The sequence below is a fragment of the Ammospiza caudacuta genome, chromosome 1 (assembly GCF_027887145.1).
Source record: "Ammospiza caudacuta isolate bAmmCau1 chromosome 1, bAmmCau1.pri, whole genome shotgun sequence".
NCBI classification, from domain to species: domain Eukaryota; kingdom Metazoa; phylum Chordata; class Aves; order Passeriformes; family Passerellidae; genus Ammospiza; species Ammospiza caudacuta.
The window spans coordinates 73,462,607-73,587,408 of record NC_080593.1 but is presented as its reverse complement, the minus strand read 5'-3'; the positions used below and the strand labels follow the sequence as shown (position 1 = coordinate 73,587,408).

The following is a 124,802-nucleotide window of genomic DNA, read 5'->3' as shown; positions in this document are numbered from 1 at the left end:
GAGAGAGAAGGAAGAAGAAAGGAACTGAGGGGATCGACACAGGGGAAAAGAGAAACCTAAAGAAGAAAATGAACATTCCCTGTAAATATCTTCAAGGTAACAATGTAAATGAAGGAAGGAAATTACACCAAGTCTCAGAAGACAACAGAAAAAGAAGTAATGGCCATAAGCAAAGAAAGAAAAAGTTCAGCCTAAACATGAGCAAAGCTCTAAGAGTAATTAGGCTAGTGAAAAATTCAAAGGTAGCTGAGGTGCAATTAATGCACATATCCAAGAAGGCTGGACTAAAAATAAAAAGATGAAGAGAACATATCCATTAAAGTTGAGAGGAAACAAATTTAAGTTTTGAGAGGAAACAAAGAAGAAAGTGCTCTCTGGCACTCTGTGAGTGATTTTTCTCCACAATGACCTGGTAAACTTCAGATTGGCACAGTGATTAAATTGTGTTACTTGCAGCATACCTGTTTTGTCATGGTGCCTGCTTGTTCATTATTTCATATTTTCTTTTTTTTTTTTTTTTTGACAGCTGACATCAGTGCTATTCTTTTTTTTTTCTTTTTTGACTTCTCAGCAGTTTTAATTCAGCCATGGCATCTCCTCCTCTCATCATTTTGTTCCCTTTCCATCCAGCTCCTTCAATCATTCTGCTGACACAGATGTTGCTTTTGCAGTGAGCACTGAATGCTTGCTCCTTCAGTTGCACTTGCCTCAAATGTTTTGAATTCTGGCTTGTTCTGAGAGAGCCTGTAGCTGTTCAGGTGTGGGTGACTGTTAAAAGCTGTGCAAATGGATGACCCTAATTCAACATGGCTCTCAACAGGCGTTTTCCTCCTAGAGACCTCTGTGTTTTGCTAAGCACATTATGATTTATCATGTAGTATAGATGCTGTTTCCTCAGCAGTATCTCCTTGATGTTTTGTCAAACTGTAAATTCGTGCTTTTAAAATCTCAGTTACCAGAAACCCAAGGTTTCATTTCAAGGTTCGACTTTCAGCTCAATACAGATGCTCATTAAAGTCAAGGGAAGGACCCTACTGATTCAGATGTGTTAAGAAAAAGACCTTATACTTCTATTCAAGCTTAAGTAACCCTGAACATAAATTTGCCATTTGGATCCTTCACTGTGCAGTCAGTACAACAGCTTCCACTTCTGCTGTCACAGATGGTATTCCAATCCCACGGTCTGCTTTAAGTCCTCACACAACTCTCCATACCTTTGTATGCGTGTGCTCAAACACCCATAACAGACTTACCCTTCCAATTCCCAAAGTCAAGAAGTGCTTCTTTCTGCCTTTCCAGATGGGTGATAGACTCTCATTTAAAAAAGGAGTTGGGCAGCCACATGACTTTGGTGACCTGTGCCAAAAGAACTTTGTGGTGTCCTAGAAGCTCTTGAGTTTTTCCTGGAAAAGGCACTTGAACCAGAGTTTCCTACAGCGTGGCTGTAGCAAAGAGAAAGAAGGACAGAGCCATAGGCCTGCTATGGATGCAAGGGCAGGCTGGCTAGGCAGCAAGGAGCTTGTGCCTGCCCAGGGACACTGACAGAAGACAAAAGGGAGAGAAAGGAAAGACAAAGTTCATAATCCCTTAACATTTTCCTCCTTATTTTGCCATTCTAAAGTTGCCCTTGCTGGGGTTAATTAACAACTATGAATGCCAGTGCTACAGGAACAAACTAGATTGCAGTTTTTACCCCTTTCCCACATTTTCCATCGCTGTGACTGGACCTCAGAATGTGACCTCTGTAAATGCTCTCTCATTACTTTCCTACTAATTAGTCTCATTTCATTTATGAGTTATATTAGCTGGGGAATTTATATGGTTTAACACATTAAAAAATAAAGCTTCTTGACATTTGAAAATACTCTCACTTTGGAGAAACTGTCAGTCCTCTTCACATCTGCACATAAGGGGATGGTTGAAAGAGTCATCTGGGGATAAGGAAGCGTTCTCCTCACAGCAATGGCTATGCAAAGTGTTAAGAAGGCCATGCCATGCTGGCTTAATGTGAGCACTTGTGTCTTATAGCTATATGCCACAAATGCTTAAAACCTAGACTCAGCTCATATAACTATGGGCGTTAGACTGTTCAGAAAGATAAAAGAGGTGTCACCCTTTGCTTCTCAGACAAGAGGGGGTGATTCATCCTGCCTAAGCCATGAACTAGTCTCTGGAGACGTGGCTTTCTCTCTGCACTTATCACAGCAGGGGCCTAGGGGGGCCGTAGCTATGACTTCAGTGTCTGCTGCTTGGTAGGATGTGATTCAGCCTCCGAGTTTAGTGTGATAAAAGAACTTACTAGAAGTTCTTGATTTTGGAGCATCCTGTTTTTTCTACAGGTGCAAGCGACTGCAAGTTCAGACATGGCCTCTAACAGCTGGTTGTGCTCTCCACCCCTCTGTGTGCATACATGCATGTAAACTGAGGGAAAATGCCACTGAAAATTCTGCCTAGAGCAGTAGAACCCAAATCAGCACATTTTTTAAGTGGCTAAAGCACTTAAAAAAACAGAGGCCATTCTGAAGAGCCAGGTACACTCACAGCTTGCTGGTGTTCACCTTTAGCAGAATAACAGCCTTCCATCTGTTCTCCAATATCACCTCCTCAGAAATTTGGCTGGGATTAAGAAAGATTAAACTTCTGACAGAGCCATGCCGGAAGCCAAAAGAGGAGCTCCTTTGTCTCTGTTCACTGGAACCTCTTCTGAAGGGGTGTCTCCTTCAGACCTGCCTTCTCTACACATGCCTTCTTGTACAGAAAAATTGCTGAACAAAAGAAACTGAGTTAAGGTGAACAACTTCAGTTGTATTACAAGTTTTAAGACATAAGGATGTGATCTATTCTGAAAGTCCCTGATGATTTATTTAGTGGGAATATTTCTACATTGTTTCCTTTAACATCAGAGAAAATGTGCCTTTGGAGAGGCACAGCTTTTATCTCATCCCTTTTAAAATCGCACCACTGATCTCAAAAGAAAGGCTATGCCATTTCAGAATTTAAAACATTCACCTTATGGCTGTCACCCAAAGTAGATGAAATATATGCCATTGAGTTTTAAATGACTGCTTATGCTGCCAGTCACAGTCAGATCCTGAACTGAATCATGTAAATTTCCTCCGTTTCCCTGAAAGTGATGAAGCTGAATCTTTTTATACCAGAAAAGGACCTGGTCCTTAAGTTTCAGTGTCTTCCACATCCAAAGGAATTTTATCCACTTGAATAATTTATCATCATAACCTATTTTTCATTAATTTGACTATGCTCTTGTTCCTCTCGGGCTTGGTACTTACAGCATAGCTCTACTGCGAGAAACAACGATGTGAAATTAGCACTTTCTTACTCAGCAGAACCCTTTCCTGTGAGAAGTCAGAAAGAGTGCTGCTTAACTTACCATGAAAAGTACTACAATCTCTCTTTGCCCCTTCCCTGCTTTCCTCCCAAAAGGACCAGTGGAGCCAGGGGGAAGCAAACGGGTCAGGATTTTTGGCTCTTTCATTTATGTGACAGCCAACCAAGCTCCAGGGCCACCTGGGCAGCCTGGGGGTCTCTGGGCTGTGACCAGCATGACCCTCCTGCTGCTGGCAGTGAAGCTGTAGCCGCCAGCAGAGCTTGCAGAGCTGATGCCACTGATGGCAAGTGAAAACAACATGATTTCCCACTTCCAGCTGATGTGCTCGGCTCAACAGAGACAGACAGTCATGTGTTTAAAATTAATCTTAGGCATAAGGATTGCAGGACGATGACCACTAAAATTCTAGGGACTGGGAAAACAGAAGAAGCTGTTGGTTGATGTGCTGTAAAACATCTCATGTGTGAACACTTCTGTACTAATCCTGAGGAATTTGTTTAGCTAAAATAGATTATGGAATCAGATTGGGGGGGCCCAAAATCAAGTAAGATTTGGGGACAATTTCTGAATAAACTGGTTGTTCATACAGAGACCAGTAAAGTAACATTGGCATAAGATCTCTCTAGGAAGACAATACATTCTGAGGCAGTATTCCCCGCAGTGTATCCAAATTCTTTTCCTACTTTTCCAGATAAGTACTTTCTAAAACTCACACTGAAAATTCAAGATTAGTATTCCCCAAGAAAGCATATCAATATATTGTAAAAATAGGAACTCTCAAAAGAACTCGGAATTTTTCTTTGCCATAGGACATCATTTATTATAAGGATGTTCTTCAAATTTAGACAGTCTCTAACATATGACTAAGTCTGAAGTCACTTTGTCTGTCAAAAGGTAAAGGGCAAATGAGTTATCAGGGCAGCTGGGTCATCAGAATTCATTCTCTTAGGACCCGATGTAGTAAAAAATATCCTTAGTCTTCCAAACAACTGAAGTCCCAAAAGGCCACAAATCCTAGCCTTGCAACAGGCCAACTTATCCAACACAAAGGTCAGCATCATTAAACAGAATAAACAAACCAATCCGAGAGCCAGAAATGACAGATCTGCCTGGGAGGGGAAGGAGTCATGCAGCTGTCTCTCTGGGCCTGCTTCATTTCCACACTTGCACAGTCCCAAACTTCTTTTCACACACCCACACACCCCCACACAGTTGCTCTCCTGTGTTTCATTCCATACACACATGTGCACACATATGCCTGTACAATGGGTGCATGTATGGAACCAGACAAAAATCCCCTCAAAACATGGGAATCCATGAGATAGGCCATTTCCAAACAGTATGGAAACAGCAGCTGATGGAACTGATCCCTTCTGATCATGAACAGACCTCTGGCCCTCTAGCCTTATGTCACTCGTGTGCCGGGGTCGGGGCAGGAACAGCGAGAGGCAGGGCCGTAGCAAAGGCCAAGAAGGCTTCATTCAAAAGAACCACATGGTTTTTATAGAGTGGTATGATAGATTCTATTCTACTGGTTAACTAGCAGAAGCATCTTTCTCGTGCACTGTCCTTGAGAGGAACAGAAAAATAAAGTAGAAAAACAGCACCTGCAAATTGTTTATAGTCAACAGGTTATCACATCTTTCCAGCTCCCTAAAATTTCTCACAAGCTGCTTTGCGAAACGCTTGCCATTTCTCTCTCTCTGTCCCACGGCATCCACAGCCTTATTCCTCACTGCCTTGCAGGAAATAGTGTTTTGGTCAGGGGTTAACAACAGTTTGTAGAGTTGAGTACTTGTTTCTACTTCTAGCTCTCACTACCATTTCACCAGTTTCTGCCAGTCAGGGCCAGGATAAAACCCATTCTCATTCCTCTGCTTGCCTTCTCACCAGCTGAAAAGGCACAGGATGTGTTCCCACCAGCCCTGGTACTGGCGCACAACACTCCCAGCACAGGATCATGCTCCAGCCCACACCTCCACCTTCCATTACTGCCCTGGAGCCAGCAGCCACCAATCCTCCTGCAGCAACCAGTACACATGGCAGCACAAGACTAAGAAGAGGGGATGCTTCTCTCTTTTTGTGATGTTTACTCACAGCCCCCTCTACCTATCTACAACCCAAAAATCTCTCAAACCATTAATTTTCAAGGAACCAAGGAAATAACTTAGGCACTTTGCAGCGAAGTACTTTTCACAGATGAGAGCACAGCTGTTTGCATGTTTATTTCCTTCTGTCACCACGCTGGAAATGTATCCTGTGCTTAGAGTCATACTAACCTCTAATGAATTTGGTGAGGATGCAGACTTAAAGAAACTACAGGCATTAGCAGCAGGCTGTGAATGCAGAAGGGAGACCTGCTTTCTCCCGTGTGTATGTACAACAGGGCCAAACCTCAGCTCCAACACAACGTGACAATGCTGCTGTTCCTACCTGAGTGACAGCTGTCACACACTGTCCCGAGGTGCTCAGCAGGGGCCTCGGAGCTACGAGCTCGAGCTGCCACAGCAGGAGCTCAGCAGCAAATGTGAGCATGCTGGCTGTGGAGAGAAGCTCCCACCATGCAGGACCTGAGTTTTCTTTCACTTTTTAAAATTGCTTTTATAAGCTTTCAGTATGAAGGAGATTAGGCAAATCCCCATTCTAGGGTGCTGTGCATGAAATTTAAAATATCCATATCAATGCAGATATAAACCAACTACAACATCTAAAGCTCAATGCTGTAAATAAGTGTGCAGTACGAGGAGAGGACAAATCTCAGCTGGGACTTGACAGATTCAGGTTTTGTTCTCATTTCTACCCTTGACCTGTTTGGTGACTTTGAGCAAGTCATTGCTTCCTTTCTATTTCTTTCTGGGTCAGGGACTGCCTGTCATTTTGTGTTCATAGCAGCTGGCATGAAAAGCCCCAGTCTCAGTGAAGATCTCTGGACACTACTTCAATAAAACCAATATCCAAATACCTGTTAAAAATAGACCACAGGGAAGCCTTTTTCTTTCCTTGGTAAAAAGGTGTCATGTTGCAATGAGTGAAAACTTCAGATGTATCATTAAGTAAATATATACATGCATAACTGCATTTACACCAAATACACACATATTCAAATCTGTTCCTAATTAAAATCTAGAAAACTATCGCAACTTTACTAGATCACATCTCACCTCTGTATCTCTAAAATACTAAAATTTTATCCTCTCACTTCTAATAGATTTGCTATATCTTACTAATAAGATTTATTTTCTAGCTTTGCATAAAACTCAACTCTGAATGCATTTTTTAAAGCCATCATTTTCCCAAGCACATGGCACAGAATTGTATTTATGTTACAATGAAACCTCATATTTTTCAGTCTGTATTTGAAAGTAGTTAACATTTTTCTATCCAAATCAATCTGCTTCTCAGCAGTCAGTGCTGAAATAAGCTTTTTTTCTAGTGTTTTCAGCATCTGTTCTGCCTTTTCTTACCTCTCCCTCCTCACTTACACATATAAATGTCCATTTATAAGCTTCCAGCTGAAATTGATGCCAAACTTAATCCAATTGCATAAATTCACAACATAAGCTGCAAAAAGTACATCACTACATGCCTCAAGAATTCACAGCCTCTCTTAAAACGTCTGACAGAATCCCTGAAATTGTACTGGAAAGATTCAGTACTTTGTTTCCACGGATGTGCAGCAAGGTTTTTGTTCTTGCTGTGGGCACTTGATTTCTGATATAAGTGTTGAGGTGTGACTTGCAAGAGCAGAGAGTTCAAGGTCATTTAGTCTCAGTGAGCAAGGCATTGATCTGCTAAGCAGAAGTAAGGGTCAGAAAACCTTAAAATAGAAGATAATAGTGCTACAGATCACATTAAGAACAAATAAACAATGAAAACATCGAAAAATAATAATAATTAAAATAAAAGCAATGGGAACAAAGGTAATGGGAAGCTTTGAAAACCTGTTTTGGGCTAAAGCCATTGAGTTCTCTGAAAGTTTTGAGGTCTTATAAGGTAAGAAGTGTCACACTATTTTGGATGTATGGTCAAGCCCTGGTTCAAAAACTAGAAAGCAATAACTTAGATTGATTTTGATTGTTAATGTACAGACATCAACTGAGCTGGGATATTGGTTGTAAAATCTGACACATTCTGACAGGTGGAACACACATTTTAAATGTTTGGGTTTTGGAAGGAAGCAGACAGCAGCACTGAATGACAGAAATTTTAAACACCAAGGATAGATTTTTTTTTTCCTTCAGATGGTATATTTAATTTTTCTTAATGATAAAGTCTAAAGACACATGTATTTTGACGTTTTTCATCACAAGAACAAAGGCAAGAGCAACAATTTAGAATGACTTGTTTAATAAGATCATTAAAAATTCTTACCTTACATAATTTTAATTTTTTTAATATAAAAAAGAAATTTATAATTGGATACAGAATAGTATTAGTATTTTCAAATGCTGCTGGATTGAGAAATGGCTGCTTTTTATTTGTCAGTTCAAGTATCCCTCTGGAAACAGCTGCAATACTTGAATTGTAATTCTAGTTGGCAGCAAAAACTGGTCACCATGTCAGAACTGTTCTGACAGACTAAATGACTGAAGGAGGAAACCTGCAGGGAAGTAACTTTATTTTTTTTTAGAAAGAAGTAACTTTATTTTCTTTTTTTAGAAATGTTGGCTGAGCTAGCATCAGTGGGGTCCCATGGGTTCCCCTGACCATCATCCCCATCTTTAAATAAATAACAAGCTATCTCCAGTGACAAACACTTACCCACCCATCACTGCAGCAGCACTTCTGGACCACTGATGCTTCTGCCACCAGCAAAAGTTCACAATTTCTCAGCTCAAGAGCCTGTCACTTGCTAATGGATGACTTTTGAAATGTCTGCTCAAAGTGGAAGGTTTTGTTTATTTATTTATTTATTTATTCTAAAGAGGTGTACAAGCAACACAGTTTGGACTCTTGGACTCTGGTTTCTTATACTAGAGTCCCCAGTCTTCTTGATGGCTTTCCAAGTCTCCACAGGAAAAGGCAACGAGGGTGTCAGTGCCCAGCCTGCACAGCCAAGTTCTTTTTTCTCCCTTTAAGACTCTCTCAGGCGTGGCAAGAGAATCACAGAAGGCTTGCAAGGAAAATGCCAAAGCCACAGACTAAATCATCCACTGGATGAGGAATCACTGCCTTCCCACAGACATCCTGAGCCCTGGCCCCCAGTGACAATTTCATCCTTTTCATCTCTTAGTAACAGAATAAATGGTCCCTCCACAAAGCTGCTGTGAAGAGCAACAAAACGACAGACTGACACTTCCAGGTACGACTGTATTGTAAGTCACAGCAAATCACTTATACCCTTAGTCAGGAAAGGCTTTGAAACCCTTTTGAGGAATGCAGTGATGACTGAGGCAAAGGGAAATGTATTTACTTAGCAAGACTCTGGGTGCAAGTTGGTGCTCCCTTTGTCACCTGTAGCAGGCAGGTGAAGGAAAGGGCCTCTAAGGAAAGCCTGCTCCCTGACAGACAGAGAAATATGCACAGCTGGAGCATGCAGCTGATTTCATCTTAGGGCCTCAGAGAGAATGCCAATCTGTGATGTGGGGAGCGGGCAGGAAGGAGGAGAAGCAGTGTGGATGTATGGGTCACAGAAATTTCTGTTGCAACACCATCCTCATCAAAGACAATGCACAGTGGTAAATGATGCAGATGAACAACTCCCTGAGCTCTTACAGGGCTTTACAAACTTCCACCAAAAAGAAACTTTTTACAAGTGAACCACTTATTTCATTTAAATATGTAGCCTGTATAATCAGAGTCTTTGAAGTAGGGAGACAGATGATCAGGATTTGCCTTTTGATGTTTCCAAATTGTTTTAGCAAGTAACAATTATGCCTGAAGTATTTTCTGGGAAACTTTATTAGCAACGATGTTTACAACAATCTTAGAGACCAAGTTTCTCTTAGTACTGCTGTTGAATAATCTTCCAGAAACTGAAATCTTACAAAGCAAACTTAGGGTCTACAAATAACATCATGAATTTTATGTCAGCTGAAATCCCCAATCAAATCAGCTACAATTCTATTCAATTCTCTGTACATATTCACAATAAAGATATTCACAGGATCTTTTGGATTCACACAGATCCCAGTCCTGCTCTCTATTCATCTACTTGCACCCAGCTCAAGTTAATTGATCTTGCAAGAAAACATCAAGCTCAGAGAACAGAGAACAGGCTCTGAAGCAAAAAAGGACTGACTCTATCAGTAAACCAGAGACCCCCTCACACCTACAAAGGAGCAGCACAAACTGCCTAGTTATGAGCTACAGCTGTTCCACTGATCAGCATGAGCGCAATGATAATTTTTACCAAGGCAACTTGAAGAGGCTTCCCCTCCTTGGTGGCTGCTGTAAAGGACTGTGCTCATATTTCACATTCTACACAACTCCTGAAATCAACAGGAACACTCACAGCCACTGCTGTTAGACAGGCCACACACAAAAAGACACTGTGGTTTGAATAAAGGAAACAGGATTTCTTTTTACCTTTTGTTTTTTGTTCTGAAGACAAGGAAAACAAAACTGCTTCAGGCAATCTTCCTAGCCCACACTTACACAGCAAAAAAGGGAAAATTACCCACTTGTAAAAACACAGTTACCACCAACACTTTATTGAGGAAAGCCTAAAACTCATTAACTGCAGTAACTGGAATGCAGGAATTATTTTTAAAAGTTTGTTTTTTCCAAGCAGTTTCTGGGTTAAAGAAGAAAAAAAGAACAGTCCTGGGTTCCTCCCCCAAAACAGCCTGATAAATTCAATCCAATTTAATGAAAATATTTATGAATAAGACTGTATTCTTCTTACAGCTGGAAAGTGGAATTGTATATAGGAATAATGAAAGTAATGTTAAAACTATGAACTAACAATTCCACTGGGGTTCTTTGGTGATGTCAAATACACTGAAATTTGCTAAACAATCATACACCTGAAAATGAAGTAATTTTCTATTCATGAAACATATGAAACTGGTCACAGTTAAGAGGGAAAATAAAATAATGGTTTACACAATTACACTTGACCCTCTGGTACCACACCATTTCATTTACTGCTAGAAGCAGATGGGCAATTATACAAAAGAATTTGAAATACAAAAGTCTTGTGGACAGAGGACTTGGTGGTGCGTTTCAAGCTTCCTACTCTTCAGAAGCATTTCAGCTTTCTATTTACTGACTGAAGCTAAAGGAAGTTACAATCACTTCTCAAAAGTCAAATGGCAGCAGCATTCAGCAGAGAGCAGCTCCTTGCCTTTACCTTGTTTTTATTCCGTCCATTATTATCACTCTCTAAATTAGAGAATGTGTTTGTGTTTTTCTTTTCTCTCATCCTCTGAAATGGATTTTAAGCATCAATCCATTAGGAAAAGGCAAATCATAGAGCTGGAAGAAGTGAGGTAGTGTTGTGGGCTCAAGTGTAAACCTCCCCCCCCTGTTTAAGTGCATCTCACACTGCAAGTGTAGAAAGATATGCTTCTGAAAATACACATATTGATTAGTTCAGAAATGAAACTTTGGGAAGACATTCGTGCAGCCTGAATTTTTCAGCTTCATTTGAGGTCTGCTTTGGCACTTTTGCATGAAGTGCTTCTCCTGATGTCCATCCCACACCTACAGAGAGGTGCTTCGAACCATTGCCGAAGAAGCTGCTCAGAGCAGAGTGGCCATCAGGCAGAAGTTTTCTTCCGTGAGTCGGCACGAATTCCTTGGGCCAGACTCGTGCATCCATGCTGCCCCACACTTTAACACATACAGCTGTGGGACATGCTTAAATGACTTGCCAAAAAGGATCTTTTCTTCTTTCAGGAAGAAAATGCGCAGTGAAGGAAAATAAGGGTTCAATCTGTTTTGCTTATCAGAAAAGAAAGATGAAAAATGACTCCACAATACCTACCAAGGGAGTGTATTAACTGAGAACCAGCTTAATGGAAATGAATGACTTGAAGCAGGAAAATTAAAAGAACAAACAACACTGATAACCAGTGGGAAAAAATACCAACAGACACAGTGGATTTTTAATTTCTAGTGCTGTTCAGAGCTTTTATAGAAGAAACATCTGTCTGTCTAATACAAGCCACAGACACCAAAGAAACCCAAGGAAACTGGGTGACTTAAAACTGCACACCACTTTGGGGATAAATTCTGCCCTTCCTTTGACAAAAACTGTTTTCAAGGAATCTCTCTGGAACAGCACCCATATAGAGCTTCTAATATACCATTTCACAGTAATGGCCACACTGGTATCTTCCTGTCAAAGAAATCCATTAAATTAGACACCAGCCTGACAGAACAAGAAGCTCAGAAAGAAACTAAACTTGTTAATGTAAACTACATGTACATTCTCTACAAAACCTGCCATTCTCTTGCTTCATAATTATCTTCTCCTTCAAGTCTTATAACAGTGATTAAAAAAAAACAAACCTACTCAATCTTCCACACACATATGCGCCACATTTCAGATGTGACATCCATTGTTCAAAGCAAAACTGAGTATCTCCTTTTAATTACTGCACCATTTTCTGTAAAAAGGGCCTGAACTTTAAAGCTCTGGTTTAGCAGACTCAAGAAATAAATTTAGCTGCAAAACTTAAGTAAAGTACATGCTTAAGTGCTCAGCTGAATCAGTTTCATAATACTTTCGTCCCCCTTACAGCAGAGTTCATGCAATAACTTGGCTGGTCACTGACAACACAGCACTTAGACATAGGAGACAATTGTTAAACAGCCTTTCCTCCTATTAGCTTTGGAAATTAATACTTTATTACTTCATAAAAGACAGTAAAAAGAATAAAAATAATCAACAACTTTTCATAAAAATTAAAAGGATTTAAACCCAAATCTTATTAAAAAGCCAAACTTAAAACCAAACTAAAGAAATACTATATTTGCACACACTTTTAAAGGAAGATATTACAATTTTTTTTTTTTTTTAATATCAACAGGCACTCTTCATTCATCTGCAAGAAACTAGGTTAGGTCTCCATAGGCCACAGTCAGAGTTATCAAGTAAGTAAATATGCCACTGCTTCTGTACCCTCCTTTTATTTCCTTGCTTCTTCAGTCTCCTCTGACTCTCTCTCTTGATGCTCTCTTTCCCACCTCAATTCTTTCAACTCTTGTCTGTACTTCCGTTCAATGAACCGTTTCTGATGGGCCATCTGGGGAAAGTTATCTGACACAAGGAGAAATATTTTACATTAATAAACAAACTGGTAACAGAGAAAGCCTCAACTTGTTTTGTTTTAAACTTTGATGTTATTAGAGGTAGGGGGGGAACAATGCTGTTCCCATTTTTACTCATTTATTTCTTATAATACATAGTAAACCAGGACTGTTTCATAAGACTTTGGTTTCTTTGTGATTTCTTTACATCTGTTTCTCTTGCTACAAAGCACCACCAAATCTAATATACTCACAAAAACAAAATATAAAATCCTGGTATGGCAATATGGCCAGGTATTACCTGGATGTTACATTCTGTTCCCTTAGCAACAGGTGGTTGATACTGAAAAATGAATGTGAAACTACTGTCAATGCTGTCAGGGCTTTTTGTCTTGCTCTCACTCTGAAAAGCATGAGCCACTGGTTTCAAGCATTGCATAGATGTTTCCATTATTTTTATTATTGTTTTAGACCATGCAGAATCAACTAGATGCCCCACACTACGGCAGGGATCCTAATAGGAAAGTAATAGTGTAGCAAGATGGAATGCAGTTGAGTCTGCCCCTGAAGAAGTTAATGCTTGGCTATGTACCAGAAGGCAGCCTTAGCGTAGTCTAAGAGCATGGATGAGTGAAGACTGCCTGAAACAGACTGGACAGGGCTGAGGTGATGGAGAAGTAGCTGAGGGGATGGATGCTTCTGCTTTCAGGCACTTGTCCATTTGCTGATGTGTAGGTACACATTAGTACTGAGGCTGCAAGAACAGCTTATGTAAGTGAACAGAATTGCTCTCACTTTAGTGCACGGCTCACAGAATGTGATGTTTTCTGCATGACCAGGGTGCTGACATCCCCATGTGTCTGTGCTGTGGAGACCTGCACCCTCCAGCCAGCCAGAAAGCAAAGGGGTGGCAGAGTATGTGACAGGCTGCAGCTGATGGTGAATCCTGCTGGGATCACACAGAGCTCTGGGATCACCACTGGCTCCCTGATCAGGCTGAGATGAATGCAAAAGGTTACTGCACTGATCTTTAAAGCCATAAATTTGGTAGATGTCTCAGCAAAGGACTGCTCTCTCTCTTGCTGGCTATTGAGAGAGAATTCAGCTGAGGCTTCTTAGGGAGGAGTACCATGGCATCAAGCTTTTTCCTCCTTGGCACCAAGTTTTTTCCTCCTTTTCCTGGGTCCCAGGCAGCACAGATTCTCAGCTAGAGAATGCAGGGCAGAAGCCACAAAAACTGCAGGAGTTTGTGGCAGAGCAGAATAACTTTCTACTGCTTTGTTTTACTGGCCAGTGAAATTTGTGCCCTTTATTATACATACTACAGGAATAAAAGGTTTATTCATCAGTTATTTACAACTTGAGCATAGGACAGTATATTTATTTAAACCAGAAGGCAATCTAAACAAAATTGGTTTTAAATTGCTGTTGTTTTTAAAAGCACTAGTGCTTTGTTTAATGGAGTTCTGGGATATTTTGTTGCTCATGTGCCTCATAAAATGAAAATCAGATTTTCAGCACTGCCTGTAACATGATTCTTTAAGAACTCAGCTTGGTAGCAAGCTGTTCTAATATGTTTAGAAGGATAAGAAGGAAACTCATATAATAAATTCATCAGGGCTATCAAATGAATACGTATATGAAAACCACTTTCACTTGAAGTTAACTACTTATGCATTAAAAAACCCAACAAACAATCGAAACCAAACAACTCTACTGCACCACCATATACATAATACAACAGGGCCCTTAAGGGGCCCCTAAGGGTTGTATAACCTCCATCCCAAAAGACAATTAAAACTTGACTGGCAAGGCACAGAGAAACTAACTTGAAAGTTGGCTCTGTTTTGAATTGAAGGGCAGCAGGAGCACAGACCTCTAGAGTTCTATGGTATTTAAACAAATATGTATGTCAGAAGATAGCTGTGAAGTCCTTGGATTGATAGGCCATGAAACTCACAGCTCTCTTGAGTGGTGATACTGTCACAAGAAAACTCACTCAAAGAAAACTTCAGTAACATCTTGCAGATACTCAGCGGAGAAGGGAACTTACATTTTTCTACTTGTCAAATTTACTGGTAGTGAGAAGTATGTGCTTAGCAGATGGATATAAAAACATATTCATTGCCTTCTGAAATATTTAAGCCCTCAGATTTCCAGATGCAGAGATAACAGATTAAAAACCTTTGACATCTGAGGAACTGCATGTGTCTCCTTTGAATGAAATGCAAAAAATGGACTTCCCATGTTCTTCTCAATAGAGAATTTCTGCTGCACAAAATGCTTATAATCTATTTGCTTGCATGTTACCCACACCTGAAACTTTAACCCAACTGACCAAAGTTACTTAATATAAGAAGCTTGCCCACACACATTCATATCTGAGACTACATTTCAATGAAGGACTGCTCCCATGCTGGCTATGCAGCATGTAATTTAGAGAGATGTATCCCTGGATACAGATCCCTGGATCTGCAGCTGATATTAACCCTTCCTGACAGAAAAATACCAAATTAAATTGTTGGGGACCTGCCTCTTAGATTTTAACCTAGTCTACTGATAATCTGGGATCAAATTTTATTTTCTAAGGTCACACTTGGCTCCCCCCTGAAATAAAGGGCAAGCATCAGAGACTATGCAGTCTAATCTCACTGAATGCATACGCATGGAAAACCTCAATGAAACACTACTGCACAGGGTTCCCTTGAAGTTGCATCCCCTGCAGCTGATCAGTTCCCTTTAACAAATACCTGTTGAGATTGTATTAACTTCAACTGCTACAAAACTGTCTTGAAAGTACTAAGAGAATATCCTGCTGCTTAGAAGCTGACAACACTTAACATATGTGTTCTGTTCAAAACTTATCCCCCACAAAAGCTGCACCTTGCCTCACTAAAGAACAAGGAAATAAACTATGAATTCTCTGTTGCCCAATATCTTACATTTTTCAAGTGCGTCCATTGCAGCTCCCATTTCTGCTTGCTGAATACTGAAAGCAAAACAAAAGCATGTTACATGAGATCTAAGTTGTACAGAATAAACTAAAGTTTCTGACAAAGTGGATCATTAGTTACGCTTTTGTAATTAAACTTTTTGGAAAACCAGCAGCTTCTAAATCCCAGAGTGTATGATACATTAGCCATTCCATAAATATGTGAGCAATAGTACTACAGCTCCAGTAGAATATTTCTTGACTTAGACCATTAATATTAACAAAATATTCCAGTCCATTCTTCATTAATGCATTTGCTTTTACTGGAGAGAAAAAAAGGAACAAGACCATAGATGTGTGAATATTAAAACAAACAATGATATTTTTATAACCAAGATCAGATTTGATAGTATAAACTGAGGGTTTCGGGGTTCATGGTTGAAGTCTTTGAATTCTTAGAACCATTCCAAAATGCCTAGAAGTAGTAACCTCAGAAAAAAAAAAAAAAGTGTAATAGCGTGGCACTCTTAACTTGCCATGGTAAGTTGTACAGTAATCCAACAGCAAATACCAAGATAAAGACACTATTTCCTGGAAGCTGTTCTGCAGTTACTACTCCAAGAGCCACAAATAGTTAGCATTGTCAGCCACCTTGAAGGCAAATTCACCAAAAAGAGCATAAGATCCAAAATTATACCAACATTGAACCCTTCAGGTATTCCTAAAGCAGAGGAGTTTGAAGAAGGGTCTACAGCATTCCTTGGCTATAGCAGACCATACAACAGTCTACCTCCATTGCTAGTAATTTTGGACACCACCACACTCTAACACCATGTGATTAATTTTTTACTATACCTTGGACCTTTACCACATCCTATTCTTTCCCCTTTGAAGTAGACAGCTACTGTGTATGTCCTGGCATGAGAAGGTCCCACTGTCTGCAGGGTCCTGAAAGAAGAAATATTTTATTCAAGCAGGGAAAATTAAAACACAGAATCTGTTTGTGGCACATAGCTCACCAAACTTTCAGTCTGGTCAATACATATATAGTACAATTAATGCAAAACACAGAGCAAGGGTTGAAGGATGTCTGAATAGATCACACTAACCCAGAGATTACCAGAACAGTATTTATATCGATCCCATCACTTGTAATAAAGTAATAAATTATGCATAGCTGTGCAATTGCAAGTAAACACACCAATACAATTATGTGTGCACTAGAAGTTTAGTCCCTGAGAGTTTTGCAGGTAGCAAGGTTTTGTAAGGACTTTGTATTAGACATGGTAGTTCTCTACACTGAATTATCAAGTACAAAGAAATTTTCCATCAGCTTTGAAAAGTTACTTTGTGACAAAACAAACTTTCCATTTGACCTGAAGTCTAGGACATACATCAACAACCATATGAAAGGGAAAAACGAATTCCCTAGATGTGCAATGAATTGCTTCTTTTGCAGTTTCTCACGGCTGTCCCAAAGCTCTCCCCACTTTCAGATCAAGTTCTGTCTGCTACCTTGTTTCTTTTCAGAAAGAGCACAAATTTCACATCAATTTTTAAAGTATCTAACTAAAGCACTCTATCCCTCCATGCACTGTGACAAGAGCAAATAAAACCTACCCTAAATTTAAAAGCAATAGTACTGACTGCAGTGAAACAGATAACCCCAAGAAAAGGAATTTAACAAGATAATAGGAAGGTAACAGTGTAATACTAGGTCTGAGCTGTACTATAAAAATCAATTTATCATCACAGCAAAACAAAACAAACATTTGGTACTTGATATTAAGTGGTTTGTACAAAAATGGGAAATTGTTTTTTATTGGATTCATTCCCCTCAGCCAAGACAAAGCCCTGAACCCTCACACAGAGAGACAGAGGAGTCAGACCTGCAGAGCACTGGCTGCAGTGTTAAGGGGATGGCACTTACAAGTGCAGTGTGTGTCACTGTCACTAAACTGCTACACTGCACTGGAAACCTTACTTCAGTACCTGGGACAGATGCACTTATACTTTCATTCTTCATATCTTTTTGATATAATAATCCCAACAACACAAACCTTGAATTTTCATAGCCTTTATCTCTTCTTTTGAGGCTAACATTGCACACTTTCCTACAGTAATTGAATGGATACGGATGCAATATACAGCCTAAGGTTTATTATTTATTATCTTTTTGAAGCAGCTATCACACTTTAGCAACTGTAAGTAAAAATGGAGATCTATCCCATCCAGTTTCAGGTAGCTAAGTTAGGTGTTCAAGTTAAAAGGTTCACTGCCCTGAGCTCTTTGTCATTGAACACAGGAACATTTGCCAGCTGAACCCCACAGCAAAAATGTCCAAAACTTGTGCTGCCCTTCAGTGCCTGACTGGGAATGAGAAACAGTGCCTATAATCAGCAAGTGTAACATAAGGTATTATTATTTTTGTATAATAATATCAAGAAACTTCATATGCTAGTGAAAATGGAGATACCTTGACCTCATAACAAAACAGCCATTTCTTTAACTCTTTTCATTTAATACTGCCAATTCCTTACATTAAAAGAAAAAACAAATAAAGAACTATGCCAATTAAATACTCCACTCCAAAATAAAAACTCTATTTTTCCCTTACAACTGTAAAGGTAAAATGCTCAGTAACTCTTCCTTGTAATGGCCTAAGCACCTAAGGCTTAGAAAACAGTATTTTCCTTCTTCAGACAAGGGACTATAGGGCTTGGGTAATGACAAGAAAAGCAAATTATGGGGAAAATGTAGAGTGACTGAGCACATCTTGCTCCATATACAAGGAAGATTTATAATTAGCTTTATAATTATAAGGGGCCTGTTCTTACTTGTAGAGAGGAATGTCTGGCTCTTTTCCTTCTGTCCTGAGAGTCAAGCAGCACTGCTGAAGCTGAGATTTAGGATCATTCCAATCTTGATTTAAAATAAACTCCTGTAGGAAGTCCACAAAGATGCTTTTATGATTGAGAGATTGCAATAAGGGTTTCAAATGCCACAATGTGTTAAAATACAGTGGCAGGAAAGTAGGAAATTGACTGATGTTACCTTTAGCCGTGGAAAAAAGCAAACATTCATGAAAGTGTGAACGTATTCCAAATCTTTATCAATGTACAGAGCAGCAATAAAGGCTGGGGGAAAAAAAAGGTACTGTCACTCTTCCAAGGAGAGCATTATTGGCTTGCACTTTTAGAAACAAGTATCACTGGGTACTTTAAAGCCATATTCAATTACGTTTCAGAGCAGTGATCTGATGAGGGTATTATCCTGCATACTTGGGAAAAAAAAAAATCAAGTTGACCAAGAGATTAAGTGATTTTCCCAAATCCACCCAGTCATTTAAAGTGCTAGAAACAACACTCTGCTTCTAATCTCACATTTTAACCAGGAGACCATGAATACTTACAAATAAATCACTACTGGGTACCATAAAATAATTTAGATATAAATCACTCCTGTTTGTGTGCTATTTCCATTTGTTTATGGGATTTTGCAAAAGCCAAGTGGTCTGAATTGCTTGCAAAACACAACAAAATATACAAGACAGGGATTAATTTTCTTTGTAGAATATTTATCACTGTTTCCATTTCATGGGAAAGAAGGCAGCACAAACTTCCAAAAATTGACTAAAAATAATTTCATTTCCATGCAGCCTTTCCTCTTGTGGAATGACCATTTTAAAACTTCCTCAAATGCAGACAAATGAACCACAGAACTATTCACCTGCTTAACTATTTTGTCTTCCAACAGTGTCAAGAACATACTAATGAAACACTGAAACTGCTGTTAAATAGCTCAATTCAGAATAAAAGCTTTAACTTTGAAGACATGCTTTTGACCTGGTCATCTTGAACCCGCAATTTCTACGGTTTCAAATTTCTATCTGCAATTATGCCTTCTTCATGCTTTTATACAGACTTCAAAAATCTAGGTTACTCTTCAAAAATCTGGCTTTCAGAGGTATAGGCATAAATCATTTGGAAACCTGAACATACATTTTTAATAGCAATTTAGGGGATTTCTAATGGCTTTCTTAAACAAGCCCCAAGGAAAAGGAAGTCATTAAGTATGAAGTTATTATAACCAAATTAACTCACATTCCAAGAGATCAGCCAAAGTCTTAGTTCGAAGAGTTACAGGCCTTTTTGTCTTGTCGTTAGTGATGGCAAACTCTTGCATGCCCAGCTCCTCTGCCACCTTGGCCTGTGTCCTGTTGTTCACCAAAGAACTTCTCAACAGCTGCAAAAGAAAGAAGTTCCATTCCTTAGTAAAAATCACCAATAACAAACTACAAAACCTAGGAGAGCTGGGGAGAAAAAGTTACTTTTATCCTTGAGGTTTCTCACTTCTCTCAGTTTACTGACATTTAGATTCAGGGCATCTCAAGTGTTTTATATAGAGACACACTCTGTCACTCTTTCTGCTGGTGATTTTTCTTTCTGTTTCAATTCTTCTCACCAATCTTTACTTATTCTATGGACACATAACTTCTGTATATATGTCACACACTTAAAATGCTTGCTTGTGAGCTTCCTTCCATGTCATCATGAGTCCTGTACTTTCTCAGCTAATCTGCAGTTTTCTAGTTTAAGTAATACACAGTTTTATACATTTTACCATATAAAGATTAAGTAAACAATATCCTGGAGTCCATGGAACAGCCCCCAGTGTCCACCAAATAATAAATAAATAGGTGGTGACTCAAACAAATACACATTAAAGCAATATAGTTCAGTGTTTGAGAATGAGCAGATGAGGAAGCTGCTCCATTCCTTTGGCCAAAGACAAAAATACACAGATGGACAGCCTGTATGCACTATTTGCTCTGCTAGAAGGCAGCACAGCTGAGCCAATGCATCCCGGACGCAGGTCTGCCTAATGTGTTCCATATATGACAAGGTCAAGGATGTGTCATGAAAAAACCTTGGCTCCAGACAGATTACTTTAACATAGAGCTCTAACAAAGACATAGAGCTCCCACACAGCTTAAAGGAGTATTTTGGAATTTTAGGGAGAATTTCTGAACCTTTGGAGAGGTCAGCATTTTTCCTTCTTGCTTGCTTTTTTGCTTTAAATGGAACAGCATTAAAGAAGTTACGGCTACTACAAGAGGTAGGAGTGAGAAGTAAAGAATGTCTCCCTTTTCCACAGTTTATGTGCAATCTAGAGTTGAGATGCTGCACACACATTTTTTCCTTTTTTTTGTCTTCCATATCACATTTGCTCAGCTTATTAGATACAAGTTATATGCTACCTGGCTCCAGCACATCAATTGAGCTTATGAAAAATCAAGATTTATTTGCTGCACTTGATACTTCATCTCTCAGAACAGATAAACAAAGAACAGTATGTTCATAATTTGTTTGTCAATGATGTATGAAGCAGATACTCATAACCTGATCTTCGTAAACTAGGCAAACTGCACATAGTACTATTACGCCACTCCCTAACCTTGGTTTAAACTCATTTACTACTTGTTCTATTTCAAAATTCTTTCCTTTTATGTCCTCATGATAAATAAACTATACTTTCCCCAATGATATCCTAAGTACAGCATCCTAATATGTAATCTATGAGACAGAAGTGCAGCGTCCCATGACAAAAATCTGTTTCTTGTAATGGAAGAAGGATTTCTTTTGTTTTGTTTGCAGACTATTTATTTTGATGGGATCCATAATCATGATTAGTAGTATCATAAAACAAAGAGCAACACATACACTGCCCTGTGAATTAGAGATAGAAAAAAAAGCCCAGTTATCCTCTTAGCACTGTGGTTATCAACTTGCTCCATATTAGAATTTGCCTCCTCTACAAGTGTGATCAGGCAAGAAATTCAATTCCTCTTCATGATACAGACAGTCCCTGTGCCTTTCCAGCAGCTTTTTTAGAGTTAGTCTCCACACTGGTAACACACAGATCACTGCAGATGCTGTGATACATGATATGCTCAACTGGAGCCTGGCTTTAATTACAAAGCAATTTTTTTCCTAATTCTTCCATTTTCACCCAAGATATCACTACTCATGACTGTATCAAAAAATGTATGCATAACTCAGCACTGGAGAAGCTTATCTTCCAACATTCAACAAAATATCAACTTCTCTTCTGGTACAGTATTTGGCTATCTCCAAGTATGTAGATGAGACTATGTTCTCCTTTCTTTTTCTTAAACATAATTATTTTACAGACATCTCTCCACAAGCAATCACTCCACACTGGGAAGCCACTGCATTGCCAGTCAAGTAGAATTCTTTACCAAAATTGCCCTCAACACACCAGACACCATTTAGTTGATGTTCTATTATTACTTCAAATTTCAGTGTGTCCCCAGATGACAGGAGAAAGAGCTTAGTGTTTGCAGTTTCTCTTCAGATTACACTTTATCAGCCTCCTTTCTCAGATGTCTCATTTCATTTGTCATCAAATTTGAAAACATTTTAAGATAATTTTCTCTACAGATGAACACACCTCCACAGTTCAAATTTTATTTTAGGCATTGCCCGCTTCTTTGTATTTTTAAGTGTTTTCAGCATCCACTTCACTCTTAACTTTGCAGTTTTGCCTAAAAACTGAAGTGTGCAACTTGTACTTTCCAACTCACTAATCATTACACTGAGCAACAAAAAGACATTCTAATCATTGTTCTGAGCATTTACACCCATTAACAGCAACATCCCATATTCTTCTGGCCAAACAGTTCTTGCAAGTTATAAGACCATGGATGCCTACATTCTTAAAAGTCATGCAGAAAGCAAAAAACCCCACCAGGCTTTATATCCTGTCTCCTCAATGGTGCAGAAGAATCCATACAAATATAACTGAAATTAAAGAAATGGTGAAGAAAAACTCAAGTAACTCTTAGTCACAGCCTGTACTTGTTTCTTCCTCAAACAGCTTTAGCCCAAAAGATTCAAGAATCATATTCTTGATAACACATTGCCTGCTAGAGACTTAGCATTGTCATGCCTTTATTGATCTGAGGGAACCACTCTAAAATTAGGCTACTTCCTAACTTTACCTAGAAAACTTGACTAACATTCCTGATATATGTATTGCTTTGCTGATCAAGTAAACTAAGAACATTTAGTAAGCCAAACAAAATTTGTTACTTTCAAACAAAGCCACAACTCAACAGCTGCAGGGCTAATCAGGAAAAATCTACTAATACTATCATGCTGCATTTAAAATACTGTAAATTGTTGAAAGGTCTCCAAACTTAGTTGTTCAAAGTCCAGATAAGAGAGGCTAAAAGACTACAGCAATCAACAGATGACTATAACTATATTAAAATTAAATTCAAAAGCTACCTCAGGAAGTTCAGATTGAAGACAAGAGGAAAAGCAGACTAAAATAAATAGTAAAAACTTTTTTATCAGGATGTATAAACCTGCCTGTACGCATGTTCAACACACTAGAAGACAGGAATAAAAAAAGTCACATGATACATCTATTTAAATAAATGGTTTAAGACACCCATCTTTAAACAAGAACTAGTCTTGGCCCTCAATTTTATCACTGACATCTTCAAAATTTTTGATCCACTTCACAGACTGAACAGAAATTATTGCAGTGGAGTCATAAATCATCATTTTCTATTCATTGCAGTGCTCATGACTTAAAATTAACAAAGCCTTATTAAGAGCAGTGGTTGCTGAGGCTTCTTCTATTAATCAAACTCAGAACAATTCACTGGCTGCTCCAATAATTTTGGTCTCCATCCCACTCTTGCTCTTATGGAGAATATGATTGATGACAGTCTCACCGTTAAGTGCCCTTCATGATGATCGGGGAAATGTATGAATAAATACTCTGTGGCTACCAACTGCATTATGGAGTCACCCAGGAATTCCATCCTCTGGTTGTGGCCTCTGAAAAATGAGACATCAGTGCAGCAAAATCAATAAGCACTCATGAGGAAAAAGCCAAAACCAGCATGCACACACAAATTAAAATGAAGAGTGATCTGAAAGTGAGCCTTGCTCATTTTCCAAACACATTTAAGACAATTTTTCAGTGTTAATCAGGTGAGATGAAAACACAGCTCATTACTGTACTAACGCCAACTTACAGGCAAAAAGAAAATCTGGATAGCTACAAATAAATGCAATCATTAGATTACAGATCACAGACTAAATGAAGGAGAAGAGCAGTTAACATCAAATCTGTATTGGGATAAGATCTCTATCTCAAACTTGTTTTAAGAAAATGAACTAATGAAAGCAATACTTCAACAGACAAAAATGTCCACTCACAAGAAAGGAAAGGATCAGGGTTTAAACTTATACAAGATCCTGGAGAGGATAAGCACTGATATGAAGTTTAACAAGGGCAAGTGCCAGATTCTCTGTCTGGGACAACCTCAGTTGTGGGTATAAAGTGGAGAATGAGATGTTGGAGAGCTGCATTGTGGAAATGGACCTGGGGGTCCTAGTCAATGGCAATTTGAACACGAGCCAGCAGTGCCCTGGCAGCCAGGAGGGCCAGCCCTGTCCTGGGGGAATCAGGCACAGCATGGCCAGGCAGGCAAGGGAGGGGATTGTCCTGCTCTGCTCTGAGCTGGGGCAGCCTCACCTCCAGCGCTGGGGACAGTTTTGGGAACCACAGAATAAAGACAACATTAAGTTGTTAGAGAGTGTCCAAAGGTGAGCAACTGTGATGGTGAAAGGTCTTAAAAGGATGCCAAATAAGGAGCAGCTGAGGTCACTTTGTTCAGCCTGGAGGGGACTGAGGGGAGACCTCACTGCAGAGGGGCATGGAGGGGTGGGTACTGATCTCTTCACTTTCATGACCAGAGACAGGGCTCAAGGAAACAGCATGGAGCTGAGTCAGGAGAGGTTTGGGTTAGGTATCAGGAAGAGGCTTTTTTATCCAGAGAGTGGATTAACACTGGAAAGGCTCACAGGAAAGTGGTCACAGCACCAAGCCTGTCTGAGTTCAGGAAATGTGGGACAACGCTCTCAGGCACATGGTGTAATTCCTGGGGTGTTCTATGCAGGGCCAGGAGTTGGATTTGATGATCCCAATGGGTTCCTTCCAACTCAGCATATTCTGTAATACTGTTTGCTTGAAAACATGCCTGGCAGCTTTGCAAGCAACAGAACACAAGGGCAGTGCTTGGATCAAAGAGTGTAATTCTTTTCTCCGCCCAAATGTACCTCCAGGTATGTTTTGCTAAGGTCTCAGGAGTGATGCACAAATATCAGTCATGCAAAAAGCACAAAATAAACACGAGGATAGGTCTCTAATACCTTCTACAGTCTTTCCCAAGGTATTTGCTACTGACTACTGTCACAGGTGGCACACTGAGCCAGGCAGGCTTGTGAACATAGCTGCTCTATTCCAGGAAATACATGTAACATAGTTTGTTCGCAAACCAGGCAATCTGGAATACTCTAACAGAAGGGCCAACAGAGCTACATGAGGACTCTTGCTATGTACTCACAGAGTCAGATGGTTAAAGCCTACTGTCCTCAGAGTGAATGCACGTGCTAGAAGTCGAACGTGAGTAAAGATGACTCCAATTGCCTCCTCAAACTCTGTAAGCTTTTGAAGAACTGGAGAGGTCTCAATGAGTTGCCTGTCAGTATTGGACTCCTGCAGCTGCAAGAAAAATGTCGTGTAAGTAATGACAAGCTGCAGAAATTTTCAGAGAAAAGCAAACATTCTTTAAATCAAGAGCAAAGAATACAATGAACAAGTTCCATGGACAGCTGAACTGAGAAAACCACATTTCCTCTGCCTTTTGGTCTTGAGTAATTATCAGTCAAGGAAAAGATGAGCTCAGATGTATGCTGAGACATTTAATCCCATCCACTTGCATGTCTCTACATGTGGAAGCATTGCAGCATTATACAAACGTTCACAAAATATGTACAATTTTGTATTTCTGCATTTTCTAACATTATCACATTGTTTACAATTGAGCAACACATTCAAAAATTATTAGAATAGGACTGGAAGACTGACAGCATGCCAAGATGAAACAAAATCCAAATCAATTTCTTCCACTTCCCTTTAAGTATCAAAAAATCAAGAATAAATACTTTAAATATGAAATTCAAAAGGGCATACTAACACAAGAATATTAAAATTATTACTTTGGGTCAATATCTTTTCTTATCAGTTTCTTGTCTGATGTCAATGGCATTATTGTGATGACACTGTTAAATGCCTTTGTGGAGCTGGGAAATGGCTTAAGCATTTCCTCCACCCTTTCTGAGCATCTCTTTGGTATAGTAATGCTTCAGAGGATGAATTATCAAGAAGGATGCCTAAAAGAAAAGTAAGAATAACCACAGCTTTTTAAACTGGCATTGAGATAATTTTTGGTTTGTTGTCTGCCCCTTTTCTATTAATTGATTACATTCAATTTGTCTTTTTTCTGTACAGAGCATTCAGTTCACACTTTCATAGAGCTACATACCCTTGCACCAAAATTCCACACTTGGGTGATAGTTGTTATTTTGGAGTTCAGATGCATGTGGAGCTGAGACTTTTTGCTTCATCATGCACAGCCCTTTCTATTTACCTACACTGCTTTTTAAAACTCCACAGTGAGTCACCCTTGCATTCTCACAACCAGAGTGCAATTCTTCAGTCTGCTGTTGTCCCTGCTACTTGAAATAATTTGGTATTGTCAACAAACTGCCACCTCACTGCTCATCCTCTTCCCTAGGCTGTCAATGAGAACAGCTTGTACTTGAGCAAAGATCCCGAGGGAAATCTGCCAGTGATCACCACTCCTTGCAAGATGTGGTCATTTCACTCCTGTTCTCCCTTTCTTATGTTTCAGCCATTCCTTTTAATCTGGTGGGGACTGACATTTTTCATTGAAGTTGCTTTTTTTTATTGCTTCTTAAAAAAAAATAAAATTTTAAAAGCCTTTCTTGACTGTCTTTCCAACAGCCTCTCAGGAAAGCCAGCAGACAGAATCATCTGCATTATCACCTGCTGTTTTGTCTCCTTCACATGCATCTGTGAGGCAGGCCTTGTCTTTACATGTTGATTCTTTCTAGAGTCCATATGTATCCAGATGATCACTAATTATTTTTTAGACCATTTCTACACACTTGGCTACTGCCAAATACACAGAACTGAAGACCTGTAACTGTGTTATCTTACCCAGGGCTCTTTTGTTGTTTTTTTTTTAATTGATTGGGATCTCATTTGGCATATCATTACAGTCATTTTTAGCAGTTTTTAAATATACCGTTTTTCAGGCTAGCTGTGCCAAAAGGCCAGCCCGAGCTGCCTGTGTTTCACCTACTGGCAAAACTCCCCAAGATGGTTTTGGGATGTGGAAGAAAACAATTTTCATCACACAAGTCAAGGTAGTAGTAAGAAATTATAAGCTTCCTACACTGACTTGCTGATTTCTAAGCAGAGTGCAAGTCTATGTGAAAGCAGGGATGAAATGGTTAAAATAAAGTAAGAGAAAAGAAAGAAATTCACAGTAAGAACAATCTTCTTTGTAGCTGTGCGTGCCACCACACAGGACAGCTAGTGCTGAATCTCAAAATGTTATCTTCCATTAAGAGTATTTTCTATTTCACTCAGAGGGATGTGGTTGTAAAAATTCTTCACATGCACTGATTTGTTACTGAAGATTTTGTCTGTGCATTCACTGCTCTTTCAGCAGTAACCTTGCACACTCATGCTTGCACTGAAGACAAGGAGGCACAGTGCAGAGAGGCTCTGACACTTGCTCAATGTCTGCCCAAGAATTCAGTAAGGGAGAATGGACTGGGACATCAGTCTCCCAACTTCCAGCCTCATAAACCAACAGCTTGTGAACTTGTAACCTTGGATACATGGAGGATAAGTTAGCCTCCAGACACCTTTGTAATTTTAGTGCTTATGTGGTATTAAAGTTACTGGAATCACTGCAACAACCACACTATCATTGCATGGGCACAAACACACAAAATCAAAATAGAATAAAATCACAACTTTTATGGCATTCAATTAATATGCCTTCCTACTATTAAGGTTTCAGTCCTAATTTTAGGTTAAGAAAACACATTCATAGATTGTTTTTCACCCTTTTCCTCCAATTTTGAGAAAACAAACAAGAAGCTGTCAAAACATTATCTCTCATTTTATTTACTGTACAGGCACAGTTATACAACAAACATGAGCCAAGGAAAGGTGAATGATTAATTCTCAGAGAGGCAAAAACTCACTACTTATTTAAAAAAACCAACCAAACAAATCACCAGCCAAACACAAAGGAAAACATATATATATATATTCCTTTGGCTACTCTTAAGCACAATTTCTGAGATGTCATCACAATGGAAACCTAAGGAAAAGCATCCCTGAAAATAAAACAGAACAGTGAAATTTATTACAGAAAGGGATACACTTACTTGGAGTGGGTGTAGTGGATAATTAAGCCATACATCCCGCAGGTCCTGCAAACATTGAGAGATGCCTTTAATGCTCAAGGGAGTCATTTAACAAATTCCACAGTACTAAATAAAATGTCATTACTTGAAATACTGAACTATTTCAGATGCTGACTCTGCTTATTGCAAATTCAATAGTGCTGGCAAACTAATTTTTAAAATCGTGTATTTGCTGCTCAAACTGCCTGTAGTTCTCCCAATTAGCTTGTGTCAAAGAGGTGGAAAAATCCTTGAACCACATAAAAAGTGGTTAAAGAAGAAAAAGATTTGTTTAAGCCTCAGGACTAACTTTATTTGCAAGTGCTCCTCAGTAGCAAGTTTGAATTCTCCATAGGAAAGGACTGAAAGAGGAAAAAAAAAATCCCACTTATTTTCTTCTACTTCATAAAGGCTTCCTTTGCTATAGCCACCAAGCAGCAAATAAACAGTGAGTTACAATAGGCTTCTAAAAACTTTTATTTCTAATAAGCTTTGTAATTTTACAGACTTAAAGGAAGGAAAATAATATACAATTCATCCTGTCACCACTGCCATCTGTGTTGCCCCAGCAGTGGGTACTTTCCTTCACCTTTACACAGAACATGTTCTAACTAACAGCCATCTAAGACACAGCCTGATCTATTCCTGCACACTGTAATTGTGCAATTGGGTAAATGCTGAGTGAAACACCCTCCTTTTTTTTTCTCTCCAAACATATGTTTAAAGCTTTTAGGGAAGGGTGATTTAATTGATGAAACAGAATAGTTGCTCAGCAAGTGCATCATTCCCTCTGAGCCAAACACCTGGATCTGCAGCACCCATTTATGCTTTCAGAGCAGCACTTTCAATGGAAGCTGTCAGGTTTCCCTCACCAGCCACCCTTTCCCTACCCAAGTCAAGCAACCCAAAGCACAGCTGAGAAAATACCATAATTTTTTTGCCTGGATCAGTAGGGTTTGCTCTCCTAATTCAATTCCCAGGAACTGCATAAAACAGTATTTCTGTTCATTTGTGATCCTTAAGTAAAACAATGGAGACAAAAGCACATCAAGTTCTTTTTGAACTGGAAATCAAATCATGTAAGTACATAAATACCTTTTCATTGAAGAGCAAACGTCCAAATAATTGTTTTGCTTCTTCTAGGCTTCCCTCTAGATAAACAGCTCCTACATGAGGGGACCAATATGTCAAAGGTCAATAATGCAATTAGTACTCAGAAAATTACTAAGCATGAGAAAGTCAAAGATCTTGGACTTCTTCATCTCCAACACATTCATTTTTAAAAGCATGCTTTCTGTAGCAACACGTTTTTTTGAGAAATTTAAAGCACATTAGACACCAGTGTAAATCAAGTCATAAAATGCAAAGAAAACCTGAAATAATTATATCAATGATAGAAAATTATATATCCAAAGAGCAAAGTTTATACAAATTAACCTATATTTCCAGAAGTACTTTCCAGTACTAGACAATTGTGTCTAGTACTGGAAAGTACTTCTGGAAATAGCTAACTAGAATACTAGTACTAGTACTTCTGAAAATAGCTAACTAGACAATTGTGCCAGTTTTAGCTGGGATGGAGTTCATTTTCTTTGCAGTGATTAGCACAGTATATTTTCCATTTTTTGCTGGACAGAGGTTGATAAAACAGAGCTGTTTTTGTTATTGCTGATTAGGGCTCACACAGAGTCAAGGCCTTCTCTCCTTTTGGTATTGCCACACTGGAGAGGAGACTAAGGGGTGCTTGGGACGTTGGGAAGAGACACAGTCAGGACAGGTGACCCAAACTGACCAAAGGGATATTCCAAACTGTTGGACATCATGCTCAGTATATAAATTGCAGGGAAGAGGGAGGAAAGGGGTATGTTGGGAGTGATCATGTTTGTCTTCCCAAGTCACCATTATGTGTGACAGGGCCCTGCCTTCCTGGAGATGGCTGAACAGCTGCCTGCCCATGGGAAGCAATGAAATGATTTCTTGTTTTGCTTTGCTTGTGTGCACAGCTTTTGTTTTCCCCATGAAACCATCTTTATCTCAACCCATGACTTTTCCAGCTTTTATCCTTCTGATTCTCTCCTCAATCCCACTGGTGGAGGAGTGAGCAAGCACTGCATGGGGCTTGGCTGCTGGCTGGGGATAAACCACAACAACATTGGCAGATAGGGAAACCCATGAAATACATTTCAATAACTAGCAAACAATTAGCATTTATTCTATACTTGCAATAAGATTTCACTCTGCATATAAACAATGTGTTGGGACTATTGCAAAGCTCAAGGTCTTCCTTGAGCCTCCTTCCTTATTGGTACCACAATAATTTATTGTCTGACCTGGAAAGGGCATCTCTGCATGTCTTAGTTTCTGAAGATCATGTTTGTTTATTTTTAAACTTCACACACAGCCCTCACTAGCTCTCTCCACATGTCCATCAGTAACAAGCTCTGCAAAACTTAACATATTTTTTGCGTACCCTATATACTCTATATCTGCATAGGCACTTCTTAAATTAGTATCAACATTTTGTCCTCTAATACGTTTTACAGGACAACTTCTGAAAACCTCAAACTTGTTATTGTAAGCACAAAAGCAAATGGAATACACAGCTACATCAAGAACACAGAGAAAGGGAGTGCATGTTCCCAGACACAGGAAGAACGTGATTTGCCTTGCCTTTCCCTTCCCCTTTGATTCCTCACTAGATCTACTACTTTCTTTGGACTCTTTGAAGAACAGTTTGGGGGTTTATAAGACTAATCTGGAAGAGGAATATTATGAGAGCACAAAATTTTAAACAATTCCTAGGCAGCCTGCTCATACTTCTGGTTTTTATGTTCATCACAGGGACTTTGTGATGAAGCACCAGACCTTCCAGCAGGGCCTCAAGTAGGAGCTCCAGACCCTACATATACTTTTATAGTCCCTTAACAAGCTCCCACGTTTTAGCTATAGCACTGAAAAAATCTCACTGCTCAATTAACTTGCTGAACAGCTTTGTATTGGAGGTTAAACAGCAAGCCTGCTCTCTTAGCAAATCTCAATGCTTGCCAAATAGTTCTCATCACTACATCCTAGACAAGCTGAAGCCTATGAACAAAGACACAGATACATATCTAGTGTTCCTCTTCTGTTTGCTTTTTATTTTTAAATTAAAGATCAAAGCGTTCATGGAAAGCAAAACAGAGTTAAAAAGAAAACTCTTATTTCTTGATAAGAGGAAATGCAATCTGGCCCAAGGCAGAATGCACAGAACTATTGACAACTAAGCCAACTCTGATCTATTTTTCAAAGCAGGACAAAACGCTTCAGGAGCTCGTGTAGTATATAAAGACCTGTAACAGGGCTAAACCATTCCCACAGCTAGTAACTTGTACAGTACATTTTGATGAATATGAAGTCAAACCAGTGAGACTAACTTGCTTTCTGTACTCAAGCAAGTAGAGGTTCATAAAAATTTGTCATTTAAAATAGAGCTTGTGCAGACGTAATCAATGAGATTTTCAACCTCCTGGATTGGTAACTGTGGTCAGGCCCTGACTTCCTCTGCAATATAAACCTGTAGACCAGTGCAGTCAGTCACTAATCTGCATCTTAGTGCCCAACAGCAAATTTGACACAACTCGCCTTCACCCTCAGCTAGAGGGTAGCTTTATTACACCAGCCATATTGCCATGCTTTTTACCTGTAAGAAAAATGCAAAGACTAAAAGTTATTTACTTTGCAAATTCACAGAAGGTTAGCAGGGCACAGAGAAAGTAGTCTGGTGACTCAGCTGGGAATGCCTGATTCAGAAAGCAAGCTGCTGCTAAAATTCAGGGCTGAGGCTGCAGGTCTGTTCAAGCACTACTGGAAGCTGTGAACCTGCTTATCTTCTGCCAGGCCATGCTGACTGAACTGCTCCCCTGCTCCCACAGGGGGCAGGTGTCAGGCCACACTGGCACAGGAGAGGTGGAGCTCTGCAGTGACACGAGACAGCTTCACCTTCAGTGTGTGAAGCCAGGACATGGAAAATGAGATTTTCGTGGTTGTACTACACACTCAATATGTTTATATATGTGGGATATGTGCAGGAGAGGGGAAGGGACAAAGATGATACAGGAAGCCTTACTGCTACTGGCACTGCTCAACAGGCCCACATCTCCTCCATCACAGTCAACATGGCACACAGACAGGTATAAAATGTACCTGCCTGCACACACAAATGCAAACACTTTACCTATGAGGGCTTCAAAGCAGTTGGCCATGGCATGGCGGAGATCTGACTCCCTGCAAAGGTCTGGACCATGAGCGTAGAGCATGAATCGTTCCAGTTCCAGCTTCTGCAAAACATGTAGAAAGAGTGAAAACCACAGCTTTAGAAGTACAAGAGTACCAGTTTAGTCATTAAAGTTCAATTACACTGTCATAATGCAGCTACTAGGCTTGAATGAACTATGAAGCTTTTCTCCAAAGTTTCAGTTTAGACACAGGCTAAAATGAAAAAGTTTTCTTTGTTTATGAGAGGTAAAAACTGGAGTGTGAGACCATGGAAAAACCAGAATTATCAAACCAAAAGAAACTAAAGCAGAACAGTGAGGAATAGGAACTCTGGTAGACACAATCCACTGAACATCTGGCTTTTTTCTCTAAGACCATCAACAGGTGGTAGCCTCTGGGCACTACAAGAGAAGGCTCATATTTTAATCTGCAGTGCCACCTAGCTTCCTTTGTCCTTTCAAAAGTGCATCATTAACACTCTTCTGTTGCCTGAACTATACTTCTGCTTGCCAGCCAAAATCTAAGACAGTAAGCCAGATATTTTCTATAATATATGATAATTCTGCTATAGAAATGCAGGCAAGAGCCCCTAGATTCTCTTTACATATTTGTCTTTTTGACACAAAACCATTATTGGGATTTTTAAAGAAGAGATTTATGCATCTTGCAAAGTTTGTACGAGAACAGGCTCTTCCCAGCTGGGTGTTCAGTTTCTACTGATTAATTTCTTGTTAACTTTTAACTTCATCCTTCCAGAGTATGTTTGAGAGGTAAAGCTGGAGACTAAGTTGTTTGAGATGCATGGTTTCGACATGTTTCAATTGCCAAAAAGAGTTTTCCATTTTCAATGAATGGCAGCCTGTTCACTGCTCCAGAACACTGTGAATTACGACTGACAGTGTTCCACACACTTCATAATGCACAGCCACACTTGCTGGAGTCAACATAAGAGTAGAATATTAATTATTTTATATAAAATTTCAACTTCTTATACTCATCATTTGCTTCTTAGTTATGAACAGCATTCCACAAGTTCAAGAGACATTGAGAGGCTGAGAAATATATTGAGTGAACTGAATGCAATATGACACGGCAGGGGAGGAAACCAGGAACATCATATAAGACACATGAGAGGAAAACTTGGAATTTACAGATATCTAATATTTACAGCTGCACTTACAGTTTTTAAAATATTGCAATAAAAATTTTCAAAAATTGTTCTTGTACAATGATAAAGGCTGTAAACAGACTTGAAGAATATATGAGCTTTCCTGATGCAGGTTTAAAAATAGTATCATTAATTCAAATGTCAGGCAATACTGTATTTGTAAACAAGGCCCTGATATGAAATGTTTCAATCAATCCATGCTTATCTAAATTAATAAAAAAAGACATAGAAGAAAATTATTCTGTTCATTGCCTATCCTATGCCTCTCCTGAGACCTGAGCAAAAAGGTATGTTAGAAATCCTGCTGTTTTTGCCAAAATCCCAAGACTGGATAAGCTTGTTTAGGGCACTGTGTGATTACAGAGAGGAAAGATTAAAAGAGCCTCTTGAAAACTATCAGCAGCACACAGTGGACAGTATGTGCACGTGTGTGGCATAATCAATTACATCAGTAAGTCTCAGACTGTTTCTTAAAAAAAAAGCTAACAAAATCAAGAATGAATAAGGGAATACCTACCTATTTATGAATAGATTGAATCAACTTTATGTATCATATTACCATGCAACAGTATCATATATGGAAATATAAAAAGCTCCATTGTTCACAGAACTAAATTAAATAAAATTCTAAGGCATCTTAATTTTTCCTAGGAGATAATACAACTCTTCTCCATAACCTTGTTTAATATAATGCTGACTATTCTGACAGTCTACAGTGGACCTGAAAACGACTGCATAGGTTATGGAGCAGATGACATTTTCCCCCCCATATTTTCTTGCTTCTGTTGCCAAGTTCTCTCTACACAGTCTATCAGAAATTATAAACAACATGTTTATAAGTTTGATTCTTTTTCTTCACTGAAGGTCTACTGTCAGCTTCATTACTTGTGCAAATTAAAGGCAAGTACAGGCACACCTTCAACAAAGACTAAAAACTCATCTCTACACCTGCAAAAATCACATGCATGCTTTGGAGAAAACACAAAGTTTTCCTTTATCTTTAAAATCTACTTTCAAACTGAAAAGGGTTCCTGCATCCCCAGTCTTGTACACAAAACACAGCAAAGAAAGTGATGCTCAAAGCAGGCAGTTCCCTCAAGAAGCAGTCCAGACACTGATAGTGTTCTACCCATGGACGTCCAACACAGAGGCACAGAGAGCTGTACCTTAGCCAGCATGGCCAGGTGCTGGTTCTGTACGATGGCAGTGCGGTACGTAGCTAATCCTCCTTCCTCCAGAGTGGGAAACAGGTAGTATAAGTGGACACTGGCAACACAAAAAGCAAACCAGATACTGTTGGCATGTGATTAAAGAGGAACCACATACACCTGCAGAGAACTGTGCCCTTCCCTCAGACCCTAGTGGGTAATACACGTATACAGGTGGGTCCCTTCCCAAAATGGACCTCAGCTTTAAGTAAGGTAAAGCTAAAACATTCAAACAATGCCCAATCCTCTCTGATAGGATAGCACTGGCAGCAGGGCAGGAAGAGAGCTGCTTCTCTGCTGGGCAGCACATAATGTCTAAATCCCTGCAGCTGCCAGCCTGCAGTTCCCTCATCTCAGGTTTCTGTCTAGCAGCAGCAGCAGCAGCAGAGGGCTCGGCACAGCTGACACCTAGAGGATGCGGAGGAATAAAGCACAAGGGAAGCCTCAGCCTTGAGAAACGCCGTGCTGGGGGTACACGGCGCCTTCAGGTGCTGCTGCGGCTGCTGCCAACAGGACACCCATCAGTTTATACATGTTTCTGAAAGTACTTTTAACAGATGCTAATGGAAACAAAGAACAGACCTCAACAGCCTGGATTTATCAAATGTGTGAAGTCATTATTCCACCAAAAAAAAAAAAGTAAAAATCACAAGCTTTTAACAACTTTTAATGGTATTTGTCATCATGCTAGCAAGGTTCTTCATAAAACAGAAACAAAACAAAAGTAATTCACTGATCCCATCAAGATCTGCCTAATAAATAAATGATTTTGGATACTTTCATCTATGACTATCTAACCCATGTCAAAAAAAGTTTAGGGTTTTCAACATTCTCTAATTCAGGCACTGTATGGCACTAATTATTAAAATATTTTATTAAGCCAGTACACAGGGAGAAAAATGCAGATGGATGCAAGATTATTTAAGGACAAAAACTGCCATAAAACTTAGAGGCAATCCAATCAAGCATCATAATTCACAACAGCAGACACCTGAAGTTAAGAGAGGTAGAAAAAAAATCAGACTTAAATAGGTGCTTACATGCTCTATTGAACAAAAATGGAGCTCATTTTTTTTCTGAATCGAGACAAAAGTTAGCTCAGAAAGAGAACTGATGGCTGATGAACAATGACAATGAAAAATGCAAGACATTTTAATCAGCAAGTCTTCCATCTTATCAGCCTGTACTGTTGTATGAGAGAAAAGGCCATGAGTTTTAAGGGCAGTGGAGACCTTTATAGGCTAATAGTTTTTAATATCACGTAGCTAGTGGCTAGTAGAGAACAGAGATATAAAGGCAGTTTTGTTGTTCATGTAACAAACTGGCTTGAAGAGCAAATTAGCAGTAAACAAGACAACACCTCTATTTGAAACAGTAAAACAAAGCAGGTGAAAAAAATTATAATCTTTACATTGTGCAACCTGTTTGCCTCTAGTAAGGTGAGGTAGAACAATGGAGGTAACTAATAATATGCCTGTATTTTTCACTGATTTCAGAATACTCAGGCCAGAACTGGAAAAATTTTTGATGAACCATGGAGTTTTTTTCATTACTTTTGAACAGACTGCATATGTGCTAAACTATTTAAGTTGTTATGGAAGCTAAAGCCCTAATTACTGGAAATACAGGAACTGCAACACATTCAACATTACCCATAAGTGCTTCCCCCTTGCAACTAGACAAAAAGAACCCATAGAAACAAAACAGCATGCTAGGAAAAACATCTTTCCTTTAAAAAGAAGGGTAAAAAGTTCAACTTGTCTACAACTGAATAATCTCTAACCCAAATCAATTGCACTCCATGAAAGAGAAACTCTAAGTTTCTATTTTGTAATCTTTCTTGTTTTATCATGACCACTGGAAGAATTATCAAGAGAGCTGTCTGCAGGTGTGCAGGTCTAAATATCAGGCAGGGCTGCAAACATTCACAGTGAAAGTAGACACTGGAAAGTTCAATAAACACAACACTATAATAATAACATACCAAGGTGAAAACTGTTGAAGAATTCCCCATTTACCTTGTTAAGAACTCCACCACAGCATCTCCCAGAAATTCTAAACGCTCATTGTGGTTAATCCTGAAAAAGGCATTTTAAAGTTCACCATAACCTAAGTAACACATACTGGTTATTTACACAACACAATTAAAACAGAAAAAAATCAGAGCTGATTGCTAATCAGTCATGATACTAATTTTTGCAGCCTCCCACACCCTCTCTGGATTACAATCCTTTCCAAAACAGAATAATAACTATGTGACTCATGAAACTCAGGACTGACACCACCATCTCCGAAATTTCCCTATGTTCTGTTCTGAGCTATTGTCAAAACTTCACAAAATGGGAAAAGGAAGCAGGACTGCTGCCTGGCACTGAGGTCAGGTTTCTCTGTCCATCAGAGGGCACCAGATGATTGAAACAAAAAGCCTGTTCCAAGCCTTGTGCATGACACTAGGGAGCTCTACCTAATTAACATCAACACCTGCAGGGCAGGATGACCCTGCAGCAGATCGTTGCTATGGCAGAGGGAATAGGAACTTGGATTTTTCATAGCACCTTTAAATGCCTTGTTTTCTGTAACTTCCTCTGAGCTCAAAAGAAAGAATGGCTGTAGCAGGAGATGCATCCAAAAATGCCATTAACTTATTAGAATCATTTATTTCCTCTTTTCTTTCATCACTGCTCCCAATTCACCTTTGTTTTCCATAATTTTCCATAAAGTTTCATTTCCTTCAAGCTGTCTGCCTGCTTATATTAAAAGGACTAATAAGGGCAAGCAGCTGAAAAAGACTGTGAGCTTGTCTTTGAATACATACAAATTTCTGCTCCAGACACCAAAGCAAGTAAGCAGCACCATTTTTCATTTCACGTATAATTGTAACAGAATCAAGGCAATTGCCACAGGATTTTTTTTTTAATCCAGAAGATTTTTGTCAAGTATTTGGCAGCTTTTATTGTAATAGTCACTCCTCCAACAATTATATAATTAGTATAATTTCTGAAATAGCAGGCCTTTGTTATGGGGTGAAAGAATTCAAGTACTTCTGCTGTATAAAACAGTAGTGTGTGAACAAATCTACAACACCTCTGTGTGGCAACATAACTGAAAACACACCTGTCTCAGAAATGTGACTTTACATTTTTGTGTTATTTCATAAGAATTAATGCAATTTAGCCTTATGTTATCTTTAGAGGATTCAAATAAGCTTGAAAAGGGCATAGTCTAGATGAAACAGCATTTGGGGAACAGTGCCACAATAATTTATGCAGAATTAAATTTCTCCTATTCCCAAGCTTCTTTCAAAATGATGGCTCTTGAGTCCAGCTAGAGCACTACCTGACTAAAATACACACTGCCATCTAGTTCATGCATTTAAGAGATTTCACATGCAACTGCTTCTTGCATTAGCTTTGTGAGCTTTGTGTATTCAATTTCAGCTCAATATGGTGCCAGTGGCTGTAAACCACATCTTAAACTATATTTATCCTCACAAAATTCTTAGTGGTCATTTACGGATTATTGCATTAAAACATTAATGGGTTTTGCATCTGTCTTTAAATTGGAATAGTAAATCAGCAAAGCCCATGCTCAGCACCATACTCCTGTTAACAAGGTGCCATGCCAGGAAGGCGCTACTGTGAGAAAACATGATGAAGAATCCAATTTATAGCACTGATAACAACAACAACAAATCTTTACTCTGCAGAAAGCAAAAAGGTAGCCTTTTAGTCCTCCTCATTTCAAGGATCAACAAAAATGATAGAATTATCTGTTAAAACCTTCTTCAGACATTTTCTGCAGGCATGACCAAACATTTACTATGTCACTGCTAATGGAGGTTCAGCACACCTTCATAATATAAAAGTCAATTCAAAATGACTTTTCACTTCAAATATTTGCCAAAGCTGTTGCTGACAGTTAGTTGGTTGTTTCTATTAAGTATCTCCCACTGCAGCAGCTTCCTTACTTGTAAACAACTGTTTTCATTACCTGGAAGGAGCTGGATCATCCTGTCCCAAACGGGACATAATATTTATCAGGGTGTTTATCCCTAAAAACATAAACAATGCACTATTAAGTAAACAGACACTAATTCACTTTGAATAAATGTAGAAAACAATTACTCAAAATGTTACTTTGTAATTGCTGTACACAAGATTATCCTGTTATTTACAGGGCTCATTACATAAAGTATAATCCTTACCAATGCTCTCTGCCTAACTGACCACAGTCCCATAACAACATTATTGAATTTCTGCACACAGGGAGCCAGATAAATACCACCTTTGCATGAAAAGGACATTCTAAACATTACATAAGCAACAAATAATTTACTTCATTATCACTGAATATACTTTAAAGGGGGGAGGAATATTTTGCAGCAGAGAGACCGCACATTCACATTAGTAAGACACATTTACAAAATATATTCCAGTTCGTTCACCATGTTGAGCAGCAAATTAAGAAAACAGTACTTGCCAAAAATCTAAGCAAATACCTCCCATTTATTACCCTTGCTTGTTTTCAGCTCTTCACTTGCTGACTAATTTGCAAAATCCAGTCTTTTAGAAAGACCTCACCAGTGTCTACATATAATTATTGAAATCCTCTACTAAAGGCATCTCTCAACAGAAAAATGGCCAAGGAAATGATAATGGAACAAAGGGTGTTCTTACTGATTAAATGTGAGGTAAAAGAAAAATTTAAATGCTAGTGGTGTAAATAGCATACCTTTTTTTCTCATGTGTATATGGTGAACTTTTCTATCACCATACTTGGGCTGTCGAATCCCACAGTTGGATAAGGAATTTCTGGCATGATCCGGATTCATCCCAAAATTTAAATGATGGCTTGGGTGAGTCATGGCAAGCTATAGTGTAACACATACAGGAAAAAAAGGGGTTAAATGTATTTTTGCAAATGAAAGAAAGACATTATCTTAGACCAGTAGCTAGTAATAGTTATTTTTCAGTTTGAAGAAAGGTTACAAAGTGATGCAGTCAATCAGAAACTTGGTTCCAGCAATTTAAATGTAGGGTGAGCTATTTCAGATGTCAGAAAAAAGCAACATTTCTGCTCAATCATCAATTTAGCTAATTAACTTTCATCATTTTTTTCTTTAAAGAAAAATTAGTTTAGAAGAGAAAAAGCATGAATTCTCAATTTGCCTTAAGACTTTTGCTTACCAGCTTTGCTGACCTGATTTCAATACATTTGCTTACTTAAAAACATATTCACTCTAACACTGAACTATAAGTATTCATATTAAAAAAAAAAATTAAAAGAGCTTCTCAACCATCCATATTTACATTACTTAAGTATCTATAAAACTCTCCTAGCTCAAAAAGTGAAAAAACAACAAGTACATTATTCTTGGCAGAGTTAATCACAGAAGAACTCTTTCCCACATGACTATAGAGGACTCATTCTTCACATGGAAGAGGAGTGACAGGATCAGTCCTCTGTTTTACCTTTGTATCACCAAGGATTACCAAAAGCTTACTCTGCTGCTGACATCACCACTGCAGAAATGGCAACAGTAAACAGAACTACAGCTGTTTTTCAGAACTCCATCCTGCAAACTCACACACTTTCTCCTTCTTTACACATACACAGATCAAAATATCATGCGTGTATAGAAGTATGTGCACACAAAACTTGTATATAAAAAAGAGGAAACACTGGAAAATGCAAGCTGCAGAAAGTTACTTCTGACACACGTGCAGGACTGGTGCTGCAGACTGTGAGCAAAGCCATTCAGTAATTAATTCAAACATTGTCTGTTGCCTTCCAAGCACAAAACTTAAAGAGTAAAATTATATTTAATCAACAATAAGAACTTTCCCCAAGTCCTTTTTAATTCCTTGATAGTATTACTAAGTTTGTTGTAATTGCACATTCTGAAATTCTGCTCCATCTGGACTAGATGACACATTACAGCTTTTCTGAATAGATAATTCAGTGTAATCTTTTTTCAACCTGCCTGTACTTTAAAAAGAATATACCATGATAAACTAGGTAACAATCAATGCAGAATTATACATTGAATGTGCATTAAAAAGCACCGTTTGTTATAACCAAACATGATTAACACTTTATTTTTATGCTCTCATCTCTTTTTGATTAAATTTACTTGCTCGTTTGTGTGTTTGGCTTCAACATTCTGAAAGTTTCCATCACTGCATTTTTATGTTTGACATTAAAACAAAGACAACCTGCCAACAACTAAGTCCTAGAAAATGCTCCATGTTTAATGTAACTTGCAGCAGGAAAACGCCTGGAAAACAAATCCTAGAATCCACAAAATCTGTGAGAAAAGACATTTCCTTAAAATAATTCGGGAGTAAAATCTACAAAGAAGGACAAAAACTGCCACGTTTAGAAGTTAGCCCAGTCACTGGAGAGAGATGACGCTTACTTTAGAAGGAAGCTCTGAACAGAAGTCCCCATTTTCCTTCAGTAAACTCAGAAAAGGTCTAAGAGGAAAGGGGCCACCATGCAAAGAACCAGCCTCAGAGGTAATCAGTTCCAAATATGCACTAACATAAAAGGCTGCTTATGTGACACGGATGCATCTAAAACAAGTAAGAACTTCTCCTCTCCAGTTCCTGCTCTTGCTTCTTAATAAAAAAAATTCATCATGTGCTTGCAGAAATCAAGAGCTAAACAGAAGTTTGCAAATTTCTATTCACTAGCTAAAAATGAAAAAAAGGGCAATGTTTTAACTATTCTCTTTTGGAACAACTGGCTATAAAAACAAGAAGCAGGGCACATTCACTCATCTGCAGAATAACACTGTATTCTCTATAAATACCTGAAAAAAGAACGTACCCAGAAATGAGTACTTGACAGTCTTTTCAGTAACTGCATTTTTGTCTTGCTACACATTACAAGCAAATCCAGATCTACCATGGGAGCAAAGGTAGGTGCAATATCTATGTGAACAATAGATATCTCGATTCAGAAGTCTCTTGGGAAAACTGAAATTTTCAGATGATCTGCAGTACAAGTAATCAGGTCCATCCAAGCTCTGGCAATGCCATGCACTTCAGCACTATGGATGAGCTCAGCAATATCATGGAGAAACCAGCAAGATGTTGGGGTTTTCTTTTCATCTCTTACCTGCAGCAAGCACCTATCTCGAAAAGTGTAGCCTATCAGTTTGTCCAAGTGCATCAGACACTGATGGTAGCGGACATGGTGGGTGAGCACAGGAAGCATCATTGCATGCTGAAAACACAAATGCAATAAGGAAAATCATTCAGCTTTAGTGTACAGAGAATTCAGTTGACTGAGCTAAAAATACAAACATTTCCCAATTGCTACAACTCTAGTATACTGTTCTGGTTTAAATGAGGAAAAGAAATCATAGTTTCCCATACTTCAATTATCAAAGCCCTTAATTAATCATATGTTTTCATCTCCACAGCCCCGCCCGGACTAAAGGAATCAATACATAAACCCAGTCTTCAACTTAAGCAACTTCAATGAGGTAAAAAAATGTCTGGTCACCAGTAACAGCAAATTTCAAGAAGCTATGACTGAATACAACATTATATTTGTACCTTTTCATTGAACACCCTGCTTCAAAAATGAAGAAACACCGCTTCCCCTCTGCCTCATTACATTAAGGAAGAAACACTTTACACCACTTTAGCCAGCTTTCAGCAAACAACAGTAGGTACTCAATTTTCAAGTATAGTTGTGCCTTGCTTCACTTCCTTTTGAGGAAGAATTATGGGATTTTTGAAATGCTGTAGTCTGGCACATTTAATGGGCTAAAAAAATATAAGAAAGGTTACTGTTTGTCTAAGAAACAGACAATATTCTCCTGTTGGGGAAAATATCAATAAAATTGAAAAAAAAACAACTCTATTTTGTAACAATGGCAGTCCCCCTCTCTCAGTGTCTCTAAGGAATTCTCCACTAATACTGACTTTGGATGCATCTGGGTAGAAATAAGCAATTAGTATAGTTTATCAGTAGAGTACTATACCAAGTATGATATCAACATCACAATTCTTGCATAAAAATGAAGAGAGAAACAGGAGAAATGCAGGATTTGAAGACTTTTATGCAAGTGACTGTTTGTGAACTATTTTTTTCTAGTTCTTCCTATTACTGACATAACATGAATATATTCAAAATAAAGGTGTGTTTTAAGGGCATTAAAATCTGAGGGCTGTCACAATTAATTCAGAAAAAGGATTCTGTATGATTAGAGGGAATGAGTGTATAGCATGGAGAGAAGCAAGGAAAACAAGCACATGAAGTGGATGATGTATAATTTACAGAAAAAATGCTGTTACAGATTTCTGCAGGTCACTAATGATAGAACAGCAGAAAATACAAACTGATGAATGTTACAAGATCAAAAATTAAGACTAATGAATGGCAAGACTTTCTGTTTAAGTAAAAGACCATGAAATTCCTGAGAACTAAACACAGGGCTGGAAGGTAATCACAGAATCATTCAGATTGGAAAAGACCCTTAAGATGATTGAGTCCAACTGCTGAAGTAAATTCCATCAACTAAACCATGTCCCCCAGACCTTTATACCTTCAGGGATGGTGATTTCACCACTTTCCTGGGCAACCTGTTACGATGCTTGATCACCTTATCTGCAAAGAAATTACTCCTAATATCCAATCTTAAACCCCCTGGGTACAGTCTGAGACATCTCCTTTTGTCCTGTCACTTGCTGCCTGGGAGAACACACCATCTCCCACCTGGCTACACCCTCCTCTCAGGCAGCTGCAGAGAGTGAGAAGGTCTCCCCTGAGCCTTCTTTTCTCCCAGCTCCTTCACTTCTCATCAGACTTGTGCTGCAGACCTTTCACCAGCTCTGTTGCCCTTCTCTGGATGTGCTCCAGCCCCTCAATGTCCTTGTGGCTGTGAGGGGCCCAAAATTGGACACAGGATTCAAGGTGTAGTCTCACCACTGCTGAGTACAGAGGACAATCCCTGCCCTGCTCCTGCTGGCCGCACAAGTGCTGATACAGGCCAGGATGCCCTTGGCCCTTTTGGCCACTTGAGCACCTGCTGGCTCATGTTCGGCCAGTTGTTGATTAGGAACTCTTCCCTGGTCCTTTTCTCTCAGATGAAATAACCAGCCAATATGCAAGGAAAAGACTTCCTGGATCTCCAAATGGCAGAGAAATATAAAATCACTCCAAGCATAATTAGGAATTGTTATTAGGAAATTTTATTTTGTTACCATGTCACTCATTTACAGTTTTTGGGGGTATTTGTAAGAACATCCCTTTTATCTCCATATAAACTGTACAGGTGTGCTTCCTGTGTGTTCCTTCATGTAAGGAATTCATTGAAAAGCACCAAAACAACCAAACCTGAAACTTTTTCACAGGACAACTGTGCTTCCCTGCCTCTACGTTGCACGGTACTACACAGGAGTCTCCTCAAGCAACGTTGAACATTCTTTACACCAATACATGTGTCCCTGCATTTGAGGACTGAGATACCAAGTTTCAGACTTTTATCAGCTGTGGTGCAGTGAAAAAAGAACTGAGAGACCCCTGGGAGCACACAGAAAGACTTTGACTCTTGAAATTATATTGACAAAATGCTGCTTTCCTGGCTCTAACTGATTGATTGACTGATTCAATCAACACCCATCATCTTGGACTATGGCTACAGAATGTTTCTGATGTTTTACGTATTTATCTCTGTAGAAGAGATGTTTTTAAAATATGTATGATTTCAAACATTTTGCATGTCCTTTTCTTGCTGCAGCTAGCACAGCAAGGCAGAGGCTCTCAAGGGCCCTCAGATAGTGCCCTTATCCCCCCAGGACAGCAGGTGCTCCTGACCTGAAGCTACTAAGGGGAAGCAGGTGAGCTGAAATATTTTGGAATACATGAGATGCTGAACACTCCACACTGCTGTTGAGAGCTCACCAGCAACAATGGTGTGGGTGGAGAGGGGGAACAGAGGAGGTGTCTTCTCAGCATGGCCAGACCCTGCCACACTGTGTACTACATGCTGCCCAGCTCGGTGGCCAAGTACTGCGCTTGATATCCTGGGTAACTTCAAGTGAGCCTGTCAGAACTCAGACATTTTATACTTTTTTTTGAACATTCCACTCACCATTTTTCCTCCCCTTTCAAGCAGTTCATTTTCAAGACAGCAAAGACCAGTGTCATTAGGGCTGCATGGAACTCAGAGCAAGTATAAGCTATCACAAGTGACTTAAAAGAGTTTCAATCTTCTAAACTGCAATGCTTTTAAAAGCAGTAATTTTAAATCACTGCACTTGAGCTGTGCCCCCAGAGCTGATTTATGCATGTTTAGTTTTAGTCTTCTTTAATCTGGTGAAAAGCATGTAGCAACAGCAGCAATCTTTCGTTTTACAGACATACAGTTGCCTATTCTTGGCCTCTCTAAGAAATCAAATCAAAGGACCTTCATACCAGAACTGGCTGATTTAGATGTTACAGCTACAAATGGGCACAAAAATTGTGAAACAGCTTTACTTTTATCATTCTTTCGTGTTTTGCTGTCCTTCAACAAAATGAAACAGGAATATTCAAGACATTAGGAGATGAATCACAAAAGATATTATGAATAACACAGAACAGTTTCAAAGTGCCTGAATTGGAAACTTACTCTGTTTACTTAAGCTATAAAAACATATACAGTTCACAACAGAAAAATAGGGAATCGATGTGATGCTCCTGAGTTATGTGAGGAGATATTGTGCCACTATTCTCCTTCTACTTCAGAAGCATTAGTAGAATCACAAGAAATGTTTCAGATGGAAGAAAAGCAATTTTAGTTACCAGCATTTCTCTCACTCTAGAATTTTCCCCTTTGACTTTTAAGATTATAATGAAATTTCTACCTATACCCTTGCCTAGCAACCCCCCTAATTTATACTCCACATTGTTAAGCTAATATGAAGTTGCACATATTTCACTCTTAAATAACATCATGAAAGCAACAGCTAAAAAATAATCCAAGTATATCTCTAGTATAATTATTTGGCTGTTACTACTACTCAAATTTTACTAATACAAAATTAAATTAAAATTGCATTTATTCTTACCATATCACAAAGCTGGTTGCTGTCAACTGCTTCAGAATAGGATCTGACAAAGATATGTTCCTTAGAGATGTCATGCATATGAAACAGAGTATCTGAAAGATACCTTTCTACTGAGGCTCACCTCAAAAGGTAATTGTGGCAGGATTCCAGTTTTTTTTTACTTTCTTTTAAGCAAAAAGATACTTCTTCATGCTTTGCTGTAAAACTTGGGGTGTTTTTAAAAGCTATCTAAATAGAAAAATATAATAAAAATATGAATATAATAAAAATAATAAAATTATAATAGATTATATAAAACCTGATGGATTAAGAGTTCCACACTAGACTCAACATTTGGCAAACCTCCAGCCTCAAACTGGCCATTCCTAACCTCTCTCCCTTGCACTAATCAACCTCTGGCAGAGAATTTTAAATTACCTTTTTTGTGTGTATAGAAGGGGTGGGCAGAACAACTAGAATAGTTCCCTAAATCAATAGATATTACTGAGGTATTAATTTCCATTTGGTTCCTCAGTCTAGAAGAAACCCTTGCAAAGGTAAATGGCAGCTACCAGGAAAGAAAACGCATCCCTCCGGTTCAGTTACCTGGCAGACATCAGAGCGTATCCCTGTTTTCCAGAAGCCCTGGCTGCTCAACTCCACTGTCACTTCACGTCTCATGGTGTTCTTCTGGCGAATCTTCTGCAGTGCTTCCTAAGCAGGGAGAGAACAGAGCTCCTGTGAAGAGCTTGCTGCAACAAAGCACAGCAATGCACACACCAGCGCGTTCACAATACCCCTGTGAGGTTCAGTTTTGGTCAGCAGTTTCTAAGGCTGGCACAGATCCGATAACTCCCTGACTGGCAGATGTGCTGCAATACAGTGTAGGCAGGGGATTTTGGTAGATCAAGGAGAGAACAGAGGTGACTACATTTTCTTTGCTGCAAATGACAAAACAAACCAGTCCAACTCATACATCCTAGATGATATATGAGTAAGAAAGGTAAAGTCCTTATAATAAAAGCACTTTCTTTACCAGATGTACAAAACAACCTCTTCGTTCATGTCTATCACTGTGAGTACTCCTGGTCTGAACATTCAGAAGGAGCAAAACAGGCTTTGCTGTGTCATCTTGGCTACTTTGCAGCAGTTCCTGTTCAGCTATGTCATTCTGCCCAGTCTGGGAAAGGGGTCAGCATTCACCATTCCTGGAGACTATGCTGATTGCAATCCACCAATTTTATTTCAATAAAAATTATTAAATATAGGTTTTACCTTGACCACTGGCTATTTTGGTGGTGTGTAAACAATTTGTCTTTAGAAAACATGATTTAGAGGGTTTCTAGAGACATTAAATCACTAAAAGATTTTGAGAGTATCATTGAAAGGAAATATTTTCTGTAAAAATGAAATGAAAGAAAAACAGATAAAATAAATCAGCCTGGGATTAGAATCTCTTGGTTCCAATACTATAAAGCCCTGGGGTGTGCAAGCTCCCCACATAGCATGAACTAACCCCTCAGTGCTCTGCCTTCTTCAGAACACAAAGCTCTTCAAAGCTGCAACTTATCCTGCCTCTCCATCTCCTTTTCATTACAGGGCACTTGCTCAAAGCTGTCTCTTTCCAGCTCCCAGTTTGAAGCCTGTGAGCAGGCTGGGCAGAACAGACTCTGTTTTCTGATTTGCAGAGACTCACAGAGTAGTTCCAACAGGTGCATGTGTCCAGACACAGATTTATCAAACCTCAGACACCTCAGTAAAAAGGTGCCTAGGGTAGGACGCTAGATAGCCCTGGTTCCTTTTATATTCAGTGAAGGGGATAAATGGCTTCAAAAATGCATTTCTCCCTCCACTGACTTCAAAGTGAGCCTTCAGGTCCTAATTTATGCACCTGCTGTAAATGCTCAAAGTTAGGTTAGAGGAACAAAGCCCCAGGCATGACCTTGTCACAAATAATATCATTGTACAGCCTCACAGTGGTGGATGACTGATGGCAGAGGGAACAGAGATGCTGCCAGCACTGCACCCCTTGTGCATTGTCAAAGGTGTGTCATTGAGTTTTCCTGAGAAAGATGCTACAGTGTTTGCCAGACCTGGCTGTATTTCAGTCTGACTGGCTCAGAAGCACTCCACAATATATGATTCATAATCTTTAAAAGCCCATGTACCAGTCAGGTACAGTCCTACAGCTCCTTCTGAGTTACCGACACCTCTGACAAATATATAGATTATCCTCACATAAAGTTTCTGCTTCAGCCCTGTATGCCTCCCTCTTGGCAAACTACTTGTAAAACTCGTTATCTGAGATAATACAGCCTGGAAACAAAAATCAGCAGTCCCCAGCAAGTGCTAAATAACAAAGGAACATTTTATCTTCTGGAGCAAAATATGATCACCCCCTTACAAACAATCCACTACAATTTTACAAATGAGCTATCCATTACCCCCTAATGAAAATATGCCCAGAAAACAATGATCTTCTGCTTGCTCTGTGTGTAGTTGTGGCAAACAAAATCACCTCTGTAGGGACAAATCTTTTTTTTCCTTTACAACTGTGGCACGGTTCAGTCACAATGTTGTGGGGTTTTTTGGCTTTTTTTTTTTCCATTTACAAGTAAGGAAGGCAAGAGCTTATTTAATATCAGCATAAATAAAATGTTTACTGACACTCTTGCTCACACAACAGCATACTATGCTTTGCAACAATGAAATAATTAGATGCAATGTCATATGTATCAAACACTTTCTGCAACCAAAAGCAATTCCAAAGGTGCAATTTTTGAGACTTCCCCAATAAACTGGAGGTCTCAGGAATCACACTCCATGATTCTCAAGCATCATTCCCAAGGTAGTCTATGATTTTATGAATAATTAGTGTTTCTAATGAATAAATAAAAATACAATACCACTTAATTAAATACCATCCTGTACTCGAGAAGTTAATCTCTCCTCTGTGTATTCTTTACACAGGTTGTCAAATTAAGAGTGCCCGATAGACAGGCACCAGACAAATTCAAAGCTTCAGTCCATGGGTTTATAGAAATATGTTGGGTTAGACTGTATTTAGGAGTCTTTGTTTTTCTGCTTTTAATTCCCAATTGGTTGAGCATCTGCAGTTAGGAAATGCTTATTGCTCATCACTTTGCAGGAAAAAAACAAAATGAGAAAAATATCTTGTCTATCATACAACAACCAGATAATTTCAAGTCAAAGATCCGAAGCAATGTCACTATACCACCTAACAAATTATGGTTTATGCACACAAGCGTGGCAGTTTTTATTTCAGAAGAGAAATGTTTAAAATTATGAGCCAGTTAAAAGTACATTATGAAATAAAAATTCCTTTTCTATGCTAATTCTTGAAACCATTAATGGCAACAGCTATAAAGAAGTTATGGTTCCATTACAATAATTCCTATAATTGGGTAAAAAACTTGCAGCAGTCTGACAGCTGAAAAAAGGAAAAAACCTCCATTCAATAACAAGCATAGATAAAAATAAAATCTGTGTTAAGAGTCTGGAAAGGAAATATTTTGTAAAGGATTTCTATTGTTTCCATAAACAGGGCAGTCATATGGCTTTATTCCATCCCAAATTACAATGTTCAATTATCAGTTATAGGAAGGTCCAGAATACCTCTCTTTGTGATAATTTCTGTTTATCAGCCTGTTTGACTTTGGGACTATTAGCCAGCAGGTGACGCAGCTTCACGTAACTCTTCCACAGCTTTTGGTATCTGAAGAACAAAACCAGAAAACAAGTACTTTGGTCAGTGAACAGAAGCCTCTCTCTCCCTGTAATAAAATAATCTCAATGTACTTTCTGATAGGTGGCAGTGCCTGGGTAGCTGCTCCAGCAGGGTGGGCCAGGAAGCAGAGAGGAGGCATCGGTGCTCAGAGTGAGGTAAAGAACAGCCGAGATCCAGGCAGACCCCAGGTCTCCCAGATACCCACCCAACCTCTCCAAAGGGCCACCTCTGCATGCTTAAAAGATGTGCCTGCCCCTTAACTCAATTCAGGCAGGTGAAAACTCCTTCTTCTCCACATGGTTTACCTATCTCTCACTGCAAAGGAGTAGCACCCTTTCCCAGGAAGTGTCTGTCCTTACATCAGCTCAAACATTTCAGTGAAGCACATAAGGAAGAGCTCTACAAGTCACACACAACATGAAGTTACTCTGTGAAAAGTGAAAGTTTTGTTCCCTATGGATTTCCGCTGAATGAAAAGAGCAATTCAAGTTATTTCTGTGATTGGCACATACTTAAGTTTTCTGGTTTTCTCCAGCCATCGAGCCTTTTCTTATTTTGGCAGTGTCTAATTACACATGAGCCCCAATTACAATGTTTTCCTTGACGGGAGTCCCTCAGTGATCTAGCACAAACTTTCACCAAATTTGTAAGAACTTACTCCATTTGAAGACAACACCCCAACATTATATTCAGCTGCAACTGACCAACAGCTTCAAAAGTTACAGTGGGAGGAGCAACAAAGAGAATTGTGACAGGGACCCTGTGTCCTTAAGAAATGTGGACCCTGTCCTTAGGACCCTGTGTCCTTAGGTTGTCCTTGTTTTCAGGACAACCATAAATCAGACTTTGAATAGGAAACAGAAAATTAGAGGCCAGAGGAAAGAAGTTTACCCAAGTAAATTTTTACATGTATTTACATTATAAAAGACAATCTTCCCCAGCAACAACTTAGAGCAGTTGTTTTATTAGGAAGTTCTCATGTTAGCGGCTTAGCAGTCAATGAAGCAGCAGCTCTTTTACTATTTCATAATCTTCCCAGCCTCCCACATTCACAGATACATAAACAAATCTTTTCTTATTGGCATTTTTTGCCTAGGTATTTCTCTGCAGCATTCTTGAATGTATACTCTCTGCCTCTGGAGGTACTGATATTTTTTCAGTCTACAAATACATCTGAAATATTCAATACATAGATTTTTCTCATGGTCCATTCACCACACTTTTGCAATCTGCAGATTAGCACATCTATTTTTGACAAATCATCATCCAAAAAAGAAAAATTAGTTAATGAACAAATCAACCAAAAAAAAACCCAAAAAAACAAATGCCTCGAGGAAGTTGCAACCCAAAACCAAGAACCTGAAACTGTGATCTACAATTCACATTTTTCTGCAAGTATTGACAAGGGTGAAACAAGCTTTGTTATTGCAATTAAGTTGGAGAATTAATAAACATATTACCATTACAAAAAAAATGTGTATGAGAACATCACAAAGAAAAGACACATTAGAGGAAAATCTGTTCTGGGTACACATACATCAGAGTTAAGCCTGACATTTATGAAAGCACAACAGAGGTCTTTCACAAAAAATGCTTTGTTACTTTGATAAAACAAAACATACCTGTGTTCTGTAAGCAGCTCCGAGGTTAAAACTCAAAACAAAAAACAAACCCGCAAGTAAATTTTAAAGAAAAGAAAATAAAAATGTGTGGGAAGAACAATTTTTGTCTCTTTATACTATTTTCAATGAAAATACTAGAACTTGACAGTTAGCAATAAATTCAGCATCAAAGTAGAGATAATTCTTATATTTTTGGGTCTAATTATTTCCTTTTTATGGACAAGAAAACTAAAAGATAAAGAGATATATTTTTAAGATAAAACTAATGATCAAAGCCAAAAAAATCCATTTTGTTATCTGAATTAGCACCCAACATTCCTACTTCCTACCACTTTGGATTTAAAATTCTCAGCACACAGTTGCAAAACAATACAAATGTCATACATGCACATGAGTGTTTGGGCCTGAAAACTGCAGATCTGTTGAGCATTTGCACATAAATTATCCTCTCTTTCTACATTTTTGTTTTTAGTATTGTTGCTGTTACTGTTTATTTTCTTGTCTCATTGCTGTTTCCAGTAAATCATTTTTCTCTCAGCCCGTGATCTCTGCTTTTTTGTGTCTCTCAATGGAAGGAGTGGCTTGTGGTTCTCTCATTAGTGGGAGTACTTAATTGGGGAATACCATTTTTAAACTACTGCACTGAGGAAAAAGACAACCTTAACTACACATACACCAGAGACAGGCTTTATACTGTCATCATGCAGAAAGCAGATGCCTCAGTCACTGGAAATATTCCCTGAAATAGTCAGAGGTTAAGAAAAGAACTGGGAAGAAAATCCATTAATCACTTTCTTCAATCCACAGTGAAACAATATTTCTTGGTCTGCCTGAAGTACTGATTCCCTCTCCACTCCTTCTCTACATTCCTCCCAAACTCTAACAGGATATAAAAAGCACAGAAAAGAGCTTCCAAGCTAGGAAACACTATGTAGACATGATCCTTCAAAGCACAGAAAGAGATGATTAAGTAGGATATAGCAGTATGCAAGAAACAAACATCATGAAGTAATCAAACAGAAAATGGCTATATTATTCCTTATTAGATGTGAGACCTAAAGAGCATCTAATTAAACAATCAAGCAGCAGCTCTGAAATAAAAATCATTACTTTTGCATATGATGCACAGCAGTACTGGTGAAGTGATTATCTGAAATCTTCTCCCTGTCAGTAGCATAAGACTCAAACAGTGATTTGAGAAATTTTAAAACATCCATTCAGGGCTGTTTAACAAAATTACCTAAATACATCCTCTAGTTCATAAATCTATATGCTGCAGACATTAGGAAGCTTGGGTAACTACTTGTCCTTCTCTGCCTTCCTGTTATGCTACTCTGTCTCTGAAAACCTGCCACTGGCCTCTCAGAGAAATAACATGGACCTATTGCTGGACCCAGAAGAGCTGTTGTCAGGTTAAGAAGTTTCATATCACACATGGATGCACGCTTACTTCAGCAGATCCTGAACTATTCCAGAGAAAAAGTTACTCCTCGTATTTTCTAATTTGCAGGAGCTTGTGTCTGATACCATAAGTGCTAAGCTTTATACTGGACTCAACTAAGCACATAACCAAGCCCTATTTAAGGCACAAATGACAACAGTAATGAGTTCCTGAACAAAAGAAAGAAGGAAAAGCATCTTACTGAGGATCTCCAGCATAACTGAGTTGAGCAGGTCGTATCCCAAAGTGCACAATAATAGGGAAAGTAATTACATCAGGATTGAATTGTTCGCGGTCTAGTTGATCAATACGAACTGAGCTGGGCTTCTAGGAGAAAAAAAACCAAAATACAACTAAATTGACAGCAGCTCCATGGAAGATTTACTGCCTCAAGCCCACACTATCCAGGAAACATGAAGCAACAACATTCCAAACTTGGTAAGATGCACATTAAACTAATCATTAATACTATTATAAACATTTGGCAACAACAATAACTGAAACAAAGTTAATTGAACTAACACTCAAAGAAAAAAAAAACAGAAAGGCCTTTTAATGTAAACGTTCAGAAATTTACTATTTCCAAGAACTTGAAACAACTTTCTCTGGTCAAGCATCACACCAGAAATAAAAATTAGGATTAGCATTCTGGTGTCCAAAAACCCACATGCCTGAGCAGTTTGCTAAGATCAGTTTACCTCTCTAATTTTAGTTCATGATTTCCCAAAGCAAATAAAGGCATTATTAGATCCATTCAATCACACTGACTAAACAGCATCAAAAAAAAAATCTGTCACACTACTCTCAGAAAAGGCTCCCAGGCTGATGTGTACAAGGAGGAATATAGTCTTGTATAATGAAGAGACTTTTGCCCTTTTAACAGTTCAAAACAGAAGTTCTTTTCATTGTTAAAAAGGACAGTGCAAAAGAAGGCAACTTCTGCTTCAGCTTTCTGAACACAGAGAGTAAGTAATTACTCGTCACTGTGGCAGACATGCTGCTCACAGAGCTTTTGATCACTTACCCAGCATATTTAAAAACTCAGCTGAAGGTGCACAGTTTGTCTCCAAGTAAACAACTTCTCCATTACCTGTCAGGCTGCTTTGTAATGTGCTTGCTTTCTCCCCCTTTGCAATCAGCTGGATGGGGCCAATATATTTTGCTTGTCTTAGGTTTCAGAAAAAGGGCATTACTTCTAGTTGCCTGCATCTCAGAACTTCTCATTTAGCACTGTAAAGATGCACTCAAAGATGAGTTTCGGTGTTACAGAAACAGCTCTCACCATTCTCTTCACAAAACAATAAAAACTGTGTCAAGAACAAAGCTTTTACCCTCCAAACCACCTTGGCAGAACTGTTCACAGGAATAATCTTCTGCAGGGAAAAGCAAAGTCAATTCTATATATGGCCATAGTTCAACCTATTCTAAAAAAAAAAAAACTTACTTAAATGCTTGGCTTTCAGATAAAGAAATATTTTCCAAGGGAAAATGCTTATCAGCTTCCCTTCAGACAAGATGACTGAACATAAAGTTACATCTCCCCAGCCAAAAAAACAAACAAAAAAAAAAAAAAAAAAAAAACAAAGGAAAAAATAAAAAAATACAGTTATGTTAGTTAATAGTTAACTTACTTAAATTAGTCAGTTAAAGATGATGGTTTCACAAAAAAAAAAAAAAAAAAAGAAAAGAGAAAAAAGGTCTTCCCCACAGCACTTCTTATAAAAAAGGATTAGAACAAAAAAAGCCCCAAAGAAAATAATGGGTAAGATTTGTACCAGACAGAATGTTGTCCTCTAAACAAGAGCTTAAAAGTCCTGCTTTTTAAGGACTAGGTTAATTTTATTTTTAGGGGGTTGTTTTTTGGTTTTTTTTTGGAGATTGCATAAAACCAGCTTGAGAAGTTTTTGTCTCCTCCTAAGTTGTTTGTTGGTTCTACCTACTCTTAATATTAAATTAAGGAAATTCTCCCATCTCTGTACCCCTTAAAAAAGCAGCCTTGATACACCACTCCTCTGAGAACCAGGTCATCAAAATACAACTAACAGAATATTAAACAATAATTGTACTCAACATATCAATTATAATCAATACAATTAAAAAAATACAGACACAATTTAGATACTTCAACAGAGGTAATGAACTACTCATAAGAGCAAAAAGGACATCTTTCACTATGCATGTAGCAGGGTCTGTGTTAAATGTGTGACCTCAGGACTACTCAAAACCAGATTCATCTTCATTTCTATGACAGTTCCTTGCAGTTGTCAATCAGTTACACAGCTGTTCACAGAGAGCTGACAGCAACCAGACAAAAGAACTTCTCCAAGACCTAATCACAACTGCTCCCTCACTGACAGCTATGAGAGGGGTGTAGCTGGGTTATGCTTTTTTATTTCATCATGAACACCAGCCTCCTCTCCTGTGCCCTTTCTGAAGGTTAAATGAACAAACAGCAACGTACAGAAACATCGAGTATAAACTGCACACCAGCAGACAGGATGCAAGCAAATTAGATGTTATTCTTCCAGAGCTTTCTCCCTGTGCTCTCTTAAAAGTGCTTTGATAGACTATCCAATAATCACAACCTTGCCTTTAAAGTCACATCAAAACCAAAGAAATTCTAACAGAACAGAGGCCTGTTATTTTTGTTTCCTACTCCAAATCTCATCAATCAAAGCTCTGCTGACATTAGAACAAAACATGAAATAGCATGCAGATGCAGTACAGAAGTATATTAATATATACATATATCTACGTAGTAGCGAGAAAACCATCAATATTTTAGGAAGAATGAAGTATGAAAGATGACTAAAATTTGTGAACTTCTAAATCTATTCCAACACAAAGTTACACTGAACTAATGAAACACCATGAATAAGCAAAAGAATTTTAAATAATGCTGAAATACTGTTAGTTGTTAAAGTGGGATTCATATCCTATTATGAGCTTTTTCCCTTCTCCATATATACACCTCACACTGAAAAAAAAAATAAAACAAACACATAAAATCTAGATTTGATCATAAGAGGAATTATTATTTCTGAAAAGATGCTGTGCAACAAAACAAGATTCTGTGTTTTGACTTTGTTGTTTCAAGTGGATATAATTGAATTGAAGAGCTGTCATTTTCTAAAACAGTTTCATATTGTCTCTCCAACAGAACTCCTTTATCTTCTAATGCTGCAAAATGCATAGGTAATAGTTTCATACTCTGTTTTTCACTTACATTCATAATCAGTCCAGTATGCTGCAATGTACAGGAAAAAATCCACAAACTAAGAAGAATGTCATTGCAATCTTGAGAGAAAAGACACGTTCTAATGATGCCATTATAACATGACATTTCAAAGCGCTACAGATTTCTTTTATGCTTACATATTTTGATGTCCACATGTCTCTAAAGACACTGCCTTGTAGAATGCAAGGTTTGCCAGTAAGAAATCACACAAGATCTCAGAATTAATGCTATGGCTCACAAATCACACTGCTTTGTACATACAGACACTTAGAGTTCTGTGACATAAGCAAGGAACACATACGCATTCCTCCATGCTAAACAAAAAAGGGAGTTTTCAGCTAGCTGAAATCAGCATATATTCAGCAAAATAACTGAAGTTATGTCACTGCATAGCATTCAGACACTGACAATTGTGGACAGGCTTGTACCTTGTGTCACAGAAACCATAGGCAGGTTAAGGTTGTTCAGGTTTTCTAACAATTTCTATTATGGGATTCTGGTTTAGCAACCAGAGCTAGAATCTTCCATAGTGAGGGTTCACGTGTATTTTTGCACTTCATGTTTCCAGAAACAGCGTAATTTTCTTGTTGTTTCAAAAGTTTTACTTCACTCAGAATGAAATCAGGGGGAAAATAATCTGATCCAAGTTATTATTAGCTTATTAAGTAGTTTAGTAATGTTATGCTGCCATACTTAAAAATGTGAACTGGAAAAATGCATTTAGCATGTCCCCCTGACTGCAGTTTGGGGACGGGTTTTTCAGTTGAAAAACTAGATTCCTTCTTAGGCATGGTACCAAGTTACACTTTTTCTTCAGAAACTAAGAATTTGTGCTATGAGCAAAGTAGGAAAATGAAGTCAAAAAAAGAAAGGTATAACTACTGACAAAGCTAAGATACTCTTTTGCAAACTATACAAATACAATCCTGAAGTTTTTAGTGGACATTCATCTACTCTTGTGACCCACACTTCTTAAAAGAATAATGGGTTGAATTCACATACACACCGGAGTTGAAAGGAGCTGTATTCAGAAAACAAGTGATTTAAAATACCAATTGTTCCAAAAATAATAAGGCCACAGGGGTTTCAAAATAGGTAGTGAAAATTATTACATGCATTAATTAACGTACACAAGATTCCTCAGTGTGAGTGAGAGCAGCACAGAAACAACGTGGAAAAAACTACATGGGCAGAAAATACCTTTTCCATATTCAAGCCAGTGTTTGGACAGCACACATTAAACAGAGCTGTCAATAGGGGGTCAAAAGAGGAAGAGAAAAGTAAATAGCAAATAGTTACTATTTCTCTGGTGCTGTGTCTGGGAAAAGAGAATGAGATCATGCACATCAAGACGGTCTGAGAAAACAGGAAAGTTTTACACACATAAAATATAGCTCTTCCTTTTAACATGCACATTGAAACAGAGCCATCTGAAAATACACCCTTTTGTGCAGCAGCAGAGGGGACAATTCAGGGTTGGAACCACTCAATAAATTGTTCTTACTGCAATCTGCAACTGCCACTGGTCACCTTTTCCTGCTCTGTTTTATCCTGTAACAAACTCTCTGAAAGAAGACATGTACATGTCACTGGATTGTTCAAAAAACCAAAAAATTGTTTATTTGTTCTACCATGCCAGGGCTGGTAACGATCATCCCTTTGCATTCTTCTGCATATTTCTGCCATTCCAGTTCTTCCCACTGAAGCATGTTGGCAATCTCCTCTTCAGGCACCAGAGCTTTACTGCATCGTAACAAGTAGAGAAGAATCTGATGCATTGAGAGTACTTCTTTTCCTCCATCTTAAAACCATAAATAAAAAAATACATATTAGAGATTCATTCCTAAAGCATGAGCATAAGAGAAAATATGCAGAACACAAAGAATTTGTATGAACAAAATAAAATGCAAAATGCTTAGATGATTTGACAAATATGAAGGCAAATGTTTTACTGATGAATACTGCTCACACATAAACGTAATTGCTAAATTAAAGCAGTAACAGGAATGGTGGCAAGAGTAACAGTTCCATAGTACTGTAAACTTGAAGTTCCTAACTTGCCTGAATAAACTTTAAAATGAGTAAGCAGAACAATCAGATATGCTGTCCAGTTATACCTTCCTTTTCACAATTTTATCATTCTTTTCACAACAGCAGTTAAAAAGCCTATAGGCGTTAGGCAGCTTTTTTTAAGTACACTCAAAATTTTACAGGATACTTCTGGATGGATGTAGTAAGCTATCCCTGCACTTTAAACTCATCTGTAGTGCTTACATACCGTAACTGCGGTAATGAAGACTAAAGAGCCTCATGCTGTCTTCTGTCACTAAATGAATCAAGGGCATGTGAAAATTACTTAACACCTCTGAGTTCCCAGGAAAAATGCACAGCAAAGGCTGCTTGTAATAAAAGAAGACACCATAATCTGCCTGGCTTCAGGTAGCCAGGTATAGATGTGAATATGCAAACAGGGAAGGTGAGTGATGGTTCTGACAAATCACCACTCAGTGATCACTCAGACCACAGACTATTCAAATCCACTAAGTCTGCTCATGTCAGTGAGAAGTCACTGCATGTTCCCACAATGCTTTAATTTTGACATACATCTCTCTAATTCCCTCCCTTAATAACAGGGCTAATTTGCAGGTATGGAAGAATCTTTGCATTTCAGCCCCACAGAACACAAATGCTGATTTCCCTCCCTCAAGGAGCAGATACAATCGAGTTCAGTCACTGAGAGTATTCTCTCTATCACTACACCCACAAAGAGAAATGGTGACAAACCAGGAGTAAAACCTTAGAGCAATATGGGGGATGACACCACAGCACAAGGAGTGTGATCCCAGGCATGATGGAGAAGCCTTGCAGAGCTGCTGCACAACAGCAGCACTGTGTAAGATGATGTCCTCTACAAGGCATGTGAGGAACCAAGCCCTTCTCTTCCTTCTGCTGGGAGTACAGCACTACTGCACAGAAATGATGACAGGCAATGGTGTAACTTGGCCTCTCAGAACAGCTAACTCACCCAAACTCCAAGATGGAATCTTAATTGGGGAAAATACACCCCTAACCTCACTGAAAATAGAAAATACTTCTAAATAGCTACAGGGACAGATTTTCAAATGCGCAAAGTTTTCCTTCAAATTAAAGGGGGACTCCACTTACAAGACTGTTCTTTGTCAACAACTGGATTATACTCTTACACAAGAGGTAGCTCCCACCCACCAATCACTAAAATGTAAGTGTATCCTTACCCATGAAAGATTATGTACCCGTTGCTACAGATGGCTGTGCTAAGTGTAAGTCAGAGACTCTTTCTAAATCAGAATATGAAGTACTTGGGACCTCAAATGTGTTTTTCCTAGGTTTTTTTTCTCTGAATATATTTATCATCATAAAAACCTATGAAAATGAATACAATACAGCAACTGTTCTGCATGCTGTGAATCTCAGTAAACCAGATATGACTAGGTCAGAGCTACTCCAAGGCCTGTGTATAAGAAAATCCACACAGAAAACCTGACATCCCAAACCTCATTATTTTTAGACAATGTTAGGAAAGTAAGAAAGAAAAATTAGAAGGGATGGGAAATCAGCAATTCATTCCTATCTTTAAAGGGAGAGCTGATGGATGTGTGGAGATCTGATGCACCAACATCTTCTTTGATTAGACTTAAGAAGTGTTCTGCAAACACACCTGAAGGAAATAGATTTCCACTCTCTGAAAATTAAAAATCTTCAAGGATACTTCAAAAAATAATCAATAAGAAATGAAAGCTTGATTAAAAAAAAACTGTCAAAAAGATGCTAAAAGGCAACTACATATCCAGGAATATCAGAAAAAAGACATTTTTTAAAAAGAGTTAGAAATCTGGGGACCTTAAAGAAGAAGCAGCACACATACACAGGAATACATATTACAGAGACTTATCCCTCCCTATCAGTAAACAACCCAACAGCACAGAAAGAGCTAACTTCTAATCTAAAATTAAAAAAAAAAAATCAGAATATTAAAACCCTGAACAGGAAAGCACCCTCAAGCTACACAAACTAGGCAGGACAAACTTGTTCTCATTTTGTGATGAGGTCAAGTTAATCAGCCACATGTGGCTTGATGGCTTATTTTGTAAATTGCTTCAGCAAAACCAAATCAATGTTTGCTAGCAAGCCTCAGAGCTCTGCTTCTGATTGAGTACTGTGTATCCAGGAAGGAACAAGAATTAGAAATAGTCATCTAGCCATCAGTACTCTCCACAGTAACAAGCCCAAACTCATTTTGCATCAGCTATAATTAATATCCCAATAAAATTTCAAAGCCCAGACCAGAAAGCACCTCCAGGTCACAGCCCTCTTGATGAAGGTTGTTCCTTATTTCATCTGCACCCTAAACCCCACGGCCGAAACACATCCTTCTGTCCACACAACCCTCCTGAAGCAATCACTGGCAGGATCTCAGCAGGACATTTTCAATGGAGCCATGACATTTACATCAACTGAAAGCCTGTCCTGGTGTCTTAGGACGCGTTAAATGCCTACGTAAGCTGTCCGCTCAAAATGAGCGCAATGCTCCACATGGAATCTTGTCCTCTGCTGCCAGGCCAGGGTTGAACTGCACAGGAATGATGGCTTTTGTCTTTCACTATTTGCTACAAGGTCTGAGCTTGCATTAGGATAAAGAAACTATCAGAAAAACATACTTGGGGGTGCCAGTGATGCTGACCCTTGCACATCAAGAACTGTGATCGGACCACACGGTACCCTGATGAGCTGGGGCCACATGAAATGTGCAAGATTAGGTAACAGCACTCCTCAAATGTCACAGCTCCATCACAGAGCATGCCAAGGAGACCCAGCACTGCCTAAAATGACTACACACACAAAAGCTGGATGCAAGACTTAGCCTGCCCATCTGAATTCCAGTTCTGAGTAACCCATCCACATTGCCAGCAAGCTTTAAAGACTTCAGGTAGAAGCACCAGATCTCTGCACTGACTGAAATATTTGACTTGCAAGAAAGGTTTTTTTGTGGAAGTTTTTCTTCTGGGAGATAGGGTTGTTTTCTGTTTTGTTTTTGGTTTTTTTATAAGATTTTTAGCTCTAATTTGTATAAAGCTATATAATAGAAACATTACCTGGGAGAAATCTCACAAACCGCGGCATGAAGTGGTATCTGGGACAGGAAACAGAATCATTTTCAAGTGAAGGACCTTAAATATGAAAAATATACAGAAAATTTATGACCAGCAATATATTTGCAAAAGGAGAAGAGAGGCAAGTTTGCTGCAGAAAAAATCAATGAATGGTAATTACATTTGATAGGGCTTAAGTTTCAATCCAAAAAGTAACAAACAAAAAAAAAAAGAACAGAGAAACAACTTGTAGTGAAAGCTTCCAGAATGACAATTTAAAATAAATGGAAATAATTTAAAAATAATAAGAACCTAACAAAAAAACCCATTACTTTTAAATAAAAGAGTAATAGAAAAAGATTGGTTATATAATCAATTAATTATTACACTTAAGCCTTACAGGTACAAGCACATGTTTATCTTCTCCCAATTAGTGGGGTGGTTTTTGTTCACCATAACAAAGAGAACGTGGAAATTTCCGCAGCACTGTTTTGTGAGATTTTGGGTTTTTTTACTTTCCTATTCATTATATAAAGCTTTGCAAGAAAATAAAAACTAAACCTGTAAGTACCTGGTGTTAAAAAAAGAAAGAACAATCAGAAGCAGTGACAAGAGAGACAATACTGATATTAGAATATATTTAGTATATATATTTAGTATCAAACCAAAGGCTGCACAAAATCTATTAAACCTGTGTTCTCCTCTGCTTAACTACATAAAGTGCAGAGGGCAACTCCACAGACAAAGTCAAGACACCCTACAGATACTGAAATGCAATTCTTTAATACTCTCATTTCTCTTTTAGACCATTCTCCTTTGTTGCGGTCTTCACAGAAAGAAGCATTTTCATCTTGTCAAAAGACACAAACATTCAGCTGTAATGATAACCTTAACTCTCCACAGCTGTCTGTATGACACTGCTTTCTGAGTTGACTGCAGAAAAATACTGTATGAGTAAGTTGTTGTTAGCTTGTAAAATAAGAGAATACCCTACCTGACACGTTGACTTTCAAAATACCATGCACATGATACTCTGTAATATTAAACATGCAGTAATATTCACTGTTTGATTAAATATAAAAGTTCTTGATCAAGGCAGAAATTCAGTTTATTTATGAGACTACAGTGCCAAGTTTGTGCATTTTCATTGCAACAGCTCACACTACTGAACTCTAATTTCATCTTCTTGAAGAATGGATGAAGTTTGTCCTTCTCAAGGAAAACAACAGTTACATTGCTATTTTGAGGACTCTCTCAAAGAGAACACTACCTTTAAGATTCCAGTCATACAATTCCAAAATATCTTTGAATAGATATGAAGAGAACAGTTCAAGGCCTCTCACACAAAAATTCTGGGAAAACAAAAAAATAGAATAAAACTATAAATATATAGTACTGTAATACAAATAATGCCATTCATATATAGTTAAATAAAACACAATAAAAAAAAAACCAGTGTCTTCATATCTGCCAACCACTAGTTACTAGGCTCTGGAATATTGCTGAGTACTGATATATTTGTGATCATCTACTCTAATGTAGCACAGTGGTCTCTTCAAGAAAGAATTGTCAAGAAAGAATGGTATTGAACCCTTTTCACTCAATGTCCAAATCAACAGTATAGGCAAAAATTATAAATCTGCAATAATATGCCAAGCACTAAAACCCCTTCCACCTGAGCAAGCTAAGCAGAAGAAACATTTCTGAGAAATATTCTTTTTCATAGTTTACTTTTTCCCACATGCTCATAATAAATATTTATAAATCACAATCTGTGGTATCATGATCACTTCCATAGCAAGTATGAGTACAACACAAACTGAGGATTATGACCTAAACAGCCAACAGAAGAAAAAGCTGAAATGGGGAAAAACCCCAAAACCAGATTAGTTTCATCAAGTGAAGAAGTGGCTCCTTCAGCGAATGAACATATAAACTTTCCTGAACAAACAGAATCAGGCCAGATTGATAGAAATTGTGCATGTATGATATTGGCTGTAAATTCCAAACTCCACATCATATTCTCTTTCAAAAATCATTAGTAAAGACAGTCTGCAAATAATGCTGTAGCCATTTACCCAGAAGTCCTCCCAAATGGTGACTTCCCTATTTTGCTTGGTGGCCTTTTGTTGTTTCAGTTCAACAAGATCTGCAGACAACATAATACATCCACTAACAAGAAATTAATTCTTTGATCACATTGTTCTTTCTGAGGCATTTCAGGGCTGTTGCACAAATTCAGATGCCATTGAGCAACAGAAAAGGGGATAACTAGAAAGAAAAATGTAAATATATATGACTAAATTAAATACTGATCCAATCTTTGTAGTAAATATGCAGGGGTGCCTCTGTACACACTGTTCCACTGCAGCAATTTACTTCTCAAACTGGCTCCACCAGGCATTAATTAGTAATAAAAAACCCACCACAAACAGATTATAAACTCAATGCGCTTTGTTTGTATCCACAGGAAATTTGTTTTGGCAACAGCTTATATTAAGTACTGATAAGCAATCTTCAGAGCTTCAAACTTCTGATTAAGTTTCAGCTCTGCCATTGTCTCATGCAGTCATGGCAAAGGAGTACCTCCACAGGCCTTATTTTTGTCAGATGTAAGAGAAGGGTAATGCCTACTTCAATTTACAGATTTTGCATATAACTTAAAATGAAAGGAATCTATGATATAAGCACTTCTTATTGTTTGATTTTAATATATGATAGCCCAGGTAGATGGATTAATGTTAGTACCTATAAATTCAAGCTCTGTTTCAGCCACTCGCTCAGAACAGAGCCAGTCTCTTAAGATCTCACAAGGTGGGACATTACCAACAACTCATAACCTAGTCTGACTTTTAGACTAATTTTCCATCTTACCTCAGGCATCATCTCCTCAATGAAATGAATTGTATAGTCAATGTTAAACCTGATTACTTTGCATAGAGGAATCTGGAAGAAAAGAGAAAATTTTCAGCATTAAAAACTATACAGCATCAAATATATTGTTAACACAATTTTGTATGCAAAGGTACTACTGTCAGCTGAAAAGGGCCCTTACTAAAACAGCTGCTCTGGGGGATCATGCAAAGACAAGAACACAAGGACATGTAAAGGGAGCACCAGCTCCGGCCTTCACCTCAATAATAAAACACAGTGCTGACAGGAGGGATGGTGAAGGAAAGTTAAATAATGCCATCTGCTGGAGATGAAATTTTCTTTGGGAGGAAAAGTACACCTGTAAACCTCAGTAAACCTCTATCTTCTCTCAACTGGATATTTGCAAGTGAATTTGTTTGTGACACAGCATGTCAAATTGATAGAGTGTTCTGAAAGCAAGGTGTTTTTAGCACACTGCCAATTGTGTCAGCTGTACTGTCTTAAAATGCAGTTTTAAGTCAAACATTATAGCTTAGGAATAAATTGCAGTTTTATACTAAATTCATGCCATAAATATTCTCAACTTCTTCTGACTAGCTAGCAAGACAAACATTTAATTCCTTTTTTCACCTTTTTACAGTCCATAATTTGCTGAAGGTGTTTCATTTTTTTAATAGGATTTTCTGAGGAAAAAAGCTAAATTCCTAAAAGACTACAAAAATGCTTAATTTTCCCTTACACATCTACAGCTCTTACCAAATTTTACTACTCACTGGCCTCAAAGGTATGAAAGAATGTTAGAACAATTCCATGATCTGCGAAAGTGAAGCAACCCAAGGTTATTTTACATTTGTAAGCACACAAATAAATATCTGAACAGTGCTGGGGTTGCAATAAAATCAATGTACATAGCTTAAGTGCAATATTCTGCTTGCATCTTCTTACAGCCCACTGTCAAACATTAGACTATTTTGTCTACAAAAATATATTGATATCTAAAAAATCTATTGACAGATTGAGAAATTACAAAGCTGCACCAAACAAAATTGTATTTCTTACAATTTGATACAGTATTAAATGTGAATACAAAACCCTCTTAAAACCTTGGAAGCTAAATATACCATTTAGAATCTGAGCAGATGAAAACCTGTCACACTTAAATCAGTGAGCCTTTAAAAAAAGCACAGACTGTTTACTTAGTTCCTAACACATAATTTAAACTAGAAGCTGAATACTTTAGAGAAGTGACCACAACTAAGATCCCCTTGAACTGGAGTTCCATGTACACAAGCAAATACACATTAAAGGAGCACATGGTTGGTACTGTAAAACTGGTTTGGTATTTAAATATAAAAATTTTTTTTTCTACAACTGTACTAACCATTTTCCTAATACCTGAGCTGCTCAATTATTACTCAGTAACAACAGTAGAAATTCAGTAATAACCCTAATTATGCAAACTTAAGATTACATACTACAGATATTGATGTTGGTGTTCAGATCTCTATTTTTACTACCTTTTGCTCCATTTTACCAAATATGTTCTGAAGTGTCCCTCAAAGAGCAGGTTTTATGTTGTACGCCAAAATCATCTCATGACATCGAGGGATTCCTTCCAAAGGGCTTTATATCTGTTATTAACAGGAATTGGCACCACAGTGTGGCTTTGTATTCAACTCTGTCAAAAAGAATCATTTGTAGCTGATCACTTCCCCTATCTGAAAGTGCATGTAAACATGCATTTTACAGTAAGCTTAACAGCTTCACCAACTACTCATATCAAAGAAGAGTTTCCCTTGTTGCCTCTATATTGAAGATTTCCATAACTCTCTGCCTTCCTGTCACACAGTAGACACAAAAATTTTAAGATAAGGGGATCTCTTTATTATTTAATGTGAGTAAAACAAAACTGCTCCTTTTTGCTCATTTGCAAAGTGAAAACATAAAGCCTTGAGATAAATTTGCCCCGAGGCTGAGTTAATGCTACTGGGTAGCAGTGCTTCCCATTCCCATGCCAGAGGTTGAACTCCACTCTCTCATTGACTTCTCAACAAGACTCCCATCCCCTGACCACCAGAAGTGAAGAGTTATCATATCCATTAGGTAAGCAAACTGTTCCATCCTGTGTTCGTACCCATTCTTACACTGAGTTGTGGCACTGGTGAGGTAGCTAGTAATAGGTATAAAAACCATAGAAACTAACACATACTGAACTTTTTGAGAAAACCTTGAAATTACCAAGATAACAAAAAAATCTTCAAGTGTACTGAAATTAAGAATCTGCATATTTTCCATTCATGTTTGGCTAACTCAGCTTATAGTGAAAGCATGGCAGTTGGGTACCAATTTTCTTGTTACATGTGCTTTCAAAAGACAAAATTAAAAAACTGTACATATCTACAACTTTTACAAAAAATTGTAACTTGCTAGATCCCGAAGAAGCTGAACAGCTGTTACAAAGTATTGGATACATCTCAGTAAGTTTTGAGAAAACCCTTTAGAGTGGATGTCTGAAAAATTTCATTTGTCACTTAAAAGGAAAACCTTTTTTTGTTGCTATTGCTATTTTTTAAAACTTTGCCTACTTAATAAACCCACTCAGCCAATTTAAATCAAATTAGCAGTCTTGGAAAGTTCTTCCATGGTTTAGTTCACTTCCAAACTGTGAAACACAAAAAACATTTCTTCGATGCACATCACAGCTTCAGTCACAGTTCAAAGACGCTGCCTAACACAATCAGTCAAGAGAAAACCTGAGATTTATTAGCACAAATATCTTTCCCCTGTGCCCAGTGCTGGTAAGATGTTTGTAGCATGCATGTCTTGTTGTTAGAGAGATGTTTTGCTTCAGGAGAGAATGAGCACCTTCTAAAGAAATCCCCTGTATGAACCTTGAAGTATGTAGCAATGGCCATACTTACGTTTGTCAGGGGGGCATGTGCAAACATAGAGAACCCTTCAAAGATATATTCATGGTCATCATACTCAATAACAGTAGGTCTGTCTGTCTTAAAAAAGCAAACAAAACCACCAGGGAGTAAGCAAGAAGCAGTATGACTTTTGTCACAGAAAACAAAATCAAAGTCCTAGTTTGAATTATTTATAAAGTACTTACTAAGAAATTTGTGGGAGGTGACACAGTAATTCGGTAGTGGTACAGTCTTCCAGCATTGTTGGTCATGGGACGACATGGTTTAATGGGCTTAAAGAAAGAGATAAGTAGAATTATGTGTAGAGTCAAGGCAAATTTAGATTAAAAGGAGAATAAAGCATTTCTAATAACCATGAAATATGCATTAGGAAAAATTAAATAAAAGCAGGTAGTCATAATTAAGCATTCTGGGAAGGAGGAAAGTGTGGCCTTATCTCCATTTTCACATTAAGAAATATTTTTAAAGCTACTCAAAAGCAAAAAAGGGGCTTTTATTTTTTTCATTTAACTCTCCATCTCTCTTACACAGAACAGTTAGCTGTTCCAGACTGATTTCCCCTCCTATATAAATCTTTTTCAGGAAACACATTTTAAAAGTTCACAGAGAGGAGCCTGGACGTCACATGAGAAGATCTCAAAGTACATCATCAAGACAGACAGGTATCAGCTCATCTGCTTGGGGGAAATCTGACGCCTGAAGAGATGGGATTAGTCTACCATCACAGAGGTGGCTCTGGTAATGCCACTCTTATCTCCCAGGTTGTAATGCTTGACATTGAGATCCAAAGGCAGCCAGACACTTGTGATTTCCTGTTTCCTTCCAGCTTGTTCTGAAGCAGTCCTGTGTAAAGACCTAAACCCCTCAACCGTCAGAGAAAATCACTTTTTCATATGCCCTACATACAGCTTGCGGTTCAGAGGCTGCCACCAGCCTGTTTGGAATACACTGGGAAAAAGAATAAAACCACTGCAGTGAGCAGGGTACTCTTTTGAACTGCAAGACAAAAGCTGGCCTGTGGTGATGGCAAGACAGCTACACCACTACGCTGCTCTGGCAGTAAGGAAGGTGGTTCTTCAGCCCCAAAACAAGCTTCTCACAGCTTCAACAGGGCAGCTGCAAACAAGCTAGTTCAAAAGTAGGCAGTTTCACCGACTGGACACTGTGAAAAGCAGTATATCCAAGAAGATTTTGTAAAACCTGGGATTCTCAGATGGCATTGTTCCAGGGAGCAGCTGCCTTCATGCAGCAAGTTTTATATATAGTAGTTTTCGCCTGCTAAATTTTGTTCCTTTTCTGCAAGAATCCTAGATACAACATGTGGAGGAATAGATCATGAACTGGAGAAATTTATAGTAAGCTTCAGATCAAAGTGAATTTTCTGAATTCAAATAATTCACAGAAATGTTCATAACTCCTTAACTGCAGACAAATAAACAACTGTTTCAGTAAATATCAGTAAATATACCTAAGAAGGCCAACTGAAAAATAAAATTTTTCAAGAAAAACTACGAAGATAAGCAGTAAAGCCTACAAGCTAAGGCAAGAATGCCTCCTGACAAGCCTCCTGCTTCTTTCAGCAGCAGAATTACTATTTACTTTTCTTTTAAAGCAATCACTTCACAAAGTGGGCCCTTCACAACACATTCATCCATTTGAAGACAGCAGATCTTTGATCACAATTCTTTTCTATTAACACAATCATGTTTCAGAAACTTTAAAAAAAACCCAAACAATCCTAAAACTAAACAAACACAGGCAAAAGTTTTCTATATTTCCAGGTGGATTTCATTACCAGTATTATATTATAAATATGAGGTTATGCAACTAAGTGATTTGAAGCTGCATAAGAGGTTTTTTTCACTCAGCCCATAAATCATGGGAAAACCCCCTCAAATCAACCCAAGCAGGAGCATACAGCTGCAAGTTTGTATTCATAATTGCAATCCTTAGAATTACTAATACCTCTTCACCAGGATAAATGCCATGTCTTATTCCTGTTCGCCGGGCTTTAGCACTGCATTTGCACAAAGGTCCATCATTCATCTGTCAAAAACAAAATAGGATTCTGGTTTTATTGAAAAGTGGTTTTGGAAAAGTATGTTGGTTTTAATGCCCTGAGTGCTGATGCTTCTAAAAGCCTGTCATGCTTAGATTAAGTGGATGTTCTTAAGCCAATAAAACCAAAAACACTGAGGTATAATACACAGCAGCATCAGAACTCCATCACTGTTTCAGAAGCACAGGATGGAAAAACATTCTCAGCAGAATTCTACCACCCTGCTATAATATACCTCTTTTCCTTTGCTTATATACACAAACAGCATGCTGACTGCCTAAAACAAAATTCAGGTCCTAAACATGCATGTGTCAATATTTACATGCTGAATTCTCCCTATTCAAACAGTTCCACTGAGTTCTCTGATGGAAAAACCATCCTCGACACTGAGCCCTCTGCCATGGAACACAGCTATCCTCTAAAATGCAAGCCATTCAAATATTTTACTTGGTGCTTTAAAGAACTGATGGGAACACTTCAAATCCATCCTGTGAATAGATCAGTAAAAAAGATAAAAGAGGAAAAAAACCCACTTGAGTATTCTGTATGGGTGCATCAAGTGCCTATACCAAAAAGGGCCAATGCAATACATCATAAAGCTGTTGTCTTTCTTTTTACTTTTATGACAAAGATCAATGCAGACTATCAACTACTGCAACAGCCTTAAGCTTTCTGCTCTAACATTATGCCCATTGCAGAAATCCAACATAAGAAGCCCAGAAACAAACCAGAAAAGTAAATTAAGTTCCCAAACCCAGTTTTTAATCAAAGCCTGAATCCAAGAAGTTAAACTTTGTTAAACCTTCCTTAGGATTTTTTTCCTTCTGAGAAGCTGAGAGGCCTCAGAAACAAAATGTAAACAATGATTATCTGCTGCTGTGGAATGCAACAGGTGGATCTGTGATTGGCCTCATGTGGATGATTGGAATTAATGGCCAATCACGGCAGAGCTGGCTCTCTTTCTGTCCAAGCCACAGACCTTTGTTATTCATTCCTTTCTATTCTTAGCTTAGCTAGCCTTCTGAGACGAAACCTTTTCTTCTATTCTTTTAGTATAGTTTTAATGTAATATATATCATAAAATAATAAATCAAGCCTTCTGAAATCCGGAGTCAAATTCTCGTCTCTTCCCTCATCTCAAAAACCCTGTGAACACCGTCAAAAAAACTTTTAGCTTTAGAGAAAAAAAAAGAACCAAACAAACAATAAACCTGCAATGTAATAGAAAAACCAGCAGAACTTTCCATGCTATTAAAAGTAGTCTGAAAACATAAACATCCACATCTGAAAACATAAGCATCCACAGTGGGGCTAAATGGCATCATCACATGTCAGATATAACATGAAGATACCACAGGAAGGAAGAATCACAAAACCACTGTCATTGTCAGCTTTAGGCAGCTGGGATAGGGATACAACCTTTAAGTTTGATGTTAACCTCAGTTTCTTCAGACTGGCACAATGCATATGTTCAAAGGAGTATAAGAAGCAGGAGACTTCTCTACTCCTTTGGAAACTTAGTCACACAATCTTAACAATGGAGTGACATGACAAGTTGCTGTTCACATAGTTTTTCTCATACTCTGAGACCCTCGAGGAAGGAACAGGCTCAAAGAAATAGAGTCATGCTCATAGGCAGAGGCATACTTTCTCACTGGCTTGTACAGCAACACGACAGAAGAGAATTAAAAAAGCAGTCAACAGCAAATTGCTCATCAGTGCTCCAAAACTAAGCACCCACTGAGGCTATTTAAATAATCATCACGTATTTCTGAAAATCGTCATCCTTAATTCTTAGAACTGCTCCGCACGAATACGGCCTCTGTTATTTCAAATGCACAGGCCAAAACTGAGAGAGATGTGAAGCACCTGTAAAGCCTAAGACTTGAGAAGCAATCAGATACATATCTATCTTGTCCCCAACAACACTGCTCATAGAAAAAAAAATGCAGAGATTGCAGAGAGTCATCATGAATTGATGGTAAAATGATGGTGAGAGATCACAAATTCACATAGGCAATGCCTTCTCTGACCAACAGAGCAACACAAACAAGCAGATCACATTTGTAAGGCAAAAGCCACTATGGAGGCATTGAATGTAACAATTTATTTTCTGGAAACTCTCAGCACTGCTGGAGATTATCCAAGTTAACAAACAAGCTTCTCAGATTGAAGGGTTGGGAAGATCCATCCCAGAAATCTAGTTCCATGTCAGATGGGGTACCTGTACAGGTCAGAGTGCATGGCAATCATTCCTGTTTTATTTATTGACGGAAAGCAGACAAATACCTATGAAAACTTCATTAAATGTGTTCAAATAAAATCTACACACAAACAGTACAGCACTGACAGGCTCACCATGATTGATTTTAGCCTTTTCAAGAAAGATCAAGAGTCAGTCTCAAGAAAGCTTTTGGTAAAGTACGTTTTTCAGCAGGATATTCATATACCAAACATTCCTGGATCTATTCCTTCTACAGCCATTTCACTTTTTTTCTGTTAATATTCTTCACAGAATATTACTTTGAAGTGTGCCCAAGAGCTACGTAATTTTTTCTGTTAAATATCTGAACAGTTTGCTAATTTTGTTTTCCATACAAATAAAAACAGCTAGCTATGCTCAATCATTTTTTTAACTAGAAGCATAAATATGAATCTGTAATAGAATATTCAACAGACTTTTGAATTACCACAGTGGCAATATGCATTCCGGTATCTCTTCACATTATGATTTGTTGCATGCAAAATTCATACATCCCACAAAGTGACAGAAAAATAAATTTCCTGAGGTGCCACATGAAATGAGAGAATAGATTGTAAAATACTTAAGTAAGAAAGATGAAGATAGTGGATTTGCAAACAAAAACTAGTCTTCTATGCAATGTGTATATTCAAAACAGCACTTCATGAGCTCAGCAATTACATTTAATGAGAACTACAATCTCCATGCAATTACAAAAGAACCATTAGACAAGAAATTAGAAGCATTAACTGCTTATTTAAAACATTATTTATCATTATGAGCCAAGAGCTTAAGGTGAAAAATTTGTAAAGGATGTAAACACATTGCCTTTTCTCCGGTTGTGTACCTTTATCTCAAGGCTAAAAGGACAGCATTAGCACATTGTTAGCATTCAGCTTTTATTAACGCTGTCAGACATAATTCCAGCTGAATAATCCCCAGGATTAATTATCTGGAACCACACTGTTGAAATCAAACGTGAAGTGCTTTGAAGATGAGAGAGGAAAGGGAAAACAGGGGTAAAGAAAGCATTTTGAAATGCACTCGCATGTTTGTCAGTCTGCAAGTCAGTCTGCACACAACAAAATTTTCAATGTATTGGGAGAATGACACCCAGTACTTTTCCCTCACACCCTACCTGTCCTGGATCATTGTACCACAATTCCTCATGGAGACGATCAGGGTGTGCTTTTTTACGCTTAATTTCTGCAATGACGTCAATAACATCCGAATCTGAACTGCTGGAGCAGCTGCTGTCATCTTCGGAGTCACACTCTGACTCACTGGAGCTCTCTGATTCACACAGAAGAAAGAAAGATGGCTGAAAAACACTTCCACATGCCCTCTTCTCCATAGCAATGTATTCTCTATCATGAATTAAAGTCTGGAGTTAACATAAAAAAAAAAAAAAACAAAAAAAAAAACACCCACACAAAAACCTTGAACTCAATATCTCCAATCTCCTGTGGTACTGTGGAATGAATCTCTTTCTTATGGATGTAATTGTAGTCACTCATTTCCACAGATATCCTCAGCTACAATTTAAATAAATGCCTTCATAGCAAAGACTTTTACCAGTATGCAAGTAAAGCTTATTTTATTCTTGGAATAAAATGCAAAGTTTCTTCCATTTTTTAAGTTTTGACATAAGAGCAAATATATTACTATTCAAATACTGTGAAACTATGGTTTCAAAGTACACATTTTTACTGAACATTAGACTCTCCTTAGTTGAAAGAAAAAGGAGAGAGAGAAAATGAGAGAGCATCACTAGGAAAATGTGTCCCTTTTTTGTTTTCAAGATGTATTTTTACAGTTCATAATTTGGCATAAAATACATCCTTGGAACACATGGTCTACATAGGCCATCGATGCCCAGCTGAAACAGGTTCCTCATGAAGTGTGCACGCATATTCGTACAAATAACTTAAATTTCAAAAGTTTCTGATATACATCTGATTAATACTGATGTCCATTTTCAGGTGCAAAATATGCATGGAACCTGTGACAGTAAAGTGGAGTTTCAAAAGACTAACACAGAACTTTTCAATGTAATGTATGGAAATTATACAATCATAGTATGGTTTGGGTTGGGAGGAGCCTTAAAGATTGTTCAATTCCAATCCCTTTGCCATGGAGAGGGATACCTCCCACTAGACAAGGCTGCTCAGTGCCCCATCCAGCCTGGCTTTGAACATTGCTAGGGACAGGACACCCATAACTTCTCTGGGCAACCTGTTCCACTGCCTCACTGTCCTCATAGGAAAGAATTTGTCCCATCATCAGCCTTTCATGATCTAAAAGCGTTCTTGAAGGGCACTGCAATCCCACTGCAACACATGATTGCTGCTAACACAAGCCAGAACAGAGACAGCCTTTACTGAAATAGAAAATTAGACAAACTACTAGACACGACATGGCTGTAGGAGAAGCTGGCATCGACACCAACTCAGCCCAGGGGAACAGCAAAGACATAGAGCCTTAGGGTTCTCCAGAAAGAGAGGAAAAAGAAAATGCAGAAGTTGCCCTTGGCGCTATCACATATTAGCCTGGAGCAGCAGGCTTTCTTCCTCAGAGATCTAAGGAATAAGGGATTTACACAGGTATGTTGAGTGTAGCAGCCATATCCTTGATTCATCCACACATAAAAAAGCACCTCCTAAAAAACCCTACAGCTAACTTTGCTAGAGATTCTTGAAGGAGTTTAAATATATGCAAATTCACTCTTCAAAAAAATGTGAAGAACTCCTTTACAAAAGTAAGTCCACATTTTATTTCATCTGTATTTAGTTTTTTTCTGTCCTCTTCACTGCATCTTTTTATACCATCAGCATGTAACCATGTAATTATGCCTGTATTTCAGCTTTGGAATTTTTGTTATGCAACTTTTTAATGAGTTACTAAGATGAGACCTGAGAGTTTGAAGCAGCTCACCTGGCCAACATGAAGCGATATCTAAAAAACAAACCCAACAGAGTATCTAAATTATCATGATATGCCTACAAATTTCTTGAACTAAAGCAACTAACTAAAAAACACACTATGAAACACTGAAATGCTGGAAGTATGAAAAGATCAACAATTTTCACAAAACAAACCAAGAAAAAAAAGCTTTCGCTGATTTCTGAGGAGACAAATTGCTATAAAAACCTCTGCCCTGCTAATTCAACCAGTACTTCCCCAGTACTTGATGCTGCTGGATTTTCACTGTCAGAAGATCCATACAGGATCTTCACTGTATTTCACTGTCAGAAGATCCATATAGGTGGAACAAGATAATGCAGATAAAGTATGTTATGAAAAGTGATACTTCTGCAGATGTCTGACCACACTAAGCAGAGTTGCACAACAAAAGTACAATACTGAAGAAAAACTCAGATTTTTGCTTTTACAGCACAGAGTCTATCACCACTACTCTTGCTCGCTCTTTAGAAATATAAAACCAGGAGCTCCTTAAAGCCTCTCATGTGCCATTCTCTGGACTATCTGATCATGCTCAGGGTGTTTCATGCCATGGAAGAAACTAGCATTTGGTAGTGCTCAGTACTCCTTATTTCCCCCTAGGCTTTCTGGGTAAAGAATCTAGCCCTACTTCCATCAAAAGCTACAGTAAAACTCCCATGGACATGAAATACAAAGGAGAGATTTAAAATTACTTACCAACGTTATTAAATACACACAGCTGCCAAAACAGGTTAACTACAGATTAGTCAATTTCAGAGCTTTGTCATCATTTCAGCCTACCTAAATCTTCATCCAGCTTGGTTTTTGGTGGCTCCCATGGTGGCCTGGCTGCTTTGGCCTTTGCCTGTCGCTTTCCTAACTCCTCGTCAAACTTTTCATACAGATCCCGGAGCTTGCTTGTTCCTACCACAGTAGAGTCCCCCTGTAAATGAAAAAAATTAGAACAACAACAGAACAAAAAAAGGACAGTATTAAAATAGCACAAGAAGTCAACATTTATCAGCATTTCAGGAAAAAAAACAAAAAGGTGGGAAAGACAGATCTTTCAGTGAAACATGGGAATACCTAATAAAGCTTTATCATATTATTACATTTCTTCACCAGGTGAACTAGCAGAGAAATTATTTAGTTTGCTGGTATAGCACTTCTAGCACTTTTCCAAATTTGCAGGAATATATGGTGCTTGAGGCATTTTTGCTTACAGGTTAAACACAGCGTATAACAGGGAAAAAATAGATCTCTCCCTCCTGAAGGCAAGAAAAAAGGTATGCCTCTTCCATGTACCACTTATCTGAATGCTAACAGACAGAAGGAACTGATAAAAAACAGAGAACAGCAACATATGAAGCCCTAACAGGACTAAAAGACTGAGATGATTGGGAAGAGAGAAGAATTAAATGACACAAAATTATGATCCTGCTGAGGGGGTTCATATTATAAAGGACTGTCTGCAGTCATTTTAGAGTTCCTGCTGACATACCACTTGATCCATAGGGTCATTGGAATAATAACTTTCAGAATGGGTACAGCGAACCCAGACTGGCTTGAGCAATTCCTCATCTTCCTCTTCATTTTTTTCAGATGCATTCTCTTCTGATTCTTTGTCTTTGACAGCAGTGTAATTTTTCTCTTTACTGGAGCTCTGGTTCTCAGACCACCTTTCTCTGTCCTCCTCCCACCGGGTTCTCTTTCTCTCTCTGCTTGGTGACCGGCTTAGTGGGAGAAAGCAAACAAAAGCAATTCTCTTTATTATTTTAAGATGAAAAACAGTTTGCTTCAGATCAGTAAGTCATTCTATCATATAAACTACAGCAAAATCCAGCTGCCGTTCCAGTTTTTAAAGTTTTTTACTTTTGCACCACAAAGAGTACAAGAGTAATTTGTAGTTTTCAACTACTATAAAAATGACTTAAAATTTGATGTGCTTTTTATTTTAAGTCATGTTCAATAAATAAAATAAAAAATACATGTCATTTTAAATTAAAATTCCTACTTGCATACTAGGTGAATTGCTTTTAAGTTAGGAACTCATTGGTAAAAACTAAGTCACATCAGTCATAACTGGAAGTTACAGTAAGAAGTTTCAAAGCACAGCCCCAAACTATTGGCATGACAAAAGAACTTGGGTTTTATTAAAAGGATTCTACAGAATCAACACTTTTGTTACTCTAACACACCTTAGAACAACACAAGGTGCATCACAAGAGTAATGCTTTTGAAAGAGGAGTAATGAAACTACCTACTTCTTTTTTCATCTCCCCTGCCTACAAAACCTACAATGTTGCAATATTTTCAACTTTCAGAAAGGAACAGCAATATAAGAAAAGCCTCTAAAAGATAATCAAGAGTGACTCTAAATAATTTTGGTACTTTACAGACTAAAAGGCTTAAGAGAAAGTCTTTAGGACACAGCAATGAAACTCCCTGTCTCTAGAGATTAATCCTGTTTCTAACTCTACAAGGTCTTGAGATAACTGGCATGTATCAGTAGATGATTATGAATTTAAGACACTCATCTTTTCTGGTTTTCACATGCATACACAAAACCTCACGTGAGTGGATGCACAGAGCCTCAAACGCTCATGAGACCACATGCAGCCTTCCTTACCTTCCTGCTCTCTTGTAATCCTTTTTGTAGGATCTGTCTGGTGATGGTGATCTTCTGCTGTCACGGTGACGATGCCTCTCCCTCTCCCGCTCCCTTGAAAAGTTCAAAAAATGAGTTAAATGAGAAATCTGGCATTTCATACATTCTACACCTGAAAGGAACACAACAGCAGCCTAAGATCATGTTATACAAAATGACATCCACATGCTGACTGCTAAAAACTCAGATGTTCTTAACACTAACCTTCAAGAAACTTGTAAAAGACAGCCAAGCGTCCATGTCCTCCACCTTTGTCACAAAGCCATCTCTCTCAATACTAGAGTTAATTCACACCATGCAGAGGTGACATCTATAAAGTCCCCACAGGACTTATTACCATTTTTCCTCTTCCCCTGTTATGAATGGCAAAGCAGCTGAGGGAGCTGGGGTTGTATTCCCTGGAGAAAAGGAGGCTCAGGGAAGACCTTGTTGCTCTCTACAGCTGCCTGAAAGGGGCGTGTAGCCAGGTGAGGGTCAGCCTCTTCTGCCAGGTAACACAGAATGAGACAGCCTCAAGCTGCACTAGGGGAGATTTTATGTGGATAGCAGGAAAAATCTCTTCACCTAAAGGGTTATCAAGCAATGGAACAGCTGCCCAGGAAAGTGGTGGTATCATCATGCTTTGAAGGCACTTTAAAGAAATGTAGGTGTGGCACTTAGGGACACAATTAAGTGGAGGAGTTGGCAGCATTAGGTTACAGGTTGGACTTGATGATCTTAAAGTTTCCAACCTAAATGATTCTATGAAATTACTGTATTTATTAGGCAGGAAAGATCACACAGGCAGATTTTATACTCTGCTAACAGCTGGTAAGTCATTGTGCATCTGTTAAAACTTCTAGTCTGCTGGTACACTAAGAATTATAAACAGGTGCCTCAAGTGGCTTGGTAGGTTAACAGAATGAGTCAAAATTATTTATGAACATGTATATATGTATATGTCCACACTCACAATAGGAAACAATGCAAATTTACATAGCAAAAAGTTCAGATAAATCATCTATCCTTTTTCCCCAGCCCCATTTATCCTTTTTTGTTGGTGCCTTGTTCAGGCATGGATTTCCATCTTCAGAGAGAGCGTACTCTATGCCATCTGATTTGTTTGAGAGACAGATGCTGCACAAAAAAATCAACACCAAGTCTGGCAAACAGTTCTGAATCAAAATAAGTAGATACATTATCAAGTAGATCTGGAAGCTGTTGGCCTAAAGTAGCAATCCAAAAGTGTTTGAGAAAGAAGCTACTGAAAACATGCATATTTAAAACTTAAAACTGAAGTTTGAAATTATGCAGAAAAAAGGAGAAAACTCCACAAGCACGTCATACAGAAAAGGACAGTGTCTTAATGCCAGTTGCATTCAGTTCTACAAAAATCCTTTTTCAAAAATCAAAGTAAACTTACTGAGTGTGAGGCTTGTGTGTTTTTTTTTTGAATGCAGGCGTCTTAAGGTTCTGTAATTAAGTCTCTGCATATCTAAATCAAAGGGGCTTCATTTACTCAGGCTTTATGTCTAAATTCATGTTTTACATGCGGTATAAAAAAATTCTGAGCTTTTAAATTAAGAGCATGTGATCCAGGAATCCTGATAAATACTTTACTTTCCAATAGCTCTTTGAATATTTTGGCAAAGCTCATTAAACACATAAAGGGCTACAAACACAACAAATCTAAGACATGAGAAAGATTTAACTGATGATGGCTCTAAAACACACCACAGCAGATTATATCAGGTCAGCCCATAATTTCCAAGCTATTTGTGTCCATGAAGAAGAGGGACAGACATTTCATGATAAATCCCAAAATAAGTAGTGCACACTGAATGACATCAGTGAAGTCTACAACTCACCCATACTAATTTTCACCTCAGTCCTCTTGAGATCATGGGTTGGCTTGCTGAGGTCTTTACTCTGAACACAGCATGCTCTTCATTAAAAAACCTTACTGCAAGTATTAGCTATGGGCCCCTATCAGACTATAAACCTCACCAAGTCAGTATTCTCTGCAAATAGAAGGCTTACTGAAAGAAAGTAACACCTGGCACCCTAACTCTGGTTTCTAAATCTTGAAATCTGAAGTGCTGGGGGTTAATTGTTTGGAAGACTCAACCTTCCATTGTTTTAGAGTGCCAACTCTATTTTCCTGCTACATGTGCACAAATTTCTAAGGTAAATATGTTGAGCACTACTCAACAATCCACTCAGTGGGATGCAAAGAAGCTCTTGTTTGAAAACTATCTCTGTGGACAAGAGCAACAGGTCTGCCAGCTCACAACCGTGAGGCAAAGCAGTGTACCTGGAAGGTGTCTAAACAGTAATTTTCCCATGAGACCCAACTACTGGCAACTTCCCGAGCTAGAGGGACAAACAAGGGTAAGGCAAGAACATTGATGCAAACACATACCGCTGATGACATCTCCCCCCTGCAGGCAGATAAGAGTTACCTGTTTCGCTCATAACTTCTGTGATGAGGCGATATCCTCCCTCTGTCATAATCCGTGCGGTGCCGACTGCTCTCCTGCCTCCTCCTGTCCGGGCTGCGGCCGCGATCCCGACGATCGCCGTGGTTGGCGGAGCGGTGCCTGTCGCCGTGCATGTGCCCGTGCTCGCGGTGCCGGTGCTCATCGTAGTGCTTGCTCCTGTCCGGGGAGCGCCGCTCGCTCTGGGCCTTCTCTCCCTGGTACTGCCCCGTGTGCCGGAAGTGGCTGCTGCCGGCGCCGCTGCTGGCAGCGCTGCTCGGGAAGGAGCCGGAGCTGTGCTGGTAGCTGCTGAAGCTGGGCGGCGGGAAGGACTGCTGCGAGTACCCTGCCGAGTACACGGGCTGGTAGCTGACCTGCTGCGGCATGACCGGTGGCGGGGGAGGGTGCGGTACTGTGGGGGGAGGCATCATGTAAGGAAAGGTGCTTTGTCCAGCAGGTGTTCCCGGCACGGGAGTGTTGCTAGGGTTTGGCACTGGTGGAGGAGTGGGAGGGAAACATGGAGGCACTGGGAAGCTCTGCCGCATCTGGTGGTTTGGAAACGGTGGCCTCATGGGACACTGGCTGATGGGATTTTGCGTGGAAGGGGGCACTGGAGGAGGATAGGGCACAAAGTCTGGCCTGGGAGGCATGTACCCGGTGGCGGGAGGGTTGGAGTAGGTTGTCGGAGGGGCGGTTTGCTGCTCATACTGATACTGCACGGAGGGCTGCTGTGGGTGAAGCTGCCGCAGGTTCTGAGGGCGGTAGGTCTGTGTTGAAGTTCTTGCTCCTGGTCCCCCCTGGCCACGGGGACATCCTCGCCCAGAATGGAAAGACATGGCTCACCTTTATTGAGGAGAATAAAAATCCAGAGTCACACAATTTTTGTAAGATGTCCTCAATGCATCCACAGGAGCTACTCCTGAAGTGCTGAAACTGCAGTTTCCTTTAACAGAAGCAGTAAATGATAGCCACTTTCACTGGGAGCTTTGTGCTCCTCAGACCTTTAGTGCACGCCATTTATGGCCCTTTTGATTCCTTCAAGCCTCTAATCCATGGAAGCACTTACTGTCTTTAAGCCAGAACCCAAGCTGGATCATGCTTTACGAGTAAGGGCAATGTAATTTCAACAAATTATTGTTATGATGACAGGTCAAGGATACAAGCACCTCCACCAGTACTTCAACACTTTGATATAAAACCTTTGGATACCCCCCACCAAAGAAATCGCTCATTACTAATAACTGCAGTGGTCATCCAAAGTTGCATAACAAAGAGTTCTCTCTAGAGCACAATTCTAAGCTTTGGGCAGAATGACTTGACTAATGCCTCACTGCATGCCACCTGGCCCAACAAATCATGTAAATTTTTAAATTAAATACTAGCAATTTACACTCACTATTGAGTCCCCAATGTACTAAAGGGCTGAATTCAACAGACTCTTCAAAGTGTTTTAAGTGAAGTAGTTATATTTTTGTGGAAAAACAGGTTACACATCTTATAGGTTATGAAAAAAAATCATGTAGACTGTGCTATTCTTTAATTTTGTTGAAATAAATGGTTCCCAATAAATCCCTCAATGGCCTTCTTGGCCCTGCTACCCTTGAGAAACTATCACTGCTTAAAGTAGGCTTAAGTGTTGCTGAAAACTAGGCATGTATTTAAGGCATTAACATTTATAAATGAAAGCACTGTGCTGCATTAAAGTTTAAATTGATTCTTTAATAACAATGTTAAGTTTCAAAACCTGAAAAAAGGGGAAAAAAACACTAAAGAAAATCTATGGCTGCAATGGAAGGAGAGGTGAAAAAAATTATCTAAGCATCTCCAGAAATCAAATCCTGTTTTCCGTAAGGCAAAGTGAGAAAGAAAGGGGAGACATACACATTTGGAAAGATGACCAGAGAAAGGAAATAAAGCCTCCCTTTCACTGAGGCTTTGCTGATGCTGAAGTACATGCACAGAACATTCTCCCACCTGCTATAGAGCAACATGGCCAACCTGAACTGCTCAGAGCACTACTCTCAGCTGCATCCCGGTGACACTGCAGTAAAAGATGCAGACTTGCTGAGAGAAAGTAGACAGCTGCTGGTGCACTGGAGGGAGAAAGAAAAAGAAACACAGAGGAAAAGGACTGATATCAAAGAGGAGGGACCAAGAGGACTCTTACGCATGCAGGGCTTAGTGGAAGTAACTGGCATTTGTAGGGGTCTTTCCCTCTCCAGAACAACCAAGGGCCAATGTGAGTGAGAATCCCACACTTTGAGGAGACAGCAGCCATCATGGTATAAAGCCACTTGTTCCTTCCCGTCAGCCTGTACCTGCTCAGTACCCTCCGATATTGTAAGGGCTCTCAAAAAAAAAAAAAAAAAAAAAAAGCCACAACAAACCAGGGGAGAAAAAAAGAAAGTCAATGTCCATTTTGTGTGGCAATAGGGCACCCCTTTGATATCACTAATTATAACCCATCATATGCTGAATTAATTTTGCTTTGGTTCTCCTGTTGTGCTCTTACACAACTCAGGCTTGCAACAGAAGACTGTTCTAGACTTTGCTAACGTTCACATAAAATGTGTATTTATTTAAACAGGCTGTACCACAGTGCCTTGTCTTTAGGTGTGCTCCTTTCTAACAAGTCACAGCATTCAAACAAAGGGTCTTGTTTATCAGCTCTCAGATCTCCTAACACCAGAGAACTGCTCTTGTTCTACCACTTTTATTTCAGTCCTTCAGGGATGCACAGATGTGACTGAAGAAGAAAATAGATTCAAGAAGACAAGAAACTATTTTATATGCCCAAATTATTTTAAAGCTCCCTCTGCTGCAAACTCAAGTCCCATTCAACTTTCATTTAAAGTTAAGTAAGTTCGAAAACACAGAAAAGGGCAAACTCCCCTTCCCCTGTCACCTAAAGAGGAATTTTATTGCACTGACGGGAGCCATTGTATTCTAAAGCAGCACCGGTCCCCTAAAAAACACTGAATAAACTCGCCTCTCCCTGCAGATGCCCTGCTGAGAGCAACAGGGCACTGACACATGGAGAAGAGAGCACTGAAGGTGACATCATCAATGTCTGCAAGTGTCTAAGAGAGGGAATCAAAGAGGATGAAGGCCGGCTTGAGTGAATGGGCACAAGAGTGAATGGGCAGAAACTGATGCACAGGAAGTTCCACCTGAACATGACGAAGAACTTCTCTAAGTGTGCGGCTGCCCGCGCACCGAACGCATTCCACAGAGAGGCAGCGGAGTCTCCCTCACCGGAGATATTCAAGAGCTGTCTGGACACAATCCTGTGCCATGTGCTCTGGGATGACCCTGCTGGAGCAGGGAGATTGGACCCGATGACCACTGTGGTCCCTTCCGACCTGACCCATCCAGCGCCACCCGGCCTCACCCCACCGCCGCCCCCCGACGGCCGGGGGCACGGAGCCGCTGAGCCGCCCCCGGCCGGGCCCCGCTCCGGGCTCTACTCGGCCGCACGGCCCCACCAGCCCGACCCCGCCAGCCCCGCGGAGCCGCCGCGCTCCGACCCCGGGACCGCGCTCCCGACCCCGGGACCGCGCCCCCGCCACGCCACGGCCGCGACCCCTGCGGAACCCCGCGAGCAGCGCGGAGCGGCCCCAAGGCGGCCCCGCCGCCCCTCGCCGCGCAGCCCGGCACGCCGAGCCCACCTGGCGCCCCGCCGCCGCCGAGGCCAGCGCCGCCCGCAGGGCCCCGGCTCCGGAACAGGAAAGCGGTGGGAGGCGCTGCGGGCGGAAGCGCCGCCCGCCCGAGGGGAGCGGCGGCATGAGCGGAGCGGAGCCGGGGCCGGGGCCCGGCGGCGCCGCCCGGCCCGGCGCGGCCTCCCGCCGGCATTACCCGGCCCTGCCCGTGTGGGTGGTGGAGGACCACCAGGACGTGAGTGCCCCGCGCTGGGCTGCTGGGCGATGGGGAGTCCACCGGGTGGGGCATGGGGAGCGGTTTCGCTTGTTCCTGTTTGTGTGAGTTTGTTGGTGGGTTTCTCCGCGGCGCGGATGGCAGCCAAGAGAAGTGCCCGGTGCGCTCACCGGCGGCCTCCCCGGGAGATGCGCTTTCCCGTCTTGTGTGCGGGTTCTCCGGGCGCTTCCTTGGGAACGGCCCTCCCCTCCGCAGCCACACACAAACCCTAAAGCTGCCTTCCCTTCCGCTGCTGAAACATCAATGAGCTTCAGCGCCCAGCTGACCTGATTTTCCTTCCCGATTCTGTGACTGAACTACTTATTGCCATGATCGCATTTTGGCATCTTTTAAAGCCATCATTGCTGAATGTTTTTTTGTCTTCTTTGTATCATAGATTGCTGTGATTTAAAGGGGATAATAGCTACGTTACACTGCTGTTATAATTTTCTAGCTATTAGCGGGATGCTTGGAAACTCAACCCTACCCAGTGTATGGCATGTCAGCAGAGGATAAGTAAATATAATCCCATCGCAACTAATAGATTGGCTCCCACTTGACGAGAAATGTTAAAAATCCGGAGGTTACCTTTTTTTTCGTGGAGTCATTGAAAAGGGGAGTAAAGCAGGAATTGCTTTTGGACTGCTGCATCTAGTTTCTCATGAGGTTTTTTATAATAGCATAAACTGAGGCTTTAATCTTAAAATAACAGATTCTTTACTAGATTCTTTGCAAAGATAAAATATTAGTGTAGTAAAGTTTATTAAAGACTATAATTTTACAGATTTTTAAGTACTTTAATACAATTCTTTTTTGCTAAGACTCAGTGAATATGTGATGCTGTGACAGCTGGTTTTTCATGGTACCCAAGGACTTGGAGTGTCACTGTGGTAGGAATTCTGACATAATGCTTCTTAATGGTCCTTCTTTGTTTTAGTCTCTATATTTCTGTTTTTAATTAGCTTAAAGTTCTATTAATACTATATATTTAATTTAAAATATTTTCACTCTAGGAATGTGGATGAATTGGCCTATCTTGCATAAAACATAAATGGCTTTTTTGTCCCGAAGTGTAAGAACTGTAAATTGGTGAGTTGCCTCATCTGTTTTTCACACTTCTGAGTGAAGAACTTCAGCAGGGAGTAAAGTTGGGCAGTTGAGAAAGGTAGTCTCTATTGCAAACAGTCATGGAGGGATTAGGAATTAATTCTTCAAGAGGAATAGGTTTAATGGTCAGCTAAAGTTTAAATCATGGCGGGGTCAGTTTTCAATCTGTATCACTTAACGTATAAGGGGCAAACTGTTTTTATCTCCATAGCACCAGTGCATGGTGAAGAAGCTTTATATCATGGAGAAAGAAGTACACAGTCAATGATCTGCAGAAGAGGAAAGACATTCCTGAGTCTTAGTTGTAAATGGAAAAAAAAACTCAAACATCTAGGAATTGAGTTGAATGGCTAGTGAGAAGAGCTGCTGCAAACAAGACTTCCTGTAAAGAAGGGAAAAGGGTGTAAAGCTGTGACTCTTCAGCAGTTTTTCATCTGCAACACTTGGACTCAGTAATGATTACTGTTCATGAGTTGTCTTGCCACTGGAGTTATTTCCCCTTTGTATTGTATTCTGTCTCCTCCTCCCTCTAATCCAAATTCTAAAGGAACTAAAGTGTACTGGTGGTTTTGCTGCTAAAGCTGTTGCATTTCTCAGCCCACTGGCTATCATTAAAATGTTTTTGTTTCTGTTGCTTTAGGTGCTGCCTTTCATTTATCGTGCCATTGGCTCAAAGCATCTTCCTGCCAGTAACATCAGTTTTGTTCATCTTGATTCCCATCCAGACCTTCTTATTCCTGTGAATATGCCTGCAGACACTGTATTTGACAAAGAAGCTCTTTTTAGGTATGTCCTGGGTACTGCATCAGAGTAGACTTTAATTCTTGCTGCCTTTGATTCACACTGAATATTGCTATGACTGCCTAGGAAGGATGAGCAAAAGAGATATAAGTCAGATTCAAGTTGTATCTTCTGTCTTTTCACTTTTGCTGAAACTTTATTTTTAATGGCAAAAGTTTCCTTGCATGTCTAGCAATTTAAGATGTATGAGTTTGCTTTGCATATTGGCTCAGCAGTGCATGATGGTGTTATCCCAAGTGGTTCCTCTGGATAACAGGAAAGCACTTTGCATGGATGCTTGTCTGAAAAGCTGTAGTTATGAAACAATCTTTCTCTCTTCACACTAAAAAACTGTCGTTGAGATTGAAATAGCACATCCTTTGTTGGTATGCTGAATATGTGAAGTAGAACAAGATGTTCCTATTACAATCATAAAGAACACTACCTAAGGTAGATAGGTAATAAGCCACTGTGATCTCTACTATTGTCTTGCTCTTCCTGTTTTAAAATAAATAAATGTTTATTTTAAAATAAATATTTTAAAATAAAAATTTAAAATTAATAAACAGTATTTAAAATACTGTTTGCATCAGTATTATGGTGATTTACACCAATTACAAGCTGATGCATTTGGTGTACTTGAATCACCTTAGCCAGAGTCAATATTTTGTTCTCTTTATTGGATGAATAAAAGGTTTTGTGGATTCTATCACAAAATCATTTTATGCTTTGGGTTGGAAGGAACCTTAAAGATCATTTAGTTCCAACTCCCCTTCCATGGGCAGGGACATTTCCACTAGGCCAGGTTGCTTAGTCCCCATCTCACCTGGCCTTGAACACTTCTGGCCATGGGTCACCTACAACTGCTTGGACAGCCCATGTGGTGTGTCTCACCACACTCAGAGTGAAGAACTTCTTCCTTATATCTAATCTAAACACACACTCTGTCAGTGTAGACCCTTGTCCTGTGACTGCATGCCCTTGTAAAAAGTCCCTCTCCAGCTTTCTTGTAGTTCCTTTTGAGGTATTGGAAGGTACCATAAGGTCTCTGTGCAGCCTCCAGGCTGAACAACCCCAACCCTCTCAACCTGTCCTCACAGGAAAGGCATTCCAGCCCTCTGGCCATCTTGGTGGCCTTCTCTGGACCATGTAATTGTTATGTGGGGGGCCCAGACCTGGATGCAGCACTCCAGGTGTGCGGTTTCACAAGAGCAGAATATGGGGGAAGAATCCCCTCCTGTGACCTGCTCATCATGCTTCTTTAGCTGCAGCCCAGGATACAGCTGGCATCATACACCTAAAAAAATAGGGTCTTGATAATGGGGAAAGATATTAATCCTGTGGATATGGATTGACTCACTTTAATTATTGGGATGATATTTAAAATACACTTGGAGCAGTTTACAGTTAAACAGTCTCATGAAGTCAGTTTGAAGTTATTTACAATAATGTTGATGATGTTCCTTGCACTTTTCCTCTCATGTATTAAGAGATAAAGGGCATAGAATCACAGAATCAGTAAGGTTGGAAGGGCCTCTAAGATTATCAAGTCCAGCTATGAACCTAACACTGCCAGGTCCGCCACTAAGGGGTTTATAATCAAAGTGCCATGCCAAGAGTGAAGCCAATTCCACTCTAGGTCTGAACTTTTTTATACCTACTGCAGGCATTCTTGTTTTGTCTCATGAATAAAGATTTCCCTCTTTTTCTTTCTTTGTTGGTGTTACCCTTACATGGAATACTAGTTTTAGATGATTTGCATGGGGGCCTTCAAGATGTGGAAGATGTTTGTGGTGTTCTTGACCATTTTTATTCATAGGGAAAGTAACATTGCTATCTTCTGTGTTTCTCTACTGGTTACAGTGAATTAAGTATTGAAAACTGGATTATGCCTGCTGTTTATGCTGGCCATATTTCTCAAGTAGTGTGGCTTCACCCACGCTGGGCTCAGCAGATCTCAGAAGGGAAACACAGTTTTCTGGTTGGGAAAGATGTATCAACAACAACTATCAGGTAAATTGTCTGATGACATATACTAGTAATATAAAAGCCATCTCCATTGCTTTTCACTGGAATTTTTTTGTTTTCTTGGATAAATATGAACATTTAATTTGTATTTATAATTTCCTTAGAACCTAATGCAGTTACTCGTGTATCAACTTAGTCTTTGGTCTAACTAGTAAAATTGTTATTTGGTATCAGCTATGACTTTTTCTAGTGTGGAGCAGGTTTTTTTGTTTGTTTGGAGTTTTTTTGGTTTTGGAAGTTGATCTAGTTAAGCACTGAAACAGGCACTCCATCATTGAATGAATTCTCCATCATTCAATAAAAGACAATTCACCTGAGCAGCCTCACCTAGCTTTGAAGTCAGTTCTGCTTTGATCAGATGATTGACTAGAAACCTCCAGTTGTCTCTTTGAATGTTAATTATTCTGTGATTCAAGTTTGAATCAGAGCCCCTCATCATTCTACAGGATGCAGTCCATAGTAATTTTGCACTCACCATATTCACAGTGTTGGGATTTTGTGCAGCTTTAGGGGATATTTGCAAGTCATGTCTCTTGTGAGCATAGCAAAATAAATCTTTTGAAGCAAGTTTAACAGAAAATAGCAGAGAAATGCTTTGTTTTACCACCTTAAATAAAACACTTAAAGCTCTACAATTCTGAATCTGAAGCCTAAAGGGAACCTAAATGAGTTTTTTTAAATAGCTAGTGCTTTCTGTTACATTTAATCATTTAGCCTATATATAGGAATAAGTCACGATGGCTCTCTCACTGGTGGCCTTAGCAGTCATGGAAACAACATTTCAGACTTCCTTTTGAAGACATTTTCTTCAAGGTTCTAGGCTTACCAAAACCATGAAGGAAGAAAGGGAAAGAGTCCTCATAAATACAAATGTCCTAAAAGTTTTGATGAGAAGAGATGGATAGGCAATAGATACAGCCTCATCATTGGTGGACACTAACGTACTATGAGCTCATGGTGAACCCCGCAGAATTTCTGGGAAGATGTGCTGTGATTGCCTAGTCAACAAGATGGGGTTGTAATCCCGCCCCTGACCTTGACAAACTGAGGGTAATCCATCCACAAGACACTGGGGAACTGAACTTCAAATTTCTCCTGCTTAGGAAATGATTTGTCTTTGTGGTTGATTGATGGTGATACCCTGTATTCAAATAAGGCCTTATGACAAGCGAGCAGTTCGCACTTCTTAATCTTATTTGTAATTTGGGTTTATGATGATTAAGGCTTAATGTACTGCAATGCAGGTTGAAAATTCTGTTCTTTACATTTTCACTTTAAGCAGAAGTTTTAGTGTTGCTTTTGGCTGGTTAGTTGTTTTGTGGGATTTTTAAGTGGATTCAATTGATAGTTAGCTACTTATCCTCTAGTTACCATGTTTGTCACTTAGGGAATGTGTTGGGGGTAAAAAAAAGTTAAATTTTACTTATGGATTCATAATATTGTACTTTCACTAAGTGTAAATATTTATGCATTTCAGGGCACTTCACAAACCCAACTATCATAATTTTCCCCGAAAATTACAAAACAAGACAAAACGAGACAAAAGCTTTGCAATCTTATGTGCCATAGTATCTTGTCAGTTCTGGATGTTGTCTTTAAAATGCAATTCAATTTCAAATTAATCTTAGTAGCACATAAGGCATTATCTTTTTCTTATCCATTAAAACTTTGTAGGGCTATTATAATAAATATAGATTGAATTTTAATATATTCCACAATAAAGAAGTAGAAAAAAACTTTAATATAATTTAAACCTGAAGATTAAAAGAAATAATTTTGTCTACACAGTTTTATGGCTTTCATTAGCCATCAAACATATTTTCATTCTTCTCTGGGTCCCTAAAGTATAAAATGCTTTTTCCTATGCTCTTTGCCAAAATGTGTATTAACTGAGATTTATTGTCAATTGTAGGGTTACAGGCACAGATAATTACTTCTTAAGTGATGGTCTTTATGTTCCTGCTGATCAGCTGGAAAACCAGAAGCCTTTAAATTTGCATGTTGTTCTCATCAATCCTACTGAATCATCAAACAGCGGTGAAGGAAGTGGCGAAGTAGCATCTGCTAAAAGACTGAAGCTAAATACAGATGACACAGCAAGTGCCACTTCTGCCTCTTCAGTGGCTCCTGCTGACTTGGATCACGTCACTCAGAGTATGAAGAAAAAGGAAATGCAAAATGCAGGTGCCCTGAATGGGGCAGAAACTTCGGCAGAAGACTCAGCTTCAAGCCATCTTAAAAACAGTGAATGCCCAATAAGGAACATTGCTAAAGATATCTGCCAAGTACTGCAGAATGGGGATGCATATGTTTTGGACATTGACTTAGATTTTTTTTCAGTTAAAAATCCATTTAAAGAAATGTACACACAGGTAAGTATGGAAATTGAGTAGCCTCGTACCACTCACTAAAGAGTCCCAGCCCTAATATAAATGTCTATGGAGAAACTCTCATCTAAGCTAAATTAACAGATTAGCTGATCATGGTTAATGATTCATAGTAACATTTTAAAGAGGTATTTCCATTTTAAAGAAGTATTTCTAAGGGAATGTATGTGGTAAAAAATTTCAACCACCAAACAGGAGGAGTTTCTTACACTTGGTGTCAATATTGAGTGTATGTTCAAACTCAGGTATATACTCAACTTTTTCTTTTTGCTTGGGACATAAAAGCTATGCTTGGGTTCCCAGAGATTACCTTCCAAATACCCACAGCAAGATTCATCAGGGGAGATGAGAGCCTTTGTCATTTTTTACCCTCTATAACCTGAGCTTAGAAAGCCATGATGGTATCAGGAAACTGCCTTTCAAAAGGCACAGTAGTGTTGATTATCCAAAGAGTGGTACCTTGTCCTGATGAAAGGCTGTTATTCTCATTATTGTCTGCCATACTAGAGTAGGGAAATGATCTTTTTTGAAGGCTTTGAGGACTGGTTTTCTCATTTGAAGAGTCATTTTCTTACTGTTTTTTTCTTTTTCAAAGACAGAATATGAGCTTTTGCAAGAGTTGTACAATTTCAAGAAGCCACATAAAAATGCAACAGAGGTATGATGCTTCCTTGTGGAACGTATGAAGGAATGATTCTTTTTGTTTACCCAATGAAAATGAGTTACAACAACAGGAAGGAACCTATCAAAGGTGCTTAATGAAGTGGGCTCACATTAAGCTATGCAGCCAAATGCTAATCAGCAGCAGCTTAGATTTTTTTTTTTTTCTATTAAATGTTTTGTTTGAATATGTGAATTGCATAAATATTTAGTATGAGTGTCAAAAATTGTTTCTGTAAACAAAATGGTAATTGGCATGAAAGGAATGAAAACCTAATAAGTCACCAGCAAACTTGTTCTCTTTATAGTTTAACTGGGGTGGGGTGTTTCTTTTTTGGTTTTTTGGTGGCTGGTTCTTTTTTTTTTTTTTTTATACCTCCCTCCAGGCTCTCCCGTTCCTTCCCTTGTTGCTCTTTCTTGATAGTCAGCGCTGTGATGAGTGTGTAATTGGTATTTCACCTTTTTGTTCAGATGTGGAAAGCATGATATTATGCTAAGTACTGAAATGTACTTTTAATTTTATGTGCTGTGTACTTCTAAAACATGGAAATACAGGCTTTCATAATCTTGTCTGAACACTAACACTGAGAGATTCAGCACATTTAATTATCACAAATAAGTGAAACCTAATTAATATGTGTGAATAAAAAAATAAAGAGACATTGAATATTGGCAGATTGATTTTTATATTGCTTAGTTAACCAGGAATAAAATCAGGTACAGATTTAAAAGGTGGCTTTTTAAAATTTGTAGTGAGAAAACGAGGACAAAGTGAGATGATTTATTCTGAAGGTGTAAGAGTTTCTGCAGGCATTTGTTATGATCCTCTTGAAAAGATGTGCTGTAGGAATGAGTCGGTTGTTTCTGATTCCCCACTTCCAGTAGGTCAATCATTACAGAAATTAAATCATAGGATAAGTCATGATGTTCTTACCTCTTTCTTTTCCCTAACATACTTTTGTGTATGCTTATTTAAAGGAAGAATTGCTGGATTGTGTTGAAAACCGTGTTCATCAGCTGGAAGATCTGGAAGCAGCATTTGCGGATTTGTGTGACACTGATGACGAAGAAACTCTACAGAAATGGGCTTCATATCCTGGGTAGGAGGTTTCTAAGAGGCCTACATTGCAAATAGAAGCTTGAGAACTGATTTGTCCAGCATTTTGTTAAGAGAGAAGGATAGGATCTCTGCAAGTATACGCTTTTTTCTTTAGTCCTAGAGGCGAAAGAGACAAAACAAAAGGAAAGGCAGTCTACTGTCTTCAGCACTACTGTTAGCTTTGGAAGCTCAGTCTTGTACGGCTTCATGCAAGTTTTGTTGTCTATGGGTGGAGGCGTATTTGGTGACTAAAACCTTGGTCATCAGTGTGTAGCACAGCTCTCAAAAAAGGCAACAAGCCGAGGAGGACATGGAGAAGCAGTTCTTTAGTGCTCCCAAAGGTTCTGCTTTCTTTGGAAAAATGGAAATTCATGGAACTGTACCTGAGCAACAGTCTCCACTAAACATCTGAACTGCATCACTCCGCTTTTAAACTAGATGTTTTCACATGAAAAGTTTTCGGGTGGAAAGAGACAGGGAAAGTCTGAGCTTTTCCTTGATAGGAAAAGCACTCATTTTCCACATCAAATGCAGCAGTTACTGTACAACCTCTCTAACAGTGACAAGAAGTATTTCCTATAAAGTTCATATGACTTTTGAGCTGCAGCAGCTTCTCTGCAGATATACCCTAAAAGAAGCACAAGGAAGACTTGCCAGAGGCAGGTATAAAAATAGGGGCTTTATAAGAAAGACCTGGTGAAACAGTACAATAATACTGATAATTTCTATTTTTGCAAGTGCAAGATGACAGAGGAGCAAATTTCCTTTTCAAATCCTAGGCCATCATTTCTACTTCCGTCTTTTTTTCTCACCGTTTTTTTTTTCTAGCCATTTAAGGTATATAAATGTTTCCAACTGTTTGTAAAAAATTTCGGTTTTGTTTTCACTCCAGAATGAAGCCACTTGTTCAACTAGTTCACAGTTTGAAAACCAGGATCGAAAGCCCAGACTATGAAATGGTAGGTGACAGAAAGCAGAAAGCAGACAGATGTCAAAAGCATAGCTTCAGCAGAGAGGGAGAGAGTCATGCTTCCTTTCAGACTTGCTTCTTGATTCAGAACTTCCTGTGATTTTGGTAATTTTCCTCAGGTTTTATGTCTTACTATTTAGACCAGCTTTTCCTTTCAAAGCTGCTAACATTCTAGCCTGCTTGTCTATCTACATTTAGGCAACTTTAGTGTGATCTCCCAGGACTGTGATGTCTTGGGCTGCATTCTCTGAATGGAGGCTAAATTTCACCAGTCTATTGGTCTCCTTTGTAGAACTTAAAATAAGGTACTTATTTATAACTTATCACAGCTATATCATCTTCAAGGACTCCAACATACTCTGAATTCATAAGAAGAGGTACAGGGTACTGGAGATAATGAAATAATCCATACAACCTCCCGAATTTTACTTGTTTAAGAGGTGCAAGTTACCTGATGGGCTAGGGATGGTATCCTAAAGACTGTCTACATGCATAAACTATATTGATAATTCATCAACAGAAATGAAATCTCTCTATAATTTACCCACAGGTCCATCAGGCTGGTCTGACCTGTGATTATGTGGAGCTTCCTCACCATGTTAGCACTGAAGATGAGATTGAAGGCCTCATACAATCCATTAAAGTTCTACTGACAGATCTGCCCAAGCCCACACTGGTGACAGTTGCTCGGTAAGACTGTGCAGATATTTTGACTTCAAAATGTTCAGACTATGCTTATGAAGCTAAATGATCCTGTCTGCACAGCACTAGTTCTGTTAAAGTGGAAGCCTGACAGTGCTTTAGCACAGGTTATTTAAAGGCAGTGTTGAGGCCTTGTGTGTGTTGGGATTGATAGCTGTCACTGGAGTTCATACATCTCTACTTGTGGTACTTAAGCTAATTAGGGCAAAGGTGGCTTGGGCTGAAATCCCACCTTCCTTACTCTGTTACTCTAGGGTTTGTTGCACTACAGATAGGACTTCTTTTTTTCAGTGAAACTTTTGTTGGAATGAGTTATCATCTAGTAGACTAAAAGGCATTTATATTCTTCAAAGTTCTAGTAAAACTTCATTATGGGGTAAAAGTTAGGCTTCCAGAAATGTAAAGGTTTTATTTAGAATAACAGAATGGAGTTTGAAGCCAGAGACCTGGGAGAACCAAAGAACTGGCCTGAAAAAATCTTAATTTGAAGACCACAGTGTGCCTCTTGACAAATTATTGCAATTTAATCAGTCAGAAATACTAATTGTGCTCTTAAAGCACCAGCAACAATAGCAGAAGCTGATATGAAACTGGTTTTGGCAACAAGAACTAATATGGCTAATGCCTGCAAAAAAATGAAGTCTGTTCCCTGGGCCAATTGCAGGGTTATTATCCACTGCTGTGGAGAAACCAGAATCATCTCTGTAGATCTTAACAGATAAAAAATTCAGGAAACCAGTTTTTACTTGTATCTGAAGTTCATTAATAGATGCTGTAAAAAATGCTATATGCCAGGTATTGTGAAGATGTTTTTCAGGTTTTCCTGCCTGCTTTACCAGTAGCATTTGAATTTCTTAATCTAAATTTTATCTGTGTCCTTTAATTAGATAATTTCTTTGAACTTTGACTGCCAGGGTGTTCTGTACCAGATTCAGGAAGAGAGTAGAAAGAACAGGAAAGATTAGATCATGTTCCTGATCTGCTGCAGACTTTCTATTAAACTTAAAATGTAGTGCTAAGAAGCACAGCACTATGCTTCAAAGGGATACTGGGAGGCAAAACTTGTTACAGTTTGAAAGAAGCTTCAGCCTAGCCACAGGGCATTGCAGGAGTACACAGTGTGGTTATGGTTGTGATATCTGTATTCCCATGATTTTTTATTTTTTTTACAGATCAAGTTTGGATGATTACTGCCCTTCAGAGCAGGTTGACATCATTCAAGAGAAGGTTCTCGATTTACTGCGTTCTGTGTATGGCTCACTGGATGTGCACTTAGATTACTCAAGCACTTCATCTGCTTCGTGACCTTTCTTTGTGTGTTGCTGTCTGATGCAGAGGATTAATTTAAATTGTTCATTAGCTGTGATTGCAAGGGTAACACTGCTGTTATTTCAGCAGGTGGCACTAGAACCCAAGATGACCAAGCTAGGGTTTGAGTTGCATTGTTTTCTCCACAGCTGCATCTGAACTGTTACCTGTTTGGCTTTGTTCAGATTAGTGCTGTAATTCTTATTTTTACTGTCTTGTTTCTTAAAATTGGTGCAAGAGAAACAACGTCTTGTCCATAAATTGAGGGGTTATGTCCCATTTCTTTGTGTCTGTAAAAAAAATAAAATACATAATTTCTTAAAATGGTTTTCCATTATGTATGTTTTTTGTAATTTGGTAACAGATTTGCTCCTGAGTTGTATTATGTCTTTTAAAAACTGGTCTTAAAAAAAATGCCCTTAAAACTGTTGGTCTATGTAGTGATCTTTCCTATCTCTTGTGCTGGGATACCCTCTCATTTCTCTAGAGCAGCACATAGCTTCTGTCCCATCCATAGAATATCATTTATGTTTATTTTCTGTTTCACTAATGTCTTATTTTGCCTTAGAGTATTTTATTGGTGGCTTAGGTAATACCTCTAATGTACAGACATTGGGCTTGGTATTTTCACTTTTACATTATTTTGAGGATAAAAAGTATGTGTGCATGTGCATGGTTTTATGTTTTAAATCCTGTAAGGAATTGATGGCTCTTCAGAAACAAAGATTTTGCTTCACTGAAGTCAGCAGCAAAACGTTCTGTACCAGGTTTTCACTCATTTTGGTATTGCTATTTAGGTAATAACAGTTCTAGAACTACTTAATTCAGAAATCAATATAGTTATAGAGAATACTGGCACTTTCAGAGGAAAAAACCCCACAGCATTTATTGGGAATGAAACTGAAACAGGAAAGAAAATGCTATCTAGAATATGGTCTTTTATCATGAATAAATTTTGCTTGTAGTTTCTTCTGAAATAACGGAGTTCATTTGCTAACTTTGCTTTACAAAGACTTTGTGCACTTTTAGAGTTTTTTACTGCTTCTGTTGTTGGTAAAAATGACTATATTATAGATTGTAAATATATCATTCCTTTAAAACATTTGTTCTAGTAGAATACATTCCATGACCATGGATCTGTTTTATTTGTGGTTTTGTGATGTGCCTGTCACAAGGAGCCTTGGAGCCAATATCCTTAATACTTCATCAATTATGAACAGCCATACATCACATGCAGCAATGAAGTGCAGTCAGATATGTGCTGCTTGTGGAAAGATTGGGTTTTTTTAAAGTTAAAGATCCTTCATGCTGGGCTTTTCTAAGGTTGTAGAAAACAAAAAACCCGTGTGGGGCATGGCTGAGCCCCTCCTGGGTGGGCAGGTAAGAACTAGTTTTCCTTGGGGAAAGCCTGGGCAAGGGAGGGCAAAATGCTGCCTGGCAGCCAGGGCTGAGGGATCCAGGTGGGGGAGCTTTTAGTATGGACCAAACCAAACAGTGCCTGCATCTCTGCCTGGATGCTGCTCTGGGGTGCCTTGTTTGGTGGGGTAACAAAATTAAACTCACTTCTTTGCATTTTATCTGTGGTCTTGTGGTTGTTCCTGTGCCCTGCCTATCCTGGTTCATGCGCACATGTTCACAGTTTTGCAGAATCAAAATAGCATCCTGAATTGTCTATTTGTTTTTCAAGTTAATTAAGAAATCTTCCTTTCAAGCATAGTTTTTGTTTATGAATGTCAAATTGTTGTCATCTGAAATCTCTGACTAATAGTCTGTGTATATGGCAGAAACTGCCAGTCTCACATAATAACAAAACATTAATTTCTACATTAACGACATTTGCGAGGTTGTTTTTTACTTTGGTGAAATATAATCAAGCCAAGCCAGAAACAGGTGTCTTTATTTCTTGCTTTTGCCCTATAGGGCTTCTTTATTAACCAGATGCACAAATCCTCCATTCCCTGTGTCTGCCTCATTTTCTTCTCAGCCTATTTCAGAATAATGTATTATGCAGAACAAGACAGTGAAATGCAGTGCATAACTCCTCTAATCAGCACTGCAAGGATGGGACATGAAGGCCCATTAGAAATAAACCCACCTGAGGATATTTGCATAGCAGCACTGTCTAAGTCAGCAGCTTCATATTGGCTCTTGTGTCTAGATGCGTCTGGCAGCATGGAGGAGTAAGGATGCCCACTTTGGAGGGCATTTGCAGATATTCCTCAGTGGTAGAGATAGTTCTGTTGCAATTGTGGCTCAGCTTCCAAGATGCATCATCAGCCTGAGCAACCACACACGCACATTTGTGTGCAGAATGAAGTAGGGCCTTAAACCAGATATGCTGAGCAGCCTCTGCCTTCCCTGTGCATCACCAGCTCTGCACCCCAGCTGCACTGTGGATTTCCGGCTTGTCACTGTGGAACAAAGTGAGCTTTTCCAAGAAGAATGAACAGGGGATGAGTCAGATGGTGGAGGTTACTGTGTTCTCTGTTACCATTTCTTCCTTTCCTTGAGGCTTCTGTCTCAGTGTCTGTAGCAGCTCTGTCCCTTCCTGTCTTTGGTAATGATGCTGTGAGTCTGTCACCCTAGACTTGGTCAGAGCTGGACTGTGGGGGTTGAAGAGTCAACTCCATAAATACCTTCTTTCTGCTGCTACTGAGGAAGAAGAAGAAAATTCTCCAGCAAGATGAGTCTTGGGGAATGAGACCCTTCCCTGGAGGTATCTAAAAATCTACATCTGTGGCCCTTAGGGCTATGGTTTATTGATGAACTTGGCGGTGTGGGGTTCATGATTTAACTCAATGATCTTAGAGGTATTTTCCAACCTGAACAGTTCTATATTTCTAGGAGACCCAGAATATGGGTCCTCTCTCCTTATCCAAGGAACATCCAAGGAACAGCACTGGAAGGTCCCCTCCTGTCCTGCTTGATGGCACCTGTTGTCCCCATCAGTGTCACAAACCCTTTGTAAGTCCCAACCACTCTCAGGAGGAAGGATGAAAGACCTTCATTTTCTGCCTTCAGCTTTCAATGTCACTTGCAAGAGGAAATCTTCTGTCCTCACAGCAGAGGTGCAGCTCCTACTCCACAGTGTAGATAGTCAGGGACCCAGTAAATGCAGTCCCAGCTCCTGCTTTGGCACAAATTCCCTCACTGTCATCAGGTTCAGCCACAGACCAGTCCTGGGAGAGAGACAGAGTGGCTTAGTTTTACAATGACCCCAAGGGAGAATCATATCAGCCTCCCAAAACTATTTTTATTCCTTACTTGCCTTTGAGGCTGTGGATCACTGTCTGCCCTGCTTCTCTGTCACAAGCACAGCTCTGGAAGGTGCTGGGTCCCTTCACTGGTGCTCACTTCCCCACAGACATAAAGGGACTCCCAACTCCCCCCTCTCTCAGATAAAGGAGCTCTCATCTGCAAAGGAAAGCTTTACACACTGTAGTCCCAAGCATTCAAGAAGTGGCTCTGGTCTGAATTTTTGTCTGGTTTTGTGTATCAGTTGGGTATTATTTTTATAGTTTTATTGCAATTTCCTTTGAGCTTAAATAATTTCAAACAGGAGTACTTACCTTCTCAAGGAAGAAGCCATCTTATTGGAGAGAGAAAAATCATTCCAGTGTTCCCTTGCAAGTGCTAATTATGTATTTTCAGCAGCTTCCATGAACATCCTGATGGTTTTGCATATCTTCTACCACAGGGGATTGCGCTGTCTGCTGGGTTGCATTCTTAGGGATTTCATGCCTTTAGCAGATGTGTTAGCATACTGTTTTACTCAAGGTCCTTGCCAAAACAAATAAGTACTAATTTGTGTTTGTCTTTCACTGCTTTACAGAATGAGGTCCATTGCAAACTTAGGGCTAGGTCTCCCAAAACAAGTCTAAAATATGTCCATCTCTTGCCTGCCCTAGGCAATACTAAAGCTTCTTTAATGTATGATGTCACAATGTACAGTTAATAAATATCTCCCAGCAGAGTTACTAATACAAGTATTATACTGAATATCGCTGTACTACATTATTTTCTAATGTTTATGTCCTTTGCACTCTGCTTGCTACCCAGCATCTCTTCCAGCATTTCTTGTAATTGCTTCTAAACATGCTTTGGACAACACAAATTTAATAAGACTACAAGGTGTACAAAAGCCTTCTGGAACACTGTGCCCTGCACCAGGTGGTCCTTCCCCACTGCTTGATTTTGCTCAGCTCTGAATATTAATGACCAAGCTAACTCAAATCCCTGGCTTTAATTTATCAAAGCTTGCCTTGGGACTTTCTTCTTTTTGCTTCAACTTTATTTATTTTCTCACTCTAAGTACAAGTCACCAGCTACCCAATTCCTACTGACGCTGAATGTCTGATATCATTTGTGTAATTCCAGTTGCCCAGACTCAGATGCCCCTTGTTTCAGTAAGGCCACTAGCTTCTCTGAGTCACTCCCTACCTTAGCTCTAGGCCAGTCATTAAACTGAGACCTGGCTGATACTCCTCAGTAAATCCTGACATTTTTATTTTAAGTGGCATTTTAGGTAAGTCTGTAACTAAAGTCAGAATATGGATGTATTTTTGTTTCTGTACCTCTAGGTGCTATTTTATTTAAATTAATATAGCACTGCTCAAAGCTAGCTCATAAAAGTTCCTTAGAAGTACAAGTCAAAAGCTGATGCATTAGTGACTTTAATTTCCCAGATAGTCCAAAAGTGTTAGTGACTGTAACAATATCATGTCAGACAGAAATACTTCACTGATAAGGCTTTTCGTTTCCTTGTTTATAAGTTGCAGTAATAGAAATACATTTGTGAAATACATTTGTAAAATACTTATGGTACTCTGGTTTTTACAGGAAATTTGACAGAATGAAATCTGCAGATTAAAAGTTCTGCCTTTGATGAGGTCACGGATGCTGCTTCCTTTCTAATAAGTGACTCCATGTATCATTAGACAGTACAAGAATCTAGAAGTAGTTCCTTTTTCTCCCTGTTTCTCAGATTTCAAGGAGGCTAGCAATTCTAGCAACAAAACTCTATTCCCTCCTCTCCCAGCTACTCATTCTTGGATCTTTTAGATCTACCTTCTTGCCTTGGTTCTCTCCTTTTTTTCTTCCAAGCCTTTAATTCTTTTGACATTTTCTCACTCTAGACAGCAGATCATTACTAAACTCTAGAAACACATTAGGCACAGAACACTTCTATGCCCTGAATGCCTCATTCTTTAAACCATAACCTTGTGCACAATGCAGAGCAAGTGACGCTAAAATCATCAACAAGAAATCTTACTAAGAAACTATTTATACAGCCATGCTGCTCAAGCCTGTTGCCAAAACATCCTCATAATTAGGTCCGACAGCTGAAATGAAGGACAATTCAGTGAACAAAATACCAGGGACTGGCCTCATGGAGAAGAAACACTTTTGAAGCACTGAATGCTATTGGGGATGAATTCCCACTATTATTTTTTTTTGCTGCTGCCTGTGATTCATCAGGTTTCTGAGGAAATCCTGGTAAATGCCTGCCACAGGCCAATAAATATTTGAAATGTGACTGGAAACAGAAGAGAGTCTGATTACTTAAAGATTTTTTAGGAGAAAATTCCAAATATAAATGTGATCTATAATCCCTTTCTCTTGTCTTACATATTTTCCCAACCTGCCAAAGATACTTCCTCAAATTTCCATTTCTCCCGTTTGTAGTTTTCAGTCTTATTTTTGGTGCCTAATTTTATAATTAATAATTCATAATTATTGTTTAAGTAACTAGAAAAATTCACCTCTTCTTTGATTCACCAGCAATAGTGAAACATTGACATTTTTATCTGTAATTTTATTAATCTGTAAGAATTTTTCATACTGGGTCGGTCAACACTGTTTATGTTTTAAATGTATTTGCTTCAATGTGGAGTCTAATTTTTGTATGATTAAAGAAATGTATGAATATAAATATTTTCATCTGAAAAATTTAATATATTAATTGAAATAAGATCAAAATGTTACAACTTGCATACTTCAGAAGAAAAATAAATTAAAAAAAATATCCTAGCAGTAGCTAAGAATAAGAGTATTCCTGGGACAGCTGACCTGAAATGGCCAAAGGCCTATTCCTTAACACAGAATGTCATGCCCAGGATATAAACTGGAGGAGTTACACAGAAAGGAGTCTGACTGATGCTCAGGGACAGGATGGGTGACAGCAAGCAGGTGCTGAGCAATTGGATTGTATATAATTTGTTTCAATTGGGTTTTAGCTCGCCCTCTTCCTCTCCCTTAGTATTATTGTTGTTGTCATGAACATTATTATTATCATCATTATATTATCCATTGTTATAATTATTAAACTGTTTTTATCTCAACACAGGATTTAATTTTTTTTTCCAGACTCTCCTTCCCATCCTATCATGGGCAAATGACAGCACATTTTATACCTAGATATACAAAGAAAATTATCATTGTATTGTATGGCATATTACTAATCAATTAAGACAAGTAAATATGCAATTTAACTTGTAAACCTAGGGTACGTATGACAAGTATGTCATCAATGTCTTTAGATATTTGGCCATAGAAAGCATTTTAAAGAGTTACCAACAGCTTATTGCTCTCCCATCCCAGAAGAATCTGCAGCTAAATTCCATAGCTGGAATCCATACAATGCAGTCCTTGATGAGTGCATCAGTGTGTCCCTGCAACTGTACTCACAATCTGTAATGATACAGTGCACAGCAGTGCATCTTTTATTAAGACTAATTTTAGACATACATCAATCTTCATCAACATATACTTCACTGAACCTTCACAATCACAGTGAGTGTTCCACTGAGTAAAGGAGAAAAGGAAGAGGGAAATATAATTCCATTATTTGCCATGTTTATTACTAGAAAATGTTTGTGTCTGTGGTTCTTTGTATTTGTGATTTAGCAGTGAAAACACAGGATCTAGTAAGTTGTTTGTGAAAGATGAAAACTAAGTGCCTTTGACATTATCTCAAATTTGTTTATGCTCTTAGAGTTCTCCCCAGGCCATTAGAACCAATGCTGTGGCTATGCTTTGATGGTACAATTTTGATTTTCAGAATTATGTATTTCCTGAGGCTGGAATAATACTAGATGCAATCAGTCTGCTGGTAAAGGTCAAGTTGTATATGTATTTCTTTTTAAACAATGATAGCTATAGAGAAGGAAAACATATTTGTTTTCTTTGGATTATAAGAATTTAAAATGAAACACAAAGTGAAAACAATGTGTTGTTTGTATTTGGCACGTAGGGAAAACTGATTTTCCAGTTGCAAAGCATAAGCCTGAGAAGAAATTTCTGGACAAAACAATTTTCTATGTTTTCCCAGGAGCAAGAATTCTGTGTAGTCACACACACATCACATTGATATTTGAAGAGGCAGAAAAATAATCCCAGCTTTAGTCTGGAAGCTTTAATTACATCATAAACTAAGGAAGATTTCAGGACAACAAAAGATGGTGGTGGTGATTCTCCAGTCCTGCAAGGAAAAGACAATGACAGACCTACTTACCTGCCCTGTGTAATAAACCATCATGTGAAAGGATGTGAATTAACACTTTAAACCCTGTTCATCCATAGATGGAAGACAAGAGAAACAATTTGTTTTGTAGCAGAGCTAGAGAAGTTCTCAAAAATGTGTAGCCTTCTAAAGGAATGAGACATCTATCACCACCATATGGTGGGACTGAGTGTGACTGTTGTTCTCCACCTTCCCTTTCCCCAGATGAGTGCTGGCTGGCCCTTTTCATCTTCTTCCAGCAAATTCTGGGGTGGATTAGCAGAGGTGAAAGGGAAATTCATGGATCAGCAAACCAGAGTATTTTGGAACCAAAGACAGCTCCAGAATATCTGCAGCGGGAAAACACAGATCAGCAACAAGATCAGCAACAACACATGCAATGGACACAGCTGTTCTCTGAAACACAGGTTCACCAAGATAACACATTTCCATGCAACACTGAGCCTGTGAAAAATACATGCCTTGATGACGCTTATCTGTGAATACACTTTTACTAGGTTTGAAGGTTTTCCTAACAATTGGATAAAGAGATGACCGAAAAAGATGTGGGCTCTTACACAGTGTTTTCCAGGTAATCTGAAATTGATGAGTTTCACATTGCTGGAGATTAAGAATAAATTGTCTGACTGTCTGAGGAGAATCTTGGGCAATTTAGCAACAGCAGCAGCAAAGGCAAAACCATCCGAATCAGCTCTTTACTGAAGACAAGTTATTTTCTTTGGGTTAAATGAAGGTCACAACCAGCATGATCCTTTTGCAAATTGAACCATTTTTTTTCTTTATAAGACTATTTTATTGGCAAATAAAACAGCTGCTAAAGGTTTTCTCACCAATTTGCCTTGCAAAGTGAAACCTGGGACTTCAAGAAATTTAAAAGGGCTGGACATTGCCTCCTAAAAAATTAAGTAATCAGTAATATGTATGTACAGCAAATTTCATTTCCAGTAGTTTTTAATTGCACACTGAGAGAAAACTTGGGAAGAGATCACAAAAACCCCCAAAAAACAACAATCTTTTTTTTTTTTATTCTCCTGGAGTATTAAATTGTTGTGCTAATTTATGTCAGGCTTTCCTCTTTCAGCCATCTACAAGCTTCTAGATCTGTAAATAAAATTACTTTCTTTGGTCTTATGTCATCTTATACCTCTTGGCTGACTTGAGGAAAGGAAAGGCTTTTCAATGGCTACCTTAATGCTTCATTTACTTTTGCTTGCAGTGCTCAGTGAGCCACTTAGCAATGTCTAGGTATGAAGTAATTGCAGTCATTAAAGCACCTGCTGTAAGAGCAACAGCTGCTTCACCCAGAGTGCATCAATTTTTTTCTTTCTGTTTTCCCAGCTTAGTGTAACTAGTTAGAGCTCTCTTTTTAGTTTTTTGCTCTTCATTAAATGTGTATATAGTTTAACATTTCTCTGATAAAAAGGAAATAGCATATTAAGAATGGCGAGAGACCTTTCAAAGGAGATCCCCCAAGCTCTGCTTCTGCTGGGTAAATCATATAATTGAGGGTCTAGGGAGTTCAGTGGGTGAATTGGGAGTTACAAAAGACAGAAGTGGGTTTTAGTGGCTGTAACAAGTGGTAGCTGATGAAGAGGATGTGTGACAGTGAGAAGGGAAAAGCAGAAGAGGGTGAAGAAGGTGTGGTGTGGGTCTCAGGAGCTGCTTGGAAGTCAGCCTCCTCTCTGGTTGAGTGCAGTGAGGGGCAGAAAAGACCCTGACACTGTGTAAGCTTAGGTGTCCCCTACCAGGAAAAGTTCAAGGTCAGACTGGATGCGGCTCTGAGCAACATGAACAAGTTGAAGGTGTCCTGGTCTTTCCAGGGATGTTGAACTAGAAGGCTTTTAAAGGCTCTTCCTCACCCAAAGTATTTTATCATTCTATTCCATGAGGGAAATTAACATGAGGCTGTTTCACAAAAGTTTTTTCCTGTATTTGACAGTTAAGACACTCGATGTCATGTACCACTAAATTCCTAGTAGAAAGGAAAAATGAGCTATTGTTTGCAAAATGTGTGCATTGTGCCCTTGTCACTGAGATCTTTCTCATATTAATTATATCTAAGTGAGGTTTTATTTCCTGTACTACTTCATCATTGTTGGTCATAAATTGCTCTGCCTGCTTTTCATGTCCTTGAACAATGGCATATACTCTTCTACTGATCACTAGTTAGGGGGATTGGCCACTATTGCTGAAGTAAAAGAACTTCAATCATGCAGAGACTTGGCATATGAAATCTTCTGATTCCTGATGATGTTAAATGGTACTTAATGTCTGTCTTCTCAGGCAGAAGCACTTTAGTGTACAGTTTATAGCAGGGTAACACAGCCTGGAAGCCCAGTGTGACTCCAGACTCTCCCTACATGAGTTTTCAGGAACAAAGAAATCCCAAACACTGAACAAATAGAACCAAGTTGTTTCACTGAGCCTCGAAAGAGGGGGAGAACTGTTAGGTCCTCTAACCCAAAGTTTTTTTGGGAACTAGCCTATTGCTAACAAGAATTGGTTCAACAGGAGCAAGTGCGTTCCTACACGTGGGCTGGGGCAATGCCAAGAAAAGATGTAGGCTGTACATCTCTGTAGGAGAACAGATTGAGAGCAGCCATGGGGGAAAGGAATAGGGGGTCTTTGTGGAGTAGAAGTTCAAGGGAAATTTCATGTAAGTTCCATGTAAGTTCCATGAACTAAAAGTTCAAAACCATCCCATGTAAGTTCCATGTCTTAGTTCCCTCTGCTGACAGCTGTCCAGGTGGTGCTCCTAAGCTACGAATTGAAATCCCAGTGAAGTAATAAGGGTGAGGGTAAGAATATCTATTTCAGATCAGACAGAAACCTCCACAGGTCTGAAAAAATATATTGCACGTTGAAGTCTTTACTTACTAGGTCTTACAGACTTTTCTAGGGGACCTGGAATTTCTTTATTTTTTTTGAAAATTAGGATGCTTACCTTGAGAAAATGTATATTCATCTTGTTTCCTCTCATTGTTCATTTCCCTCTGGATGTAAATGTCAGTGAAATACATTTAAGGGAGATTATTCTGAGTGAAATTTCAGGATGTTTTTAGAAAGCATTATCTCTTACTAAGTATACCAGAATTCTTTGAAAGATCTCAGGAGATGCCTCATTGTCCCAAGAAATTTTGTCTTGGATTAATCTATCCTGTTGCATCTGTGTAAAATGGTGAAACTTTGAGAGTTTCAACCCACCAAAATGGACAAGGAAACTCACCAGGATACATGGCAGCTTTCTTATTTTTTAAATATGTCTAAGTACTGGTTCAGACTGTGTTTAGCTGAAATGGCTCAAGAATTGGGAAAGAACTGTCATGATGTAAAAACATTTTGCCAGGAAACATTTCTCCTGGTACCCACTTATTGAGGCAATTGTCCCTGCAGGAAGTAATGTCTTCAGATACAATTTTAACATTCCAGGTTAAACAGTTCTTGTTATCTTTGCTCACTGCTCAAGAGGTTCTCATCTGAATGCTTTTGAGAATAAAATTATACTAGAATAACAGTGGCATATTACATTCAAATAGGAATATTAAGAGTGTAGAGTAGCTTGAGATTGCACACAAAAAGTGAATTGCTCTTTAACATTCATTTAATTTTCATTGTTATTTTGAAATTCATCTGTACTGAATCTCTCCTGTGGAGACAGGTTGAATGAAGCTGGCATTTCTCAGTTCTACAGTTACTGTATCAACTTATTCTCTTCTCCAAGATAAATTAGTCTTCAGATGAAAAGTGCCTTTAATGCTTACCAATTGTTCCTCAGTTTCAAGAAAAAGCAATTTAAAACTACCGTTACATTTTGACACAGAACAAGTACAAAAATGTTACTGGAACCCATAAACTTTATAGAGTAGGATTAAATTTTCACAAGAGAAAGAGAAATTCAGATCTGTGTTGCTTGTTTGAAAAGTTATAACATCCAGCAAAAGGCTATAGCAATTAAATATAAGAATAAAATTAGAGGTGGGTTTTCTTTCCAGAAATATATGGAAGGGAATAATGTTTTTAAGATGTGCTTTTGGGCTATAGAAATAGAGAAAGAAGAGTGTACTGTAGAGAAAAACTAAAAATGGTCTATTTTCATCTCTTCTTTTTGTAAAAGCTGCTGCTGCATGTGAATTGTCTATTTAATTGGCATTAAATTCAGCAGTGAACTTTGATTTCTCCAAGGTATAAATTATAATAGTTCTTGTCCTGGACAAAACAGCTTTATGGATTTTGTTCTCTATGTGGTTGTACATGCTGTCTCAAAATGTGATATGCTTTCTGAGTTTTGGAGCAGGGCAGCAAGCAGGAGCCATGTTGGCTAAATCAGAATTTGCTGCCATGTGGAGAGGGGTTGACTCTGGTGTCACTAGCGCCAAAGGAAAAGCAGTCAGATGTCCTGGAGCTGAAGGCTATTTCCCAGGCTAGAGGAAGTTCCCAAGTGCCATGCTACAGTGTTAAACCCTCAGGATGGTTCTGATCTCTATCCTTACAGCCTCGTTTGAGATTAACGATTTCTGACCCTGCGATTCTTGTTTCATGAAACAAAAAATGAAATGAAGGAAGGGTAAACCAAAATCTTTTGAAGTTGTCTTTGTCTTACTATGCCTGGGGAAAAGCTGCTCAAAAAAATTCCTGTTCAGGCTCAGATCTCCCAGTATCCAACCTGCCAGGAGGGCTATGATAACTGGTTACAGTTATCTTTGGTGAACAGGGTTTTCTTCATTTCTTTCTGCTTAAAAGGTTCCTCAAAATATATCTGTCCACTGTTGCATATCCATGAAACATGTGTGATAAACATTATCTTGCTTTAACAGTTAGTTAAGCAGTAGCTGTTGCTCTTGAAGATAACATGGCGTATATAAATCTGGAATCTCAACATTTCTGTGCACGCCCTTTCATTACTGCAAATATCTTCCTTTCTCAAATCTATGAAGTTTCCCTCTTCAGTTAATATTCTGTCTTCATTTCAGGAGTTGGAATTCATTATCCTTTTGGGTCCCTTCCAACTCAGGATGTTCTATGATTCTTTCATAAGTAAGGAGAAATTACGGAGTTCAGAAAACTGTCTCCACAAAATCTGAGTTTGGCTGTGCAGATCTCTAGCCTACAGTCACAGATACAGTGTCACATTTCTTCATCTAATTTTATCCTCTGTCCACAAGGAACTACTCTCTACTTTATAGTAGTTTATCTGAGCTGAAACTCTGCCCATGGTACCTTTCTGTTTAAAAGCATCTTCGCAAATTATCATCTCTTAACTGCTACTTCTGGTATTTTTTTTTCAGAGTACATTTTAGAAAATTTTTCAACTATTTTAATTCTAGTCCTCACAATAAAGCATATGGTTCAGCTGACTAAAAACCATTCTGCTCTTCAAGCTGCATTTCTTATCCCTAAGTGCATTTTTTTAAGATGTGTACTCTGTGCATGTTGAGAGGTCTACCAACTGCAATATGCAGGACTGAGAGCAGTAAGTGATGGATAAAAGTTGTAAATTGGTAAATTTGCTTATATGAAAGGAAATGTCACATTTACTATCTGTAGCCAGCACTCTCACTATTGCAGTATAATAATTGTTTTGGTTATTGCATAGAACTTAAAACTCAAAGTCAATCTGCAGGCAGTAGGTGCATTGAACATAGGAATGTAATATACATGGCATTAGCAGTGACCTGTAAGTGGCCTCATTAAAAAATTACTAGGTATGAAATGGATTGTTCTTTCTTAGGTATAGTGTTCAAGTAATAGAGTGGTATTAACATTCACTTTGGAGGACATGACATGACTCAAAAGTTAATTGACTGTTTAGTAGCCTGTTGTATTTGAAAATCTGAAATGAATTTTCCCTCACACTTAATGAGCTAGAGGTTTTTAATTGGAAAAATATTAGTTCTCCAGCTGTTTATATTATAAATGCCTAGGGCCTGCTCTTGTTTAATTTGTTGTGCTCTCATTTAAAGTTCACCAGAATGCATTTTAAATAGTGACATCTGAATCAGGGGGGAAATAAATCACCTCTTGCAGCAGCGTCTTCAAAGACTGAACAAAAACAAACTGCAAGCCCTGACAAAACTATAAAGCAGACACTAAGGGCAGAATATTGCCTATGGAGGGAGACAGGTCCTTTGTCAGAGACAAACACCACAGTTTGAAAAAGGTTATTTATTCTCTACAGAATCTCTCTGAATGTTTTCTTGCAACAGAAAGCATATCTTTGGGATGCTGCAGTTGTTATTAGGTTGGAACGGCAAGGGAAAAAATTGTATTTTGGTTGTATTCCAGTGTATTTCAGTTATAAGTCTAAAACATGTCTTTGCTTCTGTTTGTCTTGTAAGATAAAAAGGTCTGCAAAGTTTCTTTTTTCATTGTCTTAACTTTGAAAATATTCAGTCAGGGTTTAAATCTGAAGGTAGCTAAAATATATGTGAAATGCTGTTGAGAGGAATTGATTTTTTGCCACCCGTCATCCAGTTCTTTCCAAATATCATTATTTATTACAAAAATAATTATTTACAAGCACACCTCAAAATTCTTCTTGGGTAGGAGAGACACCTGTAATTGAAACTTATTTCACATTTTTGGCTCTTGGTAAAAAGTGGTGGCATAACTAAAGAAATAATCAAAGTTGTCAGAACTCTAATTCATCTAAATTTATGAATTGTGTTTCATAATTAGAAACTTCAGTGCAGGCTTTCTCAATGTAATCAGGGCATTTACTTGATCACAGACTAAATGCATGACTTTGATTAAATATTCACATTGCGGTTCAACATGTGTGCTTACAGCAGAAATTTCTGAATCTTTAAATTTCTGCATCTTGTTTTATGCCCACGTGTTCTTTTAAAGGAAACATACACTGTTAGTCACCGGGTACATTACGGAGGAGTGACTGTGTTACTCGCTTCAGTAGAACTTCCAAGACATATAAGTCCAGAAATGTGTTCTTATGACTTTTCAATGTGTTCTTATGACTTTCCACAGAAATTCATAAGAACACATTGAGTAAAAGCATACTTCATGCAATTTGCTGTTTCTGTCAACAACACAGTAACACTGTGTGTCCATTCATGGCCCTGATAACATTTATAACCTTCCTAAATCAGCTGATACATGCAGTGAAGAGACTGCATAATCCCTTTCTTTTTATGGCATTACCTGCCTTAATGTGGAGATTTTTGAGCAGCAAACATGGATGTGATTTTGATAAGCTGGAGTATGAGTTCTTCACCACACATTAAAATGTAGAATAATAGATGTCTGACTTCAATGAACAAGATTATTAAGTTAGAGGTCATCTGTTTTGCAATATATGCATTCCCTTTAAAATTACTGTGCTTTGTAATGTTTTGCTTGTAGCTGTTCAGTTTTTGACTTAGCATCATTATTTGTTTTGGAGGGGGTAGAACTCCTGCCTGAAGCTAATTTAATCAAGTGTCACTTCAAACCTCTAGGCAGAAGTAGTGGCACCATTTTGAAGCCAGTGCATTTCCTCGAAATGTACAGAGCATCCTTCAATTCCCAACTATGCTATCATTTGATTTATAGCAGAATCACATATACTCATGAGAAACAAAATTAGCAGTAATCCTCAGAAGAAGCTCAGTATGAATTTGTAATTTTTTTTTTTTTTTTGGTGAGAAGATGATGGCATGAGTTCAAGAGCCTGTTTCTAGAAAATAATAAATTGATTGTGGTATTTGTGCATAATGGAACATAACTTTTCACCCATCATCTCCTTGACAGAAAGAGCTGTGTTGCCTTTACTCGGTCAGATGTCAGAAGCCTGAAGCAAGAGGTTTTAATCTACTTGGTATAATTTATTTATTCAGAAGTAAGACTCTGCATTACAGTACTTCAGTGTGAACAGACTGAGACAGGTCATTCTGTTGATTTGTTTTTCTAATGGAGAAGAAATAACTGCAGGTCAATATACTTCAGCAATGGATGAGCTGACTTCTTACTGAAAGAAATTACTCAGAAATGAGAACCTGAGGCTTGTTGAATAGATGAGTCTGAAACCTATCTATTATTTCTGCAGGAAAATACAGGCCCCTAGCAGTTGTATTTGATGTTCTGCTGTGTGGTGATTTGTCAATGCCATGACAATTGCTTAACACTTTTTGGATCATCAGATGTAATGTATGTATTTCATCATTGCACACAATGTGCATTGAAAAGGAAATTGTGATATTACAATGCATTGAGCATGTCCAATTTCTGGCAAAACAAATTACTCTAAACATACTTGCATCCCCTTGTAATCTAATTTTACAGCTACCTCTGGGTATGTACTGAAAAGTATCATTAAAAGAAAAGGGAAGAAAGTGTTCAGCTCTCACAAAGTTCTCACATTTCAAGCAGTCTTTTACAGGGACACAAGGAGAGTGTGTGATATGTTGCTGAACTTAAAAAAAAATACTAATATTTCCAAGATTGCTTAAATAAATAATAAACTGTAAATCTATTTAAACATAATATCGCTTGGCATAAAAGCAAGCATTAAACAGATATAAACCAAAAACTATGAACAGATACAAAATATAGCAGAAATAATAAATTCTATCTAAAATTGACAGAGATAATGAATTCACAGAGATAATGAATATATTAGAGCTTTTTTTCCATGTCCTGTGGCACTTGGAATTAATAGTATCTCTTGCTGGTCTCTGAGAATCTGAAATATTAATGAAATGTGTGCTACATGTCATGTGGCAATAGTGTAAATTCTGCAAATCTCATGATATGTTGACTAGAAGATGTAACCCCAAGCAATTATCATGATTGTCAAAATGTCACAAAGGAGCTTAAAATTTATAATCTATAAGTGCAAGTTTATCTGACCTTGAAAAGTTGAAGTATATTTGGACTGAGAACTTAACAGATCAATTAATTAAAATTTTCAACATAAAAATGTTGTTGCAGTATTTTCCAAGTGTCTTCATGTGGCGTGTTGTGGCAAGCAAGGGAAAAAGGCTCACCCCAAAAGTCTATTCATCAAGTATCTCAAATGTACTGAGATAGGGTATTGTAATTTTTGTTTCTAACTTCCTGTCTGAACTCTTGAGGTATGTGTCACTCTCTCAAAAGAGTAAAAAAATGCTGTAGTTTGGTTCATGTTGTCATCATAACATCCAAAAACAGTAGGAATTTCTAGAGCTTCATGGAAAAGAGAAAAATCCTGTTTTGATGTCTCCTTGCCAAACACCTTAGATCTAGATATTCTTTTGCCTCAGCTGAAGCTCCCTGCCAAGACTGGAGAAGAAGAGTGTGACTGACAATTGACCCTATTATTCATTAAATGTGGAAAGTTCCATCATCGTGCCCTTTGTATTCTCAGGTTTCTGACCAGAGGTGGTAGAAAAGAAGCCATATCTACAACTGCAAAATAAAGTCTTTAAGAACCAGTACTGACATTTTAAAATTGAATCTTACTGTTACTGTCTTTGGCAAGGAGTTCTCCTCTTAAACTTTAGTTGTCTGTACCATACTTCTGAAGGTTCAGGGTCAAAACCTGATTGGAATGGGGCTTTGAAGTCAGGAAGGAGGTTTTATAACTGCATCAGAAGACATAACCTTTGAAGAGATGAAAGCAGAATATAGTTGCTTCTCATATACCCTGACAACCCTTCACAAGTAGTATTGAGTCCTTTTTTGTGTAGGGCTGTGAAGGAAGGACATGTACCTCCCACCACTAGAAGAGAGCAGTGCTGTGAGTGTTCATAGTTATGCATTTTTTAAAAGTCTGGGATTTTTCCCAGCAGCAACTTCTGATAAATCAAGGCTAAATAGAGGTATAAGAGCCTAGTGACTAGACTTTTACCAAAGTGACATTTGAAGAAAAGCACGTGATATGCTTAAACTATCTGAGGCATGAATGGCTGTAAAAGGCAACCTTTGGCAAGTCATCAAAACTGGTCTTGTTTTCTCTGCATTTCTGAGGGTGTAGCTGTGATGATGAGGAATCAAGATTCTGAAGGTTCAATTTCCTTCTGCATATTCCTCTTGCAGCTCTGAAAACTGGCAGTAAAGTGCTCTCTGTTAACACCTCACTCAGTTCCACTAATGAACAGACTCCCTACTTCCCAATAATGGTTGCTTAAGAATCAATTGATTGGGCTTCACAGCGATGCATTGTGCTACTGCAAATTCTACCAGCCAAGAGGTTTTTGGCAGCTCCAGCCTGAAAATCTAGATATCTTTGTAGGACTTCCTTGACAGTTCTGAGTGCCCCAGTGAAATGTAACAAGCTCTTAAGGATTGTTTAAATGTCACACCTCTGTACAGTAAGTTAGAAGTCCAGTGGAGCTGGATATAGAGCTGTCAGTTTACCACAAGAAATAATGTCTAAGATTTATCTTTACTGTTAAGACCCAGGTGAACTATAGAGTAAAATACTTAACCACAAATTAACACAACTTCAAATTCAGCTAAACCTGTGTGCTCATATGTGGAGAGATTTATTAATAATTGGTTAGCTGAGAAAGGCCACGCTGAAATAATGCCGCTGGTTAAGCTGAAGGAGTAAAGTCAGAAGTCAGCAAGCTAAAAGGAAAGGTCAGCAGTGACCTTGCTGCAACATGAGGAAAGGGAGTAGAGATATTCCTGAATATATCCTGAGAATATGTGAAAAGTATCAAAAGTAGAACCATAGGAATGCAGAAGTAGACGTAGGTGCTGATATGTAACTGACCAATCCTGAGCTCAACTTTTGCAATATGTATGAAGCTCATTATTAACTGTATTTAACCCGCCGTACTGATCAATAAAATTGGGCCTGTGATGATCAAACGGATGTCTGGGTCTCCTTCCGTCGACACTCATACATTTGAATACATTTCCTGTACAGCTCTAATAATCTGTTTTCTTGGTTTTATTTTGTTTTGGTGTGGGGGTTCTGTTGTTTTTCTTTTTTTTTTGTTTGGGTAGTTTTGGTTGATTTTGTTTTGACTTGTTTTGGTTTCTTGTTATGTTTTCTGAGGTCCTTGTGCCTTTTTGTTGTGGCTTTGTGGGGTTTTTTGTTTGTTTTGGTTTCCCTTCCCTTCCCTTCCCTTCCCTTCCCTTCCCTTCCCTTCCCTTCCCTTCCCTTCCCTTCCCTTCCCTTCCCTTCCCTTCCCTTCCCTTCCCTTCCCTTCCCTTCCCTTCCCTTCCCTTCCCTTCCCTTCCCTTCCCTTCCCTTCCCTTCCCTTCCCTTCCCTTCCCTTCCCTTCCCTTCCCCCCCCTCTTTCTTCCCCTTTCCCCTTTCCCCTTTCCCCTTTCCCCTTTCCCCTTTCCCCTTTCCCCTTTCCCCTTTCCCCTTTCCCCTTTCCCCTTTCCCCTTTCCCCTTTCCCCTTTCCTTTTTTTTTTTTTTTGTGGCAACTAAAATTAACAAGCCTTGTTTTGAAAAGAAAACAAGCTTTGTATTTTATGCTGAGATGCAGTGCTGGCCACAGCCCTACCCATGAATTGTGAGTTCATAGCTGAGGCACCCTGGTATTTCCAGCTGGTGCTTCTGCCCACTGCTACAGCACATCCCAGGAGATGGCAAGACATCCACCGCAGGAGAGCACCCATTTGCTTCCATCTGGCATCATTCTGGATGTGCACCCTTGCCTTGTGCCTGCTACAGGGTGATGAGTGCAGGTCTGGCTGACACATTGCACACTACAAGACCCTGCAAAACAGCTTTTTCAAGCCTGCTTTGTTTAGGTTCTTAGTTAAGTAGAAAATTGTTCTTCCTTTATCTCAGTCCCTTGGAACGGTTGTTGCTTAATGCTCTAACTCTAGCTAGACACAAGGCCTGGCTTTATGAAGCACACAGTACAATCACATTTCCCTCACTGAGTGCACGCTGGGAACTCGTGCAGGCACTAATCCTGTAGGGACCAGCAGCAAGACAGAGGTGACTGCCAGAAGCATAAAGGTGACTGCACCATTGGCTGAATTTCCTGAGGCAGGGAAAGCACTTCGTGCTTGGGAGCTGCCTTGGAGCCCCAAGCCCTGCTCCTGTTCCAGGCACTGGCCTCCCTGACCGCCGAGCCTGGCCTGGCACCCATCACACCATTACCTCACCAGGACTTTGGGAGCCCTGCATGTAGGAAAGGACAATGCGATAGCTGCAGGGGAGGAGGTGCTGAACGGCGTCCCACTGAAAAGGACTTTCAGGAGAAAGAGCACATCTTTTTTTTCTGACACCTTCCACTCTCAGCAGGTAGGAGTCTTGTTAAATCTTCCTAAGCAAGTCAACTGTCCTAGCTCACCATCTTTTCCTTCCTTCTGCCTGGATAATACTCACAGGGACCATAATATGCAACTCATCATTCCATTGGAAAATACACTCAGATGGCTGCGGTTGGCTGCTTTGTTTCCCTGCTTTCTCAGAGTGGGAATGACTGTGCTTTCTCCTTATAATTCAGAGGGAAAACCAGAATCGGGGGAAAATTCCATCCTAACAGCTTTCCATGCCAGCCTGGGGAGTGGGAGGATCTCGGCTTCAGCACATCTGGGCTGCTGCTCTAAAACCCCATGTGGGAAATGCGTGAGTTGTTTGATCCACAAGAGAAGTCTGATACACAAAGAAATGGCTCTGATTTTAAAATCAGGATGAGGGAACTTGTTGCTGTTGTATTTCCTTATCAATGATTTCAATTACTGTTTTCTCTCCATGTGGGTTGCCTTTTCAAATGAATTGCAGTCACTGAAAACATACATATGCAAGTATTAAAAAAAAATAATAATTTTCAACTACTGGCCGAAGGATTTTTATATTAGATAATAATCCTTGATTATCCTGAGATTAAATACTGTGCTTGGTGCATGCTGATGCAAGTTGAACAAAACAGGCTGTTTTACTGCAGTGGGAGAAAAAGGCCAGTAATTACACTTCCTAAATGAAGTGCTGTCAGCCCAAGTTACAGCCTTGCAGCTCTTCCAAATTCCTGAGACTCAAATTTCCAGATACTATTGACTCTTTGATATTCTGGGCCTGCATTCCAGAGTGCCCAAACTGCTGAAAAGTAATTGCTCTGCTTTTAGAACTGTCTCAAAACCACTCTACTTAAACCTCTGTTTACTTCTAGCTAGTATTTAGAATCATCAGGTAGCTCAACTAGGAAAACAACCAGAGGACAAATGTTAAGCAGCCCCTATTTTGCAGAAAGATATTGAGAAATACTCTGAGATGAGATTCTATCAGTTTTATGTTCCACTATGAGAAAAAATATGCCTGATTGACCATGTTCCTTGTAGTTTGTCCAAAAAAGGTGTAGGCTCTCTTAATAGGTCTAATTTTTCAAGCCTAGTGATCAGAAAGTCAAATATCACTTCTCATAGTAAAAAAGTAGAAAACTGATGGATTGCCATCTCTCATTTTCCAGTAAGTATCCTTCCAGTGAGTAAACTTTAATGGACTTTTTCCTAATTCTGAAATTTTTTGCAATAGAGCAACTTGGAGAGATCTGTTGGAGCTGTCCCTTAAAGGAGTATTGCATATTAAAAGTTGACTTTATAAATAGCATTAATGTATGCTTGTAACATTTCAGTCGGGCTGAACAAACCAAACTATTACAAAATTATTACAAGAGTTCACAAAAGTGGGGTTTTTTTGTCATTTATGGACTCAAAGTATAATTTTGTTGATGTATTCCTTTTGCTTTTAAAGCCTTGGACATGATTGGATGTGGATCATTGTAATACCACAATGATATTGTCTATGAGATAATTATAGAAAATCCAACTCCCATTGCTGATAAGCCTCCAAGCTTCTTCTGTGATACCCTGTTGGGCAGAAATGTGTTAAATTGCATGTTTCTCTTCTTATTTCATCCATTTTGGAGCATTACATCAAATAGTTCTGGAAACTACAATGTCTGCTCTTGGGCCTGAAATGAATTTTTTAGCTCTGCTGCTAGAGCAAAGGTTGAAAAGGAGGAAAGAAGGAAGTAGAGGGGGAGAAATTAAATGTATTATATGTATGTAAAATGTATTTTTGTCTTTACTGAAATTCATATTGACTTTACAAGGATAATTTTACTTTCATTTATTATGCAATTTTATATAGTTGACACAGATTTACCAACAGTAAATGGATATATCCTTTTTTATCATAAGCATACAATTTTATGTGATAAATAAATGGAAGGACAGGGACAAGAATTAATCAAAGCTGTAAAAATAAAATGAGCGTGTGTGTGATACATATTTTCTCATTTTTAGATAGTTATTGTTTGATATGGTTATTATAATTCCACATTGTAATGGGAAATTCAGTTTCTTCTACCAAAAATCATGAAAATCTGTTAATAGTATCATGTACCAAGAGACTAAAAAGATTCTTTTCTGCTCAGCCAGTAAATATGTTCGAAATGAGTTGCCTGTAATTGTAAAGCTTGATAACATACTATTGAGCACGCAGTACATGGTGAATTGAAGGAATATATGGGGAGGACATTGATTCTTTGAATAATTGGACTTCACCCTTTACAAGTAGTTTGTAAGCCTACAAGTAGAAAATCCATTGACTGTATTGCCTCAGTTAAGGTTATATAGTTACTACTGTTCATAGAAAGTTACTACTGTGTGTACAGCTAATGTGTAGCTATTCTACAGCCTTTTTCACTGTTGCTGAAACATGAAAATCAAGAGAAAGATAACTTGCTGATAAAAATATAGGTCCCATTTACTGAAACTTTGAGAGAGCAATGTCCCATATCCTTTATTACCATCATTTGATCTGTACTGCATCAGATATACCAGATTTTTTAAAAATGCAGTTGCATCTGTCAACCATCCTGAAGTCTTTCATAATCTTCTTCCCTACCTTCTCTTCTTCTTCATTGCATTTTAAAAAGAAAGGAATAAGGTACCATATTGATTTTAAAGGATTGCAAATATCCATTTTTGACAGTTTTAACTGAAGTTAGCTCAGTAAAAACCCTCATTTGTTCCTATGTGCTAGGTCAGGAATAATATTTTCTTTTTTACACCATACTTTTACTATCTAAAACTAAACTGACCCTACTTGTTATTATGTCTTAGTCTTCATTATGATTCCTTCCATTGTTTTCACCCAATAAAATGTATTTTTAATACATTCCTGTATAATAGAGAAGTCTGTCACACCAGTTCAAACAGTTTACAAAGCATCTTAGTAGCAAACATAATGGTGAAGAATGACTTTAGGCTGAATATGTGAGTATTTTACTCCAAGCAAAACTCTCAAAGGGCTCCAAAATTCCACTTTCCTAACCACAGAAGCAAAGAGTCTGACTCACCTAAGGTGTTGGCAGAGAACAAAGCACATGAGCAGCAGTATGAATGGCAATAACAATTCCCAGCTGATTCCATTCACTGCCAATGGAAAGATGGACATGATAAAGCATTAGCAATATTCATCTGTTAGCATATCTAGTGTTTAATTCAGAATTTCTCTCTGGGGAGGGAAAATGTGCTGGAAATTTTCTATCATTTGCTCACTTGCCTTGCTACACACTGATTGCAACTGCCTGATTGGCATTCAGCTTGGCAGCAAGCAGAAATGGCCATTTATGTGTGTGTCTCATCTGTTTGCAGATGTGACCCTCAGCTATGGCTTTACTTGCAGGTTAATATCATGCTGATGTAATGGAAAATGTTCATGCAGCCCAAAGCTCAGCTTTTCAGGCCAGGACAAAATAGCAGCTGCTCATGTTTGGAAAGGTAGTTTTTGCAACCAAAATAGACAAGCAGTTTTCTCTCTCATACTTGAATATTAGGAAGATTTATACAACATGATATAAGATTTATACAAGATTTATACAACATGAGGGAATTTTAAATTGAGAGTAACAAAAATCAGATTGCTTATGCAATTCCAATTAATATCAACTTTCAATTCTTGCACAAACTGATTGTATCCTACCTTCAGCAGGACCACTGGCTTGCTGTGGCTCTTGTTTAGAATATTAAAAAACAAGTTACAGCGAAAAAATCTGTTGGACATAGTTCCTATTTGATGCTTGTTTTGGAATCCATCAACAGCAAGACAATAAGGAAAAAGTTTTTTGTTAAAGGCCCCTCTGAAGGTCCTCATTTTCCAGCAGAGTTCCTATAAAGTGTTTGGAAATTTCTTCAAGTATATGTATTTTTGTGAATATTCACTAACCCTGTATTCTATATAACTAAGCTGATCCAGCTACATTAATGCCAATCTGAGATTCTCTAGAATTAAGATGATTTTGAGCAAACACAAAACATATTTTGCATATTACAAGTGTTCATAACAGAACCAGAAGTATAGTTCTTTAGCTGGAAGACAGTTGCAATTGTTCATAGACTTCACCTTCAAGTCCTGTTAAGTAAATAAAATTTGTAAATAGTGTAACAAATTAAATTTTGCACTGACAGGGATAAAAGATGCACAATGTTTTTAATACTTATTATTCTAGCCAGTTCTTTCTGGATGTTCTGCGTCAATACTGATGGGTGCTTGAGGACATATCATACAGAAAATTCTGTTCTTAATAGCAAAATCATATAGCTCACTTATTATCAAATCTATTCAACAAAGAGCTTGTGGCTGTCCTCCCAGTAAAAAGGAGCAACCCTGATATGAACAAAATATATAGGCTGACATTTCCCACAAGTGTTATCAGAAGGTGCTTTAGAATTTGATTGTGCCCAGCACCAAGGATACCAAGAGCTCCTCTATCAATATATTATCCACCTACTCAACTGCCACCCTCCCCTGGAATGCTTATTACATTTCTGTGGTGCATCAGCTGTAAAGCACGAATTATCCTGATTTCCCTTATTTACCTTTAAGTTTATTTTAATTATATAGATATATATTTAAAATACTAGTCTCTTTTATACAGCAGTCCTTTTTAAAATACTACCTGAAATAGAAGATAATTGAAAATACATCAGGAAGTTAAAGAAACATGAAGATTACCAAATATTTTTTTTTCTATGTGCTGCTAGGGTTTCAAGTGAGATTCGGTTCAGAACATTAGCAACTGGGAAAGCCAAACTTCCGAGATGAACTTCACCATTGCAGCAGCTCTGCTGTGTATGTTACCATGGAAGCATATTTGGGAGGGAAAAGGCAGCTGGGGACAGGGAACTAACTCTCTCAATATAGTGGAAAATAACTGTTACAATGCTGATCTCCTTCCTCTATAAATCTCTTTGCAAGATGGTAAATCCAGACCAATAACCGCTTTGTGATTAGCCCCACTCATGAGGGCAATAATCAACCAGCTGTCTATAGAATTGAGCTCATTCTATAAAATGGATCTCAGAAAAAAGGCTCACATTTGGGCCAAATAGGAAAAACCACTCTGGCAGAAAAAGGCAATGCCATATCACAGCAAGAAAACACCATGAAATGACAATTTAATTGGTGAGGCACTCTGGGCAGGGGTCAGTGGAGGACAACATCTGTACAAGACAGGAGAAAAAAGTGCTTTTGTCATTTGATTCTGTCTCCTCATGGTTTCAATCAGCTTTGATCTTGGAAAATTTCACATATATGAAATTATATAATTACACACACACACACACGCACGCACACAAACACATATATATATATACATATATATATATATATATATATATATATATGTGTGTGTGTGTGTGTGTGTGAGTATTTCAGTAGTGTCTTAATGTTCTGGGGACTTGAGATAAACTAAATTTAACCTGACAATTAAGTGGGTATTATATAGCTAAAGGTGCAGAAGTACACTTTGCATATTTTCTTCAAAAATATAGCAGCACTTAGGCTTTTATGCGCTTTGAGATGACTCCACTCCCAGTCCAATGGAACTTTGAAAAGAGTAAAAAAACGCTTGAATTACTGCTCCATAAAAATGTTACTGAAAAATTCAGTTTTGATTTGTGCTGGTGTATCACATTTCTCATGTATCACTAAATAGGTGCTAAGTAAGGTGCTAAGTATATTTTCTTTAGCATGGCTATCTTAGCTTAGTGGTAAACCTTACCACTGCTAATCTCTCATTTGATAATCCATTATCTGAGCATTTAGTCAAGGGGCTTGAAAATGAGCCTTACTTATTGGAAACTACTTTTTAAAAGCCCTTTCCAATACAGTCCTGTTGTTTGGAAGTTGCAAAATAAGTCCATTTTTGATTGACTGTGTATGTTGTCAGTCAGATGAAAGTGACAATGGTATGTCAGGGCTGAAATCGAAGCAAAAGCTGAAGAATTTATGAGAAAGGACAGAAGTCTAATGCTTAATTTCCATCAATTAATCCAGAGTGTAAGTAGTATCACTGTGCCAGCAGAGACTGATATATGTTCCGCAGTAAATCTAATCACCCATCCTAATTTAAAAAAAAAATAAAAATTCTCCTGTCTATATCTTTTAATCGAAAGAATAATATGTTTGCTTTTCTGGTCTGAAAACAAGACAGAACTAAAATAACAATGAGGAATTACTTAATCACCTTTATAGCTTCATCAAAAGGAACCAACCTGGGCAGACCATTAGCAAAGACAAACGAATAACAAGCCAAAACTTAAAAGAACTGAAATAAAAAATGATTAAAAGAAAACTACACATTTGTCTCCCTACCTATAATAAGCATAAGAGTGAATAGCTGATGAAGTTTTGAGATGTTTGATAACTCAGAATATCTTTCTACCTTAATTATTGTCTCTGTTCTGAGGTTTTGTTCCATAGATTCTGAGTCTATCACTGAAGCTGAGTTTGGGGTCCTTGTGGCTCACAGTATTATCTGCTCCCTAGGAATTGAGAGTGGGCTTTCTAGTTGGTGGCTGATGCTGACATAGCTTAATCAAATCTCAGGTCACAAACTGAGTACTGGGGGTCATCTAAATCAACCTCCTGCTCAAAGCCAGGACTGCTGCTGAATCTGGACCAGCGGTGGCTATGCCTAACCAGGTGTTCCAAAGCTTGGACATGGGAGATGCCACAGTCTCTGCATAACCTCCTTTTGTGCTGCACTGCTCTGTCACTGAAAAGACTTTTCAAATCTGAGCCTGTGGAGTAACAGTTTGTGACTACTGCTTCCTGGTGTATCATTTGGTGCTGCCAGGAGACATTTGGCCCCATAATCTTGGTTTGGCTCTATAAATAGAACAACATGTCCCTTAGCTCCCTCTCAACAAGCTTAACCAATTCAGGTCTCTCCACCTGTCCCTACAGGACACTTGCCCACAGTCTCTGTCCATCATTCTTGTTCCTTGCAGGATCTTTTCATATTTCTACATATCTGTTTTGAGGAGAGAGGCACGTGACTGGTTTGCACTCTGCCAGAGCACTCACCAGTGCTGAGCAGAGGGGGGATAAAAGCTTTTCTAAGCCTGCTGATCATCTTTCTCCTAATAGAGCCTGGGGTTTGGCTTACATAATTTGCACAGAGCTTAACGTAATACATAATAAACTGAATAGATTCAGAAAAATTCTGTATGGATAACAAGAAAGGAACTGTAAGCAGCTGTGTGAAAAATAACTGGGATAGCAGTTCAAGGAGAAGAGATGGGTTTGGCAGGAGTTTAAGCTAGATGGAGTCACAGTGGCATCTGTGCTCAGAAAGTGACAGGGAAGGTATGAAACAGAAGTGAGGGGACTGAGGAATACACTGAGATGTATTATTAGAGCTCTTTTGATAAAAATTTGCAAGAGACAGCTGTTTAATTTGAGTGAGTCCTGTTCAAATCATGAAAAGGTAAACAAAACAAAGAAGATTAGTCAACACATTCTCAGTACAGGAGGTTCAGTTTTTTTTAACCTGGAGACAGACCATTGAAATAAATGTCTTCAGTACTTTGCCCTTCTGTAAGGTCACTAACTACATGATTGATTTTAGGTTGGGCTCCATTTGATGCCTTCTATTCCTGCATTCTCCTGTGAAGTAGTTGAAATAAGGACAGAGAGAAAACTCACCAATTAACATCAGCAAAACAGACTCAACTTCAAGGAAATTAATTTAATTTATTACCAATCAATTCAGTGTAGGATAGTGAGAAATTAAATCTTAAAATACCTTCTCTCCCAACTTTCCCCTTCTTGCTGAAGTCAACTCATTCAGAATTTTCTGTGTCCTCCTCCTCAGTGGGAGAGGAGTACAGGGAATGGAGTCTCTGTTAAGTTCATCACATATTCTCTCTGCTGCTCTTTCCTCCCCAGGGGGAGGTTTCCTCACACTCTTTCTCTGCTCCAAGGCGGGGCCCTCACTGGGCTGCAGCGGGTATCTGACCCACCATGACTTGCATGGGCTGCAGGGGTACAGCTGCCTCGCCACGGTCTGTGCCACGGGCTGCAGGGCAATCTCAGCTCTGGCACCAGCAGCACCCCTCCCTCCACCTCCTTCTACACTCTGCAGGGTGTCTGCAGAGCCGTTCCTGTCACATATTCTCACTCTTTTCTCTGGCTGCAGCTACTCTGTGTTACTTTTCTCCTTCTTCAATACATTGTCCTGAAGTGTAACCATGAGCAGGCCTTGGCCTTGGCCAAGTGGCTCTTCCATGGAGCCAGCAAACATTGGCTCTGTCAGAAATAGGGAAAACTTCTGGCAGCTCCTTACAGAACACAGCCCTGCAGTCTTACCATCCCCTCACTATCAAAACCTTGCCATGCATCTTACTGTGATGTGAAATTAACAAAATATATGAAAATATCCACTCCTCCTTTCTTTTCCATTACTACATAATCAAAGATGAAATGAGCAATGCACAGATTAATAAAAGTCCGGAAAAGGAAAGGGAGAAAATTTGAACGCTTGAAGTGTGAATGTGGGATGATTTTTTATCCATAGTTTATATTTAGTGTTATGCCTAAGGTTTGTGTTGAGCAGAAATCCGCCCAAGGCCATGGGTGACACAGGTATTGGTAAGATTCATGTTTTCTGTTTAACTGCTCTGAAGGGTTCTTCTACCAGAAAAGTGTAGAAGGTGTTTTCTGGGTCATAGTTTACTATGCATCTCTACTCTCTTAACAGAGCCATATTTACATAACTAGTTACCCCACAGGAGAAAAATATTCAAATAGGCAGTCATTGACACTGTGACTAGCCTGATCCCACTGAATGCTGTAACTAAAGAGGGAGCTGATAACACAAAATATTTGCATTTTTGCTCTGTTGTTGCTGCAGTAGTTTTTTCACCCACCTGAAGCCTCTTGCATATTAATCAAATGCTTTTGCTGGAAAAATTCAGTGTTGAGTTATTTGAGCTGGTTATACAGAGCTGATTAATCTTCATTTCCATTTAGTCAAGAGTTGTAGCTAATGGTAACTGTGGCATTGAGATTATTAATTCATGTTTACAAAATATGAATCAGCTTGATTTTACTAACAAATCTCATCCTTTGGAGCTAAGAGTTGCTTGATACTGACAACAGCTGAAGCCAGTCAGGTAGAGATGCTATTATTTTGCTTCTTTTTATCAAGATTTTTGTCTTTTGCTACTATCTAAGTCTTCTTGCCTCTTGATGCAAAATACCATCTGAATAAAGAAAAGGTAGTTGAAAGTCCATGTGTAGAGTCTAAGACAGCAAATAAACACTTAGAAAGAGATTGCTCAGGAGAAGTGAGACGAGACAGCTGCTTCATTCCCACTTGTATGGAAGGCCATTGATTCCAAGAAGAATATGAGGCAGGTTATGAGTGAGGCCAGTGAAATGGAACTAGAGCCTTAGAGGGTTTCTTCCACTCCATGGTGCCAGTGCAGAGACAGAAGATTGAAAATGAAGAAAATTTGGTAATAATAACCTTCCTGGTGGTACAGAAGACTGGGTGATTTTCAATATTTCTCTGTATAACATCATATCCACTTAAGTTAGCCTGTGTCTCTGCACTGTTATATGAAGTATTAGTGTTTATCTGAATCAGGTCACATAAAGTTCAACAGTTCTCTTTCAATAGAAGAAAAACACAAGTGAGTAGAACTGTATCATTACAGCAAATGAAGCAAGAGCAAGACTAACAATGAATACCTAAAGCAGGAGCAGGATGTGGGTTTCACATAAATGGCACAGTCTGAGAGCATGTTGTAATGAGTTGTATTTCAGCAGAAGCATTCTGCAAGTGAAACAGCACAGTCCTTTACAGTCCCATATTATCTTCTTTTCCAGTTGCTTATATGGATGGCAGTGTACCAGGGCAGAAATTAATCTGCACTTTCACAAATACACAAATATTACATTCTGCATGCAGAGTCATGGAAGTACTTGTCTGAGCACTGCTGACAAACCGCACACCATATCTAATACTGCAAATGTTGTAAAGAGTCCAAATTCATTTGGTACTTTCAGATTTCAGGAGATTGTGCTAGCTGAATTAATTTGAAAGGGAAACTCCTTTTTACCTTGATACAGCTTGCTGAAGAGGCACTGGGGATGAGACTTGGGCAAAGAAGTAAAGCCTATTAAAAATCATTAAAATAAGCAGACTTGATGAGGAACATATTGCTTCTATGAGCTGATGAGAATTCACTGCGTGAGAAGAAATCTGATAATGCAGAAGATGATGTGTTCTTAAATGAGAGATCAGGAGTCTGCCTAGTGGAACAGGTGATCAACAAAATTTGGCTATTAATCTTTGAAACTCTTCTCACTTTAAGAGCAGTTTTCCATATTGAAAAAGCTTCTCTGCATGGCCCATCAAGGTGGAAGTTAACCCCTTTTCCCTCACTACAATAGGGAACACTGCAAATTTCTGTCCTGGTTTCAACTGGGATAGAGGTAGTTTTCCTGTTAGTAGCTGGTGCAGTGCTGTAGTTTGGGGCTAGGATGACAGGAGAGTTGATAACATTCTGATGCTTTGGCTGTTGCTTAGCAGAGCTCAGCCTAAGCCAGGAATTTTCAGTTTCCCGTGATCTGCCAGTGAGGAGCTGCACAAGAAGCTGGGAGGGAGCATGGCCAGGACCCCAGCTGACTCAGCTGGCCAAAGGGATATTCCATACCACAGAGTGCCATGCATAGTGTGTAAACTGGGGGAGTTACCCAGATAGGGGTCTGATTGATGCTCAGGGCCAGGCTGGGTATCGGTCAGCAGGTGGCAAACAGTTGTGTTGTGCATCACTTGCTTTTCTTGAGCTTTATTTCTCGCTCCTTTTCATTAAAAATATTAGTGTCATTTGTAACAGTAGTACTTTATTTTAAAGCATTCTTATCTTTACACACAAAATTTCCCCTTTTCTTTCCTATTCTACTCCCCACCATGAGTGTGGTGGGGGGTGCTTGAGTGAGTGAGAGGCTGCGGTGCTTATTGCTGACTGGAGTCAAACCACAACAATTTCTCACCTTGCTTCTTGAAAGTGCAATCGGGCAGAAAATTTACAGGGAAGAAGCACAGTTGGGCAAATCAAATCCATTCTGTATTGGATCCTACTGCACAGCAGGATCCTTTTGCCTTCTGCTTATTTATCACACTGCTCTAACAAGAAAAAGATATGTTTCCCTCAGGCTGTATATATTTGGGAAGGAAGGTCAGA

The 124,802-nt window shown here is 38.8% G+C and overlaps 2 protein-coding genes across 3 annotated transcripts; one reads left to right on the top strand and one right to left on the bottom strand.

Moving 5' to 3' along the window:
- Positions 1-12,190: 12,190 nt before the first annotated feature.
- Positions 12,191-79,732, bottom strand: DROSHA (drosha ribonuclease III). The gene is made up of 31 exons (XM_058808369.1): positions 78,882-79,732; positions 76,402-76,494; positions 75,274-75,505; positions 74,574-74,715; positions 71,968-72,122; positions 68,494-68,574; positions 66,714-66,800; positions 66,520-66,606; positions 63,599-63,670; positions 61,995-62,076; positions 60,728-60,802; positions 57,227-57,396; positions 52,560-52,684; positions 49,183-49,282; positions 46,153-46,260; positions 41,624-41,731; positions 39,233-39,371; positions 38,492-38,552; positions 36,520-36,579; positions 34,460-34,559; positions 32,085-32,187; positions 28,967-29,037; positions 27,854-27,898; positions 24,928-25,085; positions 23,248-23,353; positions 19,583-19,724; positions 18,534-18,616; positions 18,317-18,420; positions 16,335-16,427; positions 15,490-15,536; positions 12,191-12,557 (listed from the first exon to the last, which is right to left on the bottom strand). The coding sequence occupies exons 1-31, from the start codon at positions 79,730-79,732 to the stop codon at positions 12,427-12,429; spliced, it is 4,011 nt and encodes a 1,336-aa protein (XP_058664352.1). The 3' UTR covers positions 12,191-12,426.
- A 2,921-nt stretch (positions 79,733-82,653) lies between these two features.
- Positions 82,654-94,173, top strand: C1H5orf22 (chromosome 1 C5orf22 homolog). Of its 2 annotated transcripts, XM_058810830.1 has the most exons (10): positions 82,660-82,790; positions 83,822-83,897; positions 84,556-84,701; positions 86,559-86,708; positions 88,636-89,095; positions 89,706-89,768; positions 90,749-90,870; positions 91,762-91,828; positions 92,390-92,529; positions 93,714-94,173. In XM_058810830.1, exons 3-10 carry the CDS (start codon positions 84,661-84,663, stop codon positions 93,844-93,846), a joined length of 1,176 nt encoding a protein of 391 aa, XP_058666813.1. In that variant the 5' UTR covers positions 82,660-82,790; positions 83,822-83,897; positions 84,556-84,660; the 3' UTR covers positions 93,847-94,173. The 2 variants fall into 2 exon arrangements, with proteins under 2 accessions (XP_058666805.1, XP_058666813.1); XM_058810822.1 differs by lacking the exon at positions 83,822-83,897 and having other exon boundaries at positions 82,654-82,790.
- Positions 94,174-124,802: the final 30,629 nt, after the last annotated feature.

Bases quoted from the DNA above. Each gene is read 5' to 3' on its own strand.
- C1H5orf22 (XM_058810822.1), top strand. From the start codon at position 82,680: ATGAGCGGAGCGGAGCCGGGGCCGGGGCCCGGCGGCGCCGCCCGGCCC. The intron at 82,791-84,555 runs GTGAGTGCCCCG...CTGTTGCTTTAG, and splicing joins TGGTGGAGGACCACCAGGAC to GTGCTGCCTTTCATTTATCG. The intron at 86,709-88,635 runs GTAAATTGTCTG...TGTCAATTGTAG, and splicing joins GTATCAACAACAACTATCAG to GGTTACAGGCACAGATAATT.
- DROSHA (XM_058808369.1), bottom strand. From the start codon at position 79,732: ATGTCTTTCCATTCTGGGCGAGGATGTCCCCGTGGCCAGGGGGGACCA. The intron at 75,506-76,401 runs GTAAGGAAGGCT...TCTCCCACTAAG, and splicing joins GATTACAAGAGAGCAGGAAG to CCGGTCACCAAGCAGAGAGA. The intron at 52,685-57,226 runs GTAGAACAAATA...TTTTTCTCCTAG, and splicing joins TCGTTACCAGCCCTGGCATG to AAGCCCAGCTCAGTTCGTAT.